General features: G+C 42.3%; 6 protein-coding genes across 7 annotated transcripts; 5 read left to right on the top strand and 1 right to left on the bottom strand.

The window, feature by feature from the left end:
- Nucleotides 1-1,680: 1,680 nt before the first annotated feature.
- Nucleotides 1,681-4,017, top strand: cnr2 (cannabinoid receptor 2; the record flags this gene model as incomplete). The annotated part of the gene is made up of 2 exons (XM_080500508.1): nucleotides 1,681-1,753; nucleotides 2,924-4,017. 2 exons carry the CDS (start codon nucleotides 1,681-1,683, stop codon nucleotides 4,015-4,017), a joined length of 1,167 nt encoding a protein of 388 aa, XP_080356634.1.
- A 3,720-nt stretch (nucleotides 4,018-7,737) lies between these two features.
- On the top strand, nucleotides 7,738-20,428 carry akirin1 (akirin 1). Its single transcript, XM_080500765.1, has 5 exons — nucleotides 7,738-8,075; nucleotides 17,154-17,300; nucleotides 18,865-18,993; nucleotides 19,689-19,760; nucleotides 19,875-20,428. Exons 1-5 carry the CDS (start codon nucleotides 7,871-7,873, stop codon nucleotides 19,883-19,885), a joined length of 564 nt encoding a protein of 187 aa, XP_080356891.1. The 5' UTR covers nucleotides 7,738-7,870; the 3' UTR covers nucleotides 19,886-20,428.
- Nucleotides 20,429-22,093: 1,665 nt separating this feature from the next.
- Nucleotides 22,094-31,047, top strand: rhbdl2 (rhomboid, veinlet-like 2). Its single transcript, XM_080501689.1, has 8 exons — nucleotides 22,094-22,432; nucleotides 24,224-24,467; nucleotides 26,937-27,085; nucleotides 28,033-28,145; nucleotides 28,284-28,384; nucleotides 28,729-28,789; nucleotides 28,894-28,955; nucleotides 30,192-31,047. The coding sequence occupies exons 2-8, from the start codon at nucleotides 24,237-24,239 to the stop codon at nucleotides 30,369-30,371; spliced, it is 897 nt and encodes a 298-aa protein (XP_080357815.1). The 5' UTR covers nucleotides 22,094-22,432; nucleotides 24,224-24,236; the 3' UTR covers nucleotides 30,372-31,047.
- Nucleotides 31,048-33,727: 2,680 nt separating this feature from the next.
- gja9a (gap junction protein alpha 9a) lies at nucleotides 33,728-35,661 on the top strand (the record flags this gene model as incomplete). The annotated part of the gene is made up of 2 exons (XM_080500252.1): nucleotides 33,728-33,780; nucleotides 34,149-35,661. The coding sequence occupies 2 exons, from the start codon at nucleotides 33,728-33,730 to the stop codon at nucleotides 35,659-35,661; spliced, it is 1,566 nt and encodes a 521-aa protein (XP_080356378.1).
- Nucleotides 35,662-36,517: 856 nt separating this feature from the next.
- On the bottom strand, nucleotides 36,518-39,291 carry LOC308133152 (c-Myc-binding protein-like). 2 transcript variants are annotated; one of them, XM_080500447.1, is made up of 5 exons: nucleotides 39,155-39,291; nucleotides 38,904-38,976; nucleotides 38,354-38,402; nucleotides 38,111-38,240; nucleotides 36,518-36,954 (listed from the first exon to the last, which is right to left on the bottom strand). In XM_080500447.1, the coding sequence occupies exons 1-5, from the start codon at nucleotides 39,167-39,169 to the stop codon at nucleotides 36,907-36,909; spliced, it is 315 nt and encodes a 104-aa protein (XP_080356573.1). In that variant the 5' UTR covers nucleotides 39,170-39,291; the 3' UTR covers nucleotides 36,518-36,906. The 2 variants fall into 2 exon arrangements, with proteins under 2 accessions (XP_080356573.1, XP_080356574.1); XM_080500448.1 differs by having other exon boundaries at nucleotides 38,856-38,976; nucleotides 39,155-39,164.
- Nucleotides 39,292-40,385: 1,094 nt separating this feature from the next.
- On the top strand, nucleotides 40,386-54,119 carry rragca (Ras-related GTP binding Ca). Its single transcript, XM_080501379.1, has 7 exons — nucleotides 40,386-40,576; nucleotides 45,088-45,291; nucleotides 46,188-46,387; nucleotides 49,424-49,538; nucleotides 50,650-50,792; nucleotides 51,032-51,180; nucleotides 52,385-54,119. Exons 1-7 carry the CDS (start codon nucleotides 40,394-40,396, stop codon nucleotides 52,537-52,539), a joined length of 1,149 nt encoding a protein of 382 aa, XP_080357505.1. The 5' UTR covers nucleotides 40,386-40,393; the 3' UTR covers nucleotides 52,540-54,119.
- Nucleotides 54,120-121,896: the final 67,777 nt, after the last annotated feature.

Genomic DNA, 121,896 nt, shown 5'->3' with positions numbered 1-121,896 from the left:
TCAATAGCGATGGGAACACTTCTTTTCATGTTATCACTAGCCTATAAAGACTGTTTCTATTTTGAAGTAGTGACTTGTGATGCCGTTACATTAGAACTATACTAATACATCTTCCAATATCTTTTTTCCAACACTACAAAAGAAAACCTTGAAAATGAGAATGTAAAGTACATCAAGCTTATTTCTATTTGGCATCAAACACCCAAATAATTCCCTTAAATGAAAGGAGCTGCACTATTTGTGCAAACTAAAGGAGGTCTTGGCCAACTCCACATTTCAGGACAGCTAATTATTTGTGGTTGAACAAGCCTGCTTATTTGCACAATGCTGTGGTTTGCACACACTTCTGGTGCTGAGGCAATGGTAAGATGTGTGAACCTTCGCACAACTGTTTTTCCACTACGGTTTATGCATTGGCGTTGTTTGTCTGTGCCTTACAATGCAACTTCAATTTAAAGTATTCTATTTTTAGAAATTGTGTTGTTTAATGACGTAATATGAATTCACACCTTTAGACAAGAAACACTCGAAATAAAAAAGACACTTTGTAAATGATAATAATTTAATCCTTGCAAATTCTATTATTCTTTGGTGTTTAACTTGTTTTATCTCTTTCTATCTACTTTTCTACTATTTATCACAAAAGGAATCAAAACAGAGCCAAATAGGGAAAGCTCGGTTTTAGAATAACAATAATTATGACAATAAATAAAACAAAATTGAAGTCATACTCCAAAATGATGTCAGATTTCAGTTCAATAATGTTTTTACGAAGGTTGATTCGGAGCAATTGCTGATCCACAAAAATAAATCATACAGTGCATTAATGGACTAAATTAATCACTGAATTGACATTAAAAACTACAATCTATTACTTATATTATTTCTATATTCATTGGTTTTATTTTGGTCTTTTTCAGATAATAATGTACGCTGTAACGATCAAGTGTTTATCTCAATCTCACATGAAAATTTTGCTTTATTTTTGCATCATGTTTCTGAGTGTTACACATTTGTATACATCTCGTATTCAATCTTCTCATAATGTAGAACTGACGATAAAAGTGATTTGACTTGGTTTGATGAAACATGCAAGACATTAAAAGATAAGGGACACGTTCAAGGTTGAGGGTCAACTTTGATAAATGGACTGATATGGAAATACAGCAATCACTTTACATTTATACTGGTTGTACTCCTTTTTTTTCCCTGATGAAGCTCTTTGAGATATCCAAACCAAATTCCATCTTAGTTTCCTCCTTTATGAGTCGTTTTAAAGCCATGATGATGTACCAGACCAATATATCTCTGTTATCGCCATCAGCTGATACCATAACGATGGCTGTCTGTTTGCCCTGACCTCTAAATGACTTTTTGTCTTGACTCACAAATGTTAATGTTCCTCCTGGGGTTCAGAATCAATATTGACAATGAAAGAATAAAGTAATCACGTTTTATCGTTTGCCTCTCCACAGAAAGTCACTCGTCCTATTCCACTGGATGTGAAAATCCTCGTACGATAGGTGTTTTTTTTTATACAAATCAAATCTAAATATTAGATTTTCTTTCTTTAAAAAACTTACATTCACATATATGTCAGCTGATACATTGATAATTTATTCTGTAAATGTTTCTCTCTCTCCCCCCCCCCCCCCCCATTTCCTGACAGGGACAGTTGAGATGGAGGAATGGAACGCTGGCTCTTCTTTAGTACCTGTAGAAGTCAAGGACATCACCACCTCATCACCAACAGGTATACAGCCTTGTAGCTCACAATATAAAAGCTTAAACACATCAAGTGCCTGGTGTCATCTGAATGGGCAAAAACGGATTTAAGGGTCTTAGTTTTGTAATTTGTGCCAGATATTTCAGTTTTACCTCCTGCCCACATGAGGCAGCACCTCTTCAGGTGAGCCTTACAAGTAGACACTTTCATGCTTTACCAGCTGGTCACACTGCCCTTCCGAGACACCAGACTATTTTCACTTGCTGCATTATTGCTGGTCACACTGACTTCTTCACCATCCGCTGGCCAGCATAAAATGTCTCATTGCTTTTTTTTCTGTAATTGTTCATCCTGTTTCATTTGCACCGGCAGACGTGCCAGTCCTGGTCCTGGACAGCCACAGACTGACATTAATGTTCTGCTCTTACACACCTTGTAATAAAAGACTCCTTATCAGGCCTTCTGCAGAGCTTCATGATGACATTTATTAGATTTGGGTATTCTGGAGCAGACAGACATTGAAAAGTTCCAGGGTTGTGGCCTTCCAGAATCAGGGTTTGATGCATTTAATCGAAGCAGTTTTGGGTTTAAACAATGATTGTGTGTTAATCCATGTCTTGTCGGATGGGCAGGAATACAGTGTAAACTCTTGAGGCCAAAATATTCCTTTTAATTTTTTATTAATTAACAATATGAAACAAATATGATTCATTATAAGTAACAACAACTCCATAGTTTTTCCTTATAAGACTGTCCACATTTAATGCAGTTTTGAATCTATTCACATTTTTTTTTAATTCTTGACAACTTTTCTCTTTTCAGAGATTTTTGAGAATTCATCTTCATGGTGTAACTCTTATGCTCATCCTATTTCTTTAGCAACAAGGTAGCGTTCTTTATCTGCTGTATCACTGATGTCTCTGTGAAGACCATTGTTGCTGCTGGCAGTATCTTAATATTTGAAAAATATAATAGAAGAGCACCAGTCACAACTACTTAGTATGAGAAAAAGTATGTCGTGTGAGAACTGCTGGCGTTGAGCAGTGTAGTGTGGGATGTGTGGTGAGCTCTTCCTTTCACACGTTGAAAACCCTTGTCGAGCTTTTCAGCTTCACGTGTTGTGAAACCAAACTGTGTGGTGATACACTTGAAAGCCCTTTCACAATTACACGTAAACTGTTTGTGTCTTCCCCACAGTAAACAGGTCCTGTGAGAATCTGGAGTGCTACATGATCCTGATTAAAGCGGAGAAGACGGCCATCGGCTCCATCTGCTTCCTGGCGGGTCCTTTCACTCTGCTCGAGAACGCTCTGGTCCTGGGCGTGATTGCCACCACGGTCACGCTGAGACAGAGGCCCTCCTACATCTTCATTGGCAGCCTCGCTCTGGCTGACGTATTTGCCAGTTGCTTCTTCACCACCAGCTTCTTGGACTTTCACTTATTTCGCCGTCATGACGGCCCCACCGCCTACCTCTTTAAGCTAGGGGGTGTCACCATGGCTTTTACCAGCTCGGTAGGGAGTTTGCTGCTAACTGCGCTGGACCGCTACCTCTGCATCCACCAGGCCTCGAGCTACAAGGTGCTGCTGACCCGCCGCAGAGCTCTGCTGAGCCTCCTGGCTCTCTGGAGTGCCACCATCTTCATCTCCTTCTTGCCTCTGATGGGCTGGAGGTGTCCCACGGGCCTGGCTCCGCCCTGCTCACGCCTGTTTCCTTACATCAGCCAAGGATATCTGGCCTGCTGGACCAGCTTCATCCTAGTGCTGCTGGCACTCATTCTGGTGGCTTACACGCTCATCCTGTGGAAGGCCCATCGCCACGAATCTGCCATGCACAGCCTCCAGGGAGCAGCGGGGACAGGTCAAGCCCGAATGAGGATGGACATCCGTTTGGCCCGCACTTTTGGCCTGATTCTGCTCATCCTGGTGGGCTGCTGGCTGCCTGCACTCTCCTTCATGCTGGCTGACGTCGCTGTGATGTTGAGTCACTCCCAGCAGAGGGCCTTCGCCTTTTGCAGCACACTCTGTCTGGTCAACTCCGCCATCAACCCGCTACTGTACGCTCTGCGCTGTCGAGAGCTCAGAGTCGCCCTGCTGCACTTACTTCAAAGAGTGTGTGACATTGGGAGGTGTAAAAAATCAACACAGGACATAACTCCTGCGCTGGCTAGTGCAGAAGACAACAACTTCACTGTGTTCACCACGGAGGACGACATGCCCAGGGCCAGAACCACTCGACTTAACTCCATTTCAGAAATAGTCAACCATCAGAAACTGAATGTTAGCAAATGAAGGGGATGAAAGAATAAAGCAATACATGCAACTACACATACTTTTGTGTTTATGGCAGTCTGCCCATAGTTAGGAATGGTAATACAATGTAAATAGAGACATGAACATAGAGACTTCACTTCGCTTTAGATAAAGTAAAACTACTGAGAGTAGATAAAATGCCATGGATTGGAAGATCAGTGCTAGCAAAGCCTTCCTGAACAAAACTAAAGTGATCAAAAACAATAAGTCCAGAATATTGTTGAGAAAGTTTCTGACCTGCTGTGAACACATAACACATGCAGGGATAATCCGTTTGTCACAAATACACATTACTTCAGTCATAAAAATGGTATCACACATTCACAAATTGAATAACAAATAACATAATTCTTAATCTGTATAATTTAAAAAAAAAATCTTTCTTAATGCGATTTCAGGACAAAATAGGCATATCAGTAAGTATTTTATGAGAGTATCTTGGACTGGAAAGGCTATTTATTGTTCAAATAAAATGATCAAGTTTGGTTTCGCTGAACAAAATGTCTAATTGGCTTTTTAGTTGCAGCCATTTATTCTTGCACCTTTGACTTTTCTCCCTCCGCTCTCTGTCACTGCTTTAACACTCACAGTGATGAAATACGCTGGCCTGTGAACTGAACTGCTGACTTTTGGGATCACCACACAGCAAAGAGTCGGGCTTGTTGTTAGCATGCTTCTTTATTTTGAATGTATGACCCTGAACGCACAGGTCCGGAGGACCCCGCGGGTCGCCGATCTACACATGAATGCCCAGACCCCACAAAAGCCCCCTTCCACGGGAGAATTTAACACAATGTGCACTGCGTGAATCCAAGCAGCGTGCCTAGGTGAATGGGGCACATGCTAGGAAGAGAACGAGCAGGAACATGAGAACAGTCTCTGGAACTGGCAGTAGCAGCAGAGAATAGACATTCACTGAAACACGCGCACACATACATTAACTGAAATAGATAATCACAAAAGTCTCAAAACATTTGTTGATCTTAAATTGTTGGAGACTATACAGAACGCCTGTGTCAATCATTTTGTGAACTGATTAAAAATACAAGTTGACTTCACTCTGTTTTGATTCTTGGTGTTTGTTGTCAAGCAGATTAAATCTGTAACTCTTTTTTTGTCTGAGGTATTAAAAAAAGGTTTCAATTTCAGTTTTCAGTGTGCCAATGTACGCAACAGTGGTTTCATATATCAATAAATCAGTCAAAGTTACACTTATCATAACAGAGAAATTAAAAGACAATCTGTTACTCGTGTCACCTGTTAGTCGGTGGTTTATATCAGACATGTTGTGCTTAAAAGTTGATCTGTTTAAAGGAGAAAAAGTGGGCATGAAGCAAGAAGATCACTTTGATAAAGGGGTTATTGTGTTCGCTAGACAACTGAGCCAGAGCATCTAAAAATGAAAAATGCTGCTCTTGTGAAAGACTTACTGGCGATTCAATAAGGGCCCTTAATGTGTCATGATGACCTGCAACTCGGCCTGAAGATATTTGATGAGCCCATTGGGTGGCTGAACAGACAATTGCTGTGAGGGCAAATGGCTGTTGTGGGCTCGTTGGAAGAGGGGTGACAGCTGGTTTTGTACTTGTGGAGCTAACACTTCAGTTTTGCTTCTTGAGCATGACAAACTCAGCTACACCATGTTGGATTGACAGGAGACAGTTGGAGCACTTTTGAGAGTCGGCCTCCCAGGTATCTGCATGCAGACCACAACTCTTAAGAGCGGCCGTTGGTGTGTCGTCATATCATTTGCGCTGGCCACCATCAAAGTGCTTGCCATGCCATGAAGGGTAAGGGCTGTTATCTAATCCAGCAGATAAGCTACTGAAGCTTAGAATGTTGCAGAAGTTAAGGCTAGACCTGATAGAAAGATATCAGAATACATAAAGCATCACAGCTGCAAAAGGGTCAAACCTACAAAAGGTTAGCCAGGTGGTGTTGATGTTGTGGCTGATATGATAACACAACTGAAGTTGGAACAAAAATACCCAGTCATTTCATATATGTCAAAAAGGGGAGCACAAAGTATCATCATATGTGAAATACAGCACATATAGTATTTCAACACGACATGGAATGTTGAATTTTCGGGCTAAAGTTTCCCAAGCGGGTCAGATAACACTTATGATAATATCGTTATTTGCAGTAACCTATAATGCAGTAATAACCACCGTCAGCACTCTTTCCTAACAACAAGAATATTTCTGGTTTGATTCTGGGTCTCTGTGCAGCGTTTGCATTTTACCACTGTCCATGTGTGGGTTATTTTCTGGCTTGTCTACCTTTTTTTACAGTTAGATTTTTGTTTTTTTTAAATTGGCCACTGATCAGAACAACCATTGATATTAATATCTTATGATGTGACAAAGAAAGATCTCCTGGAGTTTTTTTTTCTTCTTTGTAATTGTATTGTAAATACATTGTTACTTCCTGCACATATAACAAACTGTTTTCGCCAGCAGTGATGTGTGATTGATACAAATCAGTCTCACCGCACAACCCCTGACAACAGACACCAGTGTGTCTGTTAGTTGTTTCTGATGCATGTCATACAAAAAAAACTGTAGGTGTGGTGTAAAGCTTGTAGCAGATTAAATGAAAGCAGATTATCTCTAAAAACAGTACAGATGTTTTCACATGGCGCTTATGTAACAAAACAATCACTCTTTGCAGTCACTATGTATAGCATGAGCTGACTCCTTCACATAAATAAATTATAGACCCACATGCCAATTTCTTTCATAATTCATCTTTTTGGTCATTTTGGTCTCTTTTTGGCCTGATTTTGGTTGTTGTACATCTCTTGATTTGAAAATGGAATTCATTATTACATCTGCGTCAGAAAGCGGTATAAAGTGGGTGTATGTTCATTTTAGATAGAATAGTCCGCGTGGGCATGCAGAAGGTTAATAAAACCAGGATAGGACATTATGCAGGTTTTATAAACAAGACAAAAATCATATCCAACACCCAAAACATAGATCGTTGTTCAAAAAGACAGATTTGAAAGACAGATTATTGTGTTTTAATTTCACACCATACCACAATCACATTGATTGTGGGTCATCAATTAATACTAAAAAGTATGACTGTGGTAGGAAACTGGAGCTCCTGGAGGAAACCAATACAAGAACATGACAGCTCCAAATATATTCTCATTCTCACCATTACACAATGATCATGGTTAAACAAACGCTTTTTAAAAAGTTAAAATTCTAATAAAGTTTAATCTCACAGACATGGGGGGGGGGGGGAGGGGGGGCAACAATGATACATAGATTTTTCTCAGTTCTCAGTTTGCTGCGTGTAAAAGAAAGATATGAAGTTAAATTAAACATCAGTCTGTGGTTCAATTCTCCTGATTTACCTGATCGCCACCGCCAGACGTCTCGTGAACCTTCAATTTGAGTTCAACGGTAAGCGAGCAAAAACTATAGGGTTGTATGTCTTGATATATTTACAGAAAAGTCGCAAAGCAAATGCCAAATCAGTTTTTTTGCTCAGTGGTGACAACTGAATTTGTATGCCACACTAATTTGGGCAATAGCTGTAATTTATATACGCTAACAATACACAATGGTTTGTTGTAAATATTTCCGGACCCCTCGGAGCCGCAGTGGTACGCTCCTCCATTGTGACGTTTTAAAAATTGAGCAGGCAGCTCGTCAGTTGGCTCGTTCCTCAGAGGAGAAAATCCGTTGTTGTGGAGAGGAAGAAAGGCCAGCGAGAAACCCGAGGAGCGTCTAAAACGGACAAACTGTTCGCGTTTAACCCCCCTTTTTCTGCGTGTCGTCTTCTCCCGAGTTATTTTTTGCCGTTCACCTTAGCTAAAATGGCTTGTGGAGCTACGTTAAAGCGGTCGATGGAGTTTGAGGCCCTCCTCAGTCCCCAGTCTCCTAAGCGGAGAAGGTGCAATCCACTACCGGGGAGCCAAGGCACTCCGTCCCCGCAAAGATGCAACCTCCGTCCCCCAGTCGACAGCCCGGCGCACTCGATGTCTCCCCCGGCCATCGGTGGCGAGCATAGGCTCACCCCAGGTATGGATTCCCACTAGATTTGACGTGTTTTTCCTGTTTTTCGGGGTGGGTGTCATGGGGGAGGGGGTTTGGGTGGAGTGGAATGGATAGCTAGGGGGTTGGAGGCTACACGTTAGCCGACCTCGGCTAACGCCAGGAAGGGAATGTCGTCGCTAAGTAACCGCCACAGATAAATCCACCCATCGGAAATAAATCACTAAAGTTAAAGTGGCTCTGTCGGTGTCTATTTGTGCCTGTGGCGTTTTGTGATGCTTCAAACTTGGCCTAATTAGCATATCGTGGCTAATGTTGATTTGTTCGTGGAAACTATTGTGGTGTTGTAGCTTTTTCCTGGTATGCAACATGAATATGCAACAAACGAACGATAAATTATTTAAACCCTTCCTTTGTAATGGTTACACAGTGTTTTGTCATTTCCAAGTAAGTTTTTACATACTATGAAATGGTCTTGGTGGTGAATGCATACACAATGAATAGAAACATACACAGAACATTCAGAGCAATATTGCACTGACTGTAATCCAACATGCCTCCTTATAAGCTGAATTACTTTTCACAATCCTTTCAAGCCTAATTTAGGAATCCCAATGCTATCTAATTGAAAATATGAGCAAAATGATATGAATATGATTTTTTGTGTAAGAGGACACTGAATGCTCAAGCCTTAACCCCCCCCCCCCCCCCCCCCCCCCCAGCCCTAACCTAAATGTTATACCTTTACCAGCTATTTCCTGTCAGCTTCTTTGACAGGCAGACTTTAATTGATGTTTCCCCTCCAGCACTCTTGTAAAAATACATCCAGAGTTGGTCCCCAAAGAGGACAAAAAAAAAAATCTCTGGAGAATTCCTTTGCTCATGTTTTCACTGACCTACAACAGGCCTATGTTGCTTGTCGGGACACCGTTACTAAGCCTGGTTGATACTTGACAGAATTAAGGCTCACTGTTTGCTTGCTGATTGATTTTCAAAGCCATTTTGATCTGATGACATATGCTACACCAAACAAATGAATGTATTGCATATAATTCAGTTGTGGATAGCAAGGCTGCGGCTTCACTGAGAACAATGCGGCCTGTTGGCGATCGTAATAGACGAATGGTACCACAGTCTCAGCCCGATCACTGCAGTCTGTTGATTGGGAGCTGCATGGGTAATGCTCATTGGTTTTAGTGCCTCAATTGTCTTGCATTGATGAAGGAATTACCATTTTCGACCACAGCCATTTCCATCCCACCCCATGCCTGGAAGGCGTTGTTCATTTTCTTTGTGCCCATGTCCTCCTCTCATGCAGATGTGGAAATGCTGTGGGACGCACAAGTCGACACAAGATAATTACCTAGATGTCTCCACAATCCGGGGGCTCATTGTATGTGCCAGTCAGTGAGATTTGGCAGTGTGACAGCAGTGAGGCCTAATCCTCACACTTTTTGAATTCTAATTAAACATTGCTGGGCGTCCTTGAAATAATTTGATCACCTGCAAAAAAAAAATCAGGGTTACGAGGTTGAGGTGACTCTCTGCCTAGATGGTTATTATGTACTCATAGGAATAGGATGTTGTAATCCTCATACTTATGTACAACCTATGGTCTTCTACATTATTAGCCAGCAGTGACAATTCCAGTAAGAGAATAAGAAAACACACTGAGCAAGCGAGGGTTCTGTTTAACAGTTATTCTTTGTTAATGGTATTGTTCTTAAACCTGCAGATATTTAAACATCATAGCCTCCATTTTGGTATGGAGTAACATTTTTTAGAATATAATAACCTGTGACAAATGGCATATAATTGTGTCTTACAGTGATTATGAAGCTGCTCCATTCGTGTTAATTCGGACATCATTGCGTTATAGTAGTTTCTGATGTTGCTTTTACATGTGAAAATCAAGAACGATTAAAGAAAGTGACTTGAAATTGTTAAACTATTTTGCGCTTGTGTATTTTCTTTCACATATACAATGGTAGGTGTTCATACTTCCATAAAGGAGGTGAACTGCATATTTAGATTTTCCGTAGACTTTACAGCTTCAAGCCACTGAACACCCAGCAAGTTCGTTTTGTGTTTATCAACTGGATTATTTTGATATAGTCATCCGTTGTTAGACCAACAATCGCTGGGGAAATGGTGAAGCTGGTGTCAAATGACAAACACTCACCGCTGCATGCTCATTAGATAAGAAACATCTGTATAAGCTTGCTAATCAGAAGAAAGTGGGTTCTTGGCAACATGATGTTTGAAGCTTAAACGGCTTGTCTGGAGATAAATTGATTGAATAAATAAAGGTCTACTGAAAGATAAATGCTTTTGTTAACTACGAATCTTGAAAAGCTTGCTTGCAGTGCAGGATGTTGTGGAAATTTGGACGCCAGCATAAAAGCATCTCTTTTCAACAACAAGGTAAAGGAGACAGGACAACAGCAAACGGAGTTGCTGCTGTTCCTGTATTTACACTACAAGAAGAACCTTGCTCTATTGTGCACATCATCACACAATATTTCTCACAGAAATGGCCAACGCTGCCCTCGCTGATGGTATTTGCACAAATAGAGATGAAGGCGGTGATGGAGATTGAGAGTCGATTTGTTGCAAAAATGTATTTCTGTTTATCACTAGCCAAGAATTCTTGATAAGTCATGTTTGTTAGAGTTCATAAGTCTTCATTTCGGAGGCTTATCTATGAAGACATTTCCCACATACACCATGTTACTTATCTGCAAGACATAGTTCATTGTGTGATTATGTTGCACGTTGCTGCCCAAAATGAGGCAAACAGATTTGCTTTCAGACTTGTTTTTGGCTCCGTTATATTGTATCTCCCCCTCAGACCTTTTGAGAATCCCCTCGACCTCCCGTGTGTTTTGTTTCGCCCTGCCTACCTGAATTACAGCACAACAGCTGTAAGGTTACAAACATGGACATTTGTGTGCTTCAGACACGAGGTCCAGACACATGGTATTATGCTCACCTTCGCTGAAAGAGGGCCCCTCATGGGAGTGGCACTGCAATCCTGCCTTTCTGATGTGCTTTGCCAAGTGAAAGCACTTTTGTACAGAGTGAAAGGTCAACTGTCATCCCTCCCTCCCTCCCTCGCTTCCCACCTCTACCCACATGCGCTTTCCAGCTAGTCAGGTTTCTTTGTGGAGACGATGCTGCGTGTGCTGCCGAGGCACATGGATGTGATACTGATTGAATCACCCCCCCCCCCCCCCCCCTTTTTTTTTTTTTCTGTACTGAATTCTCCTGCTGCCAGTCTGGGCTTGTGCTTTGTTGAAAGTCTTACCCAAGAGATCGATGAGCCTAGTATGTTTTGTTTTCTTTCTTTCTTTTTGTTTATAAAAATGATTTACATTAAAGGTATACAAGAGGATTGTCCCGAATTTTAGGAAAGAACCGCCCTCTCCACCTTTTGAAAAAAACGCGCATGCGCAACACTGTACCTGCTCCCGAGACGGAACGCCTACTAAAACGCGTGCGAGAGACATGCACGAGCCCAGTTCTCCTCGTGCACGCTCTGTTTACAAGTCACAAGTCGGCATCGCTCACATAAGCTCACTTTACAAGAAGATTTGCACCAGAGGGGGTGAAACTGTATAAAAATGTCCGAGAATAATGCCTCGGGTCGGCCACCGGCATGATGAGAGTGAGCTGCGCGCAGAGACGAGCATGTACGACGGGCTTACGTCATATATCACCGGAATGATTGACAATTGGGAGGACCAGTTATTTTGATGATCCACCCGGAAGAAGAAAATCCTCTACTATACCTTTAAGGCTGCCAGGTCATAGTTCAGGCATCAGGTCTGGATGTAAAAGTGCATCATCGTGTAGAAACTGCTCTGGTGAAGATGTTCACTGGTGGAACACAAAGGTCATCAACATTAAAAGTCCAGAAAGCGTGTCAGTGGTAAATTATCAGTAACTCTAAACCTCGGATTCTTCTGTTGGTATAACAGGGTGTTTGTTTCAATTATGGACCGTTTACAGCAAAATTTGTTGACTACATTTCTTGTTGCACATGTTTAAGCACCTCCATAAATAACAGTGGTGTCAAAGGTGTTTCAGTTCAAGGGCCACTTTATAGAGCCACGTTTGGGTCTTCAATGTGCCTGATCAGTAAAGTCGTAGCACAATAATCTAGAAGAAGAAAACTCCAGCTGTTTGCCCTTTGGTTTAGTGCAAATATTTACAAGTACATGTAACTTTAACACAATACATTGAACAATGTCCCATTTACAACGTTTCCTCATGGTGTGAAATATCAAGAAGACTGGTTTCCCTTATAATTGTGACACAAGATGTGACTCAACTTTGTTCTTTTGTTTTTTTTCCCCACATCTGCAGAAAGATTTAAAAACTACGTTTTCAGCCTAATGTTGGCAAAACCTGGTGCTTCTCAGTGCCGTCCGATTTGTGCAGCCTTCATGTTTAACCCTCACGGTATGCTTGACTGCTTCCACTTAAACAGTGCGGCCCTCACAATTATCCCCGAAAATGCAGTTAATACTATTTCAAATTGCAATTTGGGTCTTCTTTGTAGTTTTCACACTCGACAGGGTCATTAGCAGGCCAAGCTAGACCGTCTGTTGGGCCGATTTTTGGGCCGCAGGCTTCGTGTTTGACACTCCTGTTGTTCAAAATAGAAAGACGGCCAATATGGTCGTTGAATGTCATGCTCCAGTTTATTGTCCAGCTGCTTTTCCCATTTTAGCAGTTTTCAAACTGGTGGTGGTTCGTTTTCAGCACGAGGGCAGCTTGAATTGACCCGTAATACATCACAACCTACTTCCTGGCATTCGGGACATTCGACCCCCACACACACACACACACACACACATACACATACACATACACATACACATACAATCCCTCAGCAGTGAAGGGTGAAATGAAATGAGTCAGCTTTGTTTTCTCTTCACCACCATGTCCAATCTATCTGGCCGATCTCTTGTCGTAGTCACAGTTTGGCCCGCGCCAAGGCCTTTTAGCCGAGTCTTTCTCACTGCAGCGCCCCGGCTCCCGGAAGTCTCAGTGATTGATTGCTTGGCCTGGTTGTGGTTGGGTCATTGTTGCCAGGCAACACCCTCCGTTGAACTACTCGCAGTTGGCAGAGCTGGAGGCAACATGCAGCAAGAGAGAGTTTTCACGCGTCGTGCAGCCCAGAGTATTGACGTCTCCTGTCAGTATTGATTGTTCAAACAAGTTTTCCCTGTATTCAGTCTGAAATTGACATGTTCCACATTCATACCTGCAATTTTTCCTTTTTCTCCACGTGAAATGTTTGAGCCTTTTCAGGTGAATGAAACTCGTGCTCTTACTCTGGCGCGTAATCCCATGGTCGCTTGATTTGATAGATTGACGTCTGCACCTGATTTGTACTCGCACTAATTACATTGAATTGTTAAGCCACATAAAAACCGTTTGTCCCTTACTGACGGAATCATTCTGCTTATTCGACTTCAGCCGTTCGTACATGCTTTACCAATGACCGTGTTCAGTTCTTCTTTCTAACAGGGACTTTCCTCCAGGAAATTGTTCAGCAGTGAAAGTAAGCTCCACAGCAACCCACCCCCCCAAATCTGTATCCGTTACAGACAGAATCCCCCCTACTGTCTGAAACACTGTTTGGTTCTAATCAGCGAGGGAGAGGAGGTGCTCAACGTCAAAGATAAAGGTTTTATGGGATCTACTTGAAGAGATGAGTCAAAGCTGTGGTGGATTTCATTCAAAAGATGAATGGCTCACCTGCGGCACAATGTTTGTTTCTCTAATGTCAATCTGATTAAAGTCATTGTTGCGCTCACCTTTTAGTGTTGCAGGGAATTGTTGGTATTGTACATTCTGCTTCAGGCTAACTTCAACCAGTCTCTCCAGTCATTGATGGAACCTCATCAAGCTGTGAAAGATGTTTAAACATCAATTGATCAGTCTCTTCTTTGTCATTGGTGCTGATGTCTTTCCCATATTTTAAAATATTAGTTTGTCACCCTCAACGCAACATGTAATTTTGAGCGAATACTTTTGAAGACAGTCAAATACGGTTTCTTTACAAACTGTTATTTATAGTATCACAGACCTCATTGCCATGGTTAAACTTGCGATTTGAACCATACTTCCAGATGAAAACATGCTAACTTTGTCCTTTGTTCATGAATAGCATATTTAAGGGAACACTCTAAAAAATATATGTACTCGTTGTTACAATAGGTTTCATTTTTTCACTATTTGTTTAATGGCATAAACATTACTTCAGGAAGGGATTTCTTTTTTTAGTGTTCCTAGTTTTGACTTTGTCTTGAAAATATATAAAAACAAGCAAAACTGCATGAACATGTATACCTTTCACACGACATGCACACAATGTGTCAAGTCTGTCAGATGAATTGTACAATAAATATACATTATAAGCCAGTAGTTCTTAATATTGTGCATGCAATATTTAAAGGTAACATCCAAGTCTACTATTAAATGATATTTGGCATTTTGGTAGTTTATGGTTTGTCTATATACTGAATTTTCATTTCAATACTGAACAGCTCCTGTCTTTCTATCAGTGAGCTTTCTAGAAAGAATAACTTGTATATGTTTGTATATATATTTTTCAGGCTGTAAATTAATATAAGATTGTGTTGGCATTGGTTTGCTTTTGTACTTCTGATTATACAGGTCAGAAGTACAAAAGAGGAACAACAGTAAAACAGCAAAAATCAACATCGGCTCTCCTGAAACGCAGAGATGTGTGATCAAAAGCTGAAGAACAGCTATTGGTTTTTATTACTATTTAAATTAGGTCCAGGCAGGGAGAGCTGTGGTATTTGGAAGTACCAATCCTTAAGTGCAAAGACGTTCATATATCTAGAGGAGAAATGGATCCACCCCAATAAATGGCAAAGATCATTTTAAAGGGGGAAAAAAAGAGGTGCCTCCAATCCTCGTTTGTAAACTCAAGTGCATGGGTATATATTAAAATTGTAATACTCCACGTCATTACATGTTTAATTAATTATGCAGCCCTGTATACTGTTTATACACCAGTGTAACTGGATCAAGTTAAAGTAAATCTTGAGTTTATATTTTTGTCTCCAGTTGACACGACTAACAAATACATGGGCTCAGCAGCATTCCTAAACATGGAAGCCATAACCTCCAAACTGATTTCCCAGCAAAAGAAGCCGGCCCTTTTGGATATTTAATTTTTCAGCAGAATAAGCTTACATGCTAATGAAATTTGTTGATTTACTGTCTGGCAATCTGCTAAGCAGCTTACAAAATTCGGAAGGGATTGCAGTCACTGTGTAGCTTGTAAATGATTGTTTTCCTCTCTTCAGCAACATGGTCCGTGTCAAACAAACGGGGGGGCTTCTGTGTTTTGGTTTTGCGTTGGTTCAGAAGCCAGGCAACAGGAGGAGAGGGATTCAGCGAGGGCATCACTTCAGCACTGCACAAACTAAAATGATCTGTGGAAGGAAATCCCGCCGCACTTGCCAATCCAAACCAGCGAACATGATGAGCAGGCTGCAGAGGCAGCACGGCTTCTCGCTCTGCCCCCACCCAAGATAAACGAGACACGGCCCCCCCAGATAGAGGTGCAGCGTGTGCAAAGACTTCACCCCCTGTATACAGCCAGTGAGATAACCAAACGCAGAAGAGGGACTTTATCAGCTCTGCTTGAGGCCAGGGTGTTTTCCCTCTTTGCTTTTCCCAGGACCTTTTTTACTCCCACTTTAACCTTTATAATTAGATATGTGTGAGGCCTCGGCTGCAATTTCAGCTGTTTTGACAGAAGACGATATGACCGAACAAGTTGTCATTTTAACAGGTGATGAATGACATAAACGCACACCGATTGTGCAAGGACAAGCCCGGTTGTAGCGTTCACGTGTGTCACTCGAGTATCCGCAAACATTTTCTTATCACTTCAGTCTTCCTGTGTGTTTTGCATTATTTTTGGCTTGTTAAATAGTTTTTATATGAATCGTATTGTTTGCAAACCTCCTTCACCACTGTATGACATCAATGTCCAATTATGTTAGTGAACTTTGGATGATGTAATTGACATCAGAAGTCGTCGCCAAATGTTTTCTGGTAAATTTAGTATCGGTACATGCTTAACCGAACTGATCAGTACTGCCTGATTATGACCTGACCGGATCGGAGCGTTGTACCTGTGTCGTAACTAGCAGTTTGTAAAATCACTGATTCGCTGGACGCTCCGCCCGTCACGTTTTGAAAGTGGTGAGAAAAATAATTACCTTTTTTTTTTTTTGCACCCTACTCGTAACATCACAGAACTGTATCAAACAAGTTGAGTTTGCTTTGCTCAAGTATCTGCAGCTTCGCAGCAACAGTCTTTTTTTTTTTTTTGTTCCATCCTCGTAAAGGGTGTGATTTATGCTTGCAGGTATGCCGAGCCTCTTCGCCATTTGCACATTTGCAGGATGTCGTCGTCATAGAAAGCTTTTGAAGGAGAAGTGAAAGTGAAGTAGTCCGGAGATCAAGAAGTGTGTCTGAAGTCAGCTGTGTGTTCATGTGTTGCGCTCATACAGCTGTCGTAGCTCGCGCTGGCTCAAAGAGCACACTCGGGAGGCTTCAAATCAAGCTGGATGGCTGTGTTTTGCAGGAATCATCCCCTGTTCATGCATGAGCACATTTAGCTGTGGTTGTGGTTACTGGGGAATGGAAGGCTCACGCAGTACAGAATAGACTCAAAACTATGAGTGGCTTCTTTTCTGGAATGAATCACAGCTTGTATGTAGAACAATAGTGTCGGACGGAAATCACAGTTATGACGCTTGACTGCTCCAATTTAAAGATAGATTTGTATTGTCTAAATAAAGGAATCCAAGCACAATGTAGGACCTTGTAATTTTCTCTCTATAGTACTTTTAGTATAATCACTTGAGCTTCTCCGCACATCTGTTTAAGTGTTCTTCGATGTAACATTGGACTATAATTGAGCCTGGTGCATTTTGGGAGGCCATTGGGACCACCGTTCACATGGCCAGGACCTCCCTGTGTTTTGGAACATGTGTGAGCCAGCGGCCTCCGTCCCTTGACCTTATTCCTGTTTGCTCCCCACAGAGCAAATCTTCCAGAACCTCCGTCAGGAGTACAGCCGGATCCAGAGGCGGCGGCAGCTGGAAGGAGCCTTCCAACAGACGGAGGCCTGCAGCAGCAGCGACGCCCCCAGCCCCAGTTCCTCCCTCAGTGCTCCCAGCTCCCCACCAGGTAGGAGCGTGGTCTGCACACTGTGCCACATGGAATAAACTGCTCTTTATACAAGCGTGTGCTGGTCTGGTACTGATGTAATAAACTGTTTATGCCAGGATGTTTTTTTTTTTTTCCATTGCTTACAGCACCGTATTGAATAGGACTGTATTCAGGAAGGTCGGTTGTTGGATTTAGTCAGGCTCATGTAAAGATGTTGCATTTTCTGCCGCTGTTAAGTTTACCTTAACTTTTTTTATACCCAGACAGGCCTTTTACCTGTCGCTGCTCAGTTCTTTTTTCTTCTTTTTTTTTACCTTCTGTATTTTTAGGGCTCTTATTTCGGTTTTATGGTATCTGTTTTTAGTGCTGTGAATCACCTTGTGATCTATATTTGAGCAAGGTGATATATAAATAAAGATTACTTAAGTGCATAGGGCCATGATGTTTAGACTCTTTAAATACAATTATAGAAATCAGTTGGAATATATAATTGATGGTCTCAAATGGCATGCTTGCTTCATGTTCAAGTACAAAAGCTTTATAATGAATTGCCCACAAGGTTGTCAATGTTTCAGAAAACCAGAATTTGCGGCTGATCTTTAGAGAATCAACATTTCTCAACCGTCTTCAAGGATTAGGGTTGTCTGTAAAACTATTTGTCACAACCAGTGTCGGATCAAACACTACTATTGTATTGGATGCCTTTCGTGAACGCAATCATAAAATCGTCTGATGCATGAGCATCTGAGCGGAAAACAAATCAAACCCACTGAGTACAAAAGTGTCTTTGAATTATTTACATTCCCTCTGATCATGTGGAGCAGTCAGAAATGGTATGGTACGCTCTCTGTGAACCAGCGGATGAACGTATACACATTTCCTTAAGCCCTGACAAACGTTTGAACAGATTTTGGGGGACAAACATTGTGTTGAACCAATCCCGGTGCCCGTGCGTGTGGTAGAGTAGAATACAGTCCATCGTTTACTGAATGTATACATGGTGCATTTGCACTTTGCTTTCTGCTGTTCTTCTGCGTCACTGCAGCAGGCAGCCACTGTGATGCAGAAAGCACAATTTGCCAGTTGATGTGTGAAGTGTAATCCAACGCCGCGGGCCTCCAGGCTCCAGTGCGGTTCGACTCCCCTGCAGGATGCTCTCATAGATCACAGCCACCGTGCCGTTAGTAACCCAGCCTCTCCCCCGTCTCCGAGGCTGCCGTTAAACCTTCACCCTCCCTCTGCCACCCTCCACTGTGATTTACAAACATTTTTAGTCCATCCAGCTTATTGCAGACCCCGAAGAGCGCAGGGTAATCAATCAGTGAACCAAAGCAGGCTCCAGTTGCCGTCTTGACAGACACTGGGGAGACTTTCAGAAAAAGCCCACATTAGTGCTGCTCGCATGACCCTGCTGGTCTCGCTAGAGGTGAGCCAGGACGGCGAGCAACACTGTAAATTTTCACCTGGCCGAGCAGCTTATTACTGGAGAGAGGCTGTTTTCTGTCTGCGAGAGTCATTTCTGCACCAGATATCTGAGCGACTCGGCCTCTTTACAGCTCGGTCTGGTTCTTGTGTTTCCCAGGTGCCTCAAGGAAGGACCAGCCCTCGTTCACACTGAGGCAAGTGAGCTACCTGTGCGAGCGCCTGCTCAAAGATCACGAGGAGAAGATCCGGGAGGAGTACGAACAGATCCTTAACACAAAACTCGCAGGTAATTAAAAAGAAAAAAAGAAGGAAAAATGCTAAACGGAGTTTCTCTGATTGAGATTATTCAAGTTTCCCATCTGGCTTAAGCCAAGGAAAATAAATAAGTGAAAATTAGCATCATATCAATAATGTGTGTTCAGTGTGTGTGGAAAGAGGTATTGTAAGGTACACAGAAAATATTCAAAGTACATGACCACGAATGAAGAAAATACCTCATCAGTCCCCGATGTGGCTCCTGCAAGACTCTGATTGTTGAAGGAACATAATATTTAAGAGAACTTGTCTTCACTGATTCTTCTAAAATGGTAAACGTGGCAGCTTAAGCTGAAAGAATGTGGTCCTTCTGGAAACTTAACCTCCCAAGTTTTTTGGACCTTCTGCCTCTCCCACATGTATCACAAGTGTCTGTGATGGGCTCCAAGTATCTTGAACCATAATGTTAGAGGAGTTCAAATCTTTTACACAGACAGCCCAAAATCAACAGATGAAAGAAAAGATCAAACACTAAAATGTCAGGATGACTTTAGAGACACCTTTAGCTGCTTGTTTTAGACGGGATGTGTCCCACAAATGGACTGTTAACCAATAATAAACACCGCTTTAGTGGACTCGCACACTTTAAATACATTGGTACGTTTTAAGTTGAGTACAGTTGATGCTGACGGCACATGCCCTGACCCTCACTTTTCTTCTTTCCAGAACAATATGAATCGTTTGTGAAATTCACACAAGACCAGATAATGCGAAGATACGGAGCTCGGCCTGCGAGTTGTAAGTGCCGTTCTCCTTTGAGGGCCACGCTCCCTCTGCCACGGTCCTTGTTTAGTCTGCGCCCAGCTGATTGTAATGCCGATCTCACTGTCTTGATGGTTTCCTGTGTTTCAGATGTGTCCTGAGCTCACATCAGTGGGATCCCACGTTCCTCTCACAAGATGGCTGCTCTTCTACTGCCTCCTTCCAGTTGATTTACATTTTATTTCCCTAACACGCCCCCTCCTCCTCCTCTTCCCCTTTCAATCTGTTTGGGTGCCATCGTTTATCCACATTTTAATCCAGATGTTGGTTTCGTACTTAAACTATCGCTGCTGGCCAAAAGTTTCAAAGAATCTGACCCCTGAACTCAGTATGAAGCCCGCTTTCCTCTTCTTCTTTTTTTTTTTTCTATCTCTCTCCTCGATTTCCCTTTTTGATTTTCTTTTAATTTCTTTTTTTCCTCTCCAGATTTAAGCAGGTATTTGTCAAATCTCTTTCTGGCGCTGTAGAAAAAGCTTATTGGCTCGTGATCATTCTGTATAATCCTCCAGCAGCTGTATTTAATGGTTCCCGCTTCTCACCTTGACCCACTTTTCTTGCTCGCCCCACCTCCTCCCACACCTCCTCTCCTCCTCACAACTCTTTACCTGTTCATGTGGATTTTTTTCCCTTTTGAAGAAAATAAAGTTCTGTGACTAAAGTTGTTTTTTTTGTCCTCCATTTTGTTTGAATACACATTGTTAATGGTATAAGAATTAGACAAACTTTTTCAGTGAAAATGGTTGAAATTATTCAAGTTGCTTTTTATATATTTATTTATTTTTCAAAATCAGTAATTTATGTTCCTCTTAAGGGCAATTCGCACAGTTTTATGATTAGATGAAGTCCAAACTTTCACTGTGTTGGATCCCCGGTTTGACCTGCAGTAGGAAAGTTGTAATCATTTGCTATGGCAACACCAGTGAAAGGAAGCTGAATACACACTCTCAATTATCTCCAGTAATATAAAAATCATATGTGGCAGAGAGCTATAATGCTGTGATGAATACTCGGGTGAGACGTATGTTTGCTTCTTTCTTTCACCACCAGCCAGCAGTGAGGAGCACGTCTGTCTGGGGATAAATGGCTTTGCGTTGAATTCATGGAAAACAAACGGGTTTATGCTTCTCTCGTGAAAGTAGGGCTTTTAAATTTAAGCATGTTATGGTCACTAATGTAACGTGCCGGTTGCAAACAATTTATTGAAACGAAAGCCAAAAACTGGGTGCACCGCAACAAAAAATGGTGTCTCAATAACCGACAATAAACTGTCATGTGTTTGAGCATCAATTACAGTTTTACAATGTCTCCTGCTGTTCACAAGTTGACTTATTGTCTGCTGAGGCACGGCATCTCACTCAACTTGAAGGGCGGCCCTCAGGTCATCGAGGTTCTGTGTAGAGTTACGAGCCTCTACTTGGTGACTCGGCTGATCCCAGAGGTTTTCTTCAGGTCTGGACAAAGGGCAGACCTCTCCGTTTGAGGTGTCCCAGTCTCCAGCAGCCGCGCCCTAATGAGGCAACCTTTTAATGAGCTGGAAGATGGGTTTGTCAATGCACAATTCATAGTGTAGGGCAGTTCTGCATTTACGTGACACTCCTTCCCACACGGTCACACCACCACTTCCAAATGATGATCTGGTGACTACAGTAGCCGGTGCATATCGTTCTCCTTGACGTCTCCAATATCATTGGCGGTCATCATTTATGCTTGCGGATCTACTGAATATCTCCAATGGTTGCTGAGGCCTGGAGACAGCTGACGTTAAAAAGCAGGGTACATAATGTTCAGCGCAAACTTAGATGACCCCCCCCCCCCCACACACACACACACACACACACACACACACACACACACACTCACACACTCACAGGTACTTAATCAGTTCAAACACACACACTTACAGGTACTTAATCAGTTATCCTCCAATACATTGTTTTGCACTGTCGGAAGTGTGTCGTATGTCTATCTATCTCTATCCCGTCTCCTCCAACAGTCATATAATTTCCATACTTGGGTTATAGTGCCACCTTGTGGTGAACTGAATTATTAAACGGAACATTCAGTCCTGAAGCGCACTCTGATGAACATGACTGTGTCGACTCTATTTAGATATAAACAAATTTCAACCTCTCAATCAAGCGCTTTTTAAAAAAAAATCGGCTCAGGTGTGCTCACGCTGTTGAATTGTGTGTTGAACACCCGCGCGCTGCCACGTGCCCGTGACGTCACGGAGCGCAGGTGTGGCAAGAGAACAGGTAAAAAGAAGGTGGGTCGTCGCTCTGCACGGTGTCGCTACTGGGGTTGTTTTGTTTCCGCAGCTGAAAAGTGTTTGTGTCTCAGGAAGGAGGCGAGCGTCGGTGGTTTTGTTTGTTTGGAGGAAGGAAGTTTCTCAGAGGAAGAAAAAAAAAAAGAAGCAATGAGAGGACTATAATTATCTCCTACTCGCGCTCTTTCCTCCCACTTTTTGTTCCTTGCAACCGGACGGGACGGCCAGCTTGAGGCGGGCGCCTCTGGAAACATGGAGGGATCGCAGTGAATGAAAGGAAACCCAAATAGAACGGCGCATTGACTTGTTTGGATCAGTTTAGTTGTGGATCGATATTTATGCGGCTTGGGGCCCCCCTGCACTGTTCCTGTTGAAGGTTTAGGTGAGTAGGCCCTACACATTGGTGCTTTCATTTCGCTCAGGAGACAAAGACTCAGTGGTGTATATTAAATTTAAAAATAAAAAAAAATCTCTATCTAACAAAGACAATCTAAATTAACATCAGCGACGCCCAACACACAGGGAAACTAGTGTTAGTGTAGCCAGTGGGTAAAAAAACAAAAACAAAAGACCAGAGTAAACTGTAATGTACTCACTGAAAGACTGTTCAATTATATATCAAATAATCTCAATTAACCACCGACTCATTTCTCCCTCATTAAATAGTAGTTACGCTTTGCCCGTTTTTCAGAAAGTGACTATATCCCTTGTCATTTCCTCTCACGACAGCAGAATGAAAAAATAACAGACAAAATAAAAAAAAAAGAAGAAAATCCTCTCCCTTCTCAACTTGAGTGACTCAAATCTAAGATGCTAATTATGAAAGTGGTAGTCCTTAATTCAATTGAACAAAAATCAAACATATAGGTGAGACCAATTATGACTTAAAGGCACTGACACATTTGACCTACAAAATGAAAATGCATGTCACGTTTACATTACATTCCTCATGATAATCTAACGTGCAATATTGATATTTCCCAATCTATGCACAACTACACTGGATTAATCTTTTATCAGAAATTATAACATTAAATGTGATAATACGGTTTGTTTTCTTGTATGTTCCTCAGTGTGCACATCATATTGTAGGTCAGGAGTGTGTATGAGATAGAAAAGCATTATACACTTTAATCTAGTGAGAAATCTGTTTCAATTTTGCGAAATGTGAAAGCTATTATGTATGTTTAACCCTCATTATAATACTTGAGTGCATTCTAATAAAAAGGTTATTGACAAAGTGGTATGACTTCTGGACACACCTCAAACATGCTCCCAGTTATCTGTTCCTGTATTTTATGTCGTTTTATGACAGTAGCATTTTTGCATAGTTATTAATTTGTATTAGGAAACTTTGTTTCTGAAGCCCAAATGTCAAAAAACAAGTGCATATTTGTTTTTCATTTTATTGTTTCCCTATGATTATCTTAAAGCTGAAATAAGCCATTTAATCATTGGTTAAGAGTAATGCTTTCTTCCTGCAATATATGAACAAGGACATTGAAATGCACATTTTAAAAACGCAAATGTGTATATAAACAATGAAACTCATGGACCTTTTTTTGACACTAAGACAGAAAAAGCAGCTGTACAATGACCAAAACAAGATTGAATTGCCTCAAAAGAGAAGAAAGGTGACCACAAGAGATACAAAATCTGTAGAAAGCAGCTTAAAATATCACAAAATACAAAAGAATAAACACTAATCGATAAATTTCTTCACAGCACTCGGAGTCAAATTACCACAAACAAATATAGAAACAAAGACTTGCAATGGTCAGAATAAGATGTAAATGATGGTAAATTGACTCCAAAGTGACTTTAGTGATAAAGAGCTATTGTGCCAGTTTCAGTTTGAATGTTTAGCTTTTATTGCAGCTTTTTATGGCTCTTTTTATAGTCGGAGGACTGTTGACTCATTATTTGTCTCCAGGTACAAAAGGCTCAGATTGTATTTATATCAGCATATTTAAAGTTGAAGATTAGTTTTGCAGTCAATAAAATCGTGCACATTTAATTCCCGTTTATTTGCTACCACTACATTTACACGTTCCAATTGAACGTGCAATTAAACAATGGGTACTATTGTATTGAAAGTCATGCTGATGATGCAGAAATGTAGAAGTGTCATGTGGTAATAAGCGGGAGTCGGATTGCACTCTGTGCTCTGCAGGACCGCAGCGGCGATGGGGGACATCGACCTGGAGCAGCAGGAGCCGTTCCCAGTGGACCGGGACGGGAGGCCCGTGAAGGACGGACGCGACCAGACGGATGGGGATGGGACCAGGGGGTGCTGCGAGAAGTTCCAAGAAGCAGTATCCAAATGGATGCTTCCCGAAAACTCTCGCAGCACGTACCTGGCACGCACCAACTGCTGCCCGCCCCCGATCTTCATCATCCTCATCAGTATTGCCGAGGTTCCTCCCCCCCTGCACACAAACACACAGACAACATACAGACAACACACACACTGCCAGCGTGCTGGGGCAATTGGTATAGATTCTGGGGGCTAATTATAAATCCGGGAGCCTACAGTGTGCATATGTGCTGCTGTGGTGTTAATTACTGTATAGATTTACTGTAATTGTATTTAGAAGGGCAGATTTTTGAAGGGAAGTTAGACAAGACTAGATGTGATATTGACATGTTGGGAAACAAGTAATCGTTTTTGGATTGTTCGTACCTGCTGTATATTAGAAAGCACGAGGCTTTCACTGACCCCCCCCCCCCCCCAAGCAGTTCTTGCACAGTCGTGAATGCACATTTGTTTTTGTCTTATTTGGCTGGCGCTTCCCTCTCCCCCTGAATGTCCTGATTCATGGAGTGAGGTGGCTGCAGGGCACGGCCTCAAAGAAAACAGGCGGGGCTTTTTTTTTTTTTATGAACAGTAGCTTTGGGTTAGATCGAGTACAGATGATCCTCACAACTGGTGGGAGATGCTTTCCCCTGAGTGTGCGAACAGGAAGACGGCTTGTCTTTTTAACTCCCAAATAAACTACATGCAGTGGAATGCGGTGGATCAGCGAGCGATTTGTTGCAATAGCAAAAAAAAAAAAAGGGGGGGGGGGGGGGTGGGGGGGGGATGTAGGGGGTGAAAAGGCTGTGGTCTCATTTCCTCCCAGAACTGTGGGTTGCAAAGTGTTTCCATGATGTCCTTTAATCCAACCGAAAGATGAGCCCAGCAGGAATACATTGAGAATTGCCCTCGTGAAGGAAGAGGAAGGACGTCTAGTTGTAGTTCAGTCGTCACAAGACTGATGATCAGCTGTTTAAAAAAAAACAAAAAACAAGCCAGTTCAGTTTATGTGGGAATAAAAAGACTGGACTTAAGTGTCTTTATGTATGTAAACACATGGCACAGCAATAGACGGTCAATACGCTCTGTTCAGCAAACATTAAGATAAATAGTTAATACGGTATTATAATTTACTGTCCAGGAGTTTAGTTTGATCTTCTTTAACACGATTTTATATTAACTAGTGTATTTTCTCCTGGAGGCTGCTGTGTATGTTGATTATTTTTATTCCAACAATGTCAGAAAAGCCTCATAACTGGGGGCGAAAACAATGCACAGTTGTTTCTTTTAATTTTTTTTAATTTTTAAAGAAGAAATCTTGAATAAATAAGTAATGAAGGTAAAACTATTATTTCTTTATTAAAGTGTAATTTAATAAAAACGTCCAAGACTATTTTTGTAAGTATGACATAGACAATTTCAAATAATAAAATAAGCTTCCGTAAGTGCAAATGTTCAATATTTGCAAATTGTATATACAGACTTGCCATGTTTGAAATGATCTTTTCATTAAACCAGTGATAATTTCATTATGAAGCCTAAAGTCCACCCAGTAAATTCCTATATAGTACTTTGAAAAGGGGGAAAAAACAACAACTTTTAATACACATTATTTAATTATTTTCCTGTCAAGTTAAACATCTTGTAAATATTATTTGAAACAGTTTAATATCTTCTTCATATTGCTGGTGGACAGTTTTCGGGCTGTGACCTGACGGATTTTCTTCTTTACTGAGATTCTCCGTAGGAGCAGTGGTTAAAACCCTCCCACTTCACAGCAGCAACATTCCCTCCCGGGAGCTTCGGCTTGTAATCTTGTGTGCGTGGGTTTCCTCCAGGCTCCTCCCACACTCTTAACAACAAGCTTCAGGGGTGAATTGGTGACAATAAAATTGCCCCGTAATTTGGTGGTCCGTCTCTCCATGTTCGCCCTGTGATCGGCTGATGACTTGTCCGGGGTACTTCCTGCCTTCACCCACAGGCATCTGGGATTAGAACCAACACCCAGTGGTCCTGAGCTTAAAGATATTAAGATACAAGATATTGAATAAAGAAATCTCCATGAAGAAGAGTTTGGCAGTTAATTTTCATCCCCTGGCTCAAGTGTTCTGACCGGACATCAAGAAATTATTGTGAAACTGTGCAGGAAAGACAAGTTTGTACCGGCAAGGTGGAGAAGTAAAGATGGTAGATAAAGTAAGGGAACGTTAACATCCTGTGATTTCCATTGATTCCCGCGTTAATGTCCCTCTTTGTTCATGCTGCCCGTTCCTACACGGTTACACCCAGCCGACTCTTTGTCGCTCACAGATTTCCACTGTTCCTGCATTTGAATGCATCCGTATTGGTCGAGACGAAGTCCCCCATTGAAAGTCAACTGCTCCTTTCTTGGCATATTGCCGCGTTAAACTCCCCAACATTTTGACCTGCAGGCCTGCTCGTCTCGGTGGGAGACGTCCTGTGTTCACAGCTGTTTCGGATCAAGTTTTTCCCACAATGCATTTTCCAACCGATTTCAAAGAATTTCTGTGTTTAAACGCAATTTACCCGGCCTCCTCATTTCTGCATGGGACTTGCCGCCGGTGACCAGCTGGGGGTGTTCATCTACTACGCGGTGTGGAAGCCTCAGAAGCAGTGGGTGACCCTGGAGGACGGCATCTGGAACAGCCGTCTGACCTACAAGCCCGACTGCCGGGAGGAGGCGTGGCGCTTCATCTCCTACATGTTTGTCCACGCAGGGTAAGAGTGGGCGGAGCTCTAAGAAAGCCTCAATTGAGGATCAGTTGGGTGCAGCTGCTCAGCTCTGTGGCCGCAGGTGTGAGTAATGCCCCATTAGTTCATGTTAGGTTCGTAACTGCAGCAACAGTGGGATTTGTAAATTAGATTGTTCTAAAAAGAGATATGACGCTCTAGATAACGTGCTTGGGGTGGCGTTTAATCTAACAATTGAACAAGATTTTTTTTTTTTTTAAACTGACTGGCTTCAAATGTGTTTATAGTTACTCAAAGGTCCCATTAATTATCATTTCAATCCTAATTGATCTTGTTTTGTTCAACCAAACCAAAGAATTGATCTGCAAAAACAGCTTTGAGTGTGCCGTTCACTTTGTGTTTAGTTTCAAGGGATTTATATAAATATACATGGAGGTTGCGTGACTTCCTGGTACAGCTGTTCAAGCACTCCAAATGCACGTGGCCAAGGAAAAGCTTTAAAAAAAAAACCCCAACGCAAACATCATGAGTACTCAGGAAGACGGCCTCAGTAAAAGGAACAGCGGCCGCAATCTCCAACCGATAGAAACTGAAAAACACCCAGCAGGGTATTTTCTTAAAGGAGAAGACTGATGATACTCTGCTTCCTGAACGTCACCGACGTCTTGATGTCGACCCTGAAAAGTGCCCGACAATCAGTTATTAGTACAATGATACTGAATTCTGGTGAACAGCGGATTTGTATTTACGGCAATGAAGAACTCTTCTGTGTAGTCGTTGTGATAAACCACCGCATCCTGTTGTTTTAGAAAATCCTGGGTTGACTATTACTGTAACCATGTTGAACTATATCGGGCTTCATGTCTAAACCCCCCCCCCCCCCCCCAAAAAAAAAAGAGTATCATGTTGCATATTTGAACAGAAATATAGAAGCATCTGTGGCAAATGTTTCTTTCCCTTTTTTGTTTTTCCAGTGTGGAGCACATCTTGGGAAACCTGTTCATGCAGCTGCTGCTGGGCATCCCCCTGGAACTGGTGCACAAAGGGTTTGAGGTGGGGATGGTTTACATGGCCGGCGTCCTCGCAGGTGAGCCTCAGCTGTCTCGTATCAGTGATGATGTATCAGATGAATCTCGAGGTTTGACCTCAGTTTGTTTGTTTTATTAATTCAGTCTTTTTTTTGTTGGCCTGAGTATTGAAGCGTTGGTTGTTTTTAATCCTCCAGGCTCTTTGGCCAGCTCAATCTTTGATCCTCTCAGCGCCTTGGTGGGGGCTTCTGGAGGAGTTTATGCCCTAATTGGAGGGTATTTGATGAATGCAGTGGTGGTGAGTGTACAAGCAGAGCAAAAGACGGCCCTTACTGACTTGAAGATGTAATAACATGCTGTCATTTTCCTTACCAGTATGATTTGGCCAATACAAGTAATTATTGTAGTGGTGTTAAACAGTTTTTTATAATTGTAAAACAAAGTGCTGCGTACATCCATCAAATATAAAGTCCAGACCACCCTCATGTGCAGGACGGGTCATCAGGTTTTTGATTCGCTTAAGAGGAAATCACACATAGAAAACTTTGCGCACAGTTATTTGTCATATATAATTTACTCATGTATTAATTTCTGACCATGAGCTCGTTATGAAGATAAACAAGTTTTGATTTTGATTCACAGAATTTCCGAGAGATGATTCCCGTCCTCGGAGTGTTTCGAATTCTCACCATCTTGATTATTGGTACGTTCCACATTGTAATTTCTTTCCTTCTTTTTTTTTTTTTTTTCATGCAACTGAGGAAGACAGACACTTTCAGTCTTGCTAACATACTTTCTTTTTCCCAGTTGGGACAGATTTTGGATTTGCCTTCTACAGAAGATTCATTGCTGAGGATGCTGGGATGAGGGTATGAGTTCACCTCCTCTGTACAGTAGAGAAATGATACAAACAGGCAGTGGTGGCTGGTGTTACATTTCCTTATTATTACATTTCAACCATTGTTAGCTCAATTTACATTATGTGCATTTATAAACCACATTACAACAATCTTGCCTTGTTTCTAGATTGAGAGAAGCCCCCAGTGATAAACCATTGTACTTTTAAACGGCTTGTGAATAGAGAACACTTATTAAGACTCTTTTATGAACATACTTGTAAACAAATACAAGCAGATGCGTCATTAGTCCCTTTTAGAAAACAAATGCATTTTGGGGCTGGTTTACTTGAAGTGACATTTAGTCTGAGTTTAGGGAAAACAGCAGGTATATCAGGGATGTTTTCAAACAACAATCTTTCAAAGCACTTTAAAATTCTCTGAAAAAAACCTCCAAAAATGTCCAGTTTAACTTCCTGTCAATCACTCATAGTGTTAATCAGCAATTGGTGAGATCACTACTGAACCCCGCCTCCTCGGGGCTGACACACACACACACACACACACACACACACACACACACACACACACACACACACACACACACACACACACTTCTAAAGAGAGAACGATATCCTCTCTTTTATTTAAGCTTATCTGACACAAATACAGGTCAGGGCCCATTGTTAGTTTGTTGGCATAAACAAGATTTCGGCAGTATTACAGCTTATTTATATAGTTTCTGAAAAAATAAAAGTTGTCTTCACTTCCACCAGGCGGGGGCGGTGCCCTGGTGCCCTCTATTGGCCGGTTGCCACTGCAAACAGGTTCTCTTGAACATTTTCAGATAAAACAAGGAGGTGGCGATAACGCAGCTCATATGCTGGCAGAGTTTGCTGAAGGCTTTATTTGCTTGTGGCTATAGACGAGTTGAGTTGCTCCTGTCAAGACTTGACTGTTCCTGCAAGAATTTACTTCTGTGATCCATTTCACATTAAAGACTTAGATGAATTATCACATGTTGAAAATGTTAAAACAACATCGACAGAGGGTGACTCTCCTCCTCCATAGGTTTAGTTTTCATGATCAAAACAACTTCAAGAGTACTTTATCTTCAATAAGCTCGTTTGTCTCGGTTCTTCTTTTGGCTGTGAAACTGGTCCTGTGGGTTTGAGTCACATTTCAGAAAGGTCAAATGGAAATCTCAAAGTGTCTGTGTTGCTTTTCATTGGACCCGTTTCCTGATTGTTGTTCGTTTACGCTCTTCAGGTGTCTTTTGTGGCTCATTTCGGAGGGATTGTGGCCGGGATGACCATCGGCTACGTCTTCTTCAGTGATTATGACAAGAAGCTGCTCAAAGACCCTCGTTTCTGGTTCTGTATAGTGGGTTTTATAGTCTTCATCCTATTCGCTGTGCTCTTCAACATTTTCCTGTCTCCAGCACCATAGTACCACAAAGCAGTGATTTAATGTATTTTCTTTTTTACATTTACTTTGTCACTCAGGGGTTTTTACTGATGTACTTCAGAGCAAACAGGCCCTTTTTTTATTGTTGAATGTGTTTTTTTAATCACTCTTTTAAAGACATATATTTTTAGAACTGTTAGTTTGAGCGAAAGAGCTCCACCTGCTGTTTACTTGTAGCATTACTGACATTTTAGACGAAAAAAAAATGTGGCTTAGAAAGTCGACCACTTTCCATCACTGATGTTATGAAGTTAACTGTTGCTTCATGATTATCGGGACATTTTTGAACACGGGTTGTATTTTGTGTCATTTTCTTGGATTGAAAGTGAAGTAAATTTTTATTTGTAACCTTTTAAATGGAGGACTTCCAGTATTCATGAAATGTCCCTTTGAATACAATGAAATCACACGTGAGTTTAAAAACACTAAATGTTTGATTAAAAGACATTGAATCACATTTTTTGTGATCACACTAATGAAAGAGTATGAATGATCATGTTTTGACCGGCAATTGTTAATTGTACTGTGTTAAATATGAATTGTAGACAAACGGTAAAGGGTACTACTTTTATTCCAGATTTAATACACCATTTGGGGAATTGAATGTAATTCATCTAAGATTACAAGGAAACAATCTCCATTAGTCCAAGAGAGACCTCCCATTATTGCTTTTGCATTTCTTGTATTTATTTTCAATAAATGTGAAGACTATTGTATATCTGATCTTTTTAATGTGTTTCATAAAATGCTTTCTGGGCCGAATTTAGATATTATCAGTGCCTGAATTGCATGGATTTAATTTTAAATGTGTGGCACCAATTACTTTAAATTTTTTGAAAAGTTACATAACTTTAAAAACTTACATTAGCGGGCAGCTACAATTGGCTTTTTGACCTCAGCTCTCAAATATATTATATAAAAAAAGGCTTTTGTATTTGTACATAGTAATGTCATTAAGTATCTTGTTTGAAATAAGGTAATCTGCAAGACACCACTTCTGCCTTAATTTTCATTTAAATGTCGTTTCCTCTGAAAACAAAATGGTGGCAGCTATATAATTCAGGAACATTTGGCTTTACTAGAAAAAGGAAATGCAAAGTGACAAAACAATGGGGAGAGCTGATAAGACATGAGGTTATAAAACATCCTGATTCCTCTGAATGTAAACATAGGTGGCGCTTAAGTGCAAATGGACTGTCATGATGGGGGGGGGGGTCAAAAAATGGTGTCCTTTCCTATATGTTATCGTCCATGTGACCTCCTTTACCATTAATGTGCTTTTACCAGACTGGTTCGAATCGATGTTGTTGTACTGGGCACATACAGAGATTCCAGGCCTGCAGGCCAGAGGTAAAAAGTTCAGTTTGGGGTTGTTTTGATGTATGCAAGGGGGCAGGCATTTGTGTGTGTGTGTGTGTGTGTGACTTCCTACCCTTCAGATAAGACGCTCGGTAGCTTCTGGGATTCTCATAACATTCAGTAAACATTTGGAAAGTTAAGGTTAAGTTACTTTGTATGAGAATAATACTACCGTACTACTGCTGGGCTACTTGCCCAGTGTTGTGCCAGGTTCATGTTCCAAACATTACTCTGTCTGAGATCTGCACAATTGCATGAATCCAATCCCTCTATTTTCTATTAATCGTGATAAATTATATGATGGTGGGATTTTTGAAAGTCTCCACTTTTTTTCTTCTTCATTCGGCCACATTTTTGGTGATTTTTCTTTTACAGTTATGTTTTACTTGTAGATTTCTGAGTTTAGGTTATTTATTCATGATCATCTATGCATATTCAAATTGATCCTGGTAGAAGGCATCTCGAAGCTCATGTCAATTGGACTTGATCTTACCTGAGCTTCCCGCTATTTCGTCAGAGCAGCCAGTGGAGTCCAGGGAAGAGCATGTTTATACAATAACCACTCCTGTTTCCAATCAAACAAAGTAGTTGAGAATTGACCCTTCAGCTGTTTTTACAGCCTTTTGATGTCCCTATATAAACTTTTTAAAGACATGTTGCTGGCAACATGTGGCTGTTTACTATAATAAAGGTTGGTTTTTTTTGTTGTTTTTTTTAATTAAATGTTAAACTGTCTGGCATAAAAAAAGACCCAGGTGGGGAAGATCTGTTAGTTTGTCAAATCTCGCTTCTTCCTATAATCCAAAGACATGCTTGATAGATTAGTTCTTGAGTATTATTGACTGTTGATGTGAATGATTGTCTCTCTTTGTTAACCCTCTGATGGCCTGGTGAGCTCTCCAAGGTGCACTGTGTCTTTAACCCTGTGTTATCTGAGAAACACTCATTCACAATTCTCCATTGGGATTAATGACATATGCTTTCTTCTTCTTCTTCCCATGACCGTGTAGATCATGGATGTATAGATCAGTAAAAAGTCTCACTTTATACACGATATGCTTTCTGTTTTCTATTTGAATAAAATGTTGATCAGTGACATTTCATAACCTGTGCATTGTTTCGTGTGAGGAATGCGAATGCATGTGATGCTGAAATGTCGTGATGAACTCCAGATGAGACATGTGTTACACATGCATGAGTCAGGCAAGCGGGCAACCGGCAACTGACCATCGTGCGAAATCATTCTGATGGATTTCTTCTAAATGGGATAAAATAATGTGAGAAGTGCATGAGAACTTAATTACATGTGAGGAGGAGCAGCCGAGTATGAAATCGGACACAATGACACATTGATTGCTTCGTTATAGTTGAAAACTATTGACTGAACAAGTCCTATGTGGATAACTGAGCGGTATTGATGAGTGTAGGAACTCAACCACAGTATCTGTATTTCCGTCGCTTCATCGGGACATATAGAGCAAACACAGTCGAGTTGTTCAGTGCTATCAGGATTTGAAGCAGGCAGCCAGAGCTTGCAAAGCATCGAAATGAAAACATCTTAGTTGTTTACGGCCATATTGATGCTGATATCCACTTTAACCGCCAAGCGTTCATCTATCCATCTACATTTCCCATATATGCTGTCAACTGCATGAGTTCTTTTAGTTGCGAAAGGTCAAAATACCGCAAACATGTCATCATATTAAATGAAATTGAGCTCTGGCCTGTAAAATTTAAGATCAATAGATGTGGTATAAGGGACGATGGTCCATAATCTAAATGTATCGGTGAATCCGTTGGTATTGACTTTCTCTGGTTGGAGTAGAGTTGGCAACCTTCCCTCAGAGGTTCAGTTGTTCCCACTTTGTTTCTGGCCACACTGCAACAGAGGCGGGTCACAGGAGTTTTGGTGATGAGCTGGGATTCGTGGAGGGGACTAACGATTTTTAAAACTTTTTTGGTGACCGTGTCAGGGCTGCATGACCCGAGGAGATTTAAGTCACCACCGGCAGTCCGTCCCTGCCGCTGCAAGGTAACGGGACTCTGCTCTGCCTTTTAGGATGTTGTTTGCCAGGGAACTTAAAGTATCTATAGAATTTCTGTCCTCTTTAATTGCATATTTCTGCAAATATGTGACACGGAGCAATTTTACATCACACATTTGCTTCTTTAGACCGCTCCAGTTTTCTGCTTGAGAGGTATTCACACTTTATTGTTGCGATTCTGAACTATTATACTTAAACTAAAATTCTACTAAAATTCCTTTCTATGCATTTCTCTGTTGAAATATGCTTGTATTACTACCATTTTGATATCTAATGTCTTACAAGATGAGCTCTTTTAAATTTGACACTATTTCTTGCACTCAATGTCTTTATCCTGTCCGTGACCTATTTCCAGTCATAATGGCAGAGTGAAGATGGGTGACTGGAACTTCCTTGGGGGAATATTGGAAGAGGTGCATATCCATTCTACCATGGTGGGGAAGATCTGGCTCACCATCCTGTTCATCTTCCGGATGCTGGTCCTCGGAGTGGCGGCCGAGGACGTGTGGAATGACGAGCAGGCCGAGTTCATATGCAACACCGAGCAGCCGGGTTGCAGGAACGTGTGCTACGACCTGGCGTTCCCCATCTCCCTCATCCGCTACTGGGTGCTGCAGGTCATTTTCGTGTCGTCGCCCTCCCTCGTGTACATGGGCCACGCTCTCTACAGGCTGCGGGCGTTGGAGAAGGAGCGGCAGAAGAAGAAAGCTCTGCTGCGGAGGGAGCTGGAGCTGGTCGACGTGGAGCTGGCAGATGCCAGGAAGAGGATCGAGCGGGAGATGAAGCAACTGGATCAGGGGAAGGTCAACAAAGCTCCTCTGAGGGGATCTCTGCTGCGGACGTACGTGGCGCACATTGTCACCCGCTCTTTTGTCGAAGTGGCCTTCATGACGGGCCAATACCTCATCTACGGCTTCCACCTCTACCCGCTCTTCAAGTGTGAGCGGGATCCTTGTCCCAACGCCGTGGACTGCTACATCTCCAGACCGACAGAGAAAAGTGTCTTCATGGTGTTCATGCAATGCATCGCAGCAATCTCTCTCTCCCTCAACCTCCTGGAGATCACGCATCTGGGCTACAAGAAGATCAAAAAGGGCATTTTGGACTTCTATCCTCATCTGAGAGATGACAGGGATGAGCTTGAGGACTATTATCTAAATAAATACAAAAAGGAATCCGTAGTGCCGATGTGCGTCGGTGCGTCTCGAAAGGCAACCATGATCTCCGTACCCCATGACTACAACCTCTTGATGGAGAGGGTGCAGGGAGCGGCGATGTACCCAAATCTTGTACAACCGTCAACTTTTCTCCTCCGTCAGAACCAAATGGCCCCTCCGCAGGATTTGGATGGTTCCAGATATTCAGCTCAAAGTCCTCCAGCGTGTAACTGCAGCTCAGCGACCAATGATCCGTGCTCCCCAGGCTGTGACTCGCTCGTCAACAAATCAAAGCAGGAGGCTGCAGACTTACTGCACCTTCCCCAAAATGGCAAGGAGGACGAGGAGGCAAGAAGAGTGTGTGCAGACTCCCCGAAATGCCCGCAGAAGGCAGCGCATGCTTCCTCGTTCCCCACGCTGCCCGTGAGCGCATCCAGGAGGCCGTGGAGGGCTCAGGGCTCATTAAAGTGCTCCACGGTGCCGGAGGGCAAGAGTTCTGACACCGATTCATACGGAGGCACAAAGGACAGCGGCGCGACTCAAGCGCAGTCGAAACCAAATGCCCAGCATCCGAGCAGACCCTCCACCCCGGAGTCCCCGGACGACTCCAGCTCAGGATCCAGACACAACCCGAGGTCGCCCTCCTCCAACTGCAAAGGATCTGTGACGAGTACCACGAGCAGCAAGAGAGCGCCGGACCTGCACATATAAACCCGCAGGAATTCATGTCTGACGTTACATTTTCCACACCGGTATAACTGTTTTCCAATCGGCCACAAAACTGGTGAGTTTGGTAGCATTTCTAAAAACATGTATATAATTGAACATGTCGACTCACTCAAAAGCAGGCCAGTGTTCATTTTGAATTGTTTCCTCAGCTTATTTCAAAGCATACTGTTGTGGATAACTTCCTGTGTGTTTATCAGATTTCTACCATAAAATTAGTCAATTTGCAAATCTATATTTTGTATAATCAAGTAAATACACAAGGGGAAATACTTACTTTATAGTGATGGAAGGAAGAGGGAAAGAGTGGATAAAAGATGTATGCTTGTGCCAGTTTTTGTGTGCAGATTTACTTGTGATTGTGACATCTATTGTGTCAAAACTGTGGACTTGTATATTTGTACCATAGAAACAAGACTGATGCTTCACTGAAACACTACAAATTCTTTGAAGGGTTATTTTGTTATTTTCCCCAATTTTTAAACGCACAAGAACTGTACTTACATTTAAAAATGTCTCATTTTAATTATGAAATACTTGTCTCCTTTGCATATCAGTGACCACAACAGTAACCAGTAACCAACAATACTGGTTTGTTTCATGTCGTATTGGATATTTTTGATTGCTTGATCATAATGAGCTGAATAAAGTGGTGGAATGTTGATGAAAACAGAATGAGCTCTGCTTCCCGAAGTCTCTATATTGTGTTGTGTTTTTCATCGATCGCAATGTTTGGATTAACATATATGAGTATCCTGTGTAAATTCCAAATAAAGGCATGTTTGATGCAGTTAGAAGTAGATTCATTCAAAAAGTGAAGAAAATGACAAGACAATCCTGCTTCTTTTTTTTACGAATGACTTATATTTTTTGAGATTCGCACATCTGCACATTCACTTTGGATCTCAGCACTGAGTTTACATTGAGGCCAGCAAAAAAAAAAACAACAACACCAAACATACAGGGCCTCAAAAAATGTTAAGCTGTACAAAGACACCTTCTGCTGTAAAACTTATTAAAGCCTCCATAAAAAAAACCAACATCAAAACCATACATATTTACATACATTCGTGTACAGAATAAAATAGTTTCTCTTCTCTTTAACGACGACACAAAACAGCAGCTCGGTAATACAAACATCTTGGTTTATGTTTATAGTGTCTTCAAATTCAAAAAGTGGTAGCAATGTAAACAAAAATTCTCCTTTTTAAACCCAAACACCTTCAGGGTTCACTTGGCTTTGCCTCGATCTTCTGTTGCGTTTTCATAACGCTGCAGCTGGAGAAAACAAGGAGAAAACGGGAGTTAGTTTCGTTTCCACATAAGATTACTTGAGTGTCGGCTGGATAAATGCACAAACAAAGGACAAGACAGAAAGTTTGATGGGAGAGAGCACAACTTTTAAACTGGCTCATTGTGTCACTTCACTCCTGCAACTGATTCTTATGGTATTTTAATCAGTTAAGAACCCATTAACAGTTTATGAAATGTGTAAGAGCCAAAACAGCTTCAATAATCTCCTTCAGCCAGTAAATCAATTCTGATTTCTTTAAAGTTCGTGACATACCCAAGCAGCAGCACAGAGTCGCAAAAACTGTCCCACCTCAGGGTCCGATCCAGATATTATAAAGAGTAGAAATTGCATAAACTATTGACTTGAAACTTTTTCTTAACTAGTTTTGTGGGAGAGTAGTGGATCGAAGCTGAGATCAGTGATGTTACATTAATGTACAAATGTAAATGTACATTTCTCATAATGTAATCATACATACTTGGACTAAACAAAAATACCAAACCAGAGCTGTCGGTAAACGACGGAAAATGATCTTCCTGCCCGACTTACTGGCAAACTTTCGTTTCACACCACCGCAAGTAGACAGACAGAGTGTCCACATCAGGATCAATTTTGATCAGATCAACCCTGACAAGTGTTGATAATGAGAACTCGTGGTGACCTCTTGTTTTCTTTGTGGTTGACCTGCACGGTGAAGAATTGGTGCCTCCAACTGTTTATATCGACACACTTAACCTACCGCATCCATCTGACCTCCATCTGATGAGCATCTGTTTACATTAACAGCTGTGGTAACAGTTTTGATTTTACAGAGTGCCGTGGTTGTTGGATTTGCAGTTTAAACACAGTTAAATGGCATGTAAATAAATAAGTATTGTGTACCAGCCTGAGTTATTAACCTCATATAAATGACACCTGTCGTACAGTATTTACTCTTTCAGGGTTTGTTTTCAGCTTTCCATAAAGATGGGAGAAAACCAAAAGAAACCCATCCACGTATCCATGAGGTCTTGCTTCACCCTCAGACAATAAAAACATTGATGAGATAAAGACATTTGCATAAAAGCACTAAGGAGACACTGCTCCCTTGTGGGTTGTGTGGGAAATAACCAGAAGCACAAAAAAAAAAAAAAAGCTAACCTTTGTTCTGAGGTCTTTATTTTCCTCCATCAGATGTGCACACCTCTGCTTCAGGTCCATCACCTCCTGCTGCAGCGCCTCACTCTCCGCTGAAGCCTTACCAACAGCCCCGATGTGCTGCTTCACATATCTGGAAGGAAATCTGATTTAAGGAAACTGCATTTGGTGAACCTGAGTCAACTCCATACAATTTCTGCAGCCTCACACAGTCCAGTTAATACATTTAGTTGTTGAAAAGGATACTCCAGAGGATCTTCGGGCTTTTCTGATTGCTCATACAACGACAGCAGAACTGAAAATGAGAAGGAAAGTCAAGTTTTTAACGGCGTCATATCAAAGTTAATAGGTTATAGAGAGCAGACAAGTTAAAATGGCATTACACATTCAGATCACTTCATATCTTTTTTATGGTTGCTTGAAGTCCCATTGATATCATTTTGTGTTTCACTTTGCGAGTTTAACAACTCTCACAGATCCTTTTAATGGCACATCAGCTCTTTGGCATCGTGTTTCTTGGCGCTTCTGCATCTTTCTTGTTACACAGTTGGGACTCATTTTGTTCATTTTATGTGTCTTTTTAACATTACTTCTATTTGATTGCTTTCAGTTTATTATATTCCCTGGGAAGAAGCCACAGTATAAACTTTGTTTTATAATGTGTCTATGCCAGAAACTAATGTATCTTAAAAGACTTTTGAAATGTCACTTAATGTGTGGTTAATCCAACGGTTAATGACATTTTTACCTGTTTGTTTGGACATGTGCCTTTAAGTAATCAATAGATGAATCATACCACTAACAAGACTTTCCACAACACCGGCTTTCTCCAGATATCTCCGAAACTTTTCCCTCCTGGAGTCTGGGGCCTGTGCGGAGAACAGATAAGACTTTATATCATTATCAGATGCAAAAACACCTGAATTAAAGTGGATTGTAACGACGAATGGAAAAAGATCCTCCCGGCTTAGCTAACAGTAGCTTAGCCCCTTTGAAGCGGTTATCCACGAAACGAAAGTTACTCAAAACGACAGTAAACACACTTACTCTCTGATGTGCCATTATACTTCAGGCTGCGAAGCAAGCTGACTCCTGTTTTAGCAGGAATCGACTGTTTTCTGTGCCGAGTTTACGGTGGGAGAGTCCGGCGTGTTGAGGGTGGGAGAAGTTAACTTTCTTTATCAACCTCCCAATCGCTGGAGCCGGCGCTGCCTTCATGGGCCCCTCGGACATATGAAGACGCTGATAATAATAATAATAATAATAATAATAATAATAATAATAATAATAATAATAATAATAATAATAATAATAATAATAATGATCATGATCATAATAATAATAAGCGATCAGGGTGAGTTTGGAAAAACATGCACAATGTAACGGCTTTAAACACTGTAAACTGCAATCTGCCCATTGTACGACGGTGAGCAGATTACAGTTTACATGTTAACAGATTGTTTATTGATGCTGAGTGAATGAACGTGGTCAAGAAAATGTTTTGCTGAAGCTTTCAAGTAACCCTGAAGGGCGATTCTAATCCTCTCAAGTTTGGTGCAATATAAGATTCCATGTATCAATCTATCATGTTTATGTTTTGCAAGTAAGCAAGTAAGTAAACCAGGAAGCAAGTAAGTGCATTCTAAACTTGTTTTAAAAACAGTCATTTTAGATTGTTTCAGCCCACTATTCACTCTGGTTTTGAGTATTTCCTACATTGTACATTGAACATGAACACATCCACTACAATGTAATAGGTGGCTGTCTCCATCTGCTGGTGACGTCGCATAACTACGTACTTATTTGGGTGTCGATTATAAAAGCCAGGATTAAACGTTTCTTCTAACATTTTAATAAATCTTACCAGTTTTGTGTTAAAGATGAACTCCTATGTTGAATTTAAATAGCTGTAGTGACGGTGTTTGTTTACGGAGGTCACTAAACAAGTCTGGGTACGAGTCAGGTGACAGTGGCGAAACCTCACAAGAGTGACAGGGGCTTCAGCCAATAACCTTTCGCGATGTAATCCTGACAGCCAATCGAAATGAAGGGGTGGTGGGAGTAGGCGGGTTTTTATCTGACTAAGAGGAAATCCTTAGGAAATGTGTGGGATCACGCTCCGTGCTCCCGAGAAGCCTGGCCATTATTGACTAACTATTTTCACCGTGTGACGCCGGCAAGCAGGCCAGGAATCGTCGTCCTGTACAGACGACGGGCGTGGTGACCGACAGCTAAGGGGGGGGGGGGGGGGGGAGAGCCGGGGAAAGCCACCGTCGTTGGGTCAAAATGTCGATTCAGTACGAGGTGGAACAGCTGGCTGACAGCTATGGGGTTGCGGACTCGTTCCCCAAAGATTTCGGGTACGGTGAGGAGGAGGCCGACATCGAGGACAGCCCGGCACCATCCGACAGCAAGCCGCGGATCCTGCTCATGGGTCTGAGGAGAAGCGGCAAATCGTCCATACAGAAGGTAGGCAGCGGCGGCGTTTAGCCTCTCGAACCGAACGAGTGGACGGGACGGGAGTTAGCCACAAACAGCTAGCGACTTACTTTAGCTGGTCGCTACCAGATAAAACAGGACAGCTGTGTGAAAACAGCCACCGAATAAGAAGTTATTAACCCTTTAACTTCCTGCTAATGTGAGTACAGCTGCAGCAGTGAATTACTAACCAGGTGAACAGATAGGTGCATCCTCTTAACAAGAGGCATGTGACTTGTTTGGCTCGCAAGTTGTCCGACGTGCCAAAAATATCCCAGCCCCACCCAGCTGTGAGGCATCTGATGTTTGGCGTTCACGTGATGGCAAGACGACCACACCTTTCATCCTGCAAGGCTTTGTTTTTAAAGGTGCAATACTTCGGAGTCGAGCAATACCACGCCGATGCGCTGGGTGGCGCTAACGAGTCATTGAGCGAGGTTAAGTGGAGGCATTCCAGTTTAAGGCAGGGGTGGCCTATTATCCACCTGTTTGAGCCAAGACTTTTTAGTTCTCTTAACGAATGCATTGAACGCTAAGTACAAATCCCTTCCCACAATTTGTCTCTCTGTCCTTATCTTTTTTTTTTTCTTCCTTCTATTCCCAAAAACCAGCAGATCAGGACAGATTTCATTTGTCTTGCACAAGAAATCTGTTCCGGTCCACTCTGTTTGCGATGTCAGCAGAAAATAACTTATTGGTCCTGGAGCGATTATAGTCATATAGAAATAATAAAGATAATTCAGGACTTGTCCAAGGTGGTACAATCCTGCCTGTCTGCGGTGATCCAGGACTGCTCCAGACGGATTAATGATGGCGGGAAAACAAATAGGAACAACGCACAAAAACACATGACGACTCATGTGGGATACCAGCTGATGAGGGAGAAATCATGTGAGATACCTGCTGAACAAAATCCACAACAATCCTCTCCTCTCTGTTTGTGGCAACCATGGCCATGGTCAACCCGGGGAGAGTGCAGGACGAGCCAGGATTTATTGTCCTGTCCGATCTTAAGAATCTACTCTTTTTGCAGCTTACTTAACCTTAACCAGAACAGCAGAAAGTCTCCCCACCTCTGAGCCTGCCTCTGTAAAGGTTACTTCCTGCTAAAATTAAGTTTTTCCTCCCACAGCCGCTTATGCTTGCTCATTTAGAATTGTTCGTTTTTTTTCACCGTAAAAGTACCTTGAATTTAATTGCATTTGGCACAATGCAAATGATTTCAATTGAAATAAATGTCTGCTCACACAGTTTTATATTTGATTCCTTGATTTTACTTTGTGAATCTCTCATGGAAAAGCAAAGGGTTGTTCAATGCCCATGTCTCATCCCTGCAGTCACAATCAGGTTGCAATATTGGGATTTAACACAGAGACCGAAGTCATTTATATATGTGTTGGCTTGATCAATATACACGTTTGCACAAAGTTGAGTTTCCTCTTATTTATTGGTTGTGCATGTAAACACCATGCGCATTTTAGAAAGTGTGATAAAGCCATCTCTTATTTTTGTGTGTGTGTGGGGGGTGTTCGTGGAGCACATCTGAAAGTAGCCAGCTTACGCCCTATCCAGGTTTCACATTGTTCAGGAGCTTCAAGTATGTAAAAGAAATAAACAATGTTGGTGATGAGTTTGTCTAATTTTTGGGAGAGGTTGTCTACCTTTTGTTGCCCACACAACAAAATACAACCAATTGCTTCCAGAATTTAGGCTCATGTTGGTGTATTCCTGTCATCTCATAGACACTGTAAACCGTGTCACACAAGCAAGAATAGATGCTGAACTGGAGTGGATCTGCTTCATATCCTAGCTGCAGTGTTGGCCAGACGGGGAGGACATTGTTAAAAAAATCCTTGTAACTCTTCTCCCATATACAATAAACAAAGAGTTTACATTTATCCGCACAATTATGAAGCAAATCTGGGATAAGACTTATGGCCAGGATACTCGAATGCTTGTAAACACTGTGTGTTTCTATTGACTTCAGTGTCCCACATGAGCGTGTGATTATATCACAGATAGGTTGTTTGTATTTACAACAGAGTGAGCGGACTGCTCGTGTACGATATATTACGCCGTGTTACATTTGTAGAGGTTCCTGAACAGCAACACTAAATTACAATAATTGAAGATTATAATTTTAATTTGCTTAAATACGCCCTTTGCGTTTTCCATGATGCAGCATCAACATGACAATGCAGATTAAGCATCTCAGTTTAATACCATGGGAGAAGAGAGAGACAGGAAATATAAACCATGTCCTCCACTTTGTCTCACGCTTGGGCTCTCGCTGATAGAAAGGATGAAGCCGAGTGGAGCAAGGTTTTTTTTTTTTGTGTGCAAGTACAACATCCTTTAATTTCTCTGTGGCACAAGTAAAGTGTTTATAAAGTAGAAGTAGAGATGATTGCTCGTTTGAAAAGTTTCTCCAGAACTTAAATTGCACTTGTGTCCATTATCTGTTTGGTCACTAGGCTGAATTCACACCTGTACAAAGCATCTTAAATGGTGATATGAAGCAGATGTGCACAAAATGCAAAAACGGCATACATGGAAAGCCCCCTCGTAATCAGAATGCTTAAGTGCACGTACACACACACACACACACACACACACGCACTTGGCGGCTGTATCCCAGTTACTAACTACTGTGATCTGTTTGCTTAGGCACACGAACACATGTACGCATGCATTATACTGGATTGTTTTCCCTCACATGTTTCCTGCATTACTTCCACACTGTGAGCTAAAAGCTTACAAGCACGCTAAAGTTGAAAGGACAGCGTTGCATCCTTACTAAGTCTACAGTGCTTAGGACAGAAATGTAAAACTGTTCAATCAAAACACAAACACTGGTTGCAGAAAAAGAGAACTTGATGCGAAAAGTGAAGCAGGTGCTGTTTACTTCAACAAACAGCCCTCTGTGCAGTATGTGTGTAACCCCGTGGCGCCCAGGTTTTCTACGTTGAGTGTTAATCCAGCGTTTCCCACAGAAAAGTGTTGGGCCACTCTGGTCCACGCAGCTCCTGACAGTCTTGTGATTCACTGAGCAGATTATGGCCTCAACAACAGGAACAGTCGTTGAATGTATGGCACCCGCTGAGGTGAACATGCTTATGAAAAGCCAAGGGTGAAGTGACTTCAGTGATGCAAGTTTTTAATAACTAAAGTGAACAATATCCTCTCACGTTTAAAGTGTTGCTGTTTCCAAACAGCCCATAGATCACAAAAACGTTGATTAGTTCAAGCTTGAGATACGTCCCAAAGTGTGCTGTTGTTTATTAAATAATCACACGACAGTCAGTGTGTGTAAATGTTTTTATCATAGAATATAGTAGAAATCATTAGCTTTTTAAAATCAAAGTTAGGCTAAAAGTTAAGCTCTCAGAGTTTTGGTCTCTTGCGTGAGTCAACAAACTCTTCCTACAAGGTTGGAGATCCCAGAATATTACTCTTCAGGTCTGAAACTTCCAGACGGGCACTGTGCTTGAATAATAGATGAGCTGCACTTGTGCCTCGTATGATATTTTATTATTTATGTTCGAATTTAAAGGGGAAGTGGATTCAGGCTTGATATTGCATGACGTGCCAAGTGGCCTTTAATTCATGCAAAAGTAAAGCAACGCATAACGTTTTTTAGAATCAACAGTATGTGTGTTAACTTTGTGCTGTGTTTGTTTTATTCCACACAAGGTTCGAGTCCAAGACCCCCCCACCCACCCCACCCCCCACCGAGCTTCTCGTTTGAGCTGGAAAACATGTGATTTGGCTTTTTGCTGCTTCATTGGCCCTGTGACCTCAGTGGCCCACATGCTGATTCAAAATGGCAACAGTGGAGCAAAAAGCTCTTAGTAGTCTTTTGCACTCATCACGTTTTATTTCCACTAGTAATTAGTGCTATAGTCGCGATTAAAATGGTTTACTTCTGCTTCCTTTGACACCGGCAGTTTGAAGATCCAGCACAAAGCTGGGGGGGGGAAAAAGGGCTGAGTAGAGGGAAGCGTGTTGCGTCAGTCTGCAGCGTGCTGCCCTTTTCCCTCGAATTCTACATGTCACATCTGAATGACGTGTTTGTACTGGAATCGTACAACAAGTCAAGACTGGTGAAATTTGATAATGGAGTTCACGGGAGGTACAATACATTGTTCCATGTAGCCCGTGCTATCAGGAACTATTTCAGGATAAAAAAAGACAAATCACCAGTCGTGGAAGTAATGGTTTGTCCTCGAGAGCTGTGATTTTTAAACGTCATGTTGTGTGTTTGGGATTACATGAAGATAAGCTAAATAAGAGCGTCTCCATCCACACGAAGTTTGTCTTGTGAGGCCTTTCAGCAGAGTTCCTACAAAAATTGCAAAGTTACTGAGAAGAATTGGTGCTGTTTTGTGTGCAAATGGTGATACAATGAAGAGCCTCTGTTCATTTAGTTTTTTTAAGAGGTTTTGACACGCCTAACATTTGGACTTGCTAATGTGTCTTACTGAGCACGATTCTGATTTCAGGTGGTCTTCCACAAAATGTCCCCCAACGAGACCTTGTTCCTGGAGAGCACCAACAAGATCTACAAGGACGACATCTCCAGCAGCTCCTTCGTCAACTTCCAGATCTGGGACTTTCCCGGGCAGGTGGACTTCTTCGACCCCACTTTTGACTACGAGATGATCTTCAGAGGAACCGGCGCTTTGATATTTGTCATTGATGCTCAGGTGAAGATTTAAAACGGAACATCTCAGTAGGAAAATAATGACATTTGAATTTTCAATTTTTGGAGTCACCCTCAGTACCCCCCCCCCCCCACCCCCCCCCCCCCCTTTTTTTTTTATTTTTTTTTTTAAGAAGTTAAAACTGCTCATTCATTGTCAATGTAAGACCTAAATCTCAATGCAGCTGTGGTTTTTATGACGCTGTTGTTCACATAACCCCGACAGCTTTGTGGAAGTAATCTCGGCTCCAGCGACGGCCACAACCGACCTGGTTGCGCGGTTGATTTTTACTCAACTTGCATCAGATCCCGTTTTTATTTTTCAACATGTAGTCACACAGTGACATTAGTAAGAGGCAGCATGTCTCATTCTGAGTTTGAAGGAAATGCAGAAGTAGATTTGCTCATGTCTTGCTTGGTCATCCAGCTGTTCGAGCACCACTGAATGCATGCTCATAAAACAAACTGTCTTCACTTCCACAACACCTGAAATGGGAAGTGCAACTTAATTTTCCTGTTTAGTTTTTCGATCTGAATTAGTTTTAAATTCCCCCCCAAAGCTGTAGTTGCTTTGGATGCTAACTTTGGCTGCGATTTATATAAATTTAAGGCTTCTATTTTAAACCGGTTCTTTAAAAGGTCTTTTCCTGATAGTACTGTAAATACGTCTTGTTGCCTCATATCATCAGAGTGGCCCGTTTTTAGTTTAAAAAAAAAAGTAAATTTTTCTCAAAAGAAATAACAAGGGAATAAAATTATTACACATTTAAATGTCAAAATGTCATAAGTTCTAAATTGTAACCATTTAAGACTATAATAGACGTTCCAGTAATTTTTAAATTAGTGCACCTATGGGAGTGTCGTCTTCCCACACTTTGAAAACCACCTTCTTTGTTGCAGGACGACTACGTGGAGGCTCTGGGCCGGCTTCATCTCACCGTGTCGCGGGCCTACAGAGTAAATCCAGAGATCAACTTCGAAGTGTTCATCCACAAAGTGGACGGCTTGTCAGATGATCACAAGATCGAAACCCAGCGGGACATCCATCAGAGAGCCAACGATGACCTGGCAGACGCAAGCTTAGAAAAGCTGCATCTCAGGTATATTTCAATTTCAATATTTTTATTTTTAAATTCCAGCAAGTCCACTTCCCTGTTAAGGTACAGAACGGAGATACAGGGGGACCTCTTGTAATGGATATATCGGCTGTCATTGGAAAGATGTGGAGGGAAACCGTAATCTGTTGAATATATATCAAAGTGAATCAGATTTCAGTAACATAGACATGCAGTAATAATGTGGATCAAAGATTGATAGTGTGTAGAGGTCAGTAGCATCGATGAGCGATGCACCGATACCAGTATCGGGCCTGATACTGCATGGAGTATTCATACTCATAGGTGGTAGGTAAGAGAGCACGAGCGGTAGTTTGTTCATCACCAGCGACATTTGGCTCAATGGAGTTAGCAGGTGTTTCGGAATAACTGGTTTCCCTGTTAACTGGTGACCGGCTTTGTTTGGCACCCGTTGTTGCTCCTAGTAACGGCAAACATACTCATTCTTTAAAATTGTGTCATTGGTGCATCCCTAGTGTTTTCATTAGTTTATTAACATGTTTCTACAGATAGTCTGAGGTTATTTACCTGTGAAAAGTTAAACCTGCAACCAGGCCAACTGCACTGGCTCCAAAATGAAAGTGGATGTTTACAAATCCAGAATTATGTGTTCATATCTCCCAAATGGCGGAGAAATATATCATTTTGTAAAGTCTTGCTGCTAAACTACTGCAGCCCAACTTTTTGTTACCTGCTATATGTTGTGATTCACTGCAGAATCCTGCCGAATGAACATGTAAAGGAGAATCAACTGACAAATCTTTGTGGGAGGGAAAACTGAGTTTCTACTTCTTTCATTTGCATTTATTTTACTTTCACTTTACCACCCCAACAATGCTGGCATTGTACTCTTAATATAAAAAAATACATTCATATCTCTCCCTAAGCTGCCTGGTGGTGTACTGCTTAGCAACCTTGGTTCATGGCAAGAATGTCATGGGATCGAATCAAGCGCAGGCTTAACTGTATGTTTGCAATTTTTCCCCTCTGTGTGTGGGTTTATGATTTTACTAGTTTCCTCCCACAGTCCAAAAACAGGTTTGGGCTTTCTTTGTGACATTTAATTACCTGTAGATGCGAGTGTGTGTGATAAATAAAGTCAAATATGTTGGTAACAAAACACACCAGTCACACAGAAGCATTCTGGTGGAGGACATCGACTCAACGCGTGATCTGACACACCCTCATAGCGCTGCTGCTGTTTTACACCACAGATTTAAACAAATGCAGTCGGACGGTGCTGGCTCAGTTGCAAGAGTGTGTTGTCCTTCGGATGCAAAGTTGCAGGTTCAATTCCATATCTCCTCTTCAAGTGTCTTTGAGCAAGACACTGAACCCCAGTATTGCTCGTAATGTCTGCAATGAGCACCGTTTTTACACAATTGTTGTGTGTGTGAAAGGGTGTTGAATGTAAAGCACCTTGGGGGCTGCTGAAGCAGTGGAATAGCGCTGGTTACTCAAATCCTCAGGATCAAAACATTTCCTCACTCACAAAGAACAATACTTTTACTTGTGTCTGAAATGGAGCAGCATGTCATAGTGTACCCAAAGTTCAACAGCCATAGCAAATCTTTCAAATCTTTCACTTTCAAAATGAAATGTCTCCTGGTGACAGTATGTTTCCCAAAAATAATGCATCGTCACATCATACTTGAGGCCAAAAGACAATTTTACTCCTATTACACCTCATCTCTATTCGCCTCTTGTATTGTGGACGTCCGGCATCAAAACTAACAATGTCAATGGCACAAGTTGCAATGACTTGCTGAGGCAGCAAAGAAGAAAGAAAATTGTCTTTAACAATGTAGGAGACTAAGTACATCACTAGAATTACTGATGGTAACTATCACAGTGCATGTGTTTATTGCCCTCTTTGCTCTTCCTCCCCCTCCCATACGACGATCAAAGTAGTGAAGAGAAGGCAGTATTGTTGCTTTTTGCCATTGAGTGTGGATCAGTTGCACTTCTTCACTTCTCCGTTAGTGATCTCATGCAGTAGACTGTGCTATGCGTCACTGTTGGATTCCTCTTTGTCCTCCTAATGAAGAAACGTCAACCTGCGTATCAGTTACCAGTAAAGCGTAGACATACTCTAGATATAAGAAGGAGCTGAAGTGCACATCTACTGTTTGGGTCACGTTAAGCACGGCACCCAGACTGTGTTGGCATCTGAGAACAATAAGACTGATTTGTGACTTTGAATTGCTTTACTAAAAGCCAGAGGACAACTGAAAAGATAAAAAGTTTTAGTTGCGAGAAAATGTTGAATGTTCACCTCTAAAATTTGGTCTTGTCTTTTTGAATGTATGCTTTTAAGTACTAAATAATTAAGCATTTGCAGATTTAATTTAACAGTAAAAAAAAAAAAAAACAGCAACATAGTTGATAGCTGTAAAGCCCTCGCCCTGACGCATCGTGTAATGTTTAAATCTGTAGTGAACCACATTAAACCGTCTGCCCCGGCTGTACGCTCAACCCCGCAACTGCTCTCCTGTTGGTAGTGAGGCTGTGCTGGCAACGTGTTTTATGTGGGGTGAGATTGTTGTTTATTCCGGTTAGGTGGCCCGAGCCGTCCTGGATATATAGCGGAGCTGGGCCGAGTGACTCTCTGGCTCTTTCATCACCGCAGTACATTGTAAAGTTGAGCCTCTGCCAAGTGTAATGCAGACTCGTCTATTTGGCTGGAAGCGGCAGCTCCCGTCCGACGCCTGCCTTTTTAAATTTCTTTTTTTATTTTATTTATACATCTCTCGAGCTGAGGTTCGTAAGTCATGTGTGTTCAGATTTGCAGCCCTCACATGAGGACCGTCTGTGTGCCAAGTGCACATTTTTATTTAATCCCGCTGTCTAAATCAGGCTTTTAAAGGATTTCCTTCAGTGCTGCATCAGTCATGTGATCCCATGTGATGTCTGTTTTTTGTTTTTTTTTAACCTGGTTTCATACATATATTTTGAGGAAGTAAGAGGGGGGGTTCATACGAGCTCCTGCTTATTCACTTCCTTTTTGTTCATCTCATTCAGCTTTTACTTGACGAGTATTTACGACCACTCAATCTTCGAAGCCTTCAGCAAAGTGGTGCAGAAGCTCATCCCACAGCTCCCCACTCTGGAGAACCTCCTAAATATCTTCATTTCTGTAAGTAGCTGTCAACTTCTTCTTCTTCTTTTTTTTTGGAGGGGGGGGTGGGTAGTTTTGTCATGCACTGCATGATTTACGTGTGACAGTGTTTATGACGTGAGTCACTCTCGGCTCTGAAGCCACAATATTGTAAGCAGTTCCTCCAATTCCCCTTCAGGCCTCTCGGGACAAGTCTGTCTCCGGCCGTGACACTGATTGGTCAAAACATAACTCAGCGTTATTGCCGGGCTGTCATTGTTGTAAACGGTAATGGTTGCAACAGGCTGACGGGATTGTCGGAAAGCCGCGGTAGGATAGAAACTGGTCATAAAAATCCCACATCAGATTTTACTGGGGTAGTAATCAAGCAATGGAAACAATCTACTACAAAGGAGCTCATCACATTGAGGGATGGTCATATAAACACCCAGTATTTTCTTTAAAGAGATCCTTCAGATTGATTTGTCTTATCGGCTGAAAAACGTCTGTTTTCACACCGGATTGATTCAAATTGCCTTTTTAAACCAAAAGCTGCGATTGAAGACATGAAAGAGAGTTGGACTACCAGCAAAAGAGGTACTCATTGTCGTTTGATATCTTATCTCAAGGCAGTTCCGCATCATTTTTGCTCAGTTTTAACAATCCGCTCACTACTTGGTCGTTGGCCTTTGTCTGTGGCTGCTGCTGCCCCTGCCGTTCATGCAGCTGCCGATCAGTCCGGGAGCTGACGCCGCTTCCCCCGAGGAAACATGTTCACACTAAACCGAGCAAGGTTACGATTAGAGGGTTGCAAGATCAGTGTGAAAACAGCTTGAGTCATGAGTTCATTGTTACCTAAAAGAAATTTGGTGTTGAGGTTGCAGTTTGTTAAGAAGCTGTAGGAGGGGGTGTTCCTGACTGTGTTTTGCAGGAACCTGTTGCTCTCTTCAATTTAAAAAAAAAGAAATAAGACAACAAGTGTGAAAAATAATTCCTATTAAAGCAGTTTTTCTTTTAATTTTCCAAATTCTGTTCACCCCAATATACAATAACTCTAGATTTTAAATGGAATTGCCTTTTTTGATAGTGCGGACACCTTTTAATACTCGTTTCGCCTTTTGTCGCTTCTCTACTTCTTTGTCTCCGACAGAATTCAGGGATCGAGAAAGCTTTTCTGTTTGATGTGGTCAGTAAGATCTACATCGCCACAGACAGCTCTCCTGTCGACATGCAGTCCTATGAACTGTGCTGCGACATGATCGACGTGGTTATCGACGTCTCCTGCATATACGGGTGAGAAGGGCTTTCTTTACTTTGCCTGTTAGTACTTTGGTAATGTACCCGAGAGGTCAGATCAGTAATGAGAGTGCTCTCCTGTAAGGCCTTATCGCTTTGAGTTCCTCACCCGGCGTTGTCCGAGTCTCACACTCAATGAAGCCCAAATTAATTTATGCATAATTAATGTCCTCATTGACGAGCTGCAATTTATTTCACCCGAACGTTTTTTCCCGTGTTGCGCTGTGACCCACCAGTCTGAGGGAGGATGGCAGCGGCAGCGCCTATGACAAGGAGTCCATGGCCATCATCAAGCTCAACAACACCACTGTGCTCTACCTGAAAGAGGTCACCAAGTTCCTGGCCCTTGTCTGCATCCTGCGAGAGGAAAGCTTCGAGCGCAAAGGTAAGCCGTCACAGAAATCTGTCATCCTCCTCGGCTCCCTCGGCCTAATTTGGCCAAAGGCGACGAGTCGGGCGTGTTCGTATTCTCCATCGTGTTGTTTTAGGTTTGCAACAAGTGTGTGTCTGCACGTGTACGCCGTCTGTTCAGTCGAGACGAGAACACTGCGCCTGAAGTAATTATGTAGCAAGTCGTTACAGTATAGAGTTGAGGAGACTGAAAATGTAACATTCAAGCTGAAACACACAAGATGTGTGGAAAACGTATCACATGAATCTTCCTGGAAAAACTTATAATTATCATGTTTGGGGGGTTTTTTTGTTTGTTTTTACTCCCAAATGAAAAATAAATAAGTGTACAGATTCACTGTGCTGGAGGAAATGTAGAGTAGTGGACGCTGACTACACACACGCACATTCTGGAAATGCCACAAAATACAGATGATTTTTAATAAAAAATCAGAATCCACAGCATACTGGGGTACTTTAGATCCATTACAGAGCCTGTTGGAGCTCAGGATAAGTACTTGATCACTTGATCAGCCAATAAAAACGGTGTTGCCGACAAATGCTGTGAAGCGGACCGTCCTTGTCTGGGACAGTGAATCAGGTTTGTTGACAAAATTCACATTGTGGAAAAACTGCAAAGAAAGCTACAACAAATACAGTTGGGAGAAAAGTGGGGGGAAAATGATGTTGTTACCGACCGAACAATCAAAATTTAAATAACTGCTGAACTGTTTTCCTGAGAGTAGTACACGTTATGCAACAGGGAGACCTGAGCTCGGAGATCAATGATACAGCAGTGAAAGCTACTTTATTACCAGCGGAGTAACATCAGAATCAAAGTCACACTGAGCTGTCGAATTTCTGGAAATATGCAGCTTGAACGCTGAGAAATAGCACAATCTGAGGACCTTGCACTTGTATTTCACACAGTTGTTATCAATAGCTTTAAGTTGAGATAGCAGTTGGTTGTCTATAACATGTAAGCTTGTTCAGATTCTGTTGTAATTGACACATTTAATGAAATTGACTAAAACCTCTTGGCATCAGAACAAATACCCAAAATTACTCCTTCAAGGTTATTATGTTGGTGCCTCAAAGTGTTTGTGGCTCTTAAAGTCTTTTAGTGAACTCCTGCACTCAGGGTTTACTTGGTTCTGCAAATAGCAGTATCTCACAGATATATATTTTTGGTTTTCTAGGATTAATAGACTACAACTTCCACTGTTTCCGGAAGGCCATCCATGAAGTATTTGAGGTGGGCGTTTCTACCCAGCGTCCCACGGGCTCGCAGGCGGTGGGCTCGCCCTGCAACAAGGCCGTCGCACTCAACGGCACGCCGCGCAACACCGTCTAGACACTGATGCAACACACACAAACTAAAAAGACGCAAAGCGAGGGGGGAAGAGGAGGAGGAGGAGGAGGAGAGGAAAGATGGAGAGGAGCCGGGGAGCCCGTCGAGGAGAGACTGAACTTAAAACTGGGGCTCGCCGGCACACCAGTCACAATCCCTTTGCTCCCCTACACCGAAAGCAGCGAGAGACTTCCTGGAGCCCAGAGTGTGGAAGCACTGGAGCACTGGAAGGGAAATTCATGCATCTGGATCAGGTGAATGCAAAACCACTGTGGAAAAGCCAAGGAAGAAAAGAAAAAAAGAAAAAAAAGTTCAGGATCTTTCTTTGGACTTCACAGTGACACAGGCTGTGACGTTTTAGCTGCTGGTTCCTCCGTGTGAACAGTGCGAGGAGGAGAAACGACCCCCCATTAACGACCTCCGGATTTGGGCAAGCTGTGACGGCAGTTTGCCGGATTGTGTCTGGTGACGGCTCCGCCTTCCCGACCGCTCCTGTGCTGACCAACAGGGTGGATGTGAAGCGCTCAGTCTCACAGCCACACATGTTCAGAGATGGCCTTACTGGAGATGAAGCTTGACCTGCGGCGGCAAGCTCTCGTCTCACCACCACTCACCTCACCCTACCTGAATGCTGCCCAAAACTGGCTTCTTGGATTCACCGGCGAAAGGAAATCCATGGTTTTATGAGCAGAGTGAAAAGGGATCGTGCTGTCATCTGAATTGTGTGTATGTAGGTATCTACGTATGTGTGCGCGTGTGCGTGTATGAATGTGCGTGAAAGGTTTCGTTTGGATCCCAAACTGGGCTTCGTGTACCTACTAAGACTGGGACCTCTTGTATAAACGTGTAAGTCCTTCTTCAGCTTAGCGTAATTAAAACTCCTCTCGGTGGAAGTGGTTTTTCTGTTTTGTGCTCCGAAGAAAAATCAAACTTCCGACGGGCTTCGTAATAGTGCAGACACGATCATTTGCAAACGCACTGCCAAATGCATCAAACGGATGGGAGCCTGTTGAAACACGATTCAAAGTGAGGACGCCTGGTCGAGATGTGGGAGGAATGAAGGATCCAGACCGCCTTGTCGTAAAATTGTAAGATCATCACACTTACAGCTGGGAGCAGACTTGCATGTACCCACACCTTCAGTTTCAGCTCCGGCATAACATAACAGACCAATTATTATAATTTTTTTTAACATTCATTTTGGCGCCAATCTACAGATCTCACACAAAGTTCCCATTTTCCAGCATGCATACATTGGTGTGTCGTTAACCTGTAGCATTCACAGCTGTTAACACTGCTTATTGTATTCACATGTAACATTGGAATTACCTGAGAAAATTGTAAGAGACCAAAACTCATTCTTCTTCTCACCATGACAGAGACACAAAAGGGTATTCAGGTCTGTATATTTTCTGTTTGTTCATGTCGGGTTTTGAGATCTGGACCACTAGATAACTTTGCTCTGTGACCCCCGCCTCTTGAAACAGGTTCCAGATGTGGTCACCGAAAAACAAGAAAATAAGTCACCGTTTAATATGTTGCACATCAGAACCGTGATGAATGATTGACTTCATGTATTGTGATGCTGTACTGTGTGAAATAAACAAAACTTTACGTTTTGTCTTTGTCACTGCCACATCACTTGAAGGCTTCGGAGGGACCGGATCAGCCGATTAGATTTATCATGCAACAGTTTCAGAGAAAAACAAACCAAGCTCCAGGTTAGTGTCGATGGAAGAGATGACCTACGCGTGCTCCTCTCTCGATGCCAAACTACAAGTTGACACAAGATGGTGCTGCAGGACTACTCGACTGATAATCCCTGCTCTTCTCCGAGCCAAACGCTGTTATCCTTGTTAAACATATAGAAAGCGTGCAGCCATTGCTCATCCAGTGTAGTGAATTATACAGCCCGACAAAGGATGATCATGAATGTCAGCAGCATCTGTTACTGCTTCTGTTACTGGCCCAGCATTATGAGCGTGACAATAGAATAAATTGGATTATTCACTGTTGATGAAACATAGGGTTTAATGCACATCAAATTTACAATCATGTCTATCAAATTCCCAATATTAACCTCGTTTAACCTTTGATAATTTGCTTTAAATCTTTTTTTTCTAAGCCATTGTTAATTGCCTTTTTGACTTGGCTGTTGTTCAGACGGTATTGTAATGAGTAAGAAGAAGGAGTAGGGGGGGAGTAAAATACCCCCTCACTGGTTTAGTGCATATAAAAACAACTCGGTGAATAGCTTCGCCATGCAAGTTATTCACCAGTTAAGTTAAATAAGCCTCACAGCTACTGTCACGACCCATTATGTGGGGAGTAGGCGAGACAGCTAAACACCACTTCCACACAATTTAGATGCAATAAAACACTGACAGCTTTTTTATCCACTTCATTAAGCCAGTAATTTCTTATAAAAATCTCCCGCATTAATCCTGCCGATGGTTTCCCTGCGGTTCCTTAAGCTCTCCTCCAACCTTAGCCGCCTTGCTTTGATGCTTACTCAAATAGGCGCTAATTTGAGATAAATTATGCATCCGCATGTAGCCTACCCATGCCAAGGAATATAAAGTGTGACACTCTGAAAGATGGCGAATTAAAGCAAAGTGTGATATCGTGACGGGCTAATGGCAGATAGGTTGGGCCTGTCAACCTGATGGTTTGTTGATCTGCAAGTCACTTCATATTCAGAGTCGAGGAGAGGTCATGTTTATGATGTTTTGAAGGTCGCTCGGACTCGGCCAAGAGTTGTTTTTTTTTTTTACCAGACCTCAGGGTGAATGCAGAACACTTCCACGAAGTCACTCAAAAAGTGCAAACTGGAGTGTATTGAAGTACTGTACTGATCATATTCCCTTCAACACCTCGAATAGAAGACAAAATAATCATAAAAAAAAAGACAAGTGTGGCAACAGAGGAAATTCAGGAGCAGATGTATAAATAAGTAACTCCAAGACGTTGGAATTAATATCACCAGCTTTTTTTTTCTTTTTTTAAATACACAAGTATAGCCTAAAATAAAAAGGTGGTGAATTCTCTGTGCGCTGACGTGAAGCATACAGAGAGAACAAAAATAGTCACAAATAAAGTGAGGCGCCAACAAAATGTGAATACAGAAATGGCACTTGGGGGAACAAAATTGTCTGGTGGTTAATGTGTCTTGTGCCTGCAGACAGCAGCGTTAGCAGCTTAAAAAGCAGTTATTGCACTTGTTCGGGAGCAGAAAAACAAAGCGTGCCGAGTGTGTGTGTGTCTGTGTGTTGCGATGGAAGTGAGCGGAGAAAATGCTGACAGCTGTCAAAATTAGCTGCAGATAAATGATGCCTTTATCTTTGTTGTGCGTATAGGATCATCCTATTAGTGCCTTGGGAAAACGATATCATAAAAACACTTCTGTATTCTACATTGGATTCAAAGTGCCTTTAAAAAGAAAAGATGGATTAAAAGAAACCTCCTAATCAAGAAAGTGGTTGGGGAAAAAAAATAAAAAATCTGAGCATTAACTTAAAAGAGTGCAGGTGGATCATCTGAAGTCCACTCGTCGACACAGTGACTGAACACCATCTGTAGATGGGGCTGTTGTCTGCGGCTTCACCCTCTGCCTGTCACTCTCCTGCCCATCTTTCTGCTTCACAGTGCAGGCAACATGGAGATCAACATCTAACGCAGAGTCCCAGAGACCAGGGACACTGTGGAGAAGTTGTGGAAGCAGCAGAGTGAGAGCTTGCGTGATGTACAACTCCAATTTGGAGGCTGGAGCTGCTGCTGAAATTGCCTTGCTTTATCAATGGCAGCATCCCCCCCCCCCACCCCCCCACCTCCACCCACCAAACCCCCCTGCTCTTAATAAAGAAGCTTCAACCAATAATGAAACAAAGCCAGTCCAACATACTTTTGCTCTGTGATGTCACTTTCACTTCCGCACGCCTGTCTGCCCTTCATCTCAGATCTCTCGGCGTCATTACAACAATGATATTGCCATTACGTTGTTAATAAACCCCCAGTCAGCGGGGAGGGAGCTATCTCCCATCTTTACATTTTATTAGCTGTGCTTATGAGAGACGAGAGGACAATGATCTGACTAAGTGAGACGTCTCAGATAGGTGACAGATGCGACACATTTGTTATACCGAGAGACAGTGGCGCTCCAGTGTGAGAGCGTGTGCGGTTTGTGGAGTGCAGACGAGGCAAGTCGGTAAAAACTGACAGGTTTGTGTCGTATTGATGTCAGTACTTCTTTACCTGTGGTCAAAGCTGGATTTACTGCTCAGGAAGGGTTGGTTTGGGATTCTGTGCCACAGTATTCACAAGGTACAAAACACACAGATATCTTTTAATATAGCCTTTGGTACTGATACAACTTCTTATAATTGTTGAAAGTGAGTAGTTATAGCCATCAGAAAGACTCAAGCAGTCAGGTCCATACATTGGGGGGGGGGTTACACTGTCTTGCTCAAGGATACTTGACAGGGGGTAGATGAGGAATGGAACCTGCAGTATTCTGATTGAGAGACGAGCACTCCACCAACTGAGCCACAGTCTGTATACAAATTTCACCTGAGAGAGTCGAGGGAAAAACTGCTATTTTCTAACATTTCATAAAGCAAATAATCAGCTGGATGACAAAACAGAAAGAAAACAAGGACATTAATTGATTGTGATGGCTATGTTTGCCGGAGTCCTTCAGTTTGTTTATTCTCCTGTTGGAAAATGCACAAGCAAAAACAAAAAAAAAACCCCACAGACTTTCATTGGGGACAATTCTGTTTCAAAGGGGATTCCACATGACACTTTCTCAGGAAATCCCTTAATTTTCGATGAAGAAAACATCTTCTAATACACAAAGACACAACTGCCAGACGCATCTCTCCAGCTAATAAAACTGCACCACTACTCATCTGCAGCAACAGGAGGAGATGTTACAGGGGGACGGTGGAGGGGAGGTAGGATAACGAAAGTGGGAGTCAGAGGAAAGGGACAGGCGTCTCCTGTATTTTCTGGTCAGGCAGTAGAGCGTGGAGCGAAAGGGGCCAGCAGGCCAGCAGCCAGCTAATGGGGACCAGCAGTGAGCAGGGGCCGGGGACAGCGCTGACAAAAGGAGCAGTGACAGATGCCATTATCTCAGCCTCATGCAGATACAATGGAGCTGGACAACACAGGGCCTGATACTGGCAGACGTGTGGGTGTGTGTGTGTGTGTGTGTGCATGTGTGTGTGTGTGTGTGTACACTGTGAGGTTAATGGAACACGATAGAGGAGAAGTGGATTATCGTGGAGACTACAATTTCTTGGTTACACTCTGAGCTCCATTGCCCTTGTGTGTGTGTGTGTGTGTGTGTGTGTGTGTGTCTGCGTGCACGCGCTCGTATGCAATTCACATGTGTATTTGAGTATAGCCTACATGACCTCGCCTTGTTACAGGAAGACAGCCGGATCAGTCACCCATCACTTGCTTAGAATTCATGGGCGTCGTGAAAAGCACATCACATTTGGTTCAAAATTTTCACTGGCTGATACTCCTTGGACTCGAATTATGCAGCGTTCAATTCAACCAAGGATGTTCTGGTCATTTGGACAACCAAAAACGTGTCGGGGTGGGGGTGGGGTGGGGTGGTATGGCAATGCTTTTAGCAGGATTGGCAATGGTAGAGAAGGGCTGTTAAGCAGCCGTTTTTGGAAGGGATAAGAAATGTGAGCTTTAGCCAGTGTAGTGCGGTGACATGGGACAGCGTTATTGACTGTGGCGGTGCACGCTGACAGTGGATTGTCAGCCCCTGCAGTCATTTGCCAGACTGAGCAAATGCTTGGATCAGAGCTTAGAGAGCAAAGAGGAAGAAAGTGAAAAAGAGAGGGATGACATGAAAAGTAAATAAGAGAGAGCGATAGAGAGCGGCACACAAATGTGTGTGCGCGCACGCGCGCGCGCGCGCACACACACACACACACACACACACACACACACACACACACACACACACACACACACAGAGTAGTGGACGCCCTGCTGAGTGTCTGACACTGATGCTGCCAGACTAATCATGGCACTCTCTCTCTCTCTCCCTCTCTCTCTCTCTCCCTCTCTCTCTCTCTCTCTCTCTCTCTCTCTCTCTCTCTCTCTCTCTCTCTCTCTCTCTCTCCCTCTCTCTCCCACTTGCTCATTATTGTTAGAGAAGGAAACCAGACAGTAGTGACGTAGCGGTGACGTTTTGTCCTGCTGTTGTACCCGTGTTTGGTTTGAATTTGGTGTCAAAATCTATTTGTTGTTTTTTATAAACTATGTGAAACCAGTGAGCGACCTGCTAAAAGATCTTTGCACGACTCAACCAGGAGTATCACTGTCTTTTTGTTTTAGTGGTCTCATAAACCTTGCCTCTTTATTGTCTCATCAATAATAAAATCACTTTTAAATACCCTCATAAAGTTTCTGTTTGTTTGTTTGAATCAATATAGCCTAAAATAATCAGATGAGTGATTTAAAAAAAGTATTACCACAATAACAGTTTAGTGTTATTCTGCTAGTACAGTATATTTGCCAAACTCTGCTTTGTTTTGCATTACAAGTTTTAACCACAAGATGGTGTATTGGGTTTCCTTAAAAAAAAGCTGTGAGAACATCATGTAAAAGAAAAATGGCTGAAAGCCTTGAAGACAACACAATGATTTTCCCGACATCATAAACAGATTTACACTGTTTACCAGATGTGGTTGGACCAGTGGCAGGATTTTGTTTTCCTCGTTAAGCCTCAGAAAAGCTACTATCCCGTTTCAAGTGTTCCTAATTTAACAAGGCATCAGGCAAAGTCTGATTCTGAATAAAGTTTCAAATTCAACTCGATAAATTAAGTAAAAAAAAAAAAAAGGGGGCCATGTGGAGTAGCCTTGTTGCCAAACAGGAGGAGAAATGACCTTCACGGAGATCACATGGTGTCCCAGTGGTTAAGTGGGTTCTTTCCAGGTTTTCCAGGCTCTCTCCCACAATATAAACAACACTGGTTAAATGGTTAAATGACCAATCTAAGTTGGCTGAAGAACATCTGTCGATATCTAACTGTCCAATGACTGGAAGGTCTCCAGCCTCTGAAATTCTAATGTGGATGATTGGTGCAGAATAGATATTTGAGTGACTGGAAGCAAGAAACAATGACGATACCATATTTAGAAAAACACCATTAATGCATTGATGTAACTGTATGAAGTCTCAAAGCATTTTCTCACTTGAGCATGAATTTATAAAACTAAGGTCTGACATCTATCTATCAAAAGACTCACTAATAGAACATTTATTAGTTTGTGAGATGCATGGACTTCATTTTGAGAAACAAATGTATCCGGTGTACTAATACTACTTTAACTCATCCAAATGATGTTTTGTGAATTCTAACATAACAAATTAATTGTTGTGACGATCCAGGTCAGAGGTTTCTTTGTCTTTTAGTGTTTCTTTTGGTTGTTTTTTTAAATTCTTTAGTCAGAACAACATCCATCAACTAAAGTTGCAGCATCTTGTTTCACAGTCAACATGATTAGCAGCAACTTGCTTCTGTGTTTGCACTAGTTTTCTGTAGCATGACCTATTTTGGTTTAGGGGATGCACAAAACCCCACTGTGCAAGCACCAGCCTCCTCCCAGAACTTTTTAAATCGAGTCCACGTCGTGAGCTGCACAACTCATTCCTTAATACATTTTATTTGTCACTTGTATGATTTCAAACGATTCACATTTCTTTACTTTTATTTATTTATTTACTTATTTTTGGACCAATTAGCAAATAAGGCGCTTTCAAGTAAATCATTAAGTGGTGTCAATGGGGGGAAAAGCTTTAAGTTGATGAACTGCTTCTTTGTGTTTGTCCCCGGCCCCGTCTGCCCCAAGACAAACAAACAAAACAAAATGTTGGTATTAGGCAGCACAAGAGAATCCAAGACAGAATCAAAGTGTGTGCTGTCTAAAACGTCTCTGATTTCTGAACCGAAAATCCCCCCAAATTTGTATTTTGTGTGGATGTTAGAGGCACCATCTGCAGGTCACACAAATATTAATACAGTATTTTAGACGAGAGCGTGACAATGCAGAAGACAACTAAATATACGCATACAAATGGATTTTAAGATCATTTGACAGCAAATGTATAAGTACATAGCAAATGCACTTCACTTATAAAGAGCATTTGTAACAACCGCTAACGTATTAATGGCCAATACAGTAATACTTGCAAATAATGCAGCTGTGTTGGCCTTTTTGGAATGTAACAAAGCCTTTTGCTTAATAATAGCCAATTATATAAGAAAATATTTGTCCTTTATCGTATAGAATTCAGAGTTCAGAATTCTGAATTTTGACAATAATGGAATAGGTTGGAGTCGCATTAAAGAAATCTGTATATGTAAATAATGCAGCTTTTCTTTTTTTATGTGTGTTGAGTTTGCTTATTAAAAATTAGGAGATAGTGTATTCATTCATTGAGAAGACCTGCTCTGAAACACTCCTGGAATAACTGTTGGAGACAACCTTTGTGTTTTATTCCATTATTGGCAAGTTGGGCACACATGCAGGCACGCTTAAAGTTTATTAAGTTCAGGGGCAACTATCTTGGTAATTTAGACAGAGATTTGCATAAATTGCATTTGCTTGTGGTTGCAAGATGGAAAGAAACTATGAGTGTCGTCTGCAACCTGATGCACCTGTAATTTTCAATGTTCATATATTTGATTTTGCTCACTTCACATTGTGACATTGACGAAAATAATCTTTACAAACAGATCAAGTTATAATTAAATCATTAGTATTTGTATTTTTATAATATTTCTAATAGCAACACAAATCATGCCTGATTGTAAGAATCAGAGAAGCAACAGTGGAGCAACATTAATATCATGATTTTAGGTCCAGGTGACTGTCGCACTGAGAAATTTGAAAGAAACTATCACTAACTTAATAAAAGTACCAGGGTGGGACGACAAGTCGAAGTGAGATGGAAAAGCCTTCTAAAACTTTTGGACTGCTCACAGGTACCAGACACGAGTTCTAAAATGAAATAAGGGTTCATCTTTGTGAACATGAGGAGTTGTGAGGACCTGGGAGGAGGCAGATGATCACAGTGGCCAGGTGTCAATCATCAGGAGGCGGCTGATAGATAGATAGATAGATAGATAGATAGATAGATAAATAGATAAATAGATAAATACTTTAATGATCTCCAAGAGAAATTCACAGTTCCAGCAGCAGCAATATTGATATATATGATAGAGATGGAGTGACAGGTCGGAGGACTGGGATGCTATACATGCACACTCGGGCCAGGATGCTCACTTGTTCCCTCATGAAAAAACAAAAAGAAAGAAAAGAAAAACTTTGGGGAAACTTCGGTGTAATTTCCGACTTCCCTTCCCTTTCCTACTTCTTCTCTTCTCTGCTTTCTTTCCTCGCTACCTCTCAATCTGGAAGTCATGCTAATGACCCTGCTGTCTGCCCCGCCACTTTCTTCTGACACAACTTATCTGCACCGAACAGGAGCATGGGTATTTTTAAACTCTCCTGGACACACACACACACACACACACACACACACACACACACACACACACACACACACACACACACACACACACACACACACACACACAGAGACACACACACACGTACACTTGCATGCATACATACACTCTGTAAGTATTCAGCAGACTCGCTGGGAACCTGTGCCAAGGTCCAGATTGAAAATGTGATGTGTGCTAATGCATTCAGAACAGAGGTGAGGCTGGTCCTTTCCTTTTCTGTAAGCCAACAGTGGGAACACCAGCCCCAATGCGGTAAGCTCGGAAGGCGAGCGCATTACAGTGGCTGAGTAATGAGAACCATGGAGCTCCAAGTCATTCCCACATTCACACACACACACACACACACACACACACAGTGTGGGAGAGTGTGTGAAGCGGTGTACGACTCCAGCAGAGTACTAGCAGTGCTCTGCTCTCCTGATGGTGATGCTGTGTGAAGTGCAGAGTTGTTCGACACAGACTCCAGCTGCTGCTGCCCTGTATTCAAATGGCGCCACAAGACATCGGCACGCTGTCTCTTTTTTCTTATTAGACTCAGCCCCTCACTCTTTTTGTCTCTCATTTCACCACCTGTAAACATTTCAACGTGCACTGTAAAAACCTGATGAGCCAGTACAAGTTAAAACACTTTGGGAAAACATTTTTCTAATTTGTACAACTGAGCTATACTTGACACGTTTCTGTCATTTCAGTTATGACTTCATTCTTAGTTTATACATTTAATTTAAATGGCTTTTGGCCATGAAAAGGGGCATCTGGGCTTAATTTATTATGCTTTGAAAAATTTCCCAACCATCTGACTTTTACTTGTGAGATGCCACACATGATGCAAAGGCACAGTGTAATGGAGAGTACAAGTCCCCTGTACGACAGTGTTTCTGTGTGTGTGTCTGCTGTGTGACAGACCAAACCAAAGTGTAACAGAGAAGTGAGAAGAGACAGACTGCAGGTTTCAGTTTAATATTTCAGCAGCTCTCCTCTGTGTGAAAACACAGACAAGAGTAAATATGCTCATTTTTCGCTCTGTCATGCATGTCCTCTGTGCCATGCAAACTGCACACAATGACTTGGCCATTCATAAAGTTTAAACACTATGCAGCTGTTCGGGTCAGAAAAAAAATAACAAACTAACAAACTTAATTAATAATTTGTCTCATAAAAATGTTGGTCAAAAGAAATAGGAAACAAAGAACTTGTAGAGTTCAGTCAAAGTAAAGGTAAAAAGAGTACACATTTCCATGTCAGGAATTTGAACATTGGATGGAGTTATTAGATCCTTTAATTTTTATAAAACATTTTTTACAGAAAAAACCTTAAAGACAGCTCATTCGAAATAAGATAAATTAAATTATTAAAACATGTTTGCAGTGAAAGTGAAGTATGAGCCCACCCTGTCAATACTCCACCGCTTATCTTTGCTTGCCATTGTCTTTCTTTACAGTATGCAGATACGCACGCTGTCCATTATGGGCACAGGTAAACATGGTGCGTTCAAGCTATGAAAATCTGGAAAATTGCCGCTTGAGAAAGTGTTATAAAGTGTCAGTGCAAAATCCAAACAGTATCGCTCAGAAAGTTCCTGGTTGGAATCACATCAGACTTGATGAGGATTTCCCACTTGGAGTTTCTGTTTGACGGCTACAGTTACATTTTCCCTCACACCTGAGAAGGAACTTTTCCTCTTTCCAGTCATTCCTGAACGCACCATCACAAACTCACCTGACTCGCGCGCACCTCATTATCGCGTCCGGTCCCTACCATATTGGGCCGGGGAAACTTTCACGTCACTTCAGGCAAAAGAGGTGCGTGAACGGATATATAGGGGCCATGCGACAGATTGTGCTCTCAGCAGGTGTCCAGCGCGTGTCCAGAAGACAAACACCTGTTCCTACTAAAACACTTTATCATGTATATAAACATTTATTTGAATGTTTTTTAAGTTTTTTATGGGGTGGCACATCAGCCACCACGTGCAGGTAAGATTTTTGTTGTTGTTTTTAATGTTTTTAATATGGTATTTAGTCCATCCGGTTTGAAAAGTTGATTAAGAAATATAACAAAGCAAAAACCCACCAGATTTTCTGAATTATTTATTGGACTTCAGATGTTGCATATTTGATTTTTCTGACTTTTTCTGAGCAAAAACGAGTAGATAAATATTTCAGCTGGTTTACAATGAAGCTGAAATATTGTGTATATTTCGACATGCAAATGAAATTATTATCAATTTGTTTGTGCTGCTGGATGATCTTGCAATAACATGTAATATATGACAATGTTTTCATGGCGCTGTGACTTTTGATAACACTTTTGAGTAATTATGGTGTTTTTGTGATTAGTACTTCCAAAATAACCTTGATCTTTCTCTTGTTTAATCCAATTTTAACCAGGCAAAGTGAGCATCTCCAGTTTCTACAAGCTCCAGTTCAGACGTTTTTTCGCCTTTATTTTTTTTCTTGCTTCAGTCTTCTGGCCTGTTGCTACCAGGTATGATATGATGTTGAGATAATTAAGTGAAAAGATAAGTGCATTGTTACACATGATTTGTTGCAATTTGGTATTTTATATACACAAAACCAATCAAACGTTTGGATACACTTTCTAATTCAATATTATTTCTTTATTTTCTTTACTATTTACATTGTAGAAATCTAAAATAGTTTTTCAGTTATTTCTTAAATTTTGTTTGTTTGTTACATAATTCCATTTTGGCTTATTCGTGGCTTTGATGCCTTTAGTGTGTATCTACAATGCAAATAGCCAAGAATATACATTTATTAATAAGGTATATAAAAACTAGTTTTGTATTACATTGACCAGGTGGCTACAAAAAAACTGCATGCCAGTTAAACATAATGATATGTCTGCTCCCTCTGTGTGTAAGCAAAGTAGAGGCGCTGTAAGCCAACTTCTTAACAATGTAGAGTAGTATTGAGAGCAAATTACCACCCTAATGTATTCTCTTTATCATAGTTATAGAATATGAAATGTGCATGAACAGTGTATGTAGCATGAGATAAGTTTGTTTAAAGCTTTAATAGTCGCAAGAACAATTGTGAAGAAACTGTGTGCATGCTTCAGGCAGCTGGTGTTGTTTGAAGGCTTTGATGGCAGAAAAGACACATTTCTGTCGGTAATTGAAACTATATGAAAACAAGGTCTAAGTCCACAACTTGGAAACTGGCAAGAAAGAAGATAAATCCAGAAAAATGCAACTTTTTTATGCTCCTGTGCAACTTGTAAAATTATTCTGAAGCAACTGGGCTTATAGATGCGGTTCTTTCCTGGCGTAGGCTTGGATCCATGTGAGATCACTGTATGAAAGTGGTGTGCTTGCTGATGCTGACTGTGAGCGTTCCAAATGACACCACAGTGACAGAATCGCTTGATAAATTTAACATCTGCAGTAGCATGGGCTCCAAAATAGATTACTTTTGATGACAACACTTGACGACAAGAGGAAACAAGAAATATGAAACCTGTAACGCCTGCACGCAGCGCCCTGTCCGTCTGTGGTTCAGCGCTGTTTTTATTTTGTAAGACAGTTGGCTCATCCAACTGAAGAATTCAGGGTCACCAGAACATACTAATGGAGAAAGCTTCTCGAACTCTCAGTTTCTCATCACAGAACCCATCAGCACAACACAGTGACTTTGTGTATTTTAGACCTTGCTGCAGCCCCTCTCTCTCTCTCTCTCTCTCTCGCTCTCTCTCTCTCCCTCTCCCTTCTTCCTTGTCTCTGTTGTGCAAGTTCTCCTGTACACACACACACACACACACACACACACACACACACACACACACACACACACACACACACACACACACACACACACACACCAACCGCAGCCTGCAGCTCCTGGGTGTTTTGCAGGTTGGATTCACACCGATGCTTTCTCTGACTGCACTATTGTTATTTAAATGTGGGAGGGCGATCAGCAGCAAGCATTAATGGCATTCTCAGCACTGCGGATGCAGCACGAGATGCGCACACACCTATACACACAAAAGTGTACACGCACAAACATCCATGCGTGCACATGCGACACACACTTTCACGCAAGCCTTGTGGATGCACCTTAAGGGTCATATGAATAACAAATACCTCTGCCATCTGCAATACCACCGAGTATTTTCAACCATTTCGGGCACATTAGTCAGCAGTCCTTTGACTTAGGTTCTCCACGCACTACTTGGTGTATTAGCAACGCTCTCCCCTGCTACCTTATACTGTGCTTAAGAGTGCAGTTTGAAGAGAAGTTTGTTGTCCAAGATCAAACTTTATGTCGCTGCTGATCTGACCTTGTCCTCCTGAGATTGATGGAGTGGGAGGTGCTTGACTCATTTGCCGCGGCGATGTTTTGTTCTGTCAAGGCCAATCTGAGCCAACTTGGAATACCTGTGGTGATGGTATCGTTTTAAACTGGTGAAGACCTCCCCCCACCTCCCCGACAAAACCAGAGCAAATGGGATTAGACAGGCACCCCTGGCCATTAACACTTGATCCTTACCTGATTCCTCTCTCCTGAGGTAACCGTGGCTGAAATAGTCGGATATGTTGCCCTTCAGTTACACATCAAATCTATTGGTAAAAGATGCTTTAACTGTACCATAGAGTAATAGGTTGTCCAAACCAATGTAATAATTTCATTACATTATTGGCAAGTTATTGCATTACTGGCCGTTATTCCATTCTTGGTTGTTAAAGTCCAAGCGCTCTACTGTGTGAACTGCAAATACAAAGAAGCTTTTTTTTTTCCATCATTGTGGAAACTAGCCCATTGTTTTGTGTTTTCTGACATTGTATTTGAAAAAAAGAAAACGCTTTTGCATGGAGCCATGTTGGGTCAAGCGTCTTAATTTTGTATGATTGTACAGTATAATGTTGTGTTGCTGTTCCTGGTTTCGGCAACACAAAACTCTTGCTGGAAAAAATTACTTTCACTCCAATGCGGTTAACAACATGATGCATTTTGGACTATTGTGGTAGTTTTTTTTAACGAAAAACTCACCAACAGCATATAAGTTCATAGGAAAGAGTCCCAGTTGTACACTTCAATTACAATAAACTGCAAGGTTACGGCACTAGTTAACGTCTGTCATATCCTGTGTTTGGTTCAACAACAGCAGTTTGTTTTGTTTTGCCTGCATTCAGACTGGAGTTGGATTTTAATCAAACCACGGCAGCATTTATTAGCAAGTTGCCTGGGACCTATTTTTCAAGTGAAATTGCTGCACTAATGCAGCCATCGTACCAAAGTCTGTTTGAACTGGAACTTGTGTGAACATAAACTATATAAAATATTTAGTTCTCTAAGTCCTGTCTTAAAAAGTGTGTAAAAAAATCAATTTCAGACAGCTGTTGAGACAAAATTTAAATTGTTATATCATAATATATATGGACTTACTGTGGTGAAAAGTTTTCAGCAGGTAAAATGACCAAGTTTTCATTTTATGAAGGCGTCAAAGCTTTTGTGTGTATCTCACAATTGCACACATCAATTAAGAGCTATTCCAAGGACCTGAATGTCATTATTTGGTTCATTCAGAGCTCTTCGATCTGTGCCGCGTTAATCAAATGAACTTCAATCGATCCTCACCAGAACGTGGATTTGGATGTGCTTATCAAACGTACTCGGTCTGCCTGTTTGCTGTGCACCAGGGTTGGGATGACAGCTTTCAAACTTCTAGATGTGAGCTCCACTGATGCAGCCAAGTGTACTTATGTTTTACCTCCAATGTGGAAACTGCTTTTGGAATCATAGCTTCCCTTCCTTGCTTAAATCGTTACTAGAAAACAGTTGTATCATTTAAGGAGTTGTTGTCTTTTCCAATCCAGATCAGATGATCTTGGAATAATTAATACTTAACACATTTTAGTAGACGAGAATATAATTTGACTCAAGTGGATCAAAAAACATGTTTGAATATTTCTCTTCAGTGAGATTTAGGCAGTCCCTTATTCTCACAGTTTAACATGAATTTTGCGCCTGATTTTTGTGTCATTAAATAAACGCTGCTAATTAGCTGCAACTGAGTTATCTCTCTTTAATCTGTTTTTTTTTTTTTCCACAAAACAAAGAGTCGGTAGTATTACGTAACACATACAGTGAACCAGACAGCATTTCCTATGAGCACCGGGTTGCTTAAGTCAGGTTTTGTTGGGAGACTTGTGTGGCACTGGTGTTCTTCATCAGCATCTGTGTTAAGATGCGAGGATTTTGTGTGTGTGTGTGTGTGTGTGTGTGTGTGTGTGTGTGTGTGTGTGTGTGTGTGTGTGTGTGTGTGTGTGTGTGTGTGTGCCTGCGTGCGTGTTTGTTGGGGTGCATACAAGAGTGCATTAGTGTGAGTCAGTGTGTGCGATGCAGAGTGTTGTCAGAAGTGATCCTATTTTCATTACTCACTGGCTCAAAGAAGGAGGTGAGGCCCTGGCTTGCTGCAGTGATAAATGCATTACCCCAATAAACCCCGTCTCCGCTGAGGTGCTGAATGCTGACACACACACACACACACACACACACACACACACACACACACACACACACACACACACACACACACACACACACACACACACACACACACACACACACACACACACACACACACACACACACACACACACACACACACACACACACACACACACACACACACACACAAGAAGAAGAAGGAGGTGACAGAGCGAGGGGGATGTATAGATAGACGGAGTAAAGAGACAATCAGATAGGAAAAGAAAGACAGTGACAGGTAAGAGGAGATGAGAAAGGGGGAGAAAGGATGGGGGAAAAAAACAGCAGAGATGGGAATACAGGCAAAAGTGAAAGGAAAAGTGACAGGTGCTGAGGAAAAGAGCACGCCAGGAAGGAGAGGAGACAGAGGAAAGGATGCAGACAGACGCTGGAGGAGGAGGAGGAGGAGGAGGTGGTGGTGGTCGGTGCAGCGGAACAGAAGGTTAGGGGTAGAGGGGTGCTAATGGCTGTATGCAGAGCAGAACTGTGGGGCATGCAGGGGCTTGCGGGGGCACAGGAGTCAGTGGATACGAAGGCGGATGGAAGGATGAATAGAGAACGGTATAGATGGAGCTATGGGAGAGAGGTGAAGGATCAGCATTGTCCAGCTGGCCTCCTCCTCGGCCCTCATTAGAGGAGCACAGGTCTGCAGCGAATAGTAATCTAATAGGAGATGAGGGGGAGGATGTATATTGTGTATGTCTTTAACCTGTTAATGTAGAGTTTCTCCCATTCATATGAATGATTAGTGGCTTTAGATGTCGTATAAATGACATAAGGCTTCTTTCTTGTCTTACACATAATGTAACACATGGATAGGAATTATACTTAAAATTAACTGCACTTTTATAAATCATCAGTTGATCTTTAGAAAGCACGAAGCTGGAGTGCTTGGACAGAAACAACAAGAGACTACAAAAAAGCGAATGGCTTGGATTTAAACCCAGAACCCATTGCTGTGAGGCGGTAGTACGAACCACTGCATCACTAATCTTGTGTGTTTAGACATGTTTGATCTGCCCTCAAATCTAAAACTTTGTTTTTGTTTAAAGGATGTTTTGGATGCGCAGCGTGAGTTCATAAAGATCGATCCAGTGGTGGTCCATGAAGGGACTCGGTGCATCTTAACTGAGTGTTTTAGTAATAGTGCAGGCCCCTGCTTGTATAAATCCATATGAAATGAGTTTTTGTAAGTGGGGGAAAATAATACCTCTGAAACATCATTGTGAATTTCCTTTTTATATATGTTTTGTAGTCTCGCGTGTGAACAAGTGGGCGTATGACAAGTGTATACTGTGTGCCGGAAAAATGCTTTTGTGGGCATATTATAAAATGAATGCATGTTAATGTGTGGTGATTGTTAATGCAAAGCACCCGAGTTTGTGTACGATGTGTCTGTGCATACATGGCAGGAGAATAATAAGCTCCTCCGTACATGTGTTTGTGCATGTGCTGTAACTCCTCACCATTGACTCTCGTGCTCCTTCTCCCTCTCTCCCACCCTCCCTCCCTCCGTCCCCTCCTGGCGTCCCACCTCTAATAATGAGGTGAGAGTGGGAGCGGATCAGAACCCTTAGCGGAGTGGACCGGCCCCTGCCCCCAGTCACAACTACACACGGGTCAGGCCTTCCTCATTAGTCGCCATCACAGTGACATTATAGGTGAAAGTGGCGGTGTGCAAATTGAAAACACCAAGTTCACTGAATCAAATCAGAACCTCGGTAAAGACCTGCTGAGCCCAAGCGTTTAAAGAAATGGATGGAGAAAAAAAAATTTTTCTGGTCTTTTTAACATGTTTTGGGGATATTTCAAAAAGTATATGAAAAGTTGGGCATTGTGTGTTGGGTAGGGGGTCAGATGGGGGGGAAAAAATTATAGTCTGAGAGGGGTGGAGGGCAGATTACAATTAAAAGGGAGCAGAGAGTCAAGGGGACTGACCTAGTGACGGGAGAGGGGGCAGTTCTGAGTGCACGTGCGCCACATAATGAAAGGTTGAACTTTTTGTAGCTGGGGTGGCATACCAAATCAACTTACCCCAGGAGTGTTGAGAGAGAAAGTGTGGGAGAACTGGGAGGAAGAGAGAGTAGACTGCAGCACGAGGAAGGGAGGGAGGAGAAATGGAAACATCGGGTGACCTGTATGAAAGAGGCAAAGGCGAAGGAGAGGCAGAGACTTTAACGAGGGACAAGGGAGGCAGAGAGGGACGGAGAGCTTGGGAGGGACCGAGCACTGCTGGCTGGCTTGGAGAATGAGCCGGAGAGGTGGAGGACGAGGCAGGAAAGGAGGGAGAGGCAGAGAGTGTGAGAGGCCCCAGCTATGTGGCTGCCACGGGGGCCTGAGTGACAGAAATTAATAATTAGTGACAATGATTGACAGCGCTCCCTCCATCTGCGGCTCTCCGCCGCCTCGCAACGCCTGCCTCCGCCAGCGACCGCGGGCACAATGAGCTCCAGAGGGATTGTGGGAGACGCACTTGATTGACAACTGCCTCCTGGAGAGACAAGGGGGGGGGGCTGGAGGGGTGGGCTGAGGCAGTGGAAAGAAAGGAACGAGTGAAAGAGAGGGAGGGGTGGCATATGAAAGGGGTGTGATGAAGGGGAGAGGTGGGTGACAGGGGGCAAAGGGGGACAGAAAAATCGAGGGGGGTGTGTGTGGAGGGAGGATGGTCAGAAATCCCCCCCCCCCCCCCCCCCCCCCTCAGAGATTGAAGAACGAATTGCTGCTATCAGCTTCTCTCAGTCTTCTCTTCCATTACCGTCCCCACTTTCTCCATCACACCTCTGGTTGCTCATCTCACCACCTCCACCAGCGCCTCACTACGCGCCACACCAGTGTATCGCACCATTATGCAAAAGTGACAAATTTACCACAGAAGGAAGGAAAAGGGATAAATAAAGAGGAGAAAATGAGATGGGGGGGTTGAGGCCTGGGGCTTCCGCTGTATGGGGGAATAGCCTGTAAATAGTCATCAGCAGGGAATTTGTCATTCTCTCCTCCCCTGTCCTGTCTCCCTTTTCCCTCTCTCTATCCCCCTGCCATCACTCCTGCTCGCCCTCCTCACTGTCTTTCTCTTTACTGTCAGCCGTGACACCGCTAAGTGTCTCCGGTTTGCTATACGTCTTTTACCGGTTGTGAAAGTGTGGCAATGAAACAGTGTGTGACGACGCACAAGCGGTACGACACGAAGTCACACGAATGTCATTTCTCTGTTTTGCTTTTACCTCGCTGTCATACCCCGCTTTTCTTTCTTGCTTTATATCCATTCCTTCCACAACTTTCTCACATTTCTTTCCTCTCCCTGCTCTGTTTTTTTTTCTCCTTTCTTATTTTTTTTTTGATCCCATTTTTCATCTCCTGCCCTCTGGTGCACTCCTCTCTTCATCCTTTTCCCTTCCATGCCAGGCCTATTTCAGCCTGCCATGACATGGCCTGAGCTAATGTGCTCCAGTACGGCTTAATCGCTGCACAGGTCTCCAAGGCTTACAGCTACACACTGTAACAAAGTACACTATTTACCTCAGGGCCACACAGAGAATAGGCTTGCACAGAACACAGCGATATCCAGTGGGAATCAGTTTCACATCACAACACATTATTGATTTTTTTTTCTCACCCCCCCCCCAAAAAAAAACCAGACATGTTTTTTATTGTTGCCTGAACCCGGTTTCCTATCTCTCTGTCCCTTACAGATGTGGGGAGGGAGCTCAGGATTAAGGTCATGCCCTAGAGGTAAACACTGCAATGTGTCTTATTTCTACACTAAAACTATCCATTTTGCCGGTTAATGCCCGTGTCTGTTTGCATTTCTTTCTTTAAATGTTTTTCACACAATGATGCACAGCTGCAGTGATTAATTTTGATCTTCATTCAATGTGCATATCATATTTTTGTGTAACTTTGAGAAAATGGTAACAAAAAGAAAGGCAAAAAGTTCTTAAAGTAAAAATTTTCGATGTACTTTTTTTTTTACATTCATCTATGGTCCACATGCAAGATAGGAATCTAGATTTAAAATAGAAAATTAGGTAGAAGATAGATTTTCAGTCTATCCATTCTGTATACTGCTTTATACAAGTGTCATTTGCCACTGGACTCTTATCTCATCTGACATTAGCCACGGGTGTCAAACATGTCGTCCGTGGGCTAAAACTAACTTGCAAAAGAGTGCGATCCAGAGTGCAGGAAAGTTAAAAACAAACAAACAAAAAAAAAAAACAATTGCAAAGAAATCACAACCTTAAAACTTTAAAAAGAAGAAAGTTGAGCATTTTCAGTTGAAAGGAAATATGGCATTGTGAGATTGTTGTGTTTTTTCATCAGGAAGCATAGTTTGGTAGAATATTGAAATTGCCCATCTCATTTGTTTGGTCAATTTAAGTATTTAAAAAGTTGTATCAGAAGGTTTTATTTTAAATTAAAATTTTCATCTTCTCATATATATTTGTTTTGTTTTGTTTTACAGACTTTATAGATTATCCTGCTGTCTTTTCACTGTCCTGACCCACTCTAGATCACGCTGGATTCTATATGACTCCTGAACTGAAATGACATTGATCTAAACCCTGTACAGCTAAACTCTACTGTTATGGGGGGATTTTCTGTTGATTTTGAGAAGATTGAATCTTAGTTTAATTCCTGCCTTATCCTTAAACTCTTTAGAAACAAATACAGTTAGATTCTAAAATAATAGCAACTCTGGTTTAATACATTTAAACTTATTAAGGAACCCTAATGCTGCTTTGTGCATGTCAAGCCCCCTCCTCACCGGGTCTTGGTCTGCTTCCAAACGAACTCTGTTTGGCAGGATACACCCTGGACAGGTCACCAGTCCATCACAGAACTAACACAAACAGACAGACAATCCCTCCCCCGCCACACACACACACACACACAAACACAAACACACCTGCAGGCAATTTAGAGGCACCAATTAACCCGACAAGCGTGTTTTTTAATCGCGCTGAAAAGGCCAGGATACCTGCCATACAGGCACAGAGGGATCATGCAAACTCTACGCAGGAAGATGCCAGGCTTCAGGCGAGCTTGTGTTTATCTTGCTGTGAAGTAACAGTGCAAACCACTATACCACTGTGCCATCACAGCATGGACCCAAAATATCTGCACAGTTCAAACACAGCAAGTGACGCGTGTCTGAACTGTTTTATCCCTGCAGGACAAATTCACTGTAGTTTAACAGACAATTTGATGCTCCTCTTTTTTTTTTTCCCCTCACTTTTTTTGAATAGTTTTTAAAGGGTTTAAATGGCACAATCATGTTACCACAGCTGTGTTTACTGCACCATGCAGCATATGTCTGAAATACACCCATTTGCTCATTTTTAACGTGAAGAATGAGAAATAATGTCTTCCTTTGATGCTTTAATTCAAATGATGAACATGCACATGTGTAAACATTGTTAATTTTAAAGCCTTCTTCATTTTCTGTTTGGTGCAACTATTCTTCTTGCTCTATACAAAGATGATTTGACTCCCATGCAACTGTTTTGGTCGACCTGGTGAAACATTTGTTGAATGCAAGTAAATGTCCTTGAAGCCCCCCCCCACACATAATTTTTCTTCTTCCTCTCCGTCCACGGCCCAGCTGAGGTCTGTAACTTTGATGCAACCCTTTACTACACACACACACACACACACACACACACACACACACACACACACACACACACACACCAGAAAGCACAGAACACGTGGAGTTGACAGCTGGTAACTGCAGGGCCCAGCAGGTGCAGTGTGTGTGTGTGTGTGTGTGTGTGTGTGTGTGTGTGTGTGTGTGTGTGTGTGTGTGTGTGTGTGTGTGTGTGTGTGTGTGTGTGTGTGTGTGTGTGTGTGTGTGTGTGTGTGTGTGTGTGTGTGTGTGTGTGTGTGTGTATGGCCCCAGAGGGCCCCTGACTCATGGCCAGAGAGGCAGTCAGAGGTGTGCGGCTGTTATGAGGGGGGGGGGGTTGGGTTGGCTGACTCGCCTGGAGTTGACTTCACTTCAGCTCCAGTGATTGATTGCAATCGGCCTGGACACGGGGCGATGTATTGCCTGTGGTCACTACCTTTGACTACCTTCATTACATCAATATCTGTCTCTCGGCCTCTGCCCCTCTTTTTTTATTTCTTGATTTCTTGATTTATTATTTGTGTGTTTTTGTGGCTTTTTACTGAACTTTGAAGAGTTCACTTTATTATGGTAATCTGCACAGGTTGAGGAACTTTATGAAAAGACTCTCTTTGTGATCCGTTTCATGCTTTTAAACATTACAGAGGTAACTCGACTTGAATGTCCTGCAGATGGGATGTTTGGAGGATTTAGAGAACACTGAAAACTCTTTCTTTCTCTCTGTCTCTCTCGCTCTCCCCCTCTCCCCGCACAACCTGCTTGTTCTTGGGTCAGTATTCGCATTGATGGCGCTTGCTCGCCAGCCTGCCTGCCTCTGGCCATGGTGCCATCTTGAAAGGCGCTGCGGCACACACACCTGGCCCGCCGGCTGCCTCTTTGGTCTGCCTCACCTTTTGTCAGCACCATGTTAATGAAGGCCCTGTCAGTGTCCACTGCTCGCACACCGGGGCGCCTTTTAATGAGTTCGCTATTTGATCACTATAGACACCCGGCATGAACCAGGCTCGGCTTTTTTTTCTTTTTTAAAGTCCCTCGATGATGCTACTTCGCTCTTGTGTGGCGCTAAAGGGGAGGGAGACAAGAAGGAGGGGGCTGGTCAGCTGATTAGGGCTAGTTTATAATAAAAAGGGGAGGGTGGGTGATTTTATATATATATATATATATATATATATATATATATATAAAGAGGGGTGTGGGGCGAAAGAAAAGAAAATTATTATTTTTATTCGCCCCCTCCCTCGGTGCCCAAGTGAGTCGCGGCTCTCTTTTCAGGGGTAGATGAAAGCAGCTGGGCGCAGGGCTTCCAACAAAAAGTGCCACGCGATCACAAACAAACCTTCAGATGAATCACATCAAAGGCGCTGCCCCAATTGTTAGCCCTCTCGTATCTGCAGAAAATTGGCTCATTAAGGGCAAAAAATGACATTGTTTACATTAGCCGGGGCCCTGATTAGTGCTAGCCATGTTTGTTGTGTTGCTCTGCTGTCCGCTTACCAACAGACCACTTCAGCCGCTCTGCACAATCGCTCCTTTGAAGGCTTTCTTTCCGTGGAAAAAAAACAAAACAACAAAAACACCCAGATAAGAAAGAGTGGGGACAACAACAACAAAAAGAAACGGGAAACAGAGTGGAAAAACACACACAAACGCACACAATTGCGGTTCCAAAGCCACACAAATGGACTTGATAGCTGGTCTTTTCTCTCTCTGCCTCTCCACTCTCCCCTGCTTATTGGCTTTTCTCTCTTTAGGACTAATTAGGTTGCTTGTGGAAATAAAAGTGATAGAAGAGGACAGTTGGGCCAATGATGAGTCTGTTTGTGCTGTAATTGCACTGATAAAGAGGGTAGTGTTGTTGGCGGCGAAGGGAGGTGGGGGGGTAAAAAAAAAAAAAAGAAAAAAAAAAAAGGAGCTTGACAATGAAAGGGCCTGGGGCGCTTCTTTGCGCCGTCGACGGCCTCGTGTTTGTGAAAAGAACACCTTTTGTGGGGCGGACCTTTTGTAAACTGGGATGATCTGCGGAAAGTGCCATGTGTTTTAGATGGGTGCTTGTGCGTGTGTGTTTGATCTCATAGATCTGAGCTGCAAGGGTCCTTCTACCTTCTCATCTCCCACTTGAACTCCTTTTTTGGCTCTATCCTGCTCTTTAAAAAAGAAACACAGACTATCTGTAGACTCATTAGATACTACAGCTGCAGATTAGATAAATTAGATAAATGTGCCTCTAATCATTTTTGCATGAACATTACATTTGTCACGCAACAAAGCAGATAGATCATGTTTGTAATGAACCAGACTGCTGGCTCCTGGCTTGTATGTCCTTTTAAATAGCAGTCTTGTATGACAATCACTGTCTCTTTCATGGGGGTGAATGATATTTTGTTTGAATGACATATATGTGATAATACTGAAAAAAAGTATCACAATATGTATTTTTCCCCCGATGCTGTCAAGTTGGGAACCATTCAGAGACCAGTCTTGATAAACCAAAAGAAATGTCACACCTTCATTTGGTTCAGTGGCGTTCTCATTCACTGATCTGGCCTGACCAAATCATCTGTAAAATGTCACGCAATTACAACAGCTGCTAGTTTGGGGGCGCTGTCACCTGACACAATCTCTAACCAGAGAGAAAGTAAAGAAAAACACGGCTCATAGATTGGTCCAGACCGAAACCCCAACCGCGAGAACGATCGCCTGTAAAGGAGCCACTTCCTTGCTACTCTGTGCACGAGCCATTTTCCAGGATAAAATAAATATAACAGGACTCCCGCTCTCTTTTCCACGTCTTTTTTTCAGATTCGCTGACCTAAAATGCGTTGCGCTTTATGTCATGCCCCCTCAACCCTCACCCTGCTTGCTCGAAAGTCCGTTTAGAAGAGGACCGAGACCGGTGTTTTGAAGGAGACCAGATTCCGCTTGAAAAATCCGGAACCAAGTTCGGGGTGTGTTCACATTTCCCCAAACGAAACGGACGTTCCCAGAAAGTCCGCAAAGAAAACTCTGCATCGCAACAAACAGGAGAGTGTGAATGCACCCTAAGTATTTCACGTGGATTTCTATTTCTCATGACTGTTCAGTTACACTGTGTTTCCTATACAGCTTTTTTGAAGTAATCTTTAAAAAGACTCAAAATATCATCGAACAGATTGTGTTTATTCATTAATTCATTTATTCATCGCTGTTCATTAAGAGGAGTGAAAATAACTCCAAGCTTGCATTTGCAGTGATCACAGTTTGAATAACACCAAAGAGTGAAGTTTTCGTTGAATGTTGAATAACATATTGCCAGTGGTTGATCAATAGACAATAAATTCACTTTTTGGTGACTTCAGATCTGAATGTAAAACCTTTCTTTCCATGTGTCTATTTCAAGTCATTAAGTTGGCTCATCATAACCAACACTAATTTTGCTGTGATCCACCATTGAGAGGGTTTTATCCCACAGCCCTGCTGTCCTGTTAATCAAATAAAAGTCTAACATGTCCCTTTGCAAAGATTTTTCATGAAATATCATTCCCATCGTTGCGACTCTTAAGACTTTCTGACAAACTTCTTCCAACAAGTTCAAGATGACATATTTAAAATTCAGGAGGGGACGTGTCATTTATCCCTGCCAGGTCTGGCAGAGAGTCGGAGAACAAGACAGTGCATGACAAAAAAATGATATGGGGAGGGGGGAAAAAAAAAAGTTGGGGAGTAAAACTTCAAGTTGCGGGTGAGCAGGTCAAGCGGCATCGCTAACGACAGCCAGCGACCCCGAGCTGGCCCCGCGTTACCCTTCACCTTCCTCTGCTCCCCAGGCCGCCTCACCTCTGCCCTGGGAGAGAAATGGAGTCTGCGATGGAAGAGGGGGAGGGATCGCAGGACGGATGGAGAGGACCTCCTCTTCAACATAATGATAACCGTTGAGATCTGGCCACTGTCTCCCACCGGCCCCTGGACACTCAGCCCCGCGGCCCCCAGGTCAGCTCAGCACATTATCCCTCCTCTCTCCTCCTGAACTCTATGACTCCACATTTACATACCCAGTGCTTTTTTTTTCCCTCCTTACTTTCACTCATTTTTTTTTTCTTATGGTTTGCTACGTTTCCTCAATTTTTTTCCGTCCTCTCACTACACCTCATTTTCTTTTCTGCTTCTTCCACAACTCCTCCCTTTCTCCTCTTTGTCTTTTGCATTTCATCTGTACAGTTCAGGTGCTGTGTATGTATGTGTATGTGTAATAATTACCATTTAGAATACTAGCAGCTCTCAGAGGGAGGGAGCCTAAGTTTGCCAACACTGAGGCATTGTGGGAGCTATTTGGTTTGTGTTTAGGTGCCCTTGGTGTGCGTTGCTGAGGAATCAGAATTTCCTTGACTTTTGACCGTCTTTGTCCCCAGGGGGGAAGCAGTGAGGGATAAAAGGGCACAGACTGACTTCTATTTGCCATTTAAGGACCCATATGGAAAATATAAATTGGTAGCAGCAGGAAGAGCTGAAACCATTGGCATTCTGGGCATCCGGCATTTGAATTCATGAGCTTGTGTTGTGTGTCTCTGCCCACTTCTTGAGTGGAATATTTAAGACTGTATCACATGAGAAAAGACAAGCGATGTGGACAGTGCTCACTTCCGTCACTGTTTTGAGTCTCACTTTTTTCCCCTCCTTTTTACAAATATCCAATACATGAACCTGAATGAAAGCTGACAGGTGCAATCGGTTGATTCATGAGCACCTATGTCTCTTCAACTGTTCTCTATATTAACAAGTTGCTGCAGCCCTGATAAAGTCTCAACATCCAAAATCTTCCATATGATTGCGTTTGCTTTCGTGACATCTGGCAGACTCTCATCTGAATCAACTTACACAATTCTTCAAATACGTGATTAAGGTCATTACATCAGAACAAGTCAAAATTGATGAATCAGCAGCAGTTAGACAATTTCCAAACAATAGAAATGTAATCTTTTTATCAGTGTCAAGTAATCATATGCAGTGAGTCTTGTCTCACTACAGGTAGTGGTTATTTTTTGTTTTTAAATTTTTTTGTTAGTTATTATTATTATTATTGTTATTATTAGTATTATTATTATTATTATTAATACTAATTATTATTATTTATTATTCTATCATTCTATATTTGACAATGTTTACAATTATATTGGAAAATAAATCTGTTGACTGTTTTGCATCAACTCCCCATCACGTTGTTAGATGTATGTCGCTTTCTGGGCCGTTCCATGTTAAAGTAATGTATAAGTATTCAATAAAAATGAAACATTACCTTGTAAGACATGCATAATGTCCTGTGTCATGAATCAGTATCATACTGATGGCATAATAGACTTCCTGCCTCACATTGCATCTCCTGCTTTTAGGAATCATGCTCTGTGAGCACAAGTCGACAGCTGAAGGAACTAAAGCTCAGTAGATGGATGATCAGGGTGTGTGTGTGTGTGTGTGTGTGTGTGTGTGTGTGTGTGTGTGTGTGTGTGTGTGTGTGTGTGTGTGTGTGTGTGTGTGTGTGTGTGTGTGTGTGTGTGTGTGTGTGTGTGTGTGTGTGTGTGTGTGTGTGTGTGTGTGTGTGCACTCTAAACGAGGGGTGGTACACTGCTTCATGGGAGCAGGCCCAGTGGGGGACTGCATTAGGAAGGGGTTGTGTCTTGCTCGTGGGACGTAGGACCGACCACGACCTTGCAGATGATAACTGCCTCTGGAGGTCAAAGCTCGACGCAGAGGAAGATGGAGACGGAGAGAGGGTGAGGACAAAGCTTCACGCCTTCCCCTTTCTCTCCATCTCTCTCTGCTCATGTCACTGCTATCAGTTTAAATGGAGCATTATGCAAAATGGAGATGATTTTGGCTTCAGGGGGTGTGATAGGGAGAATTGTGGGTTAATGTAGGGGAGAAAAGAAAAGAAAGACCAGCCATATGTTGGGTGGGAAGAGAGTTTGAGTGATAGTGTAAGGTTGTGGGGTTTGGTGGGAGATGTACACGGGAGGGGGGCAGAGAAAGGGGGTATAAGAGGGTTAATAAAAGTGACAAGTGAGTGTTTCATTCTATCTAAGCCACCCTGCTAGACAGGTAACTCACTTAGAGGATTCAGTGAATGAGGGAGTCAGGCTATTGGGAAAGATCGTCACTCTGGTGTCTGTCTCAATATAAGCCAGAGGCGACACAGGACCCCGGGGTCCAGCCTTCCCATATAAAAGCCCACTTGAGAGCCAGCACAATAAAGGCCACTCAGCCAGATGCAATATACCACAAAGAGAATTTCCTGAAAAACTTGATTTAAGCCCGGAAGAAATTGAAAGTTATTTGCAAATAGCGATTTCCTAAATTCATATACCCCAGGTTGACTTAGGAGAGTCATTCATATAAGATTGACTGTTATCTACAAGCTAAATGGATTTGGTTTTACCTGACTCAAAAGAAAAAGTTATTGGAAAACACACTTTTCTCGAGTCTCGCACCAATGCCTGTGGGCTGCAGAGGGCCAGCGCAGCACTGCATATGTACTCTGAGAGGATTTTACCATTTTTATCACATACACTGTTTTGAAAGGGAATCAACTTTTAAAGTTGGGGCCAGATCTCAGGCCTCCTATCACTTTATCACACTTGCCCTGAGCATCAAAGATGTGATTACCAGAAAAGCATTGTGCTTAATGAGAATTTTGCCCTCATCGCACATTCAGCAATTGCCATTTCCCAATTCAGAAAGTTCATTTCATCTAATTTGTTTTTGACTTTGTGGATTTCTTAAGAGTGTTTTAGGTGCAACTTTTTACCAGTGGGGAATCTAGATCGCTTTGTTTGATGGCCATTTTATTAAGTGGTACGTCTTCAAATCAGTCATATTTTTACGTTTTTTCTACATAGTTGAAATCAATCATTTTGCATAGGGAGCAAAAACATACTTTTATTTGATTTTTATTCAAAGTTGCAGGAAACATGAACAGTCCGTACATCATGGCCACTTGACTAATGCGTGCAGGTCCGACTTTTGTTGCCCCATCCACAACAAACTCTGTTTTCTGACCTTTCTATTTGATTCAGGATTTAATTTTGCAGCAGTTTGAGCTGCAAAACACCCCACTCCTCTCATGCATCAATAAGTATTTTCTGCTTTTTTTCCCTTTTGCCAGTTCATAGCTTTTCCATCCTGAGTACAATTTTGATAAATGCTGCAGACTAGTAATGCTCACAGGAGCTGTGGGTTTGGTCCCTTTTGAACTTGATTAAATCCTTTTGCTTCCTCCTAACACATCAACTTTAGTGCAATAATCAAATGTATGTCCATCTGTCATGCCCTTATTCTGTTCATACATTTATTCGTCCATCCGTCCATCCACCCATCCACCCATCCACCCAACCAGCCAACCAACCAGACAACAATTGGCAAGGACAGGGTACAGTCTGGGCAAGTCCGAGAAAAGCGGATGCAAGAATCAGCTCTGAGTTTCCTGACCATGTAACCTAAGTTACATTAAGTGTAAACTTAAGTTTTATTAATCAGCAGACAAATTAAAAAAAATGTTTTCATGCTACGACCAATGTAACACAACTGCTGGCCCCTGTTTGCACTATAGTTCAACTGGAGAGCTAATATACATAGTATATCGGATCTGGAAGGCCAAAAGCTGGCATTTCTGCTCAGAATCAAACTGCGGGATGTGAAATAAAGACAGCTACAAATGTGAAGCGGTCGAGTACAACAGGAGATGTTTCAGCTGTCCCTGTCAGTTGCAGTCATCAGATCTGATTAACCTTTATGTGAATCCAAGGCACTTTTAACATCAAATTCTAGTTTGAAGATGTACAGTCCTTCAAAAAGTCATTTGGACAGTTTGATTGTGCTTTAATCCCCAAAGGGTGCGCTAACCACTTCCTGTATATCACTATTCCAGAGGTTAACAATTATGTTTCCCTTGAAATGAGGGGCACTGACCCTAATATGAGGCCACTTAACACCCATAATAAGATGATAATTGGGCCATGATGATGATCTTGCTCCTCCTCCTCCCTGAAAACTGTCAGTTAATTGTAATAGATTACCCCTGTATTAGTTACATTTATCATTTCTGAGAAGAAGCACATGAGAAGTGTGTGTGTGTGTGTGTGTGTGTGTGTGTGTGTGTGTGTGTGTGTGTGTGTGTGTGTGTGTGTGTGTGTGTGTGTGTGTGAGTGTGTGCGTGTGCGTGTGTGAATGATTGTCAGTGGGGGCGGGGTGTGCTTAGGCTTGAGATAATAATACTTCAAATCATTTCCTCCTACTCCATCCCGATATTTTCTTTTTTACGCTCAACGTCCCACTTCCTCACGTGCGTGGTTCACTGATGACTGTCGTAATTGCGTGTTCACGGGCTCGATTTCCCTCGAGGGGTTCCCCAAATTAAAAGAAGTCATCCCACTCTTCCCTCATCTCCCTCTCCACCAGCACCCTGTTTTGTACACACACACACACACACACACACACACACACACACACACACACACACACACACACACACACACACACACACACACACACACACACACACACACACACACACACACACACACACACACACACACACACACACACACACACACACACACACACACACACACACACACACACACATTTTCTCCCCCGTCTTTCTTTCTTTCCTACAATCCTGCTCCAGGGATGCCATGGTTATTTGAATGGAACTTTCTTGTCTTTTTTCTTCTTCCTTTTCAAGCTGTGTGTCACTAATGAATAAATAAAACACACACAAGCAGTGGATTGACTTTCATGCATGGGTGCACTGGCTTTGATGAAACCCCCCCCCCCCCCCCCCCCCCACACCTCCTCGAGTCTTATAGACAAGCTGCTGAGGACAGTCACTCTGCACGGCTCGGCTGCTGTTAAACATTTGTTCTGTATGCAGATGATCCGCATTTTGAAGTTTACAAGGCATCTCTCAAAGGTCAAATAACTGCAAAGACATGGGATTTCAGATATGAAGTCATTTTTTCAGAGGATAATATTCAGTGTTATGTATTTACACAAGAAATCACTATGATTTGACACATTTAGAACAATTTGAACTGCACACTTACCTCAATATCCCCTCCAATTAGGTGTCTGGGAAATAATGTTCCTTTGAAAAGCAGCATTGATTTTCAACTTTATAGCTGCACCAGCAGCTCTTGTATGTTTGTTTCAAGTGAGGGTAAATGTTGCTGGTGATTTTCACCAATCATCCTAAAGTTGGCAGATTGTTTTAATATCACCTTGCATATAATGTACTGCACTTTTGAAAGTGTGTTTTAAATTAAGTTCAGAAACTATCTTTTCACTGAAACATAGGTTTTCACGTTACACACGCTTTGTCTCGTGCCAAGTAGTAATTTTTAGTTGAATGCTGGACTGCTTGATGTTTTTACATCAGAAGATGATTGTTTTCTGCTGGTTCGATCCATATAGGCAATAGCAACCATAACTCTTCTCATGTAGAATGCTTTGAGGTGAATTCTTCATGAATTCGCCAAGAGTTCTGTTTTTTGTTCTACAGCTTATTTTCCTGCACTTTGTGTCTGAGTAACTATCCCCAACTCTCTGCCCTTCCACAAATTGAATGACCCACTGTTTGATACTGTCTCTGAATACCTCATACTTGACGCAGTTCTTGTTACTGGATTAAACTGAGTAGCAAAAGTTCCAAACAGTCTGACCAGAAAATCGCAATGACTGATTAGTTGATTGATGATTTTACTTATTTGTCAAACACAAATACATCTGTGCTAAACCTGTTTGTGGATGTGACGTTTGTGAACTGATCATTGGGAGCGAAATGAACTTTGAAGAGAAGTTTGCTGTGGTAATTCGTTTTTAGTTTGACGATAACACCTTTTTAACTCTTTATTGGGATCTGCCTTGAAATCAAGCATGTTTGTTTCGTTATACTTTGATGTAAATTAAAGTACTTTTTTGAAATTATATTGACATTAGAGAAAATTTGTTTTGAAGTGTAAAACTGACCAGAATTGCACTAATTTCTTGTTGGAAACACATTACCTTTTTTTTTTTTTTTTTAGTTATTGTAGTGATCAAATACTTTGTAATAACACTTTTGAAGTGAGTAAGAGCTGTGTTGTCAAAGGGTCAGAATGCAACAATGGGTGTTGTGTGTGGCCATAATTGCAATTATTGCAATACAAGCTCCCCATTGTAAAGAAACGAAGAAGCTAACGAATGTGCAAGCAGTGTGAATTGAAAGCTGTACCATTGCACACATTTCCTATGTGGCAGTGCTTTTGTATTTACCAGCCGCTGTGACTACAGTTTAAAAGGAAAACAAAGGTCTCACTGTTGACAGTAGCCTTTGCTAATGCCTGTGCGTTTAATGCCAGCAGTTTGTGCCCTCTCCGAACTGCCAAGGGCCTGGCATGCTGTGCTGGGCAGAGGGATCCTGGCACTAATTAGCTTGTAATGGCATCATAAATTATGGACAAATCAAGGCAGTGCATCCGACAGACGTTTTAATGAAAAGTTGTAATGGGTCACCCCCGGAGGCCTGAGGGCTGAGGTCCTCTCGCCTGCCAGGGTTATCCATCACATCACAGCCAGCAACAGGACTGCATGCACAGAGCGGGTCAGACATGTGTGAATGGTGTGCAGGCTGGAGCCGACTTGTCTCCGTCTTCATCACTGATACCTGTTTGATTCTGTTGCCGCCTTTTGAAATTGTCATTCTGGCAGCGCCGATGCCAGATTTTCCAATGAAGCAGTTCTTCCCATTTGGCTAAATTGCATTATCTTGCGTCATGCGTAAATGCATGCATATACGTACATTGGATTTACCCACACGCGCCCACACAGCGCGCGTGCAGCACAAATGATGACGTCTTGGCTGTCCCCGTGAAACGCTTTCCCCGTGCAATCCTTTGAGGAATTGGACATCAATCCTTGGAACGAATAGTCAAATAAAATGTTTCCGGGACTTATTGATGCGTCTTTTGTCCCTCTGTGCAAAATGCGATGGGGTTCTGGCCACGGCTGCCAGATGAGCGTCTGAGAATCATTAGCAAAGCTGATTTGATTTACGTCCCGTGTAGACGGGGCCACCCAAATGATCTGCCTCGCCATGGCCGTCATCAATCACCACCAACCAGAGGGCACAGCAAGCACGCATGGGAAAGAGAGCGGGGTGGCACACCACAGCACCCAGAGGGTTGTGTGTATGTGTCGGCATGTGCGTACACACCGCGGGTATGTGAATGTGTGAATGGTTGTCGAGTGTATTCTTTTCTCTGTGTGCAAGAGATTGTTGGTGTATGTTAGTTTTACATGTGCTTGACTATGACAATCCTAAGACTGCTGTTATCAATTTCAATGTGTGAATAATTACGTGTTGCATCCTCTTTTAATGTCAAATTGTTCACTAAAAAACACCTGAGCTTTTGGACCTTTTATTGTGTCTATCAATAAGTGCATCATATGCGTGCGGTGACTTGGCATAGCTGCGCTGATTGAGTTTTGTATTCAAATCTCTGGGTTCCTGTGGCATAGCAATATAGGAAACGCCACAGGTTCAGCTCCCACATGGCTTAACAATGCATTCTTGGCTAATGATAACAGGAGCAGCACAGACCAGCGCAGGCATGGCACCCCTACTGTACCTACCGCTAAGCACACGGGCTGCAGCTGTGCTCACAGCTTGCGACTGCACGCCGCACAAGCTCCACCGTTTGAAGGAAGGAGTGAGCAATAAATATGTGATGCTCACTGTCACGTCATCCCTTCTTTTTGTTGTACCTGGAGTCTGTTTCCTCACACTGTGTAACTCTGTGGATGGGGGCGGGGGGGGGGGGCACAAGGAAACTTTGATTTTGATCACACACTGCATGATAAAATAGTTGTTAAACACTGACATCAGTGTTGCTTTTGTAAGATTACTAATGTACTTTCCATTTCCCATAATACTTTAAGCACTCTTATAGTTTGCACTGTTGCTTTGACAAAACATTTCTCACTTGCAGTGTGGTTGATTTATGTCGCTAACTTGACAATATAATGGAAGAAAACCCCTTACGTCATCGTGATGAATCATATGCACCAGACAAACAAAAGCAAGAGTGCAACAAACAATATATTTCCTCATTGTAGGATAGTACTTCATAGTGTATTGGGTACACATACTAGATCGTGTGAGTCATTCTAATTATTAAATCTTTTCAGCTCTAAATTATGAAATATGTGCAAGTTTAATAAGTTGTAGCTTTCAAATCACATTCATTATATCAAAATTCTACTCAAACGTTTTTATTTTTTGGGTTTCGACTGCTTGCCCCATCAAACCATGTAATCTGCCTGTCAGATTTGCCACTGCACAAGAAGTTGGGGTTGAAATGCTCGCTCAGGAAACCATGGTGGTGGCCTGTTGATAAACTACAGAAAATTATTCCCAAATGTCTATCTTGGGTGGTGGTGTATTGAACCCCACCTTGATAAGCTCCAAGCTTTTTTTTGGATGTCCATTTTTTTCATAATTTTGCAAATTCATGCACATATCAAAAATAATTGATTGTACGTATATGGGAAATTGTGGAAAATAAATCAATGAATGAATTAAATTAAATATGTTATCACTGTCCCTATAATAGTATTTTTCATTAATTATAAAAATAAAATCACAAATTAAGTCTTGAAATATACTGAACACTTTTTATTTCAATGAGCGCTCCATCGACTGCAGTATACAGAATGTGCTTCACACATTTACCTTGTAATTAAAAATGATGTGAATAAGAAGGCATCTCTGCACCTTTCTAAAGATGTTTTTGGCTGCTTACCCAGAAGGTCTGACAGGTGCCGACTCCATATATTTTGAATTCTGTCCACCGAGTTACATTTTATTCGAACCTGTTCATTTTTGACCCAAGGCAAGTGAGCTGGTAAAATTCCCATGCTGTTCATGTAGGTTTAAAGTGCAGCTGCTCGGGATTAATCAATTCATTCCGATGACGATAAAACTTTCCCTTGAAAGTCGTCACCCATTTTTTTTTTTTCTTCAGTCACTTGAGGACCTCTCTTGTATGTTTACTTGCATGTGTACAAATATCTCTTAAGTCTTTCTGACAAACTGAATGAGGTGGGTGGAGGTGGAAATGCAGGGGCTTGGGAGAAAAAGGTGCATTTCCTTTTGAGGCTTAATGATTGACGGCCAACTTGAGCTTCCCCGGGAGTGTGTTGTTGCTGGCAAGAATCCACGGTGCCTTGTTCACTTATAGAGACTTGGCACGGGTTCCTCTCCACAGTGGCGTACAATTCACATGCCATCGCACTGTTGCATCAGCAATAATCTCTTAAAGCCAACAGAGACAGGGAAATGGATCAACATTCTGTTAATCGAAATGCCTTTATCCAAGCCTCCTCCCATCGTAACCACCTCCACGCTTAAACACCATGGCAGTCGTATTATTGGAACATGCATGCTCAAATATCTCCGTGTGATATGCTAATGAAACACTAATCCTTTATAGTGTAGGTCTATTTGCACTTTTATAGCAGTCAGAATCCAGTGATTTTCATTGGATTCAGGTTATAGGAATATCAAATTACATGCGCAGTATAAAATCCTGAATTTATGACTCAAATATGGGACTATTTGTTTTGTTTTTGCAGACACTCTCGAGCAATAGTGACTCTCTACAAACACTGAATACAGCAAAATAAACATGAACCAACACAGAATGCACACTTACTGTGGATTATATTAAACATGAATATTACACATGTGCTGGAGAGGAGTTGTGCATGTGTGTGCGCACATGCATATGTGCCTGTGTGTGTGTGTGTGGATGCTCAGGGTGAAGGCCAAATTAGCCAGGTTGTATAAGTAATTATTGGGGCACACTCTGTACCTAAGCGCCCTAATAGGTATGTAGAGAAGGCATTATTCAATTAGAGTGGTGGTTTGCTGTAGTGAGGAGCAGAGCAGTGGTGACAGCGCCGGTGTCTTCTCCTTATGAAACAACCTATTTAAGCTAAATCAACTCCCACTTAAGAGCTGCGGTAATAAGCGTGCGGCGACGCTCGCCGGCCCGCGGGGGCCCATCCGTCATGCTGTAATACGGAATCAGAATGAGTGATAACACCTAGTGCTGCTACAGCGCCTTAGCTGCTGCCGCAGGAGTGGTGCTCTTACACACACACACACACACACACACACACACACACACACACACACACACACACACACACACACACACACACACACACACTGCTAGAAGCAGCAATACTGCTGGATGGCTCTGCTCATTTCCCTCCCACCCACCTCCTGCACCACCAACTTGAATATATGGAGAGAAATTGTGTTTCCATGGATTTGCAAGTATGAGTCCCTGTTTTGGACCCCCCCACCCCCCCCTCCCTTTGCTCAGTGAGAGCACAGTCTAATGTCTGGCTGTTTGATATGTGAGGTTGAACATGTGCCGATAGTCACTAAATTATAATACACCTGTTATGCAATAGTGTGAGTGATCACTGTTCATTTGTGGTATTAATAACTTCTACTATAAAAACTAAAGCACAGATTAAAAGATTTATAGATTGATCATGTGGGATCGATAATGTGCCTTAAGTAATTTTCCATACTTATAGCGGTGTTTTACCTCACAATGAAAAGACCTTGGCTTGTATCCAGCCTCGGTGTCCAAGTTTTTATTTTTAAGTGACGTCCAGATGATTTGACGTCTTTCATCAAGATGAAGACGTTCCCAGATAATGTAAACAGTGGCTGTAAATTTCACATTGGCTTGCTTATTTATCTCTCCTGTGAGAGAATGGTTACCTTTTGCCCGCAGCCAACTGGAAACTGCTTAACTGTGGAACTTCTTTCCACGCAGCAGCGATTCAGTCAAATGGCAAGAAAAAAGGAGGGAGCTGCAGGAAGAAAAGTCGATGCCGGCACGAGACACGTCACTGAACTGAGTGAATCTCAAACTGTGAAAATGCCATGAAAATAATAAACCTTTATCATGCAGTTATTGTTTTGCATCTCATGTCCAAACCAAGAACTTTGATCGGTTATTGCTGTGCATGGAAAAGTTAATTCACCTGCATTAATACATGAAGTCAACAGAGTTTGTTTAAAAACTTGCATGATTGAAAAATCAGTCTGAGAGATGGGAAACGATCCTACTGTCTATGTTTTTATTTGATGATTCAGTTGATGACAATATTCCATCTTTGATATATCTTGAACATTTTGGTCTGTCTGCATGCTCTGGTCTGGACTGTGTATAAGCTCCATTCTAGTTTTTACTAGAGGAGTCCTCCTTCCGCTCAACACAGGCCAGTTTAGAGATAAAACTTATTACAAAGAATCACAGCAACAAATACAAACAAACAGGAAAATATGTTGAGTATTTTTTCGCAGTTAAATTATGGATAGATGAATGAACAGATGAAAACAACAACAAAATATGTACAGTGCTGAAAACAGAGACGAGGAAAAACAGTCAATAAGCGGCATGCTTGAAATGTTTGAGAAGCCTGATTTCATGGGCATCCCTCTCTTTCTTTTTTATATCTTGTTTGTTTTCCCTCCTCCATTCATCACCCATCCCTCTCTCTCTCTCTCTCTCTCTCTCTCTCCGTGGCTCATCAGTGTGGTTGTTCATCGGTAATGACTCCCACTGTGGCAGGGCCCCTTTAAGGTTGAGGTCCCCCCCCCCATTCTTTCCCCCTCCTTCACTCCCATCCACCATGCATTATTCATGGATTCACAATCAAATGAGGGAACAACGGTTGGTAGCAGGAGACATGGTGCATGGCTCTTCCTTCCCAAAAGTCCCCCGAGGTGCCCCAGTCTGGTACCCACCATCACCCACTCCCCTGAACCCCCCCCCGCTCGACCCAACCCGCAACTTCACCCTCACCCTTCCCAACACAGTGACAGATTTTTTTGTTCCCCCCCCCCCCCCCTTATTTTGATTGGACTGGGGGTCCAGACACTGAGACTCCATTCCAACCCTTCCCTGGGGTTATTGGCACTCACACTGGTCAGTGGTGACCTCCGCTGCCCTTTTGGGGTACTCATCGCTTCCTCTTCCTCTCAGTGGGGATAAAACCAAAGTGTCTGGCACCTTTTCCAGGCGTGACTAAGGATGGGTGGACTTTGTTTGGGTCAGGTGGTCCCTTGTCTTAAATAATCAGTACACTGCTCTGTCATCAATGACAAGCTGCTAAACTGGAGATGTTATTACATCTACTAGCTCTATTTTTTCCCTCACCACTTGGAGCAACAGGCAACAGACACACAGAGAAGGAGGAAATCCGCTTGGTGTAAATTTAAGGCAAGTTCATCAGAGCTGCAAGATTAAGTTCCAAAACCCAAAAAGATGCATGTCTTTAACAAACTTGTGGCTTTTGAGGGCTCCTCTGCACAAACAGCAGTTGTTAAACAGTGATTATACCCGAGTGAGTTGGAGACAGTAAACATGGACTTGTCCAAACTAGCAATCTATTGTTTCAAACAATCAATACAAAGTGCAACTCCAAGTGTTTCACAAACTGACAAAATGCAAACATATTTACATACACACACATGTAATTATCCAGAGTTAAATGCTTGCTCTATTCAAGCTAGGATCCTGGTGAGCTCGACCTGATTCCAGCTGACTGCAGGCAGAAGGGAGGTTAGGCTGGAGCTCAGTCGGTAAAGTGCGTTGCCTTCCCATACCAACATTAGTGTTTCGATCTCCAGTCTCAAACTGCCCCATGTCCTTGGGCAAAATGCTGGACTCCAAATTGATCCCCATAGAGGTTGAGCGCCTTGCATATCAAGTGAGATTGTGAATTTTCTGCTGAAGCATCAAGCAACAGGTCCAACACACAAAGACTTATCAATCTCACAAGCACTCAATCACATTTCAGAGTAACCAATTACCCAACATGCATGATTGTTTGAGGAGAACATGCAAACTACTCAGATCAAAACTGTGATATTGGTGTCATTAGTTTTTTTTGTTTTGAGTATGAGTATCTTATCTGCCGATTGGTTTAGGCCAATAATTGGTTTAAAAAAAAAAATGTGTCAGTCTTAATTTAAGGATGGAAAAAAAAAATAGATTTTTTTGAAATCGGATTTTCTGCCGCTACCCAAATGCCATTGGAAGAACTCTGGACTGGTGATAGAAACCTACATATACATTATATACTGTATGTCCTTTCATCAATAGGAAGGAGCGTGATGAATGAAGGATGCAAAACAAAGTAAAACCACATTACAGGAACAACTTGTATATATAATTTCATAATATATACATAATAACATAATAACATAACATAATTTCAAACAATTATTGAAATGTGCATAAAGTCAGTGAAAATGCATAAAAGTATATTCTGATTTGGAACATGTGCTCAGCAGTTATGTTGCTGCAGAATTTGCTCTAATTGCTGCTGTATCTGCAGCACAGTGATGATATGCGTCGCACGGATGGAAGCAGGGCTCCTGAACAGGGATCGGGGCAGAAATGCAAACAAAGTAGCTCGGGCTCACACAGTGATGATGACGATGATCATTGATGATGCCTACCGATGCTAATATTGACACAACTTTTCCCCACCTGTCCCTGTTTGCCACCAGCAAACTGGAAAAATGCTTGGGAGGTCAGATTTTTGCAAATTAAGGAGGAACGCTAAAGAGGAAGAGAGGAAATGTGCAGGTGAAGTTAATGTTTTTTGTTGCTGGTATACTTTGTACTTTGAGTTTGTCTTTTCCACCGTGCAGACACACACACTCTGGGCTCATTCAGTAAGCACTTTGAGCACTTTTTAAGCAGAAGCTCACACAAATTTAGTTGAAACAACCAGCGTTTTTGAAGTTGATCATTTTTTTTTTTTTTTTTAAATGATTAGTCAGTTCAAAATTAGCATTCTCAGTTCTCAGCGTTCATTCTTGCGTTTAGTGCCTGCAGCAAAGTGAAGATTAGAGTACTGAGTAGAAAGACAAAAATGAAAAAAAAAAAAAAACCCAAAACAACCCTTCAATGTGGTGCCTGTAGTAGAATAGTTGAATGAGAAGGAAGATTACAGATTAACATATTAAATGCCAAGATAGTCCCACCTGGTGTGTGACAGATCTTTCACACAGCGCAGCCAGTGGAAATGGAAATGTATCATAACTAGGTCTCTTGTGAGTAATTTTATTCTGATCACTCCTGGTATACTTGTTTGCTGCTTCTTTTATCGCTTGCTTTATGTGTGACGGAGTAAACCGTGTAATCATGTTGATAATTGAAATAGCAGACGAGGGAGCTGTGCATTTCTTAGAGCACTGTCACCTGTCTCTGAGTCAGACTCTTTCTATCTCTGCCACGCTGAATAACCTAAAACACTGCAGCCACTCTCTTCTTTTCCCAGCCAGCCCATAAATATGCCATTATGGTACTCTTATTATCCTCATTATTGGGGTGGCTGGAGTGGCGCCTGCGTCTATCACGGCCCTCTAATGTGGGTCTAATGGTTCTGACCTGTACGGGACACAGGTGGTCCCCAGAACAGCCTTGATTGGGTCCATTTATTAAACTGCTCTGGCGCCAGAGATGGTCCAGTTAGTCATTTGCGTGTGGGCCAGGTTCTATTCCCGAGACCGCTGATCAGTTGGAGCCCCCCCCCCCTTCCAAAACACACACACACACACACACACACACAGACACACACACACACACACATACGTACACTTTCCCTCCTCCTGCACCCGACCCCAACTCCCCCAATCTACAAACCTCCGTCTCGCCCCGCAGCCCCGGCTTTGTTCTTTCCTAATGGCTCAATTAAATGGGTTAATTCAGAATAGAGACCCTCTTCAAATCTGTGATTATCACCTAGCACTACCCCCCAACACACACACACACACACACACACACACACACTGCTGTTGCTCTTAGTGCACACCATCCACTACCCCCACCCATAGCAAACCCACACATTTATTATTCATCGCAATCAAATAAGTGAGGTGGTTGAAGAAAGTTGCTTTTCTTTCTCCCTCACTTTCTTTCTTTTTTTTAACCTCTCTCCTTCCCCCCTCCCTCCATGCACCTCTCCTCCACTCGTCACCTCTCCTCTCCCAGGGAAGAATTGCTTTTATTGCGACAAACACTCTGTGGAGCCCTCGGCTTTCAGCAGCCCGAGCCAGTCATTGATGCAGGCAGCCAGGGGAAGCAGGCAGCCAAGCAGCCAGGCAGCCCTCCCCGTCAGGAAAATGAGCAATTCTCTCATTGTAATAATGCGCCTCTGTCATCTTCCCATTATCGGCATGATAAAAGATGAAATATTCAGGGAGGCTGGCCTCCTAACCTGATCTGGGCGCGATATTGGGCCTGTGGAAAATGAGTTTTATCAGCTTTAATATACTCCTTGGCAGACTGACCCTTGAAATTAAACATTATTACAGAGCGGATATTTAAAAAACCGGGGCCACAAATTACATCAAAATGAAAATATTAAGGAACATTACGAATATATCAAGTGGCGCTTCTCTCCCTCTCTTCTCGCGCTCGCACGCCGGCTCCCCTCATCCTGACACCCTCTTCCTCATCCAGGCTTGCCTGCCGCACCCCCGCCCCCCCACCCCCACCCCCCTCGTCCCCACCAGCCATCTCCGTTGAGCGTAGTCGAGGATGCAGCAGGCGATGTTGTAAGTGTCACCGTTACTGTGTGTGTGCGCGTGTGTGTGTGTGTGTGTGTCTGCAGTGGGCTGGTAGAGAAATAATAACAATACTGCCTGTCCCACCAGCTTCATACGTCTGCATAAACTAATTAGACCTCGACGCTCTCATCACCTGCTTTATTGAGAATGGAGGGGAAAACACTAGCTGGAAGTGTGGGACTCCAGTAACAGAGTGTGTTCCGACACTTGTGTGTCTTATGTTCGAGGACTGTGCCATGAAATTAGTCTTTGATGCGAGTTCGAGCTAGAGCCTGGGTGCGCCTGAGCTTCTTTGACAGTTGCGGTGGGATTTAAACTACCACACATAACGCCTGTCTGTGTGTCTACACGTAGTCGTGAGAGTTCCTGCTTCAGATTTGCTTCTCTTCAGAATAACTCCAGGTATTTCAAGTATTGCATTTGAGTAGATCTCTGGACACACTCAGGTACAGTAATGCTCTGGGAAAATAATAGAAACACCAGTAGGAAGTGAGTTTCCCTAATCAGTTTAAAAGTAAAAATCCCCCAAATCTATCTGTCCCCCAAAATGGAGAGAAAGTGATGTTGGTTCTGTGAAGTGTGTGGTGATTTGTCACTTTGTGATGGGGGGATATGAGAAATGCAATAAAAGGCGGAGGAGAGATGTGATTTGAATTGATTTCAGAGGAAGTCAGTCCTTAGGGGAGTTGGATGAGTAAGCAGTGTCCCCAAGGACCGAATTAAAACTTTACTTTTGGTCACGGAACCCCCCCCCCCACCTCCTCCCCATGGTGCTCCTTTGCTTATCGCCTCCATGTGCATGCATGCGTGCGTGCGTGCGTGCGTGTGTCTATGTGTGTGTGTGTGTTGTCACCAGTGGATGCATGTGTCTGACTTCCTCTGTTTGTGTCTCTCCGTGTGCCAACGTGTGTTTCAGATGTGTGTTTTCACTCGTGTATGTGTGTCCCACGCAAATAGAGTGCCCTCCCCTGCCCCTCGCCCCGAGGTTATGGGGGGATACACACAGCTCCCTCTGCCAGGCTCAGATGAGTATTCACAGCAGCACGCCTCTCTCCCTTAGCCCAGCACAGGGGAGCTTTGCATATTGAGGCCGTGTGTGTGTGTGTGTGTGTGTGTGTGTGTGTGTGTGTGTGTGTGTGTGTGTGTGTGTGTGTGTGTGTGTGTGTGTGTGTGTGTGTGTGTGTGTGTGTGTGTGTGCGTGTGCGTGTTCGCCTGTCTCCCCTGCCCAGAAATGAACAGGGGGTCCAGATGATTCCATGCACATGCATTATTATTATTCCACTGGTGATTCAGCTTGCTTGGTTGGTGCCAAACTGACAGAGCTGCATGCATACATGCACAGTAACTTAATGTGAATTGATGCATGCGACCAGCTCATACTTTGGTGTGTACGTGTACGTGCTCCCAGACAGAGTGGGCATCAAATAGGCTCCCAAGCACTTTGTCCAGTATGTCTCGCAATGTCTTGATGGTGTTTGAAGCTCAAGGAAGGAGCTGCAGTCTGATCAAGCAAAGAAAAAAAAAAGAATTCAGGCAAAGAGGGGAAAATAGGGGTGAAAAAAGAGAATAAGGCGAATAGAGGGAATAGACACCACAGGGGTTGGTCGCCGGGAGGGGAGAAAACAGCAGAGGGAAAATGGCTTTCTCCATCCATTCCTCCATTCCACCCTCCCTCTTTTTCCCCTCTCTCTTTCCCTCTATTTCTCTCTCTCTCGCTCTGCCACTTGATTCATTATGCTGATATACACAGTATTTGCTTCCTGAGTGAGCCCCCCTGCACTCCCGCCCTCCTGGAATGCACATGCTGGTGAACACACACACCCACACACACACACACACACACACACACACACACACACACACACACACACACACACACACACACACACACACACACACACACACACACACACACACACACACAGCAAGGTGGTGGTGGTGGTGCCATAAATATAGCAAACGACATAGCCTAGCAGCCGAGCAAGGTCAGCTGCGGCCCAGGATGACAGTGCCGTGGGCGCTGCACTGAGCTCTTGTTAGAAATGCACACAGATAGCTCATTAGGACGGGCCCCTGAGGCCCCCCCCCCCCCCCAACACACACTTGCACTCACAAACATATACAAACATTGATCCGTTTACTATTTAATTGCAAAGTTACTGTGTACGCTTCGTTGTAGAACATGGATCGCTTTTTGACAAGATTTAATCTGTTCCCCTCATCAGCTGCTGCTTTATTCCACGTGCAACGACGTCTGCTGGTTTTCAGCGTGTGTTTATAACCACATTGCCAGAGTGTACATGAAAAGTGTGTTTTTAATTTAAATATGTTCAAGGTAAGTGTTTGACTCATACATTTACACATGACATATACACGGTATATGTTGAATTTCTCCGTGTGATACTCCTCTCCCCGGCGGAGGTGTCACTATATATAAAAGCAGCGTGTGCTGCTAAGTTGGCTCTGTGTCGAAGAATAGGCATTTCCATGAATGCACAAACTGTCATGTTTACATTAACACAGGGCAGCTCTCGTAGATATCACACTGACGCGAGCTCGGAGCTGCCTTTTTCTCACTTTGAGAGATCTGTAGTTGGAGAGTGAGCTGTGGGAGTGAGGAAAAAGTAGCGAGGTACTGAAGGGTACCCTCAGATCAGCCCGACTGGAGCAACAGCAGAGGACGTATGAGCATGCATGAAGTTTACAGTGACAGGGTAAAAAGTTGGCGTGCATGTCGTGTGTGATGAACTGCAGTCATTTATGCCGCCTTGTGTTTGAGCAGTTGTGTGCGGTGAGAGAGGGAGAAAGAGGGTGTGCATGTATAGGTGTGTGTGTGTGTGTGTGTGTGTGTGTCTGTCTGTGTGTGTATGAATGAGTGTGTGTGTCTAACATACTAGAGGTACTTGGCTCATGCTCTGGACACGCCTGAGAGACTCTGTGAAGTGTTTCCCTCCTCCCTTCTCCACGCGAGCCTCAGACACACGCTGGGACACATACAACTAGTTTTGTACTCTCCTCCATCCTTTTTTTTTTTTTTTTTTTTTAAATCTTCATCTGATTCTTTAGTTTCTTTTCATAGATAATACCCATCTTTTCATACGAGACAGATTTACTTGGACTCAGCTGCAAAGGTTTTGCTGCTGTGTGCTGCGATCTATTATATGCTGAGTAAGCGCCGTCTGCTGCCCCCTCCGCGCACCAATAGCATTCGGTGAGTGGTCGCCCTCTTCACTGCTGCCCTACGATATGAGATAGATAAATGCATTGGATACTGATCATCCCTTATGCCAACCTCCACCTCCATACACCCTCTCCCCTGCCCCCCCCACCACACCCCCCCACCCCCTCTCTGCCTCCTGCCCGGCCGGGGGTGGTGTCAGTCTGGCAGGCCTTGGGGCCCGTCAGGAGACCAGTGGGCTGTGACGGGCAGCAGCTCTGCGTCCCTCTCCCGGCAGTCTGGCGCCCGCTGGGGTCTCGTCCGGGAGCCCAGCCTGCCAATGTGACCTCAGTCCAACTGAAGGAAAGAAAAAAAAAAAAGAAGAAAAAAAAAAAGGAAGCGAAGTCCAGGGTCCGCAACATTTTCATTCAGCAATCCGGACAACACTGCTAACAAACTGTAACAAACTGGTGAATGAAATTTCACTTTTTAAATGCTTCATTTTTTTCCAGTAAAAGGATTCTTAAATAATTGGGCTGAAAATCTTTTTCTTTTTTTCTTTTTATTGCACAGAACAAAATTAATTGCAGAATCATAATTTTTTATGACATTTTAAAATGTTTCTTCTTTTTCACATGGTACAACTGAAGCAAGAAGGAAAACTTTAATAGGAGGATGATCGGCAGTTTTCTAATGAAAGAATCGACAGAACTTTGACTTGCCTGTCAGGAAAGGAAATCATTTTTTTATCTCGCATTTCTGCAACAGAGTGCTTTACATCAACAAACATGAGCAGCAAAGAAATTAAGAAAATAAGAGCAGAAATGAGAAGGAAAACAATGGACAATATAAGCTCTATTAAAAACCATCAGAAAATTACAACAAAGATAAACGGAACAAAATTGAACAAAAGGTAAAATGCAATACAATTCAATATGTTTTTTGTGACCTTGTTCCAAGTATTTGATGCATAAAAACTAATAGCAGTTTCTACACGTTTGGTTCTGGACAGAAAACTGTATTGACCCAGTCAATCTGGGAGGTCTAGATGATTCATAACAATACAGGCGATAATAAATATATATCGGGCCTAAAACATTCAGAGCTTTGTAGATCTGAATGTTTTTCAACATCTTTTATCAAATGTGCATGAATCATTTCAATCAAAGGAAACTATATCACATGTTTCATATATTAGTGACTGTAATAATAAATCAGCTTTAGTTGCTGTAACTCTGTCCAGTTGGAAAAACTCAACTTTTCCCATCATATATACATCCAATCCAATCTTTTATTTAAAATTCCTCTGGATTTAGCTGTTTTATAATACTCTTTTTTTTTTTTTTTGGAACCAACTATTCTGAAAATATATTTGACACTTGCTCTTCTTGATATTTTTTCTGAATATATTAAATTTTTATGTTAATTTATACTTTTCCAGTATAAATACATGCATTTAAACTTTGATCTAAACAAAACTGCTCATCACAACAGAGACATTGACGCAGTAAAGAAATCTTCAGGAATTGTTTGAGACTCTGGAAAGTGCAAAATTAGTTCTTCATGTGTTCTCGTTTCATTAGGATTTTCTTTTTTCTGTCAATAATTGCATTTTTTTGCTGGTGCCAATTTGTTAGAAGATGCGTTATGTAGAAATTCACAATTTTATAATAAAGTGTAAAAATTGTTTCCTTTGATTCTTCTTGAAGCAGTCTTCACTCTCGTGCATCTTGATCGAACTGCACTTTACGACTGGATGCTTTAAAAAAAAAACAACATTCCTCTCCACAGTCCATTAGAAATCTTAATACACGTGCCGTTAATCTAATCTGATGTTTGATATGTAGCTCTCTCACTTTCAATCATCATCAGATGGAGATGCATCAATATTCCTCCTAATTTGGAGGACTTTCGAGCAACATTAGGCTGCTCTTGCAGCAGATGAGGGGACTAATTATTAGTGTGCCAGAAAGATCCAGGTGCGTTACACAAACAATTTCCCCGCCACCATCTCTGGTGGCAAAAACACAACATCGCAGTCTCTCCTGTGACCGAGCGTTGAGCTGTGCCTGCTGAGGCGAACCTCCCCCCTGCATCCCTGAGAGGGTGATGCAGTGAGGTGACACCGTTTGGGAGGAGAGTTCTGGGTTGTGTGTCTGTTTGTGTGTGCTTGTTTATCTACACTAAATAGGGAACGTGTGCGTCTGCTGCAAAAATCGTGTTATTTATTTATTTGTTTTTTGTTGGGAGTTATTGTGACTTTGCATCCAGTCCAAGCACTCTCTCCCAAGCTGGGTTTCCCCGTGTGTGTTTGCGCCCGCAAAAGCGTGTCTTGTGTGTGTTTACAGTGTAATGTACTGTGCTTTATTTCCAACCCCCCCCCCCCCCTCCCTCCCTCCCTCTCCCCGTGCCCCGCCCTACCTCGGCCCCGTGGAGATGCGTCGGGGTCAGGGAATATGGGGAGAGGAACACAGGGAGGCCGCACTCCACAACTTGAAAGGAATTCTAATGAACCGGCACAGTCGCGCTGCCTATTCCCACGACAACAGGCCCCAAACAAATAGCTGCATTTGAAGTCCCCTCGTTTTATGACTTTGAAAATTCTGCTTGTGTCTGTGTGAGAGAGAGCGCGTGTGGTTGTTTTTGTTTTTGGAGTACAGTAAGTGTCTGTTAGTGTGTGAGTGTGTGCACTTGAGTCTCTACCTTCTTTTTTTTCTTTTTTTCTTTAAACACAGAAATTGGCCTGGGAACTGATTGACTTTAATGTTTGCACTAGACGATGTAATTATTGTCCGACCAGAGAGAGACTTTTTTTTTTTTTTGGTAATTACCAGGCTAACATTGGTGTGCGTTTCCCTGTAAACACTTCATATTTGCAGTGAGGGGAGGTGGCCTTTGCATGTGTGAAAGGATAATGAGACGCTAACTTCTATTTTATGTTTAACTTCAAAATACCATTCGATCAAAAGAGGCATGAGTTTTGGATTTGATAAAAAAAAAAACAGGTGAATGCAGTTATAATTTCAGATATTGAGTTAAAGATGTATTACTGATCATAATTATTACTGTAATGATTAGCCCCAGGGTTTGAACTCTAAAAGGTAGTATCTTCTTGAAGGCCTAAAAACATGTTTCCTGTGTTTTGAATTTTGATCTGAAGTTTGGATCAGATTAGGCCTTGAAATTATTCAGTTTTCGCCAATAAAACCATTAATTATCTTTTTTTTAAAAATTTTTTATAAAGAATATCTTCTCATTCCCCTGGTAATCCTTTTGAAAACTAAAGTTCAACACTGTTACTGAGACCAACAGTTCTTTCTTCTTCTTTTTTTTACATTTGGTTCAACAATGTGGCTCTTTTACTGATTAATTTCGATGTAGATAAACAGATATATGAAGAGTAATGTGAAATGCTGCAGTTTCATAGCTTATACACTTTTATCATGCAGGATTAGGAGCCCATCTTTAATTCACTGTAGCAGAAAAAAAAAAAAAAAAAAGAGAGAGAGAGAAAAAAACTGATGAGTATGGTCGTGGCCAGTTAGGTGTTTGCATGAATAATAATATGAGTGTCTGCATCCTCGTCTCCTCCAGCCCACCTTTCTCTAACCCCCTCTGTGCATGTGTGTTTTTCTTTGACAACCTCAGGATGCATGTACAACAACTCCTATGAACCGAGATGTCTTTTTATTTCTCAGTCCAGTGGCTTCTGCACGGGCCGAACGTGGCTCTGCGCGGTCGGCTGCCCGGCCTGCTCGGCTGCCTGCGCTCGGCTGGCGGGACCGCCGGCTCTGTCTCGTCTGCGCTGCGCTGCGCCGCTCTGCGCAGACAGCACGGGTGAGAATGTCACTCCACAAGAGCAGCATGACTTGAGCTGTGTAAACAGTAAATAATAAACAAGTACTCTAATACATTATTGAGAGAATCACTTTAGGCAACTGGGACAGCATGAAACGCATACAGTACCCCCCCCCCCCCCCCCCCCCCCCCCCACCTCCTCTCACTCTTTTCAAACTCATGCTCTTTATGTTTTCTGTCGGTGATGCTGCACATAGACTAGGGCTTTATGTTTACGCTTTCATGTGTTGACACGTGCGCCTCTCTCTGCATTTTCTGATGTTTGTTCTGCAAATGTCACCACACTGATAAATGAGGGTAATGTTTTTTTTTTTTTTTTGTTAATTATTATTCTTGATTGGACTGCAGATTCCTGATTAATCGGTTAGTTGTTTCGTTTGTCAAATGTCAGAAAATTGTGTGAAAAAGCACGTCACAGTCTTTTTCCTTTTTCTTATTAAAAAAAAGCACAGTGTGAAGTCTTTACTTCACCTACAGTCAAAATCTCAACAACGAGCAATTTAAAAAGTTGAGAGACAGAGAAAATCTGCAAATCTTGACATTTCAACAACTGGAATCATCAAATTTGTGACCTTTTTGCTTGATAAAATACTTGCAATTTTTAACTGATTGACTAATTGTTTCAGCAATGCTTGCTTTGTCACAGATATAATATTAAAAAGCACATTTTAGTTTAACTTCACCAGCAGCTCTGATGTGCATAAATGGCACCAAGTTGTAATTGTGAAGTACAGCAAAGCTTTTCAAATATGCATGCAATTTTTTTTTTTTTATTCCCACCTTAACTAGGAGCCAGTTGACGGATATTGTGTGAACATAAAGCAGCACCTGAATCTACCTGCTAGTACTAAATGGAATATCCTCCTCCAGTGGCTTATTGAGCAGAATAATTACATTGCACATATTGAATTCCACTAATGCTCCAAATGTAGGTCTTATTTAATACCACAACTCCCCGAGGGTACTGAGCATGATTTGGAGCGCACTTCTCTTTACTGTACCTAATGCTCCAGATAGATTTGTACATACAAAAAATGTCCAGAGCTTTTTGCCACTGTAAACTTGGCTGAATTAGTCTGAAAGGTACCAGAGAAAACAGTGATTATTTCTGTGAAAAATCTCTTAACAGAGTGGGGCTCGTGATTATTTTACATTCAGTATGCCATATATTTATATAGCGGCTATTCTCCATCTCATTTGTCATTCATAACCCATCCATGCTTTTGAGGAAAATGATTAAGATGTGTGTAAATCTGTAAGAATTTACACACATCCAGCTGATGATGTGCATTTATGTAAACAGATGCCACACTTAACGATTATGTGTAACGCAAGTCTCAGGGTTATGGCTTCTACAAATCCTTGAATGAAATTAAAGGAGATTAGGGGTGGGGATGTCTAATTTTCATGAAGGAACAATCACCACGTTTAGCTCCAGGGCTTTTATATCGTATCTATGGGTTTGTGAGGGGGCAATACCCAGTACAGCCTGAAGATGGCAGCCAAAACCTAGTTAGCTGTCAATTGGATTTAGAGACCCTTTCTCAAGAATATTACTTCATAGGTCAAATGTATCTTCTGTGATACAATCATGTTCTACCTGCATGTGTTCATATCACTTAAAATACAGCAGTCAAAGTAGCAATAGGACAAATTTAAGCTTGGTTACTTTTAAGTGAGATGCATTTTCAGAGCACTGCAATAAAGGGGAGGTTAAATGTGATGGATGACACTCAGAAACTACAGTGCAGTCGTTGCTACGATGAAAACAGGAGAGCGGAAAATTTGTATGATTGGGCAGAAAATAAATTGAGATTGTCTGCTGTTTTATCAACACTTTCAGTGCTGAAAATGTAAAACTTGTGAGAGAGGAACAGCTTAAAACGTGAAAATGACTCAAGGTCTGCACACATTAAATAAAAAGGCAAAAGAGTTATGCTAATTTCTAATTAAATAAAGTGTGAATTTGTTTTCAATTAGAAAGACAAAAATAAATAAATAAATGAATGGTAGTGATGCAGGTAATTTGCTCCCAAATGGATTTTTACCTACTGTTGCAGTCTCACTTTTTTAAGTTGAGTGTTGGCAAAGAACACATCAGCAAACCCCCGTTTTTTGCCACAGTGTGTTTGATGAAGCTTCCAGCAGACAGTTCTCTGCATCAGCATCCTTTTTTTTTTCCACCGGCTGTTCATCCCTCCATTCTCAGCTGAGACAATGGAGGGGAGGAGAGGAAACAATGGAAAGGTTTGGATAGGATGAGTGAGGAGAAGGGGGAGACGAGAGGGGGTTAACACACACACACACACACACACACACACACACACACACACACACACACACACACACACACACACACACACACACACACACACACACACACACACAGATGGAGGGTGGGGAAGAGGGAAAGGTCATACAGGTCAGTGATCAGGGTCTCTGTGGCTGCGTGTCTTTTGGGGTCTTTGGGTGGTTTTGTATGATTGTATGGAAACCCTGCATGCGCACACACATACACGCAGAGACATACACATGCACACGCATGCATACATATCGTCTACAACATGGGCAGTCTGGGTCATGCCTGTCCCTTCACAGTCCACTGCGCCATTATTGACGGCTTGAACTGATACCCCAACAATGAGGGTGTGAATGCTCTTGTGTGCGTGCGCGCGCGTGTGTGTGTGTGCACGTGCGCGCGCACGTGCACACACAGGCTGGAGTGTGTTTGAATGAAAGTGTGAGGGGACGTGTCGGTACTGCTTAAGATGTCAATGAGATGCAGTATTTGGACTTTTCGCTCTATTTATTTCTATTTCTTACCATCCTCCTTTTTCACACACACATACAATCTCTGCTGACACACCAACTGCTGGTATTTTGCACACATGCACACGCAGGCACAATAGGAGCCGGGTGGGGAGCCGAGGAATGGGGCCCCTGCGGGAGGGGCCTCCTCCTGGTCCAAATCAATATATGAGAAGCCATGCAAGTATAACAGAATCATTACTCTCGCCGGGCTTAGGAGGGTACAATGCAGTCTGGTTAGTGTGTGTGTGAGACCATGTGTGCATGTGTGCTTTGACACCTGTTGTCTCCATCCCGCTGGTGTCGTTTTTTTTTTTTTTTTTTTTACACAGACTTTCTTTGATATCATTAGTGATAAGAGGAGAGGATTGTCATTGTGCATATTTACCGCCGGCTCTGCAGTATGCTCTGTAACGTTTCGTCTCACACAGAAGAATATAACAATGCAACTGCACACATCTAAGTACCCAGTTGAGTCAAACATGTACAGTGCTGTAGGTTCATTGTAAGGAACAACAATCTACTGCTGCCTGAACCTGTGTCTAACAAGACTTTGTATTTTTCTCACTAATCATGATTACTGCCACAATCTTCCCCTCCAGCCCACCTCTTTCTACCCCCTCACACATCAATGACAACCTCCTTTCATCTGCCGACGTGCAGCCCCACATCCACGATGTATTTACAAGGTCTGAAATGAACAGAGCAATTATTATCAGTCATGCTAATTCTGCAGATAATGATCAAAAGCCGAGTCCTGCTCTTCTTTCTTCTTCTACTACTCTCCCTCTCTGCCTGCTCTGGGGAGCTAACAGCGGTGACAAACCTCCCCTTTTATTATTTCATGGCCTGTTTAAAGATTTAGTGAGGCCCACAAACCACTACTTTTAATGACCAATTAACAGGAGCAAAGCTCTCTTCGGAGCACCGTGGCCTCGTTCAGGATTTGCTAGAGTAAACAGTGGTGCGGCATCGGTTGCGGTGGTGGTAGACGGGGTGTATGTCTCGTTACTGGCTTGCTGTTCAAACTCGAACACGTACAAACAGCCATGCATGCACACAAACCACACGTGCACACACACACACACACACACACACACACACACACACACACACACACACACACACACACGCGCACACACACGCACACACACACACACACACACACACACACACGCACACACACACACACACACACACACACCCTTCTGCTCCACTGCTTATTAAAACCTGGAGGAGCAGCAGTGCTTACCAAAACCTTGAGAGAGAGAGTCAGTCAGCAAGAGTCAGAGTGAAGAGTCCCGCTCCCACTGGGTATGTGTGTTTTTTTTTTTTTTTCTGGGCTTTTTAGAAAAAAAAAAAAAAAAAGGGGGCTGAAATCTAAAATGATAAAGCTCGCTGTAACGTCAGCCAGGCTAAAACTGATTTGAAAGCCAGCGAAACGGTGTTGAAGAGAGTAAATGAGTAGAGCCCCAGATCATTAGCATTGCTCAATAATGTAGCTGGGGGGTAGGACAGCACCACTCAAGGCCACAGGCTTTCTGAGCGGCTAATTTGGACCCGTCTTGTTTATGGGTATAGCAAGCAGGCCCCTCAAGATGACTGTCAAGCTGAGGCTCGCTCCCCAAACTAAACAAATACAAATGAGTACACACTCGTTGAAATCCACAACATGCATGAGTGATCAAGCATATACCAAAGCACATGGAGAGTTCACCACCGTACCTCCTCAGCAGTTGGGTTTGAAGTTTGATTGCAGCCATTTACACGTACTCTACATCAACGCTACAGTTGGTTTTGCTTCCCAAATGGCTTTTTATGCTCTCTTCTCACTCACTATTCCATAATTTTAATATTTTGTTTCAAAGAAAAGCAGTTAGTTGACATTTGATGGATCAACAGTTGTAATTGCCATTTAAAAAATTCTGTTCATCCGCTTTATTTGATCAGTATAGCTGTTCTCTATCCTCTCTGCATATTTGCATCTTAAGGAATATTTTAGAACATCAACAAGGACACAAAAAAAACAACATTAAACCACAGACCTCCATTTGGCATTTGGATGCTCGTCTCTTTACTTTAGTGATTGGCCTAATAAAGCATTGCATTATAGTCCCTATACCCTGTTACTTTGTCCTCCCATTGCAAATTAATGTTTCCCTGTGTGAATATGCAAACCGATATTTACAATTGCTTCACGATCTCTCTTGCAGTGTACTGAACACACATGGTGAGGGGGTATTGTCTCGCAGAAGAGGTGTTTGGGAGGATCAGACAACCTGGTTAATAAGACAGTGTCTTGATTGTATTTGTTTTCCATTTGTCTCTCATCGTTTGCATTAAAGATGCTCAGAGGTAATTAAGCCACTAAGTGAAACTGAAACAGGCGAGTCATGGGGCGAGCTCCAAAGCAGCATTATGAGATGAGAACAACAGACGCAGAATGACAAGAGCTTCATAGAACAATACTCGGAAATGGAAATCCCCCCCATCAGGAATATCCTATTGTTGCCTGAAAGACAAAACTAGAATGGAGAAAAAGAAAAGAGAGAAATAATACCACAGTGTCAGGCTGATGCCAAAGCGTTTAGCATACCATAATGAAAAGCACAATGCTTGTTGATGTGCATGTGTACGAACGTTATAAAGCACATAGAAGCCAGACAGGTTTAAATCTGTGTGGGATGTTGCCAAGTTAAAGAGCCCCATATGGAATAGACACCCTTAAATGATAATGTCGCCGTTCACAGTGGTCCAGGTGCCTGGTGGTGTGCCATGCCGTTTATAAGCACAGTGGTTTACTGTATTTACTTCCCTACATCTTTAATGCCACTTTATCATCCTTCAAGGTCACGGGACACTGTTTTGGATCCCAGTTGATAATGGGTAAAAGTATATACTGGGAGAACATGCAAACACCACAAAAAAGCTCAAGCTGAGAAAGCTCTCGCGATGAAGACTGAGGGCGAACGACTTCACCAGCATGCAGCCCCCCATGGTTATGTGCTGGAAAAGTCATAATCTCCACAAGTTTTAATCTTTATATTGAGACTGTAGTTCATTAACATTTACCCTCCTGCCCTCTGGAAAGAGATGTAGCCCAACTAATTTCTGGATGAGGCCCTCAAACTGTCAATCACAGTGTGTGTTTTAAACATTAAAAAAAATTTTTTTTTTGAGGTTTTATTGCCTTGCTTTACCCTCTACCCAATGATCTTGTATGTGTTTTGTGTCATTGTCTTATCTCCTCTTATAAATTCTGTTATCTAGACTTTCACCCATAGCCAACTGGAATCGTCCAAAATAACTGAAGTTGAGTTACTTTAAAAATCCTCAATGAACTTAAATATTCTGAGTTTCCAAGATATTTATATATGGAAATTACTTGCAGGTAGCATACTGGGGTATATAAGGAAGATGCTCAAAAAGGAAAGAAAAAAGAACGGCCTGAAAAGCCAACACAGAAATGACTAACAAATATATGACTGATCTACTGTATCTTGGTGGACTTAACATAAAATAATCTCATTTTATATTTTTTTTGTATTTATTTAAAAAAAAAAAAGCAACTTTTTTTGACAACCAAAATGTTTGGTCCAACCAAGAGTCCCACAGCTTTTTGACAGTTATGAAACGGTAAAGTGGAGGGAGACTGAAATCGATAGAAGATGAAGACTCATAACTGATTTGAATCATTATCATTCAGTTCTGCTGATTGAAACTATGCCTGCTGTCACTTCACCACAAACATGCTTTCAGTTTTCCTCATACAGTTGCGAGAAATACAGTTGTCGTTTCAATCTACAGCTCCCTCATCTCTCAGGAGGTCCAAGAGAAGGACGAAGACCCTCCACCAGCCTCACTCGAATTCCCCTACCTTACTTTGCCTTCTACCCCCCCTTCACTTACCCAATGAACCCAAGCAACAAATCAATGGTCAGGGATAAACACAAATCCCCCGTAGAGGTGACTTATAGAAAACAATTTGAACCTGCGCACCCCTCTTAGGCAGCCCTGCCCAGCCTCTTTACTGTATAGTTCTAACCTCAAACCTCCTCTGTCTGGCAGTCAATTGAAATTAGATTCCCAGGTAGATGGGAGGGAGGTGGAGGGATTCGGGTGGAGTGTCAGGAGTACCGATACTACGCTGAAGGAATACATAGTTGTGTAAACACAGGCGGCAAATGTTAACAGAGGCCGCTGCAGCCTTTAAAGGGAAACCAAGGTGATCGCTGTTCTTAGCAGTGCCATCATTTAAGTAGATATTGATACTAGTATTGAAGATGCTAATTGAATACATTTCATAAAGTACTAGCTAATTATTAGATAGAAGAGGTGTGCACTTCTCCAGGGAGTTCATGGTCTTTTTTCATCTCATTCAAGTCAATTCATTTTGTATGTGAAATGATCAAAACGCACAGTAATATGTACAAATGATCACAATGTGTCTTTTATACCAGAAACATAGATTCCTTATGACACCTAATGACCTACAAAATCAAAGAAGACGTACGGAGTCTAATGAGAATAAGTTTAAGGAAGACATGGGGATGAGAGGACGGGCATCCTCGGGGAGAGACCTGGGCCCAGTGCTCGTACTGGGGCACTCTGGGGGGAGGCAGGGGAGTTAGGGGATCTTGGGTGAAGAGATTGTGAAGCAGGAGGAGGAGGAGGTTGGTGAGACCAGGCCCTTGTACTTAGTGAGCCCTCAGAGGGCTCCATCCCCTATTTGCGGATCTCGTGAGGTGGGGGTGCGTTTGCATTACCACCTCCTTTATTCTAGTCAGCCCCCCCCCCCCCCCCCCCCCCCCATCCACTCTCTCTCTTTCTTGCTCTTGTTCTCTTTCTCTCTCTCTCTCTCTCTGGTCATGCTAATTGCTCCCAAGGTCAGAGCGTTGGCTGCGCTCTCCTGAACGCCACCCCCCCCCCCCCCCCCCCCCCCCCACTCCCACCCCCTTCACCCCCCAGCCCTGGCTTTGAATGGCATGTTTTGATCAGGCCTAATTTGATTGGTCGACGCTGTCTGGGGTGGATAGGGACAGCACTTTACAGCCCACTGCTTTTGATGTGTGCGGATGTGTGCATGTGTGTGCGTGTCAGGGTGATGCATGTCAGGTTATGAAGTGTCTGTGGATGAGTGCATGAGAGTGTTACACGTCAGCAGGGAAGTGTTTTTTGAGGGGTGTCAGAGTGTGTAAAGGGGAGTGTGTGTAAAGGGTGGTTTATGTCATGGGCGAGAGTGATTTTGTGTACTTGAGTGTCAAGGAGAGTTTGATGTGTTTTGATACAGCATATGGCAAGTATATTGGGAAATACGGTCCGACATGTGCCGAAATGCTGCTGTTCAAATAACAGCCCACGGTTTGTCAATATTTGACTCCAGTCTCTGAATGAACAGTTTTTGGGACAAAATGAGTGCAGTGATAATAGTTTTATTGGAGAAAATAGCAGACTTATAGCTTTCATGGGGTGATCAGCTTAATGCACCCTTAATTTTGATCAAATGAATAAAAATAAATAATTGTTTCTGTAGAAACATAATTTTGTGTATTTTATATTTTAAAGTTTTTCTTTTCAATTTTAGGATAAGTGATTTAGCTCTCCCCCTTTCTTTAGAAATGCACATTTTCTCTCTATTTCTGTCAAATTCCTAAGATGTTATGACCATTTTCTTCACTCTCTAAACAAGAGTTATGCGATCAACATTATTGATAACATATTTGTTTCACATATTTGCTTTAGGCACAGTCAAATTGAAATTAAACTTTATTTTGTATTTAAAAATGAATTAGTTGTTCTGTTCAATAGTAAAGATCTAATTAAGATATTTACTGTGCAGAAGAATAGTTTTTCTGTGATTTTATTCTGCTATCACTTTTCATCAGATACGTGACTTGGATCATCCTCCACTGGAAAGTTGCTCAATATTTTATGAATTGAAACTAAAGTACAGAAGGAAAAATACTACAATCAAGATGTGGACCAATTTAAATGATGATGTTTCAGGTCTGACTTGATTACATGTAGCAGCCTGCTGTTCTACTAGGAAGTGGCTCACTTATGACAGTATTCTGAAATGAGATGTTATTTTTTTACCATTTAAATTTTAAAGTATAGGAAAGTCTCCACTGAGAGCATGAGCTGTTTTGATCTGTGCGAGTTTGAAACCTGAAAATGTATACCATTTTATGTCTGATAAATGAATTACACTCAAGTCTGTTGTCTGATTATCACAGGGAATAATTATTACATTGCTCTCAAAATATACCTCAACCAGCAACTTAACAGAGCTAAAAGTACAACTATATCATCTGCTTTTTCTGTTTGACAGCCAATTTATACAATGTCACTCCCTAAGAGTCTAAAATAATAAATGTATTTGAACTTTCTATACAAATAAAGCAAATACTGTAGTTTTGTTTTAAATCATTTCACTCCTGGTAGAGTCCTGCCAGAAGCCTGTGGATGAGTGGGACTTAAGTCTTTCTCACCCTGGAGTTCAGAAATAGCAACATCTTTTGTGTGGGTCTCCCCGTCTTCGCTACAGTCAGATCCCCAGTGAGTGCAAGTGCACTAGGTACAGTAGGAAGTCCTCGCCATTCAAACAGGCCATGTGTGTCTGCTATCTGACAGCAGCGCTGATCCGGCCCCTATGAGTGAGATTGATAGGGCCTGTGATCAGGGACGCCGCGCTCCCTCCATCGCCGGCGAGATGGATCACATCACACCGCCGTCTCCTCCGCTTCCAGGATAAATGAACTGAGGGGGAATCTATCACTCCCCGCGAAGAGGAGGGAGCAAGACAGAGGGAGGGAGAGAATACCTTACAGAGATACTGACGAGGATGCCGGAGTAGAAAAAGAAAAAAAAAGAAAAGGAGGAGAAAAACGAGAAAGTAAGAAAGACTAACTGAAAACGAGACAGTCAAGGGAGTGAGAGAGAAAAAGTGACTCGGACAAAGAAAGGAGCGACTCATGAAAGAGAAGAAAAGGTGGTGTGATGGAGACAGCTGTGGCGGCCTGCTGCTAGGTCAGCCCCCTCCCATGCCCCCAGTCCCCCTCACAGGTTAGGTGTTAGGGTGTGGGCTTTTTTGTGTTCGGCTGTCAGCCAGCTATTTGTCACAGTGAGCGATCTGATGCTCCGCTGAATCAATCACACAGGAGCGCTGCGGGTTATGTGTACTGTACACTTGTATCTGTGTGTCTCTGAACATAAAACTGCGTTTGTGTGTGTGCATAGGGACGTGGACAAAGCCAAGAAAAGAGAAGTGTTCCCTCTCAACACGAGGCCAAACTCTGCACGCTCTAGTTTTTGGTGAGGCCAGTGCCCCAGTCTCAAACTGTTAATCATATATTCCAATGGTCACAGTCATCACTCGGCCTCTGGACTCTCCCCTCCTTGTGCTCATTTGGCCTGGCATAAATTAGACTTTGTCATGGCTGATTGGGAATAGGCACCTTATTGCATTAGGGCATGGCTTATTAAGCAAATGCTCTTAAGACAAGCCTTGCTTAACTGGGTGACAGCCTCTCAATTAGGTCGTCTGTGAAATATGCCCATGCTAATTGCCCCCCCCAAAAAAACATGAGCCCGAGAATTGAATTAGAACTTATTCCGTCTGACTTGTGTGGACATGTTTTCCTTTGAGTTGACAGGTGTCATGGAGCTCAGAGTGATTGTGTGTGCGCACCAATGATTGCCAAGGCATTTGTAGTTATTTAGCTCCTCTGCTTGATATATATTTGTGTGTGCACTTGAATTCCGGCACGTGTTTGTGCATGTGTGTGCACCAATAACTGCTTTCGTGGATACAGCGCTCATGAAATCTCCCTCTTCTCCTCTCAGGGTGAAATGACAGCTTCAAAAACCTTTCCCCAATGATTATAATTGACTGATTGGTGAGTCCTTAACTTCCTCTGCCTCCTCCAATAATCCCAACATGGCTCTCAAGTGGCCCTAGGCTGTCTTTATGAGTGCCTGCTTGCGTACTTTATGATTGCCTGATGTGAAAATGGCAATGGTGGTATGAGGGGGTAATTTGTCGGAACCCAACAAAGAAATGTTGTAACAATTAATCACGGGGTGAACACAGAAGAACGTGGTAATTACGTTCATTAAGTGGCGAGCACGAGGGCAATTATCTGGCATCAGCTTGGGTTGTCACAGTCGTGTCAGGCCGAGATGTTGTAATAACTCACCACTTTTAAAGGGTTATCCTCTCTTATCTCGTGTGTTGTGATGGCTATGGAGTCGTGTGTATGTAACAGAAAGGTGTTAGTTGAAATCCAGTTTCCAGTGCTGCCTTGTGTCCTGGAGTTTTTCCACAAATACAAAATGTATAGCAGCAAATATACACTCTGAATTTTAAAAAGCATTTTTGCATTTAATTGCATCATGGTAAATATAAGTGGATCAACTGGATCAACTATTGCCACACACTGGTGCTCGGACTTTCAAAGATTCCTGTGTAGAGTTTGCATGTTCCGCCTCTGTGTGTATGGGTTTTCTCAGAATACTCTGACAATCATCCACAGTGCTCAGACGTCCTTGTTTTCAACAGGCAAATTAACTGTGAAAGTGTATCTCTGTGTTTGAAGAGTGTATTCTACCTTTCACTCATTTTTAGCGGATCTCTTTTTGAGCTCCTCAGGACCCACAAGTTAGATGAAATGGGTCAAGAAAATGGATAGATGTACAATCAGTCAGACTCATTGTGCCATCATCGTTATATTTGCGAGATGTTTTACTCTCAGCACTTACGGGCAGCTATGGTTCAGCTGGTTGTCTGGATCAACTTCCAAACCCAAGTTTGGATGTTTGACCTTGTATTTTTGTGCTAAAGTGTCTTTGAATAAAACTCTGAACCCCAATTCTTTCTTTCATAAATCTGGTATATATCAAGATTTGGTTAAAGTAAACATTAAAAACATTAAAGTAAACACTTTCAGTCTTTCGTAATCGACTTCAGTGGGGGACACATAAAGTGTCCAAGATGTTGTGCAAATGAAGAAAATCCACTTGATTTCGAAGTTCACATTTTATACATTTAATCCAAGGTACACGTTGCAAAGTTTACTGATAAGTTTTATGTAAAAGTAAAAAAAACACAAGTTTCACAGGTGAATTAGATTTAAATATAGCAGCTCTCTTGTCATATGAGCCATATGATAGTCCCAGATGGTATGCACTGGTATATTTTTATATATAAGTTGATTTTTGACATAAGTGACATGACCAGCCAAACAACAAAAAATAGTGGCACGTTTAGTCCAAAAAATATGGTATTGTCTGACTGATTATTGAATAGGCTTACTGGGAGTTCACGGACATCAGCATGTCAAATATGAATGCCTGATACATTTAACATTATTTTTAATGATGTTTCCTTTCCTCTGTGTAAGAAGTATCAGAAAAGATAATATTCCCACTAATAACCTCACTTTGTTTGATTTAGATTTTTTGACTGGCTCATTTTTAATAAACCGCTCCTGGAGTAAACACGCTTATATGAAGAACACCAACAGCTATTTGTCTTCAGATGCTTGATGTAATCCAACATTCAAACTATTATGATTTGATGTTTGTAACTGATGTAGTTGAAACAGAAGTTTGATTTCACAAAAAGTAAGAAAAGTAAAACTATTTAGAAAAGTGGATTTGATGTAAATAAACCTAGAATACGTGATTGTAACAATTTGCATGGCCATAAACTGCTCATATTTAGCAGGCCTCGCAACTCTTTATCTTGAAATGTGAGAAGGACCTTGGATTATTACTATTTATTCCTTTAGTACCATTTTGTGCATGTTAACATACTCGGAGTATAGCCCCAAGAGATACGTTTTCACATAGACCAAAAATACATATGAATCATTTTCACCTAAACACACAGGAATAGATAAGTTACCGCCACACCTGGAGCAAAAGAGCTCCTGACTACACCTGTACAAAACTCCTACCAATGTCTGTCTGACGCACGTTCACCTTCCATCTGACTTGCGGTGAAAAAGAGCTGCAAGCTCCAGTGAATCTTTAAAGAAAAGGCTGAAACTTAAATCCTTACTCACAAATCCCAGCCTTGTAGATACAAAACCTGGAAATACCATTGGGCTAATTAAGCTGATTGGCTCTGTCTGTCCTGAAAGGAGGCCGGCCTGCCAGTCAAATGTGGATGTTCTTGCTGTAACAAACTCTGGCAACAGCTTCTCTTTCCCACTTGAAGCCAGGGGAAGAATCAACCTGACAGTGGAGCGTGTGATTGGACAGAACAGTGCAGGCTGTAGTTGTCAATCAGTCAGTGAGGAGCTGAGTATTTCTGACCCTTCTCACAATACTGCACACCTCTGAAGCTGCCAGGCGTGAAAATAATAGATACTTAGGATAAAGAGTCCCGGTGTAATTATACAAACCTGCGGAAGACACCCAATTCTCCACTTTGTGAACATAGAGTGTGCTCAGTTCTCTCTTGACATACTCGCTCTTCTATCGCTGGCTTAAAAAAAAACAAAAAAAAAACATCTGCAGGTATCTATGCTCTCGAGGAGGGCAAGGCAAGAGAAAGACAAATAGCGTGGGCTTTTTATCACCAAAGCCCTCCTGCAAACAGACAATAGCCACACAGGTCTTATTTTAGTCACTGCCTTTTGTGGCTGCCAGCCTTCTCAAGCGGCCTCTCTCCCGTTTCCCTTTTATTTCTTGTGTTTTTCCTTGGGCACAGTTCTCTCTCCCTCTCTCTTCTTTTTTCTTCCCTTCTCTCTCAATTGCAAGCCTATTTGGAGCATGTTTGTTTTCACGCTTTCTCTTCTCGTTCTCAATCTCTCCCTCCCTCTCATTTCCTCTTCTTGCCTTCCCCTCCTCCCTCCTCCCTCCTCCCCCTCTGTGTGTGTGTGTGTGTGTGTGTGTGTGTGTGTGTGTGTGTGTGTGTGTGTGTGTGTGTGTGTGTGTGTGTGTGTGTGTGTGTGTGTGTGTGTGTGTGTGTGTGTGCGTGTGCGTGTGTGTTCGTGCTGTACATCGATGGATGCGAGGCGTGTATAACCTCAGGTAAGCTCAATGAAGCAGCCTGACTAGCCAGTGTGTCTGTGGGAGGCTCTGGCTCATCTCTGCCTGCATCCCTGTAGCCTTAATCTGTGACAGACCATTTCATAATCACAGCCAAGGGGGCTTCTCTCTCTCTCTCTCTCTCTTTCTCTCTCTCTCTCTGTGACTCTCGCTCCTCCTCCTCCTCCACCTCTTCTTCTCCTTCTTCTTCCTGTGCTCTCATCTCTACCTCTCCTCCTTCCCCTTTTTTTTTTCTTTCCCAAAGTGCAATAATTCACAGGCATGCACCCTCCCACAGGCGGATTAGCAGGCGGCGTGCTCGTCCTACATAATCGCAGCACAATGAGCCCATACGTGCTGCCGCTGCAGCCACGCCATAGGGCACAATGCATCTGCGCCGTCCCCCCACACCAAATGACACGGGACAAAATGGACCCCATCTTGCACCCACCACCTGCACTACAGGCCGGCCGGCAAAGGGCCTTGTGTTCCTTGTTTGCTCACTGTGGAATGAATAACAATTGGACAAAATCATGATAACGCAGTGGAAAATCTAGTTGCATTATGTCTTGGATTGGCTTCTTGTTGGACTGTTTTTGATAAAAGTCTTGTGATCACTTTTTTCTTTTTCCACTCGCACTCCTCGTAATTTCAACTATGCAAATGACTTTTTATCTCCGTGTCTCGATGAGTTTGTAATAAGTGAAGAAGACAAAGAGAAGCGCTCCAAAAGCTGCTCCTCAAATTAAGAAAAAAAAAAAAAAGACAAGTTGTGGCATCCGTTCTTTGATTTTGATTTCGCATATGACAATTCTGTGAACATATTTTTCCTGCACAATGCTTGAATCCAAACTGTTCCACCAGCCCAGCTGACTACAGCAACATTAACATATTGTAAGAAAAAAAAAAAAGGAACAAGCATCTTATGATTCATTTCCATTGTCAGAATAATAGCTGAGCCGATTAGCAGCATTGTTGCCATTGGAGAGGCAAAACATCATTACGCTCCTCAATCTGTTTGAGTAATTAAACCATTTGGGAGAATAATTTGATGTGTTTGCTGATTCAGTCAGAAGAAGAAGAAAGAAAAAGTGCTGTTGAACGCTGCAGCTATATGTAATGTTACATTTATGTATTAGCTTTAAAGGGCTTAAGTGTGAAGCTGTGCACAACTGCTCTGGTAACGGAATGTCAAATAGGATCCATCGCTCCATTCCAATGCATTTCATATAATACTATAATGAAAGGCAAGGATTTATACCGCATTAGTATCAAGCTCCATCAGATTTAAAGCCATAAATCCATTCTATATCCTCCAAGTTTTCCTCTAACATTTTCTGGGCGCTTAATTTAATTTTCTCTGAAAGTGCCAGGCGACCGCTGTTCTTTGGTGTCAGGTGAATGAAATAATTTGCACATACTTTGCGCCTAAACTGTGGAAATCCAAGAAGCTATTGCACGCTTTTCCATGTCACACAAATGCACCAAATCTTCCTTTTCCCCCCTGTTGCTCCATTGTTGAGAATGCACTGTTAAGCTCACTTTCAAAGCATACATTTGGAATACCCATGACTATCGTATTAGATTTCTCCTGCTACAGAACCACATCTGCTGTGTTACTTCTTTAAAATCCATTCCACCTTGCAGTCGGCTTTATTCTATACTCTCCGATAGCAGATGACACATTAGTGTCTCGTTCAGCAGGATACAATCAAGCTGCTACAGGTTTGTAGGACACTTGGCCTGTATGTAAAACACAGACACGTCCGGCCTGGTATAGCTTCCTCTCCGCCTCTTATCCATTTCTATTTTGCCAGCTCAGCACAAGCCCACACTGCGGTAATCCCTCACAAGTCAGGACAAAATGAGGGACACAGGGTGGGTCGCAGCTGGAACACGCACGGCCGTGCATAAGATATCTCCCAGATTCTGCCCCTACCTGGGCTTACGGACGGACCCAGAATGTATTAGCAAACTGGGCAAACCCCGTTGTCTGGCATGCTGGAGCTTTACACGGTGTGGGTCTTCTCACACCTGCAGGTTTAAGCACGCAGGACTTCATTAAAAGCATCACCGCAAGATGATGCTCACTATACGTAATCCCCCTGCCTGCTCACCTCCTTCTGCTTTGTGGTTCCAAAGAGGCTTGTTAATCCTCGCTTGTGTAGAGGTAGATGCTGGCATGCAAAGCCTGGTAAAGACATGCACACACATTAACATTTAAGCACACTGGCAATGTTTTGCATTGGTTTTTCCTAATATTTATTTTGAAGGGCTCGGATATGAGGTGTGTCCTATGGTTTGACCCTTAGCACTTTATGTTCTTGCCTCTCTTTTTCTGGAGAAAGTGTCCCAGGAGCCACACAATACTGGAGGCATATGCTTGAATGACAAAAAAAAGGGTGCGGGGTCAATGTGATCACATGTGAGTATCCGCACTTGCATATAGCCTCATGAGAAATAAAGGAAATACAAAGTGAGATTTGATACAAAGCAAGAAATTAAATACAAATATACAGTGAAAAAAACCCCCCAAAAAACAAAGTTATAGGAAATGGTCATTTTGTCGGTGAACCAGGCTAAACACTGCTAATGTTATGCTGCTGTTGTCTCTCTTTCGGTTTTGTTCTCTCCTTCAGTCTCTCACTCTCTCCCTCCCTCGCTCATGTCAGTCTACTGATTTATGGCTCTGTTTAAGTGAAGGCCACACGTATCTCCCGATGCTGCTATTTGTTTCAGCCCCGCTTCATTTTTCCACTCTACCCCCTCTGAAGGCAACCAGGAACCAACAAAAATTAACCCTTGGCTCTTATGCACACATCAAAGTGGGTTTTAGTGGCTCTTCCCTGGGTTGTAACTGCTTCGGGGAACTTGACAGGGGTGCACGGCGACTCCGCCGTTGTTCTGACAAAGCGCCTAGCGGGCCCAGTCTTCTGCTGTTGTTGTTAGGAGCGCGTCGCAGATGTAGAAAAATGACATGCCACAAGGATGCCATTAATAATGCTCACACGCAAGGTTTTCTTGACGTGGGGAAAAATGGCCGACGTCACAAGGCCCTTTTATCAGCCTAATTTCATAAGAGGATTTCATGTCTGAGCAAAGAAAAGTGGCTATTTTTCCTTTTCTTTTATCTTGTAAACAGCCATTACTTGGAGAGGTATACAGGCCTGCTCTGGCAGTAAGTGGATATGAATTTCAAGACCAGACCATTCTTTTATATCAGCCCCTCTTACAAACGCGTTGACACAATCGTGACATCAGACAGGCTTACTACTCTTTTTTTTTGCGCACTCAGGTTCCGAGTGTGCCATAATTCATTGCATTTTCTTGATGAGACTTTTTTTTTTCTTCCTTTTGGTGATACTGAAAATTAGTTGTTATTGATTTTTGCAGCAAACTAAAGCAATTGTTTGACTAAATCAAAGAGGCAGCTGCAGCCACAATTACATATTGTGAGTGTGATTGTGTTGCCATTGATTCTAAATGTCTAAGCTCTGAGAGGGATGTGTCTGACTTAGCTTTGTGTATTGTTGCAGTTTTCTCTTTCTGCGATGGTGCAGTATTGTACTATATTTGCACTTCTTCTTCTTCCCCTTTCACTGCCTGTGCCTTTGTGGCAAGATGGCACGGGGAAGGCTGTTGTTTACACTGATAAGCTGCCCATTGTCTCTTGTGGGAATTCCCACACGGGAACAAGATGTGGCGCTGCTCAAGAAGCTAACTGCAGAGCTGCTGGAGCAGCAGTGGTGGGACTGCCATGCTTCCACTGGGATCTGGTGCCAGGGGTAAGACGGTCATCCCCTGAGACTGGTAGATAGAGACAACAAAAGGGAGAAAGGGACAGACCGGCAACAAAAGGGGAAAAGGGGGACAGACAAAGGATGAAAGTAGAAGACAAACATGCAGGAGTGAGATTTTACAGATAAAGAAACCTTAGAAGTAGTGTGAAGAACATGACAGTAGAGATGAGCTGTGGCAGTAACCTGAAAAATACAGCAGGTAGAACAGGATGTTGGACCAAAGTCATAAACCAATGTCATGTTCTGAATGAGTCTTGATTTTAACACATCATATCTTAAACATACATGAGTGTATTACTAGTTTAACAGTAAAATTTCAGATTGCAGAAGAAAATAGATTGATCGTAATCATTCTTTGTTTTGAAACACTGTGCAGCACCACTTTAAGTTATAGTAACTGTGTCCCAGATAGATGCACACACCAAGATACAAGAAGTGATACGGACCTGTTTAACGTCGGAGAAAACAATAAGGAAGGATTTTTCTGTCTTCAACCAAATCTGCCCACTGACCAAAGTAGTTACTGAAGTAACTGTGTATTGGAATTTTTATAATATGGGGAAAATAAACAGAATTTAAGATTATTTCCTGTCAACAAACAAGCTAAAAAGGGAATCTATAAAAAACATATTGGGTTCATTGACGAGTCTCAACTGGCTGTAGGTGTGTGTGTGTGTGTGTGTGTGTGTGTGTGTGTGTGTGTGTGTGTGTGTGTGTGTGTGTGTGTGTGTGTGTGTGTGTGTGTGTGTGTGTGTGTGTGTGTGTGTGTGTCAGTGATTGTCTCTTTGCGTTAGGCCTGTGATTGACTGCTGACCTGTTTGGGATATATGCTGCCTCTGGCAGTTCGTGAAGGTGGGCTCCAGTCAAGAGTATATAGCAGGTATAGAGAATGAATGAATGAATGAATGAAAGGGCTGATTCTTTTTGTCTTCTCAATGTAAAAGCTTACAGAGCCACACTGTGGTGTCGTGGTTGGCGTTCTCAACTGACAGCAAGATCCCCCTCAGTTTGTGTTCGAACTGGGCTTTCAAGTTCTCCCTGTGCATTTAGGGCTGATTAGTGAATAGAATCTGGAGATGTTTCTCGCTGTTTGTCCTTTGATGGACTGGTCGTTTCATAGTTACAATAGAAAATTATCTTTTTTACCCTTTACTTATTGCTATTTTCTCACATTTTTCTTTCATTGTTGACACCCACTGCCCTCTACATTCCTTTGAAAACATCCATCCCTTTGGCTTTCTAGTACAAATCACAACCTGATTTTAAGAGACAAAGGTAGACAGAAAACTATCAGGCCATCAAGAGAGAATTCGAACATCCTCTCTAAAATATTCCACTCCCTTTCCTTGTATGTCTAAAATGAGGCTTCCTGTAGTATGACTTCACTCTCCTGTTCCTCAGCAAAACAGTGAGTTGACTGGAGGCCCAGCGATGCCACTAGCTGAAGCAGAAGGTGTACCCCAGCTCAGGTGTGTCGGTAGTGGATGCGGGGCTCTGACAGTACGGGTTAGTCTCCTGGCTAAACGCAACCTGACAGCCGCGACGCTCGCAGGGTGCAGTTGGCATGTTGGGCTCTAAGGGCCTTATAGTGAGCCTAAAGCGCACAGGGCTCATAGGGGAGGAAAGCACACAGAACAGGACTGAGTCACATCTCAAGTCGAACAAGATGAAGTGCTGGTCAGTCAGTGTCACTCCACATTGCTCCGTCCTTTTATAATGACAGCAGCAGACAGCTCAGCACGGAAGGCCGTGAGAGCTTAGTTCTGAAAGTCTAATAAACATTGGACATTTTCAAAGTGTGTAACGATAATAATGCACATTTTCATTCATTTAGCACTTTTGTAAAGTTGTAGAGTGCTTTCAGAGTGATTTTATCTTCTCCTGCCTTTGCAAACTAGAGATCATTTGGTGTGCTGTGGCAAATTTTCCTTTTTAACTGGGTTGTCCAAAAATGTTAAACAGTCGATGAAAATATTTTTTTTATTCCTGAGTGCCTGTGATGGAGTTACAGGAAGTGTGTTTAAGTGCTTGTGCATTTGGTGATGTGACAGGGCCCTGGACCCAATTCTGACCCGGATACTTAAGTATCAGTGTTCTCAAGAAAGCATCTCAAGAAAGCTGAAAGCTCATAACAATACAGCCAAAGTTATATTTCCTTTTACAGGTGAATAAAGTCACAGTCGGTTTTGCCACTATCTCAAGTAAACTCTGGCCTCCGAAGGACTGTGTGATTTTATCATTCTTAACACTTTCACTCCACAATGTAGCTCTCCACCAAATCAGAGGTGACAACCATAGTGACGGTACATCGTATTGTACATCTTCAGGAAATGGATAAATTAAGTGAACTAAGAACTAATTACATGTTCCAGTAGCGTTTCTGTGCAGGGGAACGGCTTGGAATTAAAGTCAGTGGAGAAAATTAACATGACGGAACATTTGACATCTTTGGGAATCGGAAAGCGTTTGTTTTGATACGTCAGTATTGTCGCTTTGCCGTGTTTTCTGGAGCATTTCTTGTGGTTAGTACCAGCTGTACCTCGGAGAAGCAGCCATACTGTACCCTACTGTGCCCACAACAAGAGCAGAAACTACTTTGTTGGATGTGTTAAGTTGAGCAGCCCAAGAAACGTATAACAAAACTGATAAAGACAGCAGGGGGGTATGAAAGCACGCTAACGGACAGCTACTAAGATGCTGATCTCCTAAACAAAGCCAGCAAACCACACACTGTAGCAGAGACATGAATTCTATTAGGTTTCCTCCCAAAGTCCATACATTTGAGGTTGAGATTATTTGGTGACAATAAAATGGATAAAGAGTAAAAGAGAGATGTACTGTATATCCATGGGAGTACATGTTTAAATAATTGGGGGGGAATTTCACTGGGATTAATAAATCATCTCTATTCTGTTCTATTCTACATAAGTTAGGAGTAGCTAGTACAATAAAATAAATCTCAACCTGTAATGAAAGAAAGTCAAACTCACATTCATGTCACATGACACATAAAGGCATAATAATGGAAATATATATTTAAAAGTGTGAAAACAACAACAATTGCCAGTGATCACTCAGAGAGGATGTTCCACTGTGTTGGAGCATGAACCTGATATGTCATAAGGAGAATATCTGTCTGTGATGTATCACGGTGCACATTCAGAGAGAGCGGAAGATATCGTAATTGTTAAATCAATTCAACAATTTATTGAGAGCATGTTGTTAAACTATGACTCTCTACTTAATACAGAATATAATAAGGATTGATGCTGTCTGGAAATCTTATCAAAATGCACTGTTAAGCAACGATCATCTTTTTCAATTC

Source organism: Blennius ocellaris (genome assembly GCF_963422515.1).
Source record: "Blennius ocellaris genome assembly, chromosome: 8".
Taxonomy (NCBI): domain Eukaryota; kingdom Metazoa; phylum Chordata; class Actinopteri; order Blenniiformes; family Blenniidae; genus Blennius; species Blennius ocellaris.
Note: the sequence above shows the minus strand (reverse complement) of the source record. Positions and strands in the feature narration are given on the sequence as shown.

Coding starts and splice junctions, on each gene's coding strand:
- LOC308133152 (XM_080500447.1), bottom strand. Junction 38,403..38,903: donor TGTGGAAAGTCTTGTTAGTG/GTATGATTCATC, acceptor TCTCATTTTCAG/TTCTGCTGTCGTTGTATGAG. Junction 38,241..38,353: donor AAGCCCGAAGATCCTCTGGA/GTATCCTTTTCA, acceptor ATTTCCTTCCAG/ATATGTGAAGCAGCACATCG.
- rragca (XM_080501379.1), top strand. CDS start 40,394: ATGTCGATTCAGTACGAGGTGGAACAGCTGGCTGACAGCTATGGGGTT. Junction 50,793..51,031: donor GACGTCTCCTGCATATACGG/GTGAGAAGGGCT, acceptor GTGACCCACCAG/TCTGAGGGAGGATGGCAGCG. Junction 51,181..52,384: donor GGAAAGCTTCGAGCGCAAAG/GTAAGCCGTCAC, acceptor TTGGTTTTCTAG/GATTAATAGACTACAACTTC.
- akirin1 (XM_080500765.1), top strand. CDS start 7,871: ATGGCTTGTGGAGCTACGTTAAAGCGGTCGATGGAGTTTGAGGCCCTC. Junction 8,076..17,153: donor CGAGCATAGGCTCACCCCAG/GTATGGATTCCC, acceptor TGCTCCCCACAG/AGCAAATCTTCCAGAACCTC. Junction 18,994..19,688: donor CCTTAACACAAAACTCGCAG/GTAATTAAAAAG, acceptor TCTTCTTTCCAG/AACAATATGAATCGTTTGTG.
- rhbdl2 (XM_080501689.1), top strand. CDS start 24,237: ATGGGGGACATCGACCTGGAGCAGCAGGAGCCGTTCCCAGTGGACCGG. Junction 28,146..28,283: donor CATGGCCGGCGTCCTCGCAG/GTGAGCCTCAGC, acceptor TTAATCCTCCAG/GCTCTTTGGCCAGCTCAATC. Junction 28,385..28,728: donor ATTTGATGAATGCAGTGGTG/GTGAGTGTACAA, acceptor TTTGATTCACAG/AATTTCCGAGAGATGATTCC.